General features: G+C 45.9%; 5 protein-coding genes and 1 long non-coding RNA gene across 14 annotated transcripts; 1 reads left to right on the top strand and 5 right to left on the bottom strand.

Moving 5' to 3' along the window:
* The first annotated feature begins 23,209 nt into the window (after positions 1 to 23,209).
* ABCG2 (ATP binding cassette subfamily G member 2 (JR blood group)) lies at positions 23,210 to 46,154 on the top strand. Of its 5 annotated transcripts, none has more exons than XM_075034610.1 (16): positions 23,210 to 23,447; positions 29,281 to 29,493; positions 31,393 to 31,452; positions 31,933 to 32,047; positions 33,191 to 33,343; positions 33,762 to 33,919; positions 34,693 to 34,844; positions 35,310 to 35,414; positions 36,922 to 37,169; positions 39,634 to 39,716; positions 40,847 to 40,936; positions 41,563 to 41,687; positions 42,833 to 42,987; positions 43,871 to 43,960; positions 44,651 to 44,748; positions 45,234 to 46,154. In XM_075034610.1, exons 2-16 carry the CDS (start codon positions 29,288 to 29,290, stop codon positions 45,382 to 45,384), a joined length of 1,989 nt encoding a protein of 662 aa, XP_074890711.1. In that variant the 5' UTR covers positions 23,210 to 23,447; positions 29,281 to 29,287; the 3' UTR covers positions 45,385 to 46,154. The 5 variants fall into 5 exon arrangements, 4 of the variants coding, with proteins under 4 accessions (XP_074890711.1, XP_074890701.1, XP_074890720.1 ...); XM_075034600.1 differs by having other exon boundaries at positions 36,919 to 37,169; XR_012651416.1 differs by lacking the exon at positions 45,234 to 46,154 and having other exon boundaries at positions 36,919 to 37,169; positions 43,319 to 43,960; positions 44,651 to 44,735.
* Positions 46,155 to 47,725: 1,571 nt separating this feature from the next.
* Positions 47,726 to 53,988, bottom strand: LOC142033967 (uncharacterized). The gene is made up of 3 exons (XR_012651418.1): positions 53,071 to 53,988; positions 52,441 to 52,601; positions 47,726 to 50,720 (listed from the first exon to the last, which is right to left on the bottom strand). It is a non-coding gene; the product is annotated as an uncharacterized LOC142033967 (long non-coding RNA).
* Positions 53,989 to 65,233: 11,245 nt separating this feature from the next.
* PKD2 (polycystin 2, transient receptor potential cation channel) lies at positions 65,234 to 95,775 on the bottom strand. 3 transcript variants are annotated; one of them, XM_075034569.1, is made up of 15 exons: positions 95,336 to 95,775; positions 87,589 to 87,702; positions 83,918 to 84,051; positions 83,305 to 83,555; positions 82,342 to 82,566; positions 81,548 to 81,776; positions 78,925 to 79,095; positions 77,583 to 77,764; positions 76,490 to 76,610; positions 73,923 to 74,021; positions 72,793 to 72,914; positions 71,832 to 71,949; positions 71,413 to 71,576; positions 70,454 to 70,601; positions 65,234 to 69,432 (listed from the first exon to the last, which is right to left on the bottom strand). In XM_075034569.1, exons 1-15 carry the CDS (start codon positions 95,745 to 95,747, stop codon positions 69,199 to 69,201), a joined length of 2,724 nt encoding a protein of 907 aa, XP_074890670.1. In that variant the 5' UTR covers positions 95,748 to 95,775; the 3' UTR covers positions 65,234 to 69,198. The 3 variants fall into 3 exon arrangements, with proteins under 3 accessions (XP_074890670.1, XP_074890688.1, XP_074890681.1); XM_075034587.1 differs by lacking the exon at positions 95,336 to 95,775 and adding an exon at positions 95,195 to 95,218 and having other exon boundaries at positions 65,505 to 69,432; XM_075034580.1 differs by lacking the exon at positions 95,336 to 95,775 and adding an exon at positions 94,649 to 94,723 and having other exon boundaries at positions 65,505 to 69,432.
* Positions 95,776 to 96,238: 463 nt separating this feature from the next.
* SPP1 (secreted phosphoprotein 1) lies at positions 96,239 to 100,747 on the bottom strand. Of its 2 annotated transcripts, none has more exons than XM_075023030.1 (7): positions 100,613 to 100,747; positions 99,282 to 99,348; positions 99,127 to 99,177; positions 98,060 to 98,221; positions 97,916 to 97,960; positions 97,437 to 97,688; positions 96,239 to 96,955 (listed from the first exon to the last, which is right to left on the bottom strand). In XM_075023030.1, the coding sequence occupies exons 2-7, from the start codon at positions 99,333 to 99,335 to the stop codon at positions 96,578 to 96,580; spliced, it is 942 nt and encodes a 313-aa protein (XP_074879131.1). In that variant the 5' UTR covers positions 99,336 to 99,348; positions 100,613 to 100,747; the 3' UTR covers positions 96,239 to 96,577. The 2 variants fall into 2 exon arrangements, with proteins under 2 accessions (XP_074879131.1, XP_074879215.1); XM_075023114.1 differs by having other exon boundaries at positions 98,117 to 98,221.
* Positions 100,748 to 126,444: 25,697 nt separating this feature from the next.
* Positions 126,445 to 131,088, bottom strand: MEPE (matrix extracellular phosphoglycoprotein). Its single transcript, XM_075022900.1, has 4 exons — positions 131,029 to 131,088; positions 129,400 to 129,453; positions 128,550 to 128,642; positions 126,445 to 128,439 (listed from the first exon to the last, which is right to left on the bottom strand). Exons 1-4 carry the CDS (start codon positions 131,086 to 131,088, stop codon positions 126,445 to 126,447), a joined length of 2,202 nt encoding a protein of 733 aa, XP_074879001.1.
* Positions 131,089 to 134,096: 3,008 nt separating this feature from the next.
* Positions 134,097 to 139,146, bottom strand: IBSP (integrin binding sialoprotein). Of its 2 annotated transcripts, XM_075022675.1 has the most exons (7): positions 138,978 to 139,146; positions 137,872 to 137,936; positions 137,741 to 137,791; positions 137,541 to 137,612; positions 137,295 to 137,351; positions 135,159 to 135,260; positions 134,097 to 134,845 (listed from the first exon to the last, which is right to left on the bottom strand). In XM_075022675.1, exons 2-7 carry the CDS (start codon positions 137,923 to 137,925, stop codon positions 134,258 to 134,260), a joined length of 924 nt encoding a protein of 307 aa, XP_074878776.1. In that variant the 5' UTR covers positions 137,926 to 137,936; positions 138,978 to 139,146; the 3' UTR covers positions 134,097 to 134,257. The 2 variants fall into 2 exon arrangements, with proteins under 2 accessions (XP_074878776.1, XP_074878865.1); XM_075022764.1 differs by lacking the exon at positions 135,159 to 135,260.
* Between the last annotated feature and the right edge of the window lie 2,322 nt (positions 139,147 to 141,468).

Genomic DNA, 141,468 nt, shown 5'->3' with positions numbered 1-141,468 from the left:
GGAGTGCCAAGACACCTCAGTGCCTCTTCCTCCGTGTCCCCCGGCAGCCGACGTGAGCTGTGCTTCAAAATGCCCTGCAGGCTGGGACCGTGCCAGGGAGCAGTGGTGGGGTTGGTGGGGTTTTGCGAACAGTCACGTCCCAAGCAGAAGAGGCGTGCGTTGAAAGTGGGTAAGGGGAAAGGCCCCTGAAAAGCTGAGGCTGGGTGACCAAGAACGGTAAGGATGCAATTTTCCCCAGTGGAGCGTATCAGCCTGGAGAAGGGGAGGCTCGGGGGGGACCTCATCAATGTGTATCAATACCCAAAGGGAGGGTGCAAAGAGGATGGAGACAGGCTCTTTCCAGTGGTCCCCAGTGCAGGACCAGAGGCAATGGGCACAAACTGAAACACAGGAGGGTCCCCCCGAACATCACAAAACACTCTTTTACTGCGTGGGTGACTGAGCCCTGGCAGAGCTTGCCCGGGGAGGCTGCGGAGCCTCCACCTTTGGAGACACTCAAAAGCCGTCTGGACGTGGTCCTGGGCAACCAGCTCTGGGAGTCCCTGCTTGAGCAGGGGGTTGGACCAGATGACCTCCAGAGGTCCCCTCCGGCCTCAACCATTCTGTGATTCTGTGACTGCAGACATCATCAAATAGCGTTTGTCCTCTCTGCTGCCTACCTTACAAATCTCTAAAGGCACAAATAAGGAGCAGCTTAGGTGCTGTTCAAATCAGCCAACTTTTATTTGGATCCCAGTGAGTTCTGTACGTTTAAAGAAGACTTTCTGAACCATCCTTCAAGCTCTCAGTCTCTTAGACTGTAGATGAGGGGACTGGTTCAGCATGTTGAGACAGTTTAGAAAAAAGAGCGTATTTTGCTCAGGTTTCCTACTCTGATAGCATCTGGCAAGCAATACACCACGTTAAAGTTCCATTGACAGTTGTAACACCAAACAACGATCAGACGAGAGGAGCAGGTGTAAACATCATTTTGCCGAAAGAGCTTTTCAGAGCGGAGGAAAGGATGTGAATTGTAAGATGCCAGAAATTGTAGCAACGTGAAGAGAGCATCTCGTCACATCTGTGGTGAACTCCGCACTGTGGCCAGTGTAGTATCATCGTAGGAATGATTAAAGATTAGCGTGAGATTACAAAAGGATTGGTAAATTTCATTAGTAACGTACCAAGTGAGTTGGGATAGAAACACTCGGTTAGGATACTGAGCTTACATTTTCTTATCCTGCTCCAAGCTCAAAGCAGAAAGTGGTATTCCTACTGTGCTGCAGGGGAGAAGTTTCTGTATTGCTAAAAAGCAAGCATAAGACACCCCTGCCTGGGGATAACATTCCCCACAGACCAAAAGACTCAAATGGTAGAACTTCTGTGCAGCCCCCGCAGAAACGGGCTTCCCGCCATTCTGAAAGCTGGGAGGGAGCGCAGGCCATCAGGCAGGAGGAGTGTCCCAGAAGATGGCCGTGGAGGGTTGCAGGTGGTGGTCAGCCAGCACCAGCGCAATGATGAGGGGTTCTTGGTCACCGTCAAAAAAACCAGAACAAGCTAACACCAGCAAGACAGCAACCTCCATTTCTGCAAGGTTCCCAAATCCTAAAAGGGCCAACTCAGTAGAAGATGCTTCATTTTCTTTTCCCTCTTTTCTGCATGAGCTCTTCCTGCTTGGTAGGAGGAAGAGAAGAGATGAAGCGACAAAAAAATACAACTTGCGTTAAGCTTGAACAAATCTCAGACATCTAACGTAACCTTGCCAAAGGAGAGAGGCAGGGCTCTGGAGAGCACTGAAGGGAATGAAAGGTCCCGGGGGCGTCCACGCTGGGACGTGAGAACATGGGGCTCTGGGCCAGCTGGAGAGCAACAGGGAGATGCCCAGGGAATATGAGGGCAAATGTGGGGCTTGGGGCACCCCAAGAGGACCCGAGTGCCCGGGGTGAGTGGGCCTTGTGCCGCCCACAGGGGACACCCTGCCCCTCCCGGCCTGGGTGGCGGGTCACAGTGGTGCCTTTATGACCTGACCTGTCTCCGTGACACCCTGTGCTGCTGCATACGGTCAACGCAGCCGTGGCCCCCACCCCGCAGTGTCCGGCAGGACGGCGACGGGACAGGGCGAGAGCGTGGAGCTGGCGAGGAGCCCCCGAGCGCAGCCCACGTCTTTCATCGCCACCCCCGCGGTGCCGAGGCATTTTGCCGAAGCTTACCCCTTCCCCATCCCTACCCCTTTCCTCTGTCCCGCAGGATGGCGGAGAGACCCCCCAGCCGCCCCAGGGTGGCCTGGGAGGAGAACGGGTCTTCCCAGGAGAGCAGCTCTCCACCGGAGCCCCACACGGTGTGCGTGCCCAAGCTGCTGCAGACCGGTAAGTGAGGGGCCCTGCTGGGCTGGGCAGGGCTGGGGCCAGCGAACGCACCCCGACGGACGCCAGGGTCCTGTTTCCCCGGCACGTCGGCAGTGGCGGTCCCACGGGCGGGGAGCACGGCACTGCCGGAATGCTGCTTAGGGCTGGGAGACTGCCCCAGCACAGCCTCCCGCAGGGTGGGAGACAGCAGAGGGGACCCGGCTCCTGCTGCGGGCTATGGGCAGCAAGAGGCAGCTGGCCTGGCACTAGGCAGCCGTAGTGGGGGACGGGGACCTTTCCAGCCCATCTGCAAGCGAGTTCCTAAGCTCGGTGCCCTCGTGGCTTTCTGTGCTGTGCCGCGCTCCAGCATCACGGCCCGCCTGCCGGGCATCCTCCAGCCCGGACGCCCGTGGGGAGACCGCGCCGGGGGAGCGGGAACGGGGCTGGACGGAGGGCAGAGCTCCTTCCTCTCCCCGCGTTTGCCTTCGGCCTCTCCCTACAGCCCTCCCTGCTCTCCTCCTTTACTAGGTGCCCGCTCTGCCGCTTCCACCTGGCTGGCTCTGTACAGAAAGGAAAAAAAATCCATGCGGTTCATCCAGGATTTTCTGAAGAGCTCCGAAAAGGTAACCACGGCCATTCCCACGGTAGCTGTGCCTGCGTCTCCCGATGGAGCCACCGGCTCTGCTGCCTGCTGCCAGGGCTGCTGGGCGACCGCTGGCTGGGCAGAGCCGCTCCCGCCGGCTCTCCTGCCCAGCACTGCAGCCCCAGTGCTCCGGTCCTGCTGGCCGCGTGTCTACGTTCTCACGCTCCCCGTTTGTCTCCCTGGCTGCCAGGAGAAGGCCCAGCAGATGCAGTTCCTAGAGACCATCTGCACCCTCTGCAAAGCTGCCAGGCACGAGGGCTTGTCACGGGGCCTGAATGCGTTCTGCCACAAATTTGAGCTGGCAGAGAATATCAAGGTGAGGGGACACCCGGCGGGTCTGGGGAGGGCGGCAAGGTCCCCGGGCACCGGCACAACGTGAGGACAGCGCATGGGCAGGGGAAGGCAGGGACAAGCGTGTGTGGACACCGAGCTGCCCCGAGGGGACTCGGATGCCGCTGAGAAGCCCTGCCAGCAGAGACCCCAGCACCGGGGCGGGAGGCACTCTGGGGGCCGGTGCTGGGGCAGGGGCAGAGGGTCTCCGCCAGCCCTGCCACCTGGTGCTGGGTCTGCTGGCACTGGGTGCTGGCAGCTGCCAGGTCCCATCCCAGATATGCTCTGCAGGTGCTGCTGGAAGAGGAGCCCAGGGACCAGCTGCACACAGCGGTGCGGCAGCAAGCAATGCTTGCCATCGCTGCCTTGAGGTACGTGCCAGGCCCCTGGTTTGGCTGGAACCTTTCCACCACCCGTGGCCCTGGGCCTGGCCGGGGCCACCCCCCACCCAGGCACAGTCCACTGGTGCCATCAGAGGGCCTCTGCTTTGCCCTGCTGGCAGCTTGTTGGGAGGGCGCAGGGGAGGGCAGAGGGATCCTGCAGCTCCCCGCCACGTCTCGGCTCTTCCCCAGAGTGGGAAGCGGGAGGCTTGCCTGCCAGGACTGTCCTTTGGCCCAGGCCATATCGAGGACGGAGGAGGTGCCTCCTGGCAGCACTCCCCACACACCCTCCATCCCTCTTGGGGACGCCCTGCTCCAGAGCTCCGTGTCCACCTGCCCAAGGCATCGAGGCACCGCTCCCAGCACCAGTGTCCAACAGGACCCCCCCCCTCTCTTTTTGCAGCAAAGCGGAGGTGGAGCTAGCGGGCAAAAAGAAGAGCCTCTTAGAAGCCTGCTTCAAGAGTGTCTTCCTGCTTCCTCCAAAAGCAGACATGCAGGGCCTGGACACTACTCTCTACTTCGAGGTAAGTGCTGGCTGAGCTACAGGAGCCCCCAGTCCTCTGGGCTGCTCCCCGGCCACCGCGTGCTGAGAGACAACCGGAGATCCAAGGCAGGGCAGGGTATCGACTTTGCTTTGCCACCCTCATCCCTTTGTCCCCTTCCCGTGGGCCTGGCCACGTCCAGTGCCGCAGGCTGCTCTGCCCACAGCAGCTTGCCTGCTCCGAGGCTTCCCCCGGGCACCGCGAGGCAGCGCAGGCATCCTCTCTTGGTGTGGGGAGTTCAGATCCATCTCCAGGGTTGAGAGGGACTGCAGAAAGACTGCCACAACCCTTTGTCCTCCTTGCAGACCCTGGACGCCATGGACACCATGCTGCGGACGTTGGTGCTCAGCTCTTCTGCCCCTGGCTTCACAGAGCTGCAGACAATCTTACAGGTCTGGTGTTGGCAAAGAGTAGGGTTCGCAGGGGCTGTTCCTCACCCTGCAAGGGAGTGTCCGCTCTTGACTGGACAGTTCCCACCCCAGTGCCATGCACAGAGCACACTGCAGGGAGGGTGCCCAGCTCCCCTGGGGGAGGCAGGGGTGGCCCACCGTGGTCTTCCGGAGCCCAGTGCCCCCTGCCTGCAGTCAATGTGACTTCCCCTCTGCAGCCTCCTCCTGCGTCACGGCAGAGCCTTGCCCGTGGCAAGTCTGGGCCAGCTCTGTCCCCAGAGCTTTCCTTGCACCAAAGCTGTGGGAGGCACTTGACCCCTCTCCTTAGGCACCACAGTGGCGGCAGCTGGTGCTGCTCTTCCCCTGCCTCGCAGTCCCTTGTGCTTTCCTCCCCAGGTCTGACCGGGGCAGAGACCCCCTGGGACCTGCCTGTCCTGCACAGGGAGCCCAGCCCTGAAGCTCTGTACTCCTGCCTTCCCAGGGGGCTGTATCCCCATTCCCACCTTGCAGACCCCCCGGGCAGGCTCCTGCCCAAAAGCCCAGCCTTCGTGGAGAGGGGACACAGGGCTGTGTTCTGGGGGAGGGCACGGAAAGGAGCAGACGCTGCCCTGGGTGTGGTGTCTGCCTACCTGCCTGGCCACAGGGACTGCACGTGTCCAGCCAGGACTCCAGCAGTGCTGCTTCTGCTGCTGCGGGCGCCGGCTCGCAGGCCACATCGGCAGTTTCTCTCCTCCCAGATGCTGCTGACCTTCACCAGCTGCCAGAGTGCAGTTGTGTGCGAGAGGGCCGTGGGGAGGATTGGGAGGCTGAGCGATTTGCTGGCCAGCTGTTCCTCCGTGGAGGTAAGGAGCCAGGCAGCCTCCAGCCAGGCTCTCTCCCCTTCCCTGCACACGGGAGCAGCCTGCAGCTCAGAGATGCCTGCGCGGCAAGCCTGGGCACCGGCTGAGGCGTTCAGCAAGGCTCTGCCCTGGAGCGAGGGTCTTGGTTTCTTTCTTTTTTCTTTTTCCCACGGTCTTCTCTCCCCAGTTCCCTCTCCGCCAGGAGCCGTCTCGGCCCCCAGTCCTGTGCAGGACGGGACTGCCCAAGGGACATGGTGGGAGCCCAGGCCTGGCAGCTCTCCCTGCCCTGCTGCCCAGCTAGCTGCTTTGGGAGGGCCCTCCAAAGCTCCAGCTCACCGGGGATCCTTCCCCTGGGCAGAGTCTGGGGTTCGGGGCTTTGGTCGCAGCTGCTGGACAGCCCTTCTTCCTGTCCTCCCTCCCCCGCCCAGGTCTGGAGCACCTTTGTAGGAGAGGATGCCAGCCCTGCCTGCCACACAGAGATCCATATGCCCATCCTGGGACAGCTGCTGGGGCATCTCATCCTCTGCCGCGCTCGCAAGAGCTGGGAGATCAGCTGGGCTGCTTTGGATGCTCTTCATCACCTCTTCAGATTCATCCTGCAGCAAAAATGTAAGAGAAGCTGTGGTGGACCGCATCCCCCCCCACACATCTCCTCATACGCCTGCTTGTTTCTCTGGCTCTTGCGACAGACCGTTCTTGTGCTTTCTGGAGGCTGTCCATCAAAGTCTGCTTCCCTGACCTCCTTTGCCCCTCACAGCTGCTTCCCGTAGCATCCCAGCTATCGTTTTGCTGCAGAAGCTGAGTGCTCGCCATAACCTCCCTCCTCAGCCATTCCTAGTTCAAAGCTCTTTTCACCATTTGGTAAGCTTGTTGGCAAAGACGCCGTGTCCTACCGACTCTTCTGTGATTCCCTCCTGTTTAGGCACGACACTGCCAGAGGATAATGCAGAGCATCCACAGCGTCAAAGGGAACGGGAAGCTGCCATCACCTCCTGGCTTTCTTTGCCCAGCACCAGCAACATTACAATGGTAATGAGCTCCTCGCTTGCTGCGCCTCTTGTCCGTGGCATCAGCAGGAGGCTCGTGTGAGCAAAGGGATCCGGAATCGGCACGGTTGGCATGGCCTCACTGTCACTGGTGAGAGGGTTGCTGCTGTCGCTGAGCAGGGACTACAAAGGGCTGCACTCCAGTGTCCCAGCAGCAGCTCCAGCCCTCCTGTCCACCAGCAAGCCCTGATTCTCTCTAGGGCCAGCACACTGTGCCCACGACCCCAGCCCTCCTCTCTCACCCTCAGGGCCCTCTCTTCTCATCCTCCACCGCGCAGTGACTGCAGCCCCTGCTTCCAGCTGTCCTGTGGGCACTGCTGTCAGCACGGCCAGGCCATCGCTTGCCAGAGCTGCTCTCGCCGCTCAGCTAAGCAGCACCACCAGGACACTCGGTGTGACGTGTCTTCCCTGCCTTCCTCCCTCCCATAGGCATTTGGAAAATACCTCCAGCCTTCTGAGAGGACAGACATCGTCCTTGTGGCCATCGAGGCCATGAGAGACTCAAGCGTCTATGACAAGGAGGAGGCGAGCAGCATCCTGGATATGGCTGTGAGAGAACCTGCCTGCTGGCTGACGGAGGTAAGCGGCCTGTGGCTGCCCTGCCCTTGAGCCCTTTCAGGCGTTGTTCCTCCTTCCATCCCTCCCTCCCTCCCTCCCTAATGCAGGTGCCTCAGGCACCTTGCAGCCGTTTTAAGCCAGGAGAGTAGGATGGATAGGGCAGCAGTTTCAGAGGCAGCTGAGGAAAGGGCTGCACTCCAGTGGCAGCACCATCCTCACCCGTGTGCCATCCAGGTGCCAAACATCGTGAGGTGCATCTATGAAAACGTGGAGCACATCCACACGGCGTCAGCCCGGCACAGCCTGGACCTCCTTCTCCTGCTGATGACTGAGCAGTGCCCCATGGAAGTGGTCACGAGCCTGTTGAAGCTCTCTCCATCTTGTGATAGGTACTGACCCCAACAGCTCCTCTGGGCTTGTCCATGTGGGGAGAGGGGATTGGAGACTTTCAGGCTGCTAGAGCCACTGAAAACCACAGGACACCCCTGAGGAGAAGGGCCCTCCACCGCACCACGCTCTCCAGCCCTGGTGGATCGGCCAGGCCTGCAGTAGCCAAACCCGGCCAAGCCAGCCCAGAGCCCCGCCACAAGGTTCCTCCCTGCCCCATGGGGAACACTATCTCAGCCCCGTCCTGCTTGCCCAGGCGGGGACCCAGGCACTCAAGCGAGGGCGTTGAGAATGGCCAGGGCTGCAGGACAAGCCTGGGACCTGCCGCGCTGGCCCGGGCACAGTGTGGTGGCCAAGGCAGCCCTGCTGACAGAGTGCTCTGGGCTTGCAGTGCTGCTCTGGCCATGTGGGATGTGATGCTTTCCCAGACCCACACGTTGGAGAAGGTCTTGAGGGAGCTACTCAGCAAGCTCCAGGACCAGCAGCTGCGCAAGGTGTTCGGCTCCAGCACAGAGGACGCCTGCATCCATCACTTGGCTGTGAGTGATCAGACCGGTCCTTGCTCGCCCTCTGGGCTGTGCCTGCCTCTCCAGGAAAACAGGCACGGCCCTCTCCCCTCCCATCTGCCCCGACACGGTCACCTCCTCCAGGACATACGGACACAGCCCCTTAGGGCCAGCAGGGACCTGCCCAGCACCAGGTTCCCCTGCGCCAGCCGTGCAGGGCCACTCCGCGCTGCTTGCATCTCCGGTGCACAAGCACGAAGCCCAGGCAGCCCCTGCCTGCCCGGGCAGCCCTCTGCTTCCTGCCCTGCCCGCATCCATCCCTCTGCGCTGCTCTGCAGGCTGGAAACCTGGGGCAGGGCAAGGGCTCGGTCAGGGGCAGAGACACGGCCTCTGCACAGGCTGAGCGGGCTGCAGGGCTGGGGCCAGGAGACACTCGTCACCACTCGCGTGTCATGCCTCCTTTGTGCCAGCTCTTGCTGCTCCATCGCTCCTCAGAGGCGTGAGAGCAAGCGGCTGCCGACGCTCAGCGGACAGGAGGAGCTGGCACACACAACCCTGTGGTGTGCGGTGGGGTGTAGGGCGCTGGGGTGCCAAGCGGCCGTCCACGGGCAGAGCTGCCCCCAGGACAGGCTGCCTGGCTCTGGTGCCCTGGCCCGGAGCTGCCAGTGGGAACCAGGAGCTGCGCGGTGTTGGGAGCCCCGCAGGCTCTGCCAGGCTCTCACTGCCATCTTTGTTTCAGCTGCTGGCCTCCAGCGACATTAAATCAGAGGAGTTTGCTGGCCTGTACAAAGTCCACAGGTACCTGAGGCGTCCAAGCCTGGCGCTGCTCTCCCTGGCGCTCAGAGGCCTCGTCACGCTGTCGCAAAGACCTCAGACGGTGAGCGGGGCATAGTCAAGCGAAGCCACGTTGGCAGGCTGGGGCTGCGGCAGTGGGTAACGCGGTGCCTTGGCCTGGGCTGGGAGTCAGGAGGTGGGGTGACAGCTCCAAATGCCCTTGCTGTCCCCTTCGCGGGCCCCGGGGTCCCTCAGGCTCAGACCTTGCCCCTGCAGCGCCAGGAGAACAGCTCCCGCACACCCACGTGCAGGAGCTCTCGCTCCTGGCGCATCCCCGTGGTGCTGGGCAGGAGTTTCTGCTCTGCACCGAGGCAGCCGGTGCCAAACTGCCTCAGTCGAGGGATTACCGTCCGCAGAAGAAGCTTCCTGCTGAGAGGGGGAGGATGAGCCAGAGCCTCGGGGACAGCTGATGTTACGGGCTGACTCTGGGGCCTGGGGCAGCGGGTCTCTGTCATGAGGGGTCACAGCCCACTCATTGCCAGCTTAGAGATCTCTGCCCTTCCCCGCGCCCTGCCGTGGGGCCAACAGAGCGCTGCATGGGGGGGCCTGGTGGCTGTCTGGGGAGCTTCCCAGGCCCGGAGGGTTACCAACCCACCTGCCCGTTTGGGCCCGTCGGAAAAGGGGGTGGCTGAGCAGGGGACACGGAGCCTTTGTTCTCCTGCCCTAACTTCCCTATCCCCTGCTGTCCTCACGTCCCCAACGGTGCGCCCATGGCCACCACCTGCCACCACAGGGATTCCTGTGCCACCTGCCAGGAATCTGGACGGGAGGCTGGTGCTTAGTGGGCAGAGCGTTTTTGCCAGGGTGGTCTTTCACCGCCGGACAAAAAGGAAATTCTGTGCTTCATGCAGGCAAGAAAAATGTTGGTGCTGCTGCCAGACATCATGGAGACCCAGCAGAATGCCAGCAGTGACAACAAGATGAAGGCCCTGCTTGTCTTCAGAAATGTGATGGGTCACATGAAGAGGAAGGAGGCCAGCCCCACCGCTCTGCAGCTGGTGGACAAGCTCCCGCCGCTCTTTGATGATGTAAGGCTGCTTGCGGGAGCCTGAGCCCCACTGACGGGCCCTCTGCAAGGACAACTGCCCCTCAGCCCGGCCCTGCGGCAGCACGTGCCCAGGGCTGTTCCCCTCCTCACGCCCCTGGGCTCTCGTGGAGATGGCTTCTGGGCTCTGCAGCCCAGCACGGCTTCTCCCTGACAACCTGATGCCTCCAGGCGACCTAAGCCCCCGGTGCCGAGGCCCAGCCTAGCCCCTGTGCAAAGCACCTGCGAGCCAAGAGCCGCTCTCAGATCTGCGAGGCCTCCCCCGGCTGCACTGCCAGGGAGGAGCAGGCCATCTCCCCAAGTGCCGTGGTGAGGGGCTGAGGCTTAGGTGGCCACGTGTGCCCCGGAGGCGTTGCCGAGGGCCAGCCCGGTCTCCTCCTCAGGCCATCCCTGGGGAGCTCTGCACTGGTGCGGCTGGCGTGGCTGGTGGTGAATGCCGGGGGGCTGGCACAGGCACTGCCCGATGGAAACCTCTTGCATGGCCTCTCGTGGGCCTGGGGCCATTCAGCCACGGCTGCAGATCTGGCCCACAGCTCCAGATCTGGCCCACAGCTCCAGATCTGGCCCACAGCTCCAGATCTGGCCCACAGCTCCTGTGGGCAGAGCCTGGCTCCAAAGCATCTCCGCTCACATCAGCCACGCCAACGCCCTGGCTCAGGGAGCGGCTGTTGCTGAAGTCTTCCTGTCCTCCTCCTCCCTACCAGCAATCCAGCCAGCTGCGAGAGCTCTCCATCTGCCTCTTCAAAGATGTGATGCAGACAGTGGTGGGGAACGACAAGCGGCAGATGAGGAAGAACGTGCGGAGAAGCCTGCTCCCGCTGTTCTTCCACATGAGTGACCAGACCGAGAGCGTGGCCAAGGTACAGGTTTCCAACCTGACCAGTGATGCGGGCAAGGGCGTGCTGACACCACGGGGGTGGCCTGGGCATCAGGGAGGGGCAAGGGCTGCTGGCAGTTGGACGCTTGGAGCCTGTGTCACCTCAGGGTCCAACTGCCTGAGTCACTGAGGGCAGGGCAGAGCTCCCCTCCTTCCCTGCACCCGTCCCACCACTGCCTTCCCGTCCTCCCGCTGTGCCTCCTGCTGCAGAGGGGGACGGGAAGGTGGGGGGCCCCTCCCACCCCTGCTCCCCCCATTCAGGTGGCCTCCAGTGCACCCCAGAGGAAGGGTCCCAGCATACCCAGCGCGAGGAGGGCTGGAGAAGCTGGCACGGACGTTTCCCACCCCTGCCCTATCTGGTCCAGCAGGGCTCAGCAGCAGCCCATGGCCACCAAGGCCTGAACACAAGAGTCCCTAGAAGCTTCCCAGCTGCCCCTGCAAGTGTTGGAGGCCAGGGCTTTGAGCCCCATTCCCTGCCCACAACCCCCCCAATCCCCGTCTTCCTCTGCAGGCCTCTCAGGAAGCCCTCGTCGTCGCTGCAAAGCTGCTCAAGTGGAAACGGCTCAAGCACCTGGCCCAGACACAGCAGACAGGCAGAATCGGGGAGTGCTTGGTGAGGACAACCCCCAAGCCCCAGGGCCTGGGCTGGACAAGGGCTGCCCCCTGTGCAGCTGTGCCTCCCTGCCCTGCTCCAGCCCAGAGCCCGCAGCCTGGAGCTGCATCCTCCTTCCCTGCCCTCAGGCACAGAGCCCCCAGGGGCTCTTCTCCAGGCCCCTCTCCCCTCCCCGCCCCCAGGATGTTGAAGGAGACCCCAGCCCATCTGGGCGCTGGCAGTGGGACGGACAGAGGGGTCTCAGGACCTCCAGACCCCCCCTCTGCCTGCAGCTGACCCCACAGGGCTCCTGGCTGGGAGTTGGGAATGGCCTGAGGTGGAAGGGGGACAGGGGGTGCCGGGAGGAGGGACCGCTTCGGCCCACTGGGGAGGGTCTGTGTCAGCCCCATGCCCTTGTGCTCTCTCCAGCTGGCGCAGGACAGGAGCAGAGTTGAAGAATATCTGAGTCAGAGCCTGCCGTACTTGAAGGATGCTCAGGTCACCTTGCGAGAAGCAGCCCTGGGGTTCATTGGTGAGCCACAGCAGCCCCTGGGGTCCCCATTTTGGCAGCCTGGTCCCAGTCCCAGCCGCTGCACTGGCAGCAAGGGGCAGCCCTGTGGCTGCCAGAGCCCCGGCTGCCCCATGCAGGGCCTGGGCAGCCAGGGTCTCCGCGCGTCCCTCTCCCACCCCTGCCCGTGCAGGTGGGCTTAGCGGCAGCCTTGCTCGGTCCCACCCCCCCCTCGGGTACTGTCCTTCCCTGGGGTCACCCTGCTGAGGGGGAGGAGGGTGTGCAGCCAAACCAGCAGAGCCACGAGCTGCGCTGCTGGGAGCACGCTGGGGAGCAGGAGGTCTGACAGAGCTCTGTGCCTAGGGCTTGCCGCACAGCACCTGGGGGACAAAAGCGAGGAGAAGCTGTCTGAGATCTGCAACGGTGAGCAGGGGCAGTGCTGCGTGCGCCAGGACTGGCGGGGCAGGGGGCAGAGCCTGGGCAGCGTGTTGCTATGCCTTGCCCTGCTCCAGGGAGACGCTGCAAGGGCAGAGGAACGTCTCGCGGGCATTTGGGGCATTGCTGAGCAGCAGCTTCCAGCTGAGGCATTTGTCCCACCTGCTCCATCTGGCCAGGGAAAGGGATGGGTGGGGCTGGCGTGGTCTGGAGGGGGTGCCTGGGTGTCTCTGCAGATAGGTGGGTTTCAGCGCTCTTCTCTTTCCTCCTGCTGCAGCCCTCCAGCTTTTGCAGAAAGATGCCGAACTCTCAGTCTCATCCCTGGCAGCTCAGACCATGCTGACCCTGAGATCTGCGAGGGAGCAGCCAACAGCGGGGTGGACCCTGTGGGCGCTGTGCTGCTGGCCCTGCAAAGCCGGGCAGAAATGAAGCTCTCTTCAAGGAAATGGCTCTTTTTGATTAAAGCTGGAACCACAAGCCCAAGGCCATGGTGTCCTTCGTGCAGGAACCACCCTGAGCATGCCGAGCAGCCGCCGTTATTCGGGCCTCTACCGCCGTGTGCAGGACAGCTCACCCCTCGGCACACCCTGGCCCCGGTGTTGTTTTAGAACGTCCTCCCTCTGTTAGGCTTGCCCCCAAAAGAAGTCGTGCTTGTTCACCTCCTGTGGAAGTCTTTTCTCTGGGGAGGCAGAGGGCAAAAGGGAGAAGGCAGACCCCAAAGGAGCCAGGATTGCCCCGAGAGCTGCCTCAACGCCCAGGCTTTCCAGCAGCCCGTGGCAGCACAGCACACACTGACCCCAGGGTGTCCTTGCAACAGAGGCCCCGCTGCCCTGCTGGACTGCAAAACCTGGAGGTTTCATCCTGGTGTTCAGGCGTGGCCACCTCTGGCACGCTCCGGTCTTGCACATCCTCGCCCGTGAGCCAGGGGAGAAGTTTCCCTGTGGAGCTCCCTCTGGCCTTCTTCCGCCACAGCAGCAGCACCCGTCCCCTGCCCCTGGCACGGCCCTCTCGCCAGTGCAGCAGCATCGGCCAGACCCCAAATCCCGCCGTTATCCCAGCAGCTGTTGCTGTCGCATCCCACCTGCTGCTGCCGCCAGGGCCCTCGGGCCTCCCCATCCGTCCTTGGGGCTCGGGGGAACGGGTGAGAGAATCAGAACGTTAAAGGGAGAAAACTCATGGCTTGAGGGCAAGACAGTTTAATAGGTAAAGCAAAAGCTGTGCGCGCAAGCAAAGCAACATAGGGAATCCGTTCACTATTTCCCATCGGCAGGCTGGTGTTCAGCCATCTCCAGGAAAGCAGGCCTCCATCACACGTAACGGTTACTTGGGAAGACAAGCTCTGTAACTCCAAACTTCCTGCCTTCCTCCCTCAGCTTTTATTGCTGAGCACGACGCCGTGTGGTCTGGAATATCCCTTTGGTCAGTTGGGTCAGCTGTCCCGACTGTGTCCCCTCCCAACTTCTTGGGCACCCACAGCCTCCTCGCTGGCGGGGCGGCGTGAGAAACAGAAAAGGCCTGGACGCTGTGTAAGCACTGCTCGGCGATAACTGGAACATCCCTGTGCTACCCACGCTGTTTTCAGCACAAATCCAAAACACAGCCCCATACCATTTCCTATGAAGAAAACGAACTCTATCCCAGCCAAAACCAGCACGCCCGCCCAGCCGCTGGGATGGGGACTCCGGCTGCCTGCATGCCTTTGGGGGTGAAGGACTACACCCCCCACAGCACGCCCCAGGGGAGGGAGTACAGCTCCCAGCATGCTGGGGAGTACAGTCCCACGAGCTGGAGGGCCACCTGGCCCCGTAGGTGGCCCAGGAGGCTGCAGCCGACGTGAGACATGGGCTGGCCCGACGCCTCCTCGCTCCCCTGCCACCCAGCATGTCTGGGGCAGGAGCGCCCGGGGCCGCGGGGCGAGTTGGTGGCACGCAGCAGCTACAGCTGTGGCAGGGAGAGGAAGAGATGGCAGTTGTGAGCCCCAGGGTGACAGGGACACCCTGGCATCCCATTTGTCCCAGCGGCAGCAGTGTGGCAAACCTCGTCTCGTTGTCCCAAAAGGGTTCTTTTACCCAGTGTGCAGACGGCCAATAACGCACCAAGTCGAGATATGTGGGTTTTATTTCTTTTCTGCGCAGAAGAGTGTGCCAGGCATCTAACACAGCCAGCGCACACTTGAAACACAAGCGGGGTCTTATAACACACGTCAGGATCAAGGAAAAAGTGGTAAAAGAATACATGATTCGTTACAAACAATTTATATATGTGGTGGGTTGACCCTGGCTGGGCGCCAAGTGCCCACCAAAGCTGCTCTATCACTCCCCCTCCTCAGCTGGACAGGGGGGAGAAAATATAACAAAAAGCTTGTAGTTCAAGATATGGAAAGTGAAAGCAAAGGTCATGCATGAAAGCAAAGAAAACCAAATAACATTATTCTCTACTTCCCATCAGCAGGCGGTGTCTAGCCACTTCCTGGGAAGCAGGGGTTCAGTATGTGTAGTGGTTGCTCCAGGAGATGAAAATGCCCCCCTTCCTCCTCCCTTTGCTTAGCTTTTATATCTGAGCTGACGTCATATGGTATGGAATATCTGTTTGGTTAGTTTAGGTCAGCTGTCCTGGTTATGTCCCCTCCCAAGATGTTGCCTAGACTCAGCCTGCCTTTGAGGGGGGGCAAAAATGTCGGAGAGACAGCCTTGATGCTGCGCCAGCACTGCTCAGCAGTAGCCAAAACACTGGTGTGTCATCAACACCTTTCTAGCTACCAATGCAGAGCACAGCACTATGAGGGCTGCTGTGGGGAGAATTAACTCCATCTCACCCAGACCCAATACAATATAACAAAAGTGCTTCTGCACGTGTCTATGTGATTACCTAACTCATTACATTAAGGTGGTCTCTTACAATTACATACTCGTTATGCACAAGTGGGTGTCATTTTTAACATTAAAAGACAAGCTAAGTTATCTAAGAACATGTTTTTCTTGACACTACTCCAAAACTGGGCACCTATGATATTAATCAGCAGTAAGGGAATAGCATTGACAGAACCTCGTTGTTTCACATCCTTGCTTCAATGGATTCAGTGTAGGGACTTTCCATTCCTATTCCTATGGTTTCAATAACTCATTGTTGGAGTCAGCTGTTGTCCTTCCAACATCAGCCTGTGCTGGCGTCCAGCCCCTCCTGTCTCCTGCTCAGAGAGAGAGGTCACTTTGAAGGACAGCAGCACCTTTAACCTGGCAGCTTTTTCTCCAGTGCCAATCCTGAGTTCCCATCGGGCACCCAGAGGCTATCACAGCAGAAGCCCCCGCTGTGTCTCGCAACGGAATATACAGCACCACACTGGTGACTTCAGAAAAATGTGTTCCCACAAGCTGGAAAACCAGGATTCTGAAAACCAGAAGTTTATCAACTTCTATCCTGGTTTTCCAATCGTTTTCTTTGAAAGAGAGGAGCTGGAAGTAACTGGAAGATGTTCCGATGTAGCAATCCATCCAAACTCCCTATCAGATGTGGAGGAAGAGGTTGAGATGGCCAGCGCCCAAGAGAAGAGGCTTCCTTCTGCTGAGGCAGACCAAGAGGCGTAACAACTTCAATCTGTTCTCAGCTGACATCAAGGCTTTTGCCTTGGACCTTGAAACTGAAGACTGAATATCTGTCCCGGTTTTGGCTGGGATAGAGTTAATTTTCTGTCTAGTAGCTGGTATGGTGTTATGTTTTGGGTTCAGTATGAGAAGGATGTTGGTAACACGCTGATGCTTTCAGCTGTTGCTAAGTAGTGTTCATACTAAGTCAAGGATTTTTCAGCTTCTCATGCCCAGCCAGCAAGAAGGCTGGAGGGGCACAACAAGTTGGGAGGGGACACAGCCAGGACACCTGACCCCAACTGGCCAAAGGGGTATTCCATACCATGTCGCATCATGCCTAGTATATAAACTGGGGGGAGTTGGGCTGGGAGGGATCACTGCTCAGGAACTCTCTGGGCGCTGGTCGACGGGTGGTGAGCAATGGCATTGTGCATCACTTGCTTTGCATATTCCAATCCTATTAGCATTATTATTGTAGTTTTATGATTATTTTCACTATTAGATTCTTCCTTTCTGTTCTATTAAAATGTTCATATCTCAACCCATGAATTACACTTTCTTTCCGATTCTCTCCCCCATCCCACTGGCAGGGGGGGAGTGAGTGAGCGGCTGCGTGGTGCTTAGTTGCTGGCTGGGATTAAACCGTGACAGAGAACTAGCTGGACATTTTCAATTTTGGAAACAGGCTGTGCAGAGAATAAGAGTAATGAGATGTTTAGGTGCTGAGGCAAGCGCAGGTCCCCCGTGCTCTTTGGCCCAACAACACCCTGGCTCCCTGTTTGCATCGCACCTAAAAATGTAGTTATTCTCTGTTATTCACTGTAAAGCCTGTTTCCAAATTAAAAAAGGCCAGCTAGTTCTCCCACAAGGAATGTGCCAGGACTGAAAGCTGTTTCTGGAGACAACCCTCCCTTTGCAGCCCATCCACAGTCCCAATAGCACTGGGGATCAGGCCTTTCCTCATCACCTAAACATTTTGTTACTCTCATTCGCTGCACAGCCTATGTTAAAGGATTTTCATTCATGGGTTTCTCTAGGTTTGCTTTATTAACAACTCAGAGTTGGACCACCACCACATTGAATGGCAACCTTCCAAAAATTTACCAATCTTATATACCTTTTTACCACCCATTGTCCTAGTTCAAAGTCTTTGTAATTTTCCAGTCAATCTCGGTTCCCATGTCATTATCATTCATCATCTTATCTCACCAGTTCTCATGTCCTGGTTCTTCTGGAGTTAGTGGTCATAGGCAGAAGGTCTTCGGTCACCACAATCACTTATCTTCTTACACATCAAAGATCACCTTTGAATTTCTGAAAATCACTCAGGCTATTCTATTAATTTATCTTGTTCTAAAGTTAATCACTTACTCCCATGTCTTAGGTCTAAGATCCTTCTTCTGTTGATTCAGCTTGACTGGGTTTCAAGCCAGCCACGGAGGGGGAGACACATAGGCTTAATAAGCAGCTTATGCATATTGTTTTATAAGCACCTGCATTCTATTAATGATATCTAACACAATTTCTAATCGTTAGTTGTATGTCTAATATGAATAGTCTTAGAAACAATAAGGCTTAAGGCCTAGTTCCTTTTACAATTCCCTCCTTTTGTTTTTCATCGCACTCATGCGATCCTATTGATAACTCCACATTTGTCTTTCTATCTTCTGTACTATCCTAGAGCTACAACCTACAAAGCATTGAAACAAAACAATCACACTTACTACTATGATTATAACAACAAGGACTATTACAATTAATTTTTTTACCCAAGTAGTCAAATTTGGAAATCAAGATGTTAACCAAGAGAATGTGTCAGAAAATCCCCAAGATGTGTCATCTCTTTGAATTTGTTGCATTGTGGCACTAACCTCCCAAGTTTTCTGGACATCTGTCATTAATTCTCCCAATCAATCAGTATACATACAGCAACTGGTATTTAGGATGGTACAAACTCCACCTTGTGAAGCCAGAATCATGTCTAAGGCCATTTGGTTTTGAATAGTCATTTCTGAAAGTTCAGTTACCTCTTTCTGGAGAGTGGAAAGTCTGTGAGCAGTTGAATTTGCTAATTTTTTAATTTCTCCAGAGACCTTTAAGACTGCTTTCTCCAAGTCACTTACTCCTAGAGCCAGAATCAACTATCTAACAAATGAATGGAATCCTGTTGGTCTTTCGATCAAGGGATTTAAACTTCTTCAAATTCAGGTTAAAAAGGTTCTATGCCATGTTGCACTTGAGACAGTTTTTGGGTGAGTTTCCAAATCTGTAGACATTACTCCTAGGGTACAACTACCTCCCCAGTCTGGAGGCAAAGCTTTATAAGCTTTGCTCCCACATAACCAAAAAATACCTAAGTCCTCAGGTGCTCGCCAACTTAAATGCAATCCTGAGTTGATAGAAGTCGTGTTTTGGCGCTGAGTCCAATTTCCTACAAATGAATGATTTTTGCATAAATGTTGATTATCAGCACTTGGGGGATAACATCTTTGTACACAGTGGACTTGTGAATAGTCTCCTGAATTTGATAGTCTAATTTTCCAAATTTGTTCTTCATAAGATTCGGAAAAATTAGTATTAAACCAGTAGTTTTTCCAATTTGCACTTTTAGGAATTGGTATTCCTACTAATTGAAATCCTTGATTCACTGTCTTTGGTAGAGCAACACAAATCCAACATTCACTTAGATTTAGATTATCAGTAAAAGATCTCATCAATGACACATGCGTATTGTTGGTCCGGGCATTTTCTACTTGGTGAACATCCCTAGGTTTCCGTACCAATTGTTTTAACACATTCAGAGGTGGGATGTTACGATATGCATGAGGATAATCTGTGTGATGGTGCCAAAAATTCCACTCAAGATTAGGTCCCCATTTAATTATTACAATCCTAAATTTGAAAGTAAAATGATTGATAGATAGAACCTATGACAGCACCAGTCTCCGTTACCATAAATTCCCCACATTTGATGGTCAAAGCACCATGTCCCAATTCCCCATGTTGGTTCTTGAAGGTGAATATGATATACAGGATAAGTTCTTGGAATGCCATATCCCCACCACCGTTTAGAAAAGCTATGACCATCAGAACAAGTATCCCACGAATTGTCAAGTCTACTTCTAACAATAGCACAGAATTCGAGACAATTAAAAAGCGGGTCAATAGGGTCTGTCTGGTCTTCGGATAACTAGCCAAAAAAGTGACCTGTCCAGGCTTTTCCTGTAGGCCTGTAATTTGACCCGAAAGTTGAAAAGAACGATCAGTATATATAATAACAGTTCTATTGGTACAGGCATCTCGATAGCGCAATGCAAATTTTGTCCACAAGGTGTCACTCCATGGTAAAATACAAACAAGTACAAAAAGGAATAATACTTCACAATTGTCCATTATGCTTCAGATTCTTTGCGGGCATGCGAGTGATGGATCCAATTTTCTTTCCCAGATACCTTAATGGCATAAAAAGAAGTTAATAAAACAGTATAAGGTCCTTCCCATTTTGGTTCAAATCTGTTCTTTCTTTTGAAATTCTTTATATAAACTTTGTCCCCTGGCTGTATATTGTGAACTTGGATTTCAGGGCTTATTCCCTGATACCAATAGGCACGGTTACACATTTGGAAAAAAAGAATTTTGCAGATACAAATGGTATTGTGTTACCTGTTCATCTCCAGCCAAGAGGCTAGTCTTTGCTGGCACATACGTACCTGGAGCAGCAAGTATTCTCCCAAAAAGGATCTCAGCCAGAGAAACTCCAATTGGTTGCCTTGGAGTATTCTTAATATCCCACAAAACTAAATTTAAGGCCTCAGGCCATTGCAAACCAGTCTGTTTACAAACTTTTACTAATTTCTCTTTTAATGTCCTATTCATTCATTCTACCTGACCGGATGATTCGGGGTGATGTGGAGTACGAAATTTACTAAAAATCTCCAGAGAATTATAAATCTGAATCAGGATAGCAGCTGTGAAATGAATCCCTCCATCTGAGTCAACTACTTCAGGAACCCCACACCTTGGAATGATAAAGCTTTTACTACTGCCTTAAAATCATTTTTCCTAGTCAGGAAAGCTTCTACCCATCCTGATAGCTGGTCAACAATCACTAACATGTAAGAGTACCCCATTGTTTTTGGCATGTCTGCATAACCAGTTTGGAGTTTTTTGAAAAGGAAAGGTGGCTGGACATCTTTTCCCACTGGGAGGTTTAATTCGTACTGAGGCCTATTGTCTGCAAACCTTACATCCTTCACAAATTCTTTTTGCTGCTGCATAAATTCCCAGGGCTGCCCAGAGTCTCTGGATTCGGAGCACTAGGCTCTCCAGTTCCCCATTCTCTCATGGTGCCACCACGTTATCGGCAATAAATACCTTTTTGGAAGGAGAGGTTTGTTATTCAGAATCCACTGCCCTTTTCACCACTGGGTTCCCAACTGTGAGTCCATTGTTGTTTTTTTTCTTCAGGGAGGTCTTCATACAGCTTATTCACATCTGGGAGCTCCAATGTTATTTCATGTTGTAACAGAGACATAACGGACACGACCTGTCATGCTGCTTCTCTAGTAGTTTGGTTGGCTAGAAAATTTCCCTTTGCAATCATGTCTTGTCTCTGAGTGTGTGCCTGATTACAGATATGCCATCTATGTTACTGAACTTCACTACAGCAGTAGGAACCCTCCAAAGTGTGGAGCAAGCACAGCAAGGACAGGTGATGCAAATGAGCCAAAGGGGCATTCTATACCATATGATGTCATGCCCAGTATATAAACTGGGGGAGCTGGCTGGTGGGCACTGTGCCTCATGAATTGGCCAGGCATCAGTCAGCAGGTGGTGAGCAATTGTACTGTGCATCACTTGTTTGGTATATTCTATTATTATTATTTTCCCTTCCTTTTCTGTCCTATTAAACTGTCTTTATCTCAACCCACAAGTTTTACCCATTGCACTGGGGGGTGGGAGAGTGAGCAAGTGGCTGCATGGTGCTTAATTGCTGGCTATGGTTAAACCGCAACAATCATTTACTAACATTAAGTATTTTTATGATACGGCCACAGGTTTGTCCAGAGATAGATGAGGTAAGCTTTATGAACACTTGTCATGCATTCTTATCTGACAAATAAGGCATGGCCTTGAAAACAGTGAGATAAAAAAAAGAATTTACTAGGGTAGAATTTAGTGAGTTTTGCACTCACTTCTGTGGGTGCAGGTTTCGAGCCCTTCAGCAGTACATGAGCCCTGGGTTCACCTGATCCCCTTGGGAGCCCTGCAGTAACAAAGTTGATGAGATGGCAGAGTCTGCACTGTCTCTCCCTGATGAAATCTGTAGTCTTATCACTGAGGAATCATGTTCCTACACTATCTGTCTTTTATTACTAATTTTAATGTAAATAGCTCTGTACTATCTTTATACAAGACTATCAAGCATCTCAGCAGCTAGCAGAGTTGATAACACAGAGTTGATAACACAGTCCCAGCAGCTTCACTAGTACATGTGGTCTAAGAAAGAAAACTTCACAGTGAAATTAAGTAACTCCCAGCCACCTTCGAAAACTGCAGAAAAACAAGCTGAATACCTTTCACTCAATGCTTTAGACTGTAATGCAAGCATGAGCTGTGTCTTTTCTTTAGATAGTCTACTCCATGTCTGAAGATAGGAACAACTGTGTATTGACCCATTCAGAAATGATCTCAAGGATACCTGTGCCCGCAACTAAAATGAAAAAAATAATCATATTGGGTTTTAACAGTAGTGCAAGTATCTGTGAGAACAAAACAACTATAGGTTTTTGTAGGGTTCGGCGTTCGGAAGATCTCACGATGTCACGGAAAGTTAGAGGGTTAGTCGCAGCCTTGTGATGTACCTGTAATCCCGCCTCCCCTTGTTAGTATAAAAGCAATTAACTGCGCAATAAAAGGCGGAAGTTGGCGCTCACACTGTGTGTGTTATCTGTCTCTTTCCCTGGTCCGGGCCGACCAGTGATCTAAGCGTGGCACCTTGATATGTAGCGAACGCTACAGGTTTTCATCTCCATTTTTTTGTTGTCATTTTATTTTGTTTCAGCATGAGTGCCAGTCATGCTGAGAGCGATAGCTAACCTCTGACTGCATCCTGCACAAATGCTCTGTTTTTTCCTGACTTGCCTGGGAATAGCCCAGATCTGATATGACAAACGGTCTGCTTAAGATTCTGGGCCAGACTGTAAATATGCTCCCTGAATGAGTTAACAGTATTTTTGCATCTATTTGGTCATATGTGCACCTTCTCAAATGCTACTGGGACTAAGCAATTGTCTTCACTAGCTGCTAGGACACTTTTAAGTCTTGTATAAACAAAGAACGGAGTTAATTATGATAAAATTACTGATAAAGGAAAGAAAAAGATCCCAGGAGCGTGATTCCTGAACTATGAGATACCTACGCATCCCTGTTTACAGCCACCTAAAAAAGCTGGCCTTGTGATGTTCTGACCCAGGCAGGTCTTACAGGCAGCCTTGGTATTTAATAATTAGTGATGAGTCTTGCTAGAAAAATGGGAGCATAAAGCTTATGCTTTTAACTGGAAACCATCTGTAACGTGCTCTTCTGCGTCCCTCTGTCAAGGAGAACGATTGCGACCGCATGGGTTCGTGCTCTTGTCAAAGCGCTGGCAGAGCCCTTCCGCAGGATCGTGCCTGGAACGCTGGCCAAGTGCAGGCAGCTCAGCTGAACTGAAGGAGTTCCTTCGGCATCCCCCAGAGACTGGCCAACCTCACCTTCAGGGTTACTGGACTCAGAAGCTACAGTTGTCCTGGCAAGCAAAACCATGTCAGGGAGCAAATGGGAGAAGCGGTGTGCCTGTCATCAGTGCTGCTCCTGGAAAGCTGTGACCTGCGCTGCCCAGCAGGCCCAGTCAGGCAGACAGAATGTGCCAGGGACCAATGCCCCTACCTCATATAACAACAACTGCCTCAGCTTTGGTTCTCTCCATAGCATCAATTACATGCCCACATATTACTGTGTGAAAACCCCACTGTGATGGGTTCAGTACAGCCTTTGCATTATTGCAGGTATTTTGAACTGAAGAAAAACATACCAAGGTAGTCTGCAGGCCACTGGGGAAGAAGACTTCACAACCAGCTGTGCTTCGTTGGACATGCCATGCTGGCATTCATCACGGCCTGCCAGCTCTGCCAGACTTGGCCGTCACTGCGAGCCTCTGGCAGGTGGAGATACTATTCTTCATTCAAATGTCACTGCTACCGATGCGGTTGGTTTGGGGCAGCTCCCGACAAGGTGCTGCGCTGCAGCTCGCTTACAAATTGTTCAGCTAAAAGAAAAAAAGGTCAAGGTTGTGGCTCGTACTGGCCCTGCCCTCCCCACGAAGCCCTCTGGCTTCCCCAGTGCGCAGGGAGAGGGTGGAGACTCCTCGGGGGTGACGGAGCACAGGGAGCCCAGCTCCCAGCTCACGGCCGTTTTGCAGCAGACGTGATGAGACGGGTGGGACAATCCTGCCCTGCAAAGCTGAGCGAGCCGTCGGGGCTGCCTTCCTACACGCCACACTCTTCTCTTCCCTGGCTCCTGCTTCCCTTCCACCGCTTCTGCCACCTCCTCAGCAGCCCTGCAGTGCTGACCCAGACCTGCTGCTGGTAAGTGAGTCGATAGCAGCAATTCAGCCTTTTTACTGAGATAGATTTAATTCGGTGTAGTGGCTTGCTTCTTCCTCCATGAATTGCTTTCTCTGCCATTGCTAAGGAATTAGATTCCTTAGAATCTAATTAGTGGCTGTTTTCCTCCAACAGCCAAGGAAAACACAGCAAAACACTTCCTTACCTTTTCCCAGCTTTTCAAGGGATTTTACTGAGAAATTTGGCAAGAAATTAATGAAAATATGTTTTATAAATGGGGGACGAAATCTTCAAGGCTTAAAGTAAAACCAGTAAAAAGGTGAAAAGTTAGAATATTTTGCAGGAACTACCATACTCGGAGTTTGCCCATGCATGTTAATACACCACAGATAACACACATGCAAATACCTGCACTGCTTACTCGGTCCCCAATTAACACACAGGGCTCTTTTAACAGAAGGTAGGTTACAAATCCCTAGTAAATCGGTTAGCAATTAACTTACAGATTGCCTGAATCGCATTATCCTTATTTACTCAAATGGTTTTAATTTCCTACACGCGAAAGAGGACTATATGGTCCTGGGCTGGCAGTACTAGGCTGTACCGTCCTCTTTGCATGCCCACATCCATTCTCTGGCCAGTCTACATCCCTGTAAATGCATGCGACTAAAGAGGGGAAAAAAAAGGTATACTTACAAATTCTGTGAATTTATATGTATCCAAACTCTAAACCGCACATTTGTAGTACATACTGTACTGTTTCAGCTTGCAGGTTGCAAGACTAAACTTTGTACCATTAAAAATGAGAAAAATAATAGCTCACTTAATTGTGGTTTCTCTGGCAGGTTCAAGTATTCAGAAAAAAGAAAACAGGCTATTTTTTTTAAAGGGTTTGAGACAGTTTCCTTTAGAAAACTGCTAAAAGCTTCTTGGGTCTCTCAAACTCTTCCTCCTTAAGTAATTTCAATGCTTATTCTCTATAGAGATGAAATGCCTTGAATAACTGCCTGGATTTAAAAAAAATCAATTAAAATGCACTTCTGAATTTTCCCATTCAAAATTTTACTACTACTCCTATGGTACTGGTTTTTGTATTTGAACTGCAAATCCCTCTGATACCAAAAGCTTTGCAGGAAGACTGGCAGGAATGAATGCTACTTAGTTTTTTATACAGACAGTGTATCTTAATGCATACAAATAGGTGTACTGAAATTGCTTGAAAGACCCCAGGTATGGTATTGCTGTGGTTCACGTAGGTTTAAGTCAATGGAACTCTGTAGTACCTTTTGTTGGTGGTTTATGTTTTTGTTTAGTGTCCCTGAATATGTAGGGAAAACGAGACTTCGTACTTTATAAATCTCACAAGAATACATAGGAAAGTGACCGTACTGAGTTTTATTTTCCATGTGTTGAAATAGGGGGCAAAGAGATTTCATGATAGTTTTTTAGGAAGCAGTTTCATTTTCCCATTAATAAAAGGTTAAATCTCAAGATCCAGTACTTTGCCTTCTGACAAAATTTTCTGAGACTAAGTATCTCTGAAGAAAACTTTTTTCTATTAGGCTTGAACTGAAATTGATGTTGAAATCAATGGCAATAAAAATATTTTAGAAAGATTCAGGAAAACAAATTAAATTTGTAGAATTCCCAAAGAGTTCATAAATTTTATATTTAGCTGATGCAAAAATAATGTATTATACCTAGAGTTCATATGATGAGGATATGAAACTCTATCATATTAACAAATATTTCTGAATACAGCAGGCAGTACATATTGTCATTGAATCTCCTGCTCATTTCTGATCTAAAGTTGATATTTGTAAGTCATTGGCAATGAATTCTAGGAAACTTCATTTAAAGAATTTTAGTTTGCATAGAAATTGATTTGATTGATTAACATTCATAATCGTTGTTTCTTTGTCCTGCACATGCTCTGACTTAAAACGTTTCATGGCTGTATGTCATAATAAATGCAATAAATAATTTTTTAAACAAGGCCTAAAGTAATATTTTAAAAAATCCATTCCTAAGGAGCAATTGCAACAGCTGACAATTATGTTAGCTGTAACGGAGCATGCCCCTGTATTCCTATGGTGAAGTTTATTGCTAGATCAGAAATGCAAAGGTTGGTTTGTAAAATACCAAACTGTTTATCTCACTGCAAGTACTTACCCCACAGTGAAAAAAGGGTCTCCAAAAAAGAAAAGCAAATCAAAAGCCTAACTCTAGCACACAGGCATTATTTTCACTGTTAGCGCTTCATCTTCTCTCAGCACACTGTTAGCGGAGATCCAAATCGCCATTCTCACAGGTTTACACGAGTCACCGAGGCAAAGACAACAGCTGCCCCGATCTCCTGTTGGCAACAGTCCCACTCAGAGGGAGAAGCTGGGTTATGGGACTTCCCAAGGCCCCTTCCAACCATCATGTCCAGAAGTCTCTCATTTTGTCATTCCAAGGAGCTGTTGTGATGGGAGTCCTTGCAACCATTATGCTCCTTTGAGAAGAGAGAAGGCCAACACAGATTTCATAGAGCAACTGATAAATAACCAAGTTGTAAGCGAATGAGTATTCTGCAATTTCTTTCTGCAATAAAGTCTAGTAGCTCTGAAAGTGTAAAATGCTACTTTCAGTATTAACCTAACATCTGAAATAGAATATTTTTACTTTGGTAAATGGCATATGCTCACAAATACACCTTTACCTGAAGGGGCAGCCATCAGGAGGAACAGCACACAGACAAATCCGTGTCTTCCACCTACAGCATCTCACCCTGTCACTGCAAGTAGCACAAGCACTCGACAGCCATGAAGGGCCATGCCGATTTACACCACAGGTCCAGCTAGACCTGAATCCAGCCTCTACTTATAGTTGCCAGTAACCAATGCCTTCTCAAGGGACAATATCAAAGAACACTATTTTTCTCTGGCAGATTTGGGCAGTCAGTGGGCTCAGACCTTCCTGAACTGGAGGTTTTCCTGCCGACAGCTGTATTAAATAGCCGTTGAGGGACTGTCTGCTATGGATATGTCTAATCCTTCTCGTAGCTGATTAATTTAGCTTCTGCAGTGTTCTTTGCAAAGACGTGTACAATCTAATCATAACTCAATTGGTAAATTAAGTTTAACTTCAATGTACTGTCTGTTCTTAAGAACGACTCTGTGAAAGTAGTGTGATCCTGTATCTATGAAAATAGTTTCTGATCCTGTGCTTATTGTCTGCCAGTCAAGTTCAGTCTGGAAGATTGAATCCATTTCATTCCTAAATGAAAAGTTTGTTTTCTAAAGAGCATTTCTGAAATTTCAGTGCAAGTGCTGAGTTAGGTTTTTATGCTGGTCTTCGGAAAAAAACAACAAACCCAAATGAAACAAAGAAGAATTTAACTATTCTGTTGATAATGCCTGAGGTCAGGCTACACCTCACACTCCCCCATTTGCTCATAACATTACATCAGTAATACTGAAACATTAAGCTGAGAAAAAAATCTGATCAAGTAAAATACTGATCTACATATCTTATAGATGCAGTGATATATCAAGGTATCTTACAGATGCAGTGATATATCAAGGTCAGAGTCACACTGTCATGTGAAGAATTCTGCACTCACATCATGCTGCTGTTTATTAAACAGTTCAAGAAATTTTATAATGTCTGTCTGTGGTGTTTACTCTGCGGTTGAGTGTTTGGTACCTTGCTTGGAATGCTAGCAAACATCTGCTCAGTGTATGGTGAGACTTTAACTGAAAAGTTCCCACTGCTGTTCTGAATGCACATCTCTATTTTACCAAAGCATCCTTTCAAATGGCAATGATTGATGTCCAGCCAGATTAGCCCAGAAACTACTGTATAAATAGCCTTATAAGATTAGCTGCCTTCCTTGGGTAGGTAAGTCTTCTCCAGCACAAGCAGAGAAGAGTGTAGGCAGTTTATCAATAAAAGGCCTCCAGAGTTTTGATGTTCCACATCTAATTGATGTTCAACTTACTCAAAATCCATTTTAGCTTAAATTAAAGCTAGTCCCATTGTAATTATATTTGGAACACAGTTTCTTTTCTTTGTAGGCAAATTGGGCCAAGATTACTCATTACTAAAACATTAAGACCTTACATTTTTGCCAGCACAGAAGACTGCAGTTTTGTCAGAAGAAGCAACCTTGGGCTAGATTTGGGATAGCATCATTGGGAGACAGATGGACCAGCCTCTACATGCAGATAGGCCTGTTGCTGACAGTAGGGCTTCCAGCAGTTTCACTGCACTGATAGCCACAAAGGACAGTTCATCTGTCTGTCAAGCAACCTTAAGAAACCAACAAGATAAGGGCTTCTTTTTTTATGTGACCATATGACTGCATTAGATTAAACGGCTTTTTTTGCAAGGCTCATTTTATTATCTGCTCTCAAATTCATTCAGTATGTCTGAAACGGTCTCATAGTTTGCCTTCTTCCTTGCTGCAAGCAGTATAACTATGCTAAGGTATGGGACTGATAATCCCAGAGTCCCAGAGCTCCTAGCTGCTCATCTCCCCTCTTGGTTCCTATGAACTACTGCATTACTAACATTCCCCCTAGTGACAATTAAAGTAATTAGACTCCGATGAGTCAGCATGATCCTGCCTTCCACCTAAATGACCATGTGCCATTTAGGAAGCACAAAGGGGACAAGGGTCTGCAGGCACAAGGGGCAGCTGGGGATGCCGCGATGGTGCAGGTGGATGGCTCACAGGCAGGAGCACTGCACTGTCACTGGCTGACAAGGAAGGTGAGATAGCTTTAACTATTCTACAACTACTGTCTAGTTTTTACATGGAAAGCAAATCTAAGGAAGAGAATTACTCGGCAGTGGTGTCAGTTTCCAAGTTCCCATACCCTTGGCAAAATTACTTTGATTAAAAAAATAAACCAACAATTTTTAGATTTTGTTACCATTGCGCAGGAGCTAGAGGTAGGAGGAGTATCTTTACTTTCAAATCACCCCTTTAAAAGAGTATCTAATGGGCAAAATAAGCACATTCAAAACTAGAAAGAAGTCTGACGAAGTGGACGGGCAGAAGGCCAGGTCCTTTTGGACCTCAACAGTTTTAAGCCGATCTTTCAGTGAGTCACTTGTTGTACCCATGGTTTCCAACAAGCGTGCAGTCTGTGTACAGACCTCTCTGCCAGGGGCAGCCCTCCAGAAAGAGCATAATGTCATGCTAGTGCCCGCCGTGAGAGGTACCTACTTCCTTGTACCAGGAGAACAGATGCAGTTGGTGCCCGTGGCCAGGTGCTGCCGCAGGGGGGCTCCTGGGGAGGCCTCTGTGAGAAAGGAGCTGGGGTTGCCCCTGCCAGGTGCAGCCGCCTCCCACCAGCCAAAGCCCAGTGTGCCAGCAATGCTGGCAGTGCCTCTCTGAAAACCTATTTAAGAAAGGGTAAAAGATGCTGTGCAGCAGCTGTGAGAAAGGAGTGAGAAAATGTGGGAGGAACAACCCTGCAGACACCAAGTCAGTGAAGAGGGAGGGGGAGGAGGTGCTCCAGGAGCTGGAGCAGAGATTCACCTGAGAGGGCATTTGGGTGGGCATCTGGTGGCCAGCCAAGTTCAACCCACCACAACAGACCGTCAGGGTGGAGGGAGGCTCTTCTATCTCCCTAACACTGCATGTGGTGTGAAACAATATGGCAGACCCAGCTCCGCATCAGCTCCGTGTCATCTCAAGGTCTGAGCCCACAAGACCCAAACGTCTGTCTGAAAGAGAGAGACCTAGATGGACATCTGCAAGGCCCACAGCAGGTCCAGTGCTGAAGACTGGACCCACCAGACACATCTTTCCTCTCCATAGCTAATCAAGTCTTCCTGCTTCCCATTTTTTCATTTATAGAGGAAAAATGGCAGAAGGCCAGCCACACCTAAGTATTCAGATGTCAGACTTGAATACAAATGGCATCCCCAGCAGAACGCAGTGCTCTCCAGACTTAGCCAGCAGGGGAGGAAGCGTACTAACTTTCCACAACATCTGCTACCATGTGAAGATGAAGACTGGGTTCCTGTGTTGTCAAAAAACAGCCAATAAAGAAGTTTTGAGAGATGTCAAGTACGTATTTAAACATCTCTTTAGAGTATGTGTGTGTTTTATTTCTGTCCGGACAGCTGAGTCCACTCATGTCACTGAACCACTAAGCACAATATACAGAATTTGATCAAGATTTAGAAAAATTACATGTGTGTATGGTTGCTTCGTGTTTGCTATCAGCTGTGCTTAAGCTTCCTGCTAGGCCCCACTGGTCTTCAGTCATTAGAGCTGAGCCTGTACACAGAGAGCTCACGCTGCTGGGTGCCATTTCCCCCGGCCCCAGGGAGGGACAGCCTTCCTGGCCGCTATCAGCATGGGTGCACACAAGCCAGCTGTGGTCGTTTTACACTACCTGGCAAGCCTCCTACTGTGCCGTGGTGTTTAACTGAGATACCAACAGCCGGTCCTCAATGCTTGCGTCTCCTTCCCTGAGGTGCCCTTTGGGAAGGTTAATTTGGGGGGTTTTAACTTAAAATGTTTAAGACAGCAATATAAATGAAGGTTAGGTTAACTTTGAAGAGATGTAAAGTTTTCTCTTTTGGGTTTTTTATTTCCGACATTGAGCACTACTGCAGTAAAGGAATCATGTCGTTATGGCCTTTGTTCAATAATCTATGCATCAAGTTTGCCCATTCACAGTTCAGTAGTTAAGCTAAGTGGCAAGTTCTCACACAACATGCCATTCGAAGTCACCCGTGACTTTCAGCTCCCTAACTCCAATTTCTATCATAAATATTCACCCTTTTGTGTGGCTCTGTCTGTCCTGCTCTTTGCCCATGCAACTTCCACACCTCCTAAACATGAGCTCTTAAAATCTTTCCTACTATCCTCAAGAGCTGTATGTTATGGTAACTTAATTGACTGACACTGGTCATTTGCAACAATGTCAGCAGGAGATCCCTCTTGTGGCTTATTGTAAAAGACCAATGTTTAACACACATTAATGCTTTTCCCTTTTAGAAAATGCAACATCTACATTTGTTTTGTTACATATTTTTGTGCATGTTAAAATCACAGCTAACGTAACATAATATATGTATAATATGTATGCTTCTTAATCTGTGGAACCATACGTTTCCACAATAAGAAATTGAAGGAAACAAATATGCATCAGGAAGAGCAAAACCAAGCCTCCTAGGCTGCATGTCCTTAGACCCTAAGAACAGCTGTACTGGGTCAGACCCACAGCCACACTCAGATTGCTGTTACCTGGATTTCTGATAACAACCAGTACCAGACTGTAGTTCAAGATAAACCTGGTATCATAACATACAGACAGGCACTTGTGTGTGCAGCGTGATTCTTGTGTACACCAAAGCTCGTTGAGCACAGATTTTAGGGGCTAGTCAGGAAAAATAGCAGCAACGCTTTCACATGCTTCAGCAAAAAGAAAAAAAAGGCAGCAGTATTTCCATATCCTGTATCATTTCTATAGGGACTTTTCCTCAAATACTTTAAAACCTTTTCTATCTGGCTTTTGAGTTTCATGTGGCTTAAAGTCAGATACAGAGAAACCATCAATGGCAGCTTCTGTAAGTACAAACAAATCCCTAGTATATTCTGTCTACAGGGACCATTATTCTCTCTGCTAAGAGGATAATACCTTTAGAACTGAAGGTGGTTAAAGCGTGTGCTTTACTTCTAGAGATCCAGGAGGGTAAAAGCATGCATAGAGGTTTTGCTACCTTTTGCTCAAGTTTCTGTGTTGTCTTCATTATATGAAGATTAGTTCTTGAATTAGGAATAAAAATTAAGGTGGAGTTTGACTGATCATAAATATTGTTTGCTTCATTAATTCCAAAATTAATGGGATACGGAAGGTAGTTCTACAGATAATTTACACTAGCCTACCAGATGAAACACTAAGAGAGATAAAAACATCCCATCTATTTTGTAAAACCTATCTGTTTTGTCTTACAGTGGCATCATGAGACCAGGACTGAACGCAATTTTGGGACCCACTGGCAGTGGTAAATCTTCGTAAGTGCCCTCTTTGCCCTATACAGAAATTACACAAAGGAGAAAATGAACATGCACATATTTAGCAGTAATGGACAACACATTCAGGGAAAGATTTTGTTTTCATTTAGGTCTGTGCAAATCTCACTGGTTTCTGAGAAATACCTGAATTAAAAAAAGACAATCAGCTTACATGACAAAGATATAATTAAATTTTAGTCCACACTTTCCTGATACATGATCTTTATGTATCATTCTAGATTAAGTTCGTATTATTAAACAAATGGACAGCAATGCACTATGAAATAGCACAGATCTCAGTTCCTTAGGAAACCAGGACAAAAGAAACTCAGCCCTTGAAAACTGCTAGGGGTTTTCTAAATAGCAAATGTTTAATGTGGGATGCTTTTATGTAACTGTTTCTTCCATGAGCTGGGGTTGTGGTTCAGAGAGCTTACCTCCTGCATGCTCATCTGACAAAGTAATCAACTTTTCTCCTAGGCTACTCGACATTTTGGCTGCAAGAAAGGATCCCCATGGGCTTTCCGGTGACATTTTGATCAATGGAGCTCCTCAGCCTGCCAACTTTAAATGTACCTCTGGATACGTAGTACAGGTAAGTAATTTTTATCACTCTATGGATTTTATTGTCCCCTTCTGACTGCAACTGTAAGAAGTTGCTGCAGTGTTGCAAGTACCTTGCCTTGATCCAAGAATCGAGACTGGTGCAGTAGCAACTCTCCACACATCCCCCCTCACTGGGAAAGTGACTCTACTTTGTATTTGAGTCTCTTTCCTTAATGCTCTAGAGTCAACGGAGGCGGATGCTTTGGATCCGTCTTTGTTCTCCATTTGGGGGAATAGCCATAGGCTACCAATATGCATGGAGTATTTTCCAACTGTGATGCTTTCTGGTAATATATAGCTTGTATCTCCGCTTGCCCAGGACAATGTCAATAAGTCCCATTCTAAGAAAACCTTTGTCCTGCGGGGGTGGGCTGGGGAGAAAGACATGTGAAGGACGAAAGAAGGAAAACTGCATCCCTATTTTCATTTCTTTCCACTCCCTACTACCTATGCTCAACAGCATGCTTGCAGTTTATCAAGACCTGAAGAGGTGCATCCATGAAAACTCCTTATAAAAGTACAGTCAGCATGTTACAGAAACACGTAACTCTCGACTTCCTACATCTGACAGATTCCTCTTGCAAAAGACAAGTAGCTAGTATCTAAAAAACCTACCCTCCTTCCTCCTTTGCTGAAACAAGCTCGGAAAACGTTCCCCTTACCCCACATGGACCCAACCTCTCTTCTCCTTCCTTATCCCTGCTCTTACCTGCAGTGGACTGAGGCTACATTTACAAACGTACAGTGATAGCAACCTGAGTTGTAGCGGCTCCTTAGGTCCCTTTAGCCCTTCCGTATCTCACTCAACACCTCCGAAAAATTGAATAAGGTAAGAATACATGAGGGATAGTTTTTAATACGTTGCTATTTATGCATTTTGATATCATGCATGATGGAGGATGTTCCTATATTGCGTTGCTTTATGAATAAAGGCATTTATAATTATGTGCATGGAATCAACTCTCTGCTATAACACAGGCATTGAAGATGCACCTTACTGCATGTTCTGGTGGTTGCTACTGTCCCTCTGCATGCAAGGACAACATAAAACACAGGTAGATGCAGTTGTCAGAGGAAAAAATAGAAATTGCTAAGCGACCACCAAGTATCTACTTTTTTTTTTTTCATGAAGGATGATGTGGTGATGGGAACCCTGACTGTAAGAGAAAATTTGAAGTTCTCAGCAGCACTCCGTTTGCCAAAGTCAGTGAAGGAACAGGAAAAAAATGAACGAGTGAATCAGATCATCAAGGAACTGGGTTTGAGCAAAGTGGCAGATTCCAAGGTAAGGCGTGTAAATATGGTGCTTAAATCATGAACAAGTATTAAGTGATTTATTTAATTAACCAAATGGATTAACATGTCCGATAAAAGAAAAGTATAATTAAACAGACTATTTCAGTAATACAATAATTAATAACATTTATGTACGGCAGTCTGCCTGGACTCTGCAATGATACTGCCATATGCTATTATATTGTGGGGAAGGGGAAAGGTAGTCTGTGGTTGGAGCAAAAGAGAACACCTCAAGTAATACTAACATTAAGAAATGTCCTACATGTGAGGTAACATCTACATCTGTACCTGAGAGTAGGGTCAAAATTTCTTACAGCTCTTCCAAAATGCTGCCACGTCGGTAGGATGCTGTTCACTGAAGTATTTGTTGTCAGGCCAAATGAGACAAGTTTCTTGTTTTGTGGCAGGTTGGCACACAGTTCACTCGCGGGGTGTCTGGAGGAGAGCGGAAAAGGACCAATATTGGGATGGAGCTCATCACGGATCCTGCCATCTTGTTTTTGGATGAGCCAACTACAGGACTCGATGCCAGTACTGCTAACGCTGTCCTACTGCTACTGAAAAGGTGATGGCCTGGGAAACAGCTTCCTGTTTTCACCATTTAACTCTGCTACATTTCAGTTGTATTTGACTTAAATTACAGTTAGAATGAGCAAACAGGGAAATCAGATGTAATTGTTTACCAGCAAGCCAAGGCTGCAAAGAGGATAGGAAAAAGGCTGTATGAACTCTCTCGCTCCAAAGCAGCTGCTCACAGCAGTACACAAAGTGCCTTGCACAAAGCGTGTGCATGCCGGGACTGCAGTTTGTCTGTGATAGCTGTCACAGACAGCTTCATTTATCTTCATGTCTACCTGGGCCAGAAAAGTGATTAAAACCCCTGTGGTACAGTCTGGTAAGGTGATTGATTTCAATATGGATGGTAGTTAGAACACAGCTAGCTGTTTCCCCATCACAAAATATCAGGCCAATCTTTGTGAAAACAAGCACAACACACTCTCTATTTGCAAATTTTACATCATTTTGCATTTACTACAAGCAAAGAGGACTCAAACGCCTCTCTCCAGAGCTTTCTGTCTGCATGAAAATCTTCGCAGAACCTTCCCCTCCAACAACATTCCCAGCAAGAGGGAACTTTCTTTTCTCACACAGACGCTATAAATATGACCTAAATATTTTCTTTTTCTTTTTTTTCTTTTTTCCCTTCCCCCTCCCCTCTCTGGCACACCAAGTTAGTCCAACTTAACCAAGGCTTAACTGAACTTGCGAATTCTCTTATCTAAATGCTGAACCGACTTGCAAAGCTAACATCTCTGTCGTTCTTCACTTCACGTTCAGGATGGCAAAACAAGGAAAAACAATAATCTTCTCCATCCACCAGCCTCGGTACTCTATATTCCGACTGTTTGACAACATGACGCTGCTGGCTGTGGGGAGAGTACTGTACCATGGGCCCACTCAGCACGCCATCGAGTACTTCCAGTCTATCGGTGAGCACATCGCACAGCAGGGCCAACTGCAGCAACATCTTTAGTTTGCACTAACTTGAATAAAATGCCAATGGCGCTTGATCAGAATTGGGCATAGTGTGTAGTAGCAAGCCCAGGATTCTAACAGGCTAAGCATTTCTCTTGGTGTTTCATCTCTTGATGCATATGTAGATTTGGATGATAGGGCTAACCTCTAATCAACTGTTCCTGGGCACATCTTAATTAGACAAAGCACAGGCTAGGGTTGAGAAGGGCACATTGCCAGCTGTCACCTTGCTTTCACAGACAGAGCTGTCCGGCAGTGCCGTTCATCTCTTGGCTAAGCACGGACCTTTTGAAGCCTGTAATGCTTATGGTGCGGGCTGCTCAATGGGCAGACTGGCGTGGCTGTGTTCGTGACAGCTACACACAGTCTTCTGCCAGTCACACAACTGCCGCTTAGGGCTTGTAATGCTGTTGCCACAGGCTACGAGTGTGAGCCATACAACAACCCTGCCGACTTTTTCCTGGACATCATTAACGGAGACTCCACTGCGGTGGCAATGAGCAAGACCGATGAAACTAACACAGGTATGAAAACCAGAGCTGAGTGAAATTATCATAACATGTATTTTGCCAGAAGGTGTCCAGTACAACACAGAAAAATCACTTACAGGTGTCAAACAACCAATAACCATGTTGTACAAGCGTACGGTTATTTGTATGCATGAGAGTATACGTACTGCTGACCTGTGTTGCTTTAAAGGAAAAAAACCAACCCAACACACCGTTCCTAAATAATTTTGTTTATACGTGGAAAATAATTAGCATAACCTGAATAAGTACCAAATTCACATACAGCCCTAGTATATAAAATATTTGTCTATGCAAGAATAGTTTGCCTCTCATAAAAAGGTAATTAGTAATTCATCATTGCTACCCATTTCTTCATAAACTGACCTGTATACTTTTGTGTCACACTCAAATTACAAGATGTTAAATGTGAAAGAATATTTTCCTGTGTTGAAGTTAAAATGTCTGGGAATATAAGAAACTGTTTTGTTACCTCTCAACACAGAGAAAGAGCTGCTGTCATCTTCAAGGCAACCCAACTGAAGTCCTGCAGAAGCAGAGATGATAAACCAGGACAATTGTTCCAGTTAGGGACATAATTTGATGCAGTTATGACTTGTATTTTTTAACCTAATGCAATGGTTTATCTGTTATGAAATTACTGTTTTACTTCCTCTGAGTACGGTGGGAAGAGGGGCCAGAGATAGGGGACCAGTGTTCTCCTAATACTTCCCTGAAGTTGTGGTAAGGCAGAAATTATCCCCAAACTAAGAAATCAAATCTCACCTACGTTCAGTAGCATGCTTTTTCATCCTGTCTGTTGCTACTCATTAATAGCACGCTCTCTTTTCACATGAATGAAAAGGGAAGTGAAATAATGAATATGCTATGTGCCCAAACACACAGTTTCGCTATATCTTTACCAAAGAAGCAACCAGCATTTTACAAAAATGCTGTATTCAGGGTCTGACTAATATTACAGCTAGCAACACACATTGTATTTGTCATTGGAAAAGCACACACTGGACTACAGTTGAGAAAAAAAGGAGCTCCAGCTGAAATTTCTTTATGACTGACTCAAAAGTTTGACTGACATGCAGGATTACCTGGACTTAAAAGTCTAGGAGGTCTAAGATTATCTCATCAGATCTGCAAAGCAGGTCACTTACAGAAAGTGGGGGTGGAGGTGGGGGGATAGGATCACTTTTTGATTAGAAGTCAGATTGAAGTTTGAAACTGGCAGCATTGGCAGACAAGGGTTTACTTAGTCAGTCTACTGTGAAGCTGCTGCCTGTGGGACAGGTTGCACAGCCAAACACAGAAGTTTGGTCTTATTTATACCGACTCTTTTGAATTGCATGCTATGAGACTGAGTGCAATGAATCACTGGAACTAAATGTGCGTATTAATTCTTCTGGTTCATTAGTAACTCTCCCACCCCAACATAACTCTCCTGGCTTAACTCCTAAACAATCTTCCCATCCCTTACAGAAATGGTGATATTTCTTCTTAATCTTTTCAGCAGAGAGCACTGAAGAATGCACTGACTATGATAAAACCTTGGCTGAGAAGTTAGCAGAAAAATACTCCAACTCTGCCTACTACCAAGAAACAAAAGCAGTATTAGAGAATATTTCTTTGGGAAATAAAAAGAAAACAAAAGCAGTTTTCCGACAAATCACGTATGCCAATTCCTTCCTTCATCAGCTGAAATGGGTGTCCAAGCGCACATTTAAAAATCTGGTAGGAAACCCTCAAGCTTCCATAGCTCAGGTAACGCCATTTGTATCTACCCTTTTGTGGTATACATTGAATTTATTCCACTCCTGTATTAGGTAAGTCATCGGGATGGTTTTGCCTCTTGATATTTTGACTCCAGTAAGCATCTGAAAAAAGAGTGTTCAAGGTCTGGAAATCTGATTCACTAGAAGGTGTCCTGAATGCTCCCAAATGAGCAGCATGAGGGACTGTTCAGTAATTAATTTTGGACTACTGAAAGACTTTGGGAGACAGGATCTTTTCCAGCAGGGTATTCTGCTGCTCCCGGCCAGGAGCAGATTATCTCCCAAGTAGATTCACACATTTGCTCAGGAACATTCTTCAGACTTGACTCTAATTGTCCAGGATTGGCACTGTGGGGTTTGGCCTCCAATCTTCTCCCCCACCAGGGAAAGTTAACTTGTACAATTAACTACACTTGCATACTTAATTAAACTTCAGCACACAGTGAAGTGCTGGCAGTTGGCTCAAGTGTAAAAAAATTTTCACAGTCTTATAATGTGTGTGTTGTTTGGGCATTTGACTGTTCGTAATGGCGATGATGTCTTCTGGAGAAGATGTGATGAAGACCACAATAGGGTCTAACACCTGCCATGGAAGATGAGCATGTTCTACATGACTGGCCCTGTTAGTGCTGCTTTTTCAGAAGAATCCACACCAAAAGTGTTGATTTATTCAAAGCTGCACATTGCCTTCAAAAATAAAGAATGCCTGGCTGACCTCCACAAAATGACTAATCCTCAGGAATCCCCTAATTCACGAGCCAAACTCTGCAGTCCCAGCACCAGCAAAACTCCCACTGCAAGTCTCAGCAATTCTAGAGGAACCAATAGAAAAAGTGGTCCTGAGCCAGGGATATAAATTATCTTCATCATATTTTATACAATGAGTGAACAAACAGCCAGTGTGGAGGGGAAATCAGTCCAGAATCCCTGAGGTTAAAAGGCTTTGAGTATGTGTGTGTGCGTCTGTATGTTGATACTATGGAGATCCTTAATAATTGCTTTGTAAAAGCTTGACCTTGTGACAAGAATTAGACTCTCAAGGATCTCGTAATACCCCAAGGTTAATGGTCCTGACTTGTTTCTCACAATCTTTTCTATCTCCCCACCCTCATTAGGGATGGATTTTACAAGCATTCTTTGAGAGGTACACGGCTCATTAAGCCTTTTTTCATTAATCTGCTCCAAACTGGTCTTGATATGATCCCTGCTTTCCACTGCAATTGGCTTAGGAGCTGAATTATCCCTGACATTTGCTCCTTTCGGCAGGATCTTAGTTATAGGGTACCACGGATCAAGGGGTTTATGGTATTATGATTCATGCATTGCTCACGCTTAAAAATGACAGAACCGCCTGATACCATCAGTTTTCCTAAGATTTTTGTCATTTGCATTTAGCACTAAAAAGTGTGATGTACATACTTAAGTCTTTTAAATTATATCCTTGAGGCAGCTGCTATCTTTACTATTTCAATTGTGTTATAGACTGCAAATGTCAGTACACCTATAGCCCATAGTATCTTGCTCTTGTAAAAAACAATCTTGTGAATAAGATGTGTGATAGAGCCCAGCAATTACACACTGTGGAGCATGAAAATGAACTGTCATCTCCAAGCTCAGGAAAGACTGCTTTCGGCTATTGGTTGCTAAACTCAGAGTAACACTGGGATGGCTCCAGAGAAACCCCCACAGCAGCACTGCACTGAAGAGCTGTGGTCAGCCCTAAAGCTGAAGTTACCCTTCTCACTGACAGCAGACGGGAAGTCACTGACTGTCCCAAGGAGGATGAATGGTGGAGAGTAGCAGTAGGGAGAAAGGAGTGATGTTGCAATACATCACCAATTAACTTGATCACGACATCCAAGAATGGCTGAAACAGTGTTGGGGGAAAAGAGCTTGGCTGAGGTACACATGATGCTGGGGTTCCTCTAGAGATAGGTGTTATTTGCTCCTTCTAACCAGCCCCACCAAGCCCCTACTATTGTCCTCCTCCCATTGCTGGTGTTAGCACCCTCCCAGCACTCCCAGAGCAGTTCCCTCAGGTCATAGATCTGGCCTGGGAGGAGGTCAGGGAAAAGCTGGGATACTGTTGCAGGAATGTGCCTCCTGCCAGTGCCACCACAGAAGAGCCAGCTCCTGTACTGTCCCTCCGTTCTAGCCCTCCCAGTGCCTTGCCTGCACGAGGCAGCAGCGGCTGGCTGCCACTGAAGGCAGGTGGCACTGGGAAGCTGTTGTCTCCCAGACACCTCTAGAAGGATACCGTGGCACAAAACTCAAAGTACTGCTGTGCTGCAGGTTGCTAACCGCCCCATCAACTCCCTTCCCAGCGTGGATAGTTTTTCTGCTTTCTGAAACATTTCCTGTCAATCTACACTAACACACTACATATTTCAAGAAAACTACCGAAGCTTTAAAAGCAATGAGAATAATACTTTTCTTTCCTTTTTGATGTTCAGCTGTGTGTTACAGCTTTCCTGGGACTGGTTGTAGGTGCCATTTTCTTTGGACTTAAAGAGGACTCCGCTGGACTACAAAACAGGTTAGTCAGTTTAGGTAATGGATATCCAAAAATTTGATAAAGCTCCCTCATGGCTGCAATAGGATAATGAACAGCTTGGAGGCTGAGAAGGAACCCATAAGCTCTTTGTGAAATATACCTACTTCTTTGAAGCAAATGCTTCCCTTCACATCACTAGGTAAGGCCAAGCCTACATTAGTTACTTCGAAGTCAGAATATTCTTCTGCCTCTAGGAAGGTCCCTGCAGAACTGAGAGGGGGATGCAGTTCTGCCCTCCCATGTTGTAACCTGGACAAGCAGTCCAAATGAAGTGAGTAACGCTGCTTCTGTAGGATGACATTTTTCAGTGTCAGTCAGGTTGCTGAAAACGCTGAACAGCAGACAACATATCAAAAAGGCTTAATTCAGCATGGCAGCATTTTAACTTCTTTTCTGCAAAGATTTCCCCAGGATAAAAAGATTAAAGATTAAAATATACAGACTTGGCTACATAAACCTGGGTAACTAAAGCTTTGATCTTGCAACTGCTTCTATATACACACTTGAGTTTACCAGCAGTAAGTCAGAAGGTGTGTGTAAAGCTAGATTTTAAAATTATTCTAGTCTATGTATAAGTTTGACAGCTGTATGTACATGACCCAACAAATGCATTTGCAACTAAGAAAGCTCTGGGTTCTTAGTCTTGAAACACTTCATAGCATTTACTTAAAAATGGCCCAGTTTTAAACTGAATATGAAAGTGTGAAAGCAAAACCTTAAATTTTAGTGGAAAAGGTGAAAACAACTTCTCGCATTGCTAATTCAGTTCCTCACAGTTTACATCAGGCAAATGCCTCACAGACTGAGAATTTTTAACATGTCTGGAAATTACATTTTAAAAAAATAAGGAAAATAAGTTCATTTTCTATCCTTTGACTGTATCACTGAACATCCTGTCCTTGCACGTGAATAACAAATACTGCCTGTGCCATGTCTACTTCAGGCTTGTTACAGACTCAGACTTGCAGCCAAGCCTCCTCCTGTGGAATTTGGGATGGGAGGTCACATACTGCTGAGCTCCAGGCACTATGGTCAGATTTACATACGCTGTAGTGGAAACACTACATTTACATCACATTTTTAATAACAGTTTGCCGTTTTGCTTTTTGTAGAGTGGGTGCAATGTTCTTTCTGACCACCAACCAGTGTTTCAGCAGCATCTCAGCTATTGAACTCTTCGTTGTGGAAAAAAAGATATTTATGTAAGTAAAACATACAAAAAGGTTATCAGGGACTACTGTTAGAGAGTTTGTTTGCCCTGCTGTAGCTAATTGTCATTTAAATACAACTAGTGCAGAGTTTTCAAATTATTTCACTGTTAGTGCTCATTGCAGAGGTACTCTTTGAGCCTGTCAGTGAGTTGTCTACAAATCCCCCAAACGGTACCTACAATTGCAAATGACTCAGAGTTTAAAATTATTAACATATGTAGGACATCCCCCCCCCCCCCAATACTCAATTTAGGAATTGATTAATAAGTTTGTGACTTGATAGTGAGGACAGTAAATACTATCTAACTGGATTCTTTAAAGCTATGCAGATTACACTGTACAGAAAAGGAAATTATTTAAGCTTTACCCTCTCTCTCTGTTTTGACAACATGACACTTACTAAAAATTATGTGCACAAGTATCCATATTCATTTGCATATGAAAATGCCACCATTACTATAGTATGTGGCTTACTGGACATTTGCATTACAGCCTAACCATGAAAGAACTCTTTTTTTCCAGTTTGAGCTAGAATTCATTTGTCTCCAGGCAAAAATAATCTTACCGGTTTTTAGTGATGAAAATTGTAATATGCTGTATATATCTCTGTGTTCCAGACATGAATATATCAGTGGGTACTACAGAACATCTGCATATTTCATCTCAAAGCTAATGGCTGATTTAATACCCATGAGGACTATACCAAGCATCATCTTCACCTGTATAATTTACTTCATGTTAGGCAAGTATGGTCTCCTACAGTCCTATTACAACCCTCTCAATAAATCAACAAGGCACTCACATTTTATGTATGTGCATGTATATTTATATAGGCTAAAGCACCACATGGGCACAGCAGTGGTTACCATGCTTGCTTTTAGCATACCATGCTGTTTACAGAAAAGACACACTTTCAAAGATTTAAGTATTCATGTCAGAATCTGTGACATGTCTCATCTCCACTGTCCCTGGAAGGAAGTGTGCCATAACCATTTCTACATAGGTTTGATTTGTTCCTTTTCATTTATGGCCATCTTAGCTTCCAGTGACTTTTACAAGATACTTTTTCCATCCTTGCAAGAACAGCTATCAAAGAAAAAGTTTTGTTTTAAGAGCTTAATATTGTGCGAATTAATATCAGCTTGTTCTTTTTGGTGAAATGCCTTCCGGTTAGTGAGCAGACTTTGAAAATTGCTGGAGCCAAGTTTTACAACTCTAGACCGCCTTCAAACATCATCCTCAAAACACGTCCCAAGCAGGCCATTTTCCTAGGATAAGGTTTCAGATCACAACATCCTTTTGGGATGTCCCAAAAGCTGGAAAGTGCAAGCAAAATTTAAAATAATCACAGTTTGCTTTGGTCTGAGTTTTTTCCCCTAAGGAATAGGAAACAAGTCTGCATCAGCAAGAGGCTCTCAGACTGCGAAACTGGAGTGAGATAGACCTTGCTACCAAATCCATAGACGCCCAAAGGCCACTAGGTCTATTAAGAGAGCTCTCTGATGGAAACAAGTGAAATGCTGTACAACTGCTGCTCATGGAAGTGCTCTAGAAATCTGTCCTTCAATAGACAACTTGAAGCCACAGCGAAGCCTTCACCTTGGACTGTGTGGAGTACATTACTGTAACTTCTACCCATTCTGCTATCTCCAGTGTTGCTGCAGTTACAGGCATACTACTTATTCAGCCTGTCCTCTGTTAACAGGGCATACCCATATGGGCTGTCACAAGCCCCACTCCAGTCTTAGGTCTCAGAGACATAGCCTATGCTGTCAGACAAAACGTATTCTGTAGGCAGGATACACTACATAAGTCAGAATAGCATTCAGGTTATGGTAGAGCTTTTGGCAGGATCATACTGAAACTCTTCTTGTTTTGATCTTTAAGGTTTGAAACCAACAGTAGAAGCCTTCTTTACAATGATGTTTACCCTTATGATGGTGTCCTACACAGCCACTTCTATGGCATTAGCCATTGCAGCAGGACAGAGTGTGGTCGCTGTAGCAAACCTGCTCATGACTATCACATTTGTTTTTATGATTGTGAGTAACGTTATTCAGTTTTCTAGACTGAATCGTGAAATCCTAGAAATGCTGAAATCTAGAAATCCTACCAGCACAGAGTTCAGCTGAATTCTGCAAAAAACTGTGGGGTTGAGCATGTCAAATATCCTGGTTTGTCTGATTTGACTATTCTGATACTGTGGGGTCGAATATTCTGATTTGTCCTTTTAACTAACAAGGACCGGGGAGCTGGGTGCGAGGGAGAGGGAGAGTGGTTCCTTGGCCCTCTTCTCTGAGGCTCTGGCAACCAGCATACTGCCTGGAAAGCAGAAAAGTGGCCTAGAGCTACATTTCGTTCCTTTGCCTTTAGCTTTGGCCAAAGACCAATTTGGCTGGCTGAGGACATGACCTGCAGCCTCCTGCTCTCTGAGACCACTACCGTAGTTGCCCTCCTCAGCTGCAGACCCAACCATCAGGCATGTTAGAACTGGACAACACACAAACAGCTGCAGTTCGAAGACAGGCACCATAAACAATAAGGCAGTGCTGAACCAACAGCCCAAAAACACGTTGCCTCAGACTCAGGGAACGCAAGGAAAAACCGAGTGCACACGTCCAGCAGCTCCACACACGCAAGTAACAGCAGATAGTTCATGTGAACCCATGTGGGAGCCACAGACGGGAAGTCAGGCGAAGGACCACATGGGGTTATGGCCCAAAGCTGGGTAACAGAAATGATTCCTTCCCTCTCCTCTGTTGTTCCACTGAAAGAGTTTCTTCTTTTAGAAATGCATTCCTACTTGTTTTTAATCTGAAGAAGCAAAGTCAAGAGCTAGAGAAGAACACATGGTAACAGCATGTAATTTCTAATTCGGTTTTGTTGTTGTTGTTGTTGGGGCTTTTTTGTAATCCTTGCCTCTAGATTTTCTCTGGGTTGCTGGTCAATCTCACAAGCATCATGTCCTGGCTCTCCTGGCTCAAATACTTTAGCATCCCTCGATACGGAATGACAGTAAGTGCTGTATTTTCCTGGGTACAGACTTGGAAAAGCTTTGCTAGAAAGAAATGTCTTTACTCATGATAAAGAAAACTCCAAACTTTATGGGCTAATGAGCAAAAGGTAAGTTAATTAAATACAGCAACCTCAGAACATAGTGCAGTATCTTCAAACAAGAAAGGCTTCTCATCAACCAGCACCCACTGCTGTTTAGAAAAGCTCATTTCTGTAACTTGGAAACACCTCATATGAAAGAGACACTAAACAACTACATCCACTGGAATGCAGTTGGATGAAAATGGTACAGAGTAAAGAACAATGTTATCCCTAAAAAACCTTTCTTCTCTTTTCCATCAATCAAAAACTTGTCAAGTTAAAACTTTTCTCCTAATTTTTGATAATTTTAGCCAGGGTGATGTTTCACAGAGAAATTTGGGCTTTAATATGCCTGTGCAGAAATAGTCTAGCCTGAGGGAGGTGTTAAAGCCTGGTGACACGCATGCATTACAGGATGTGGACTGCATACATTCCTCTCTTAAAAGAAAAAGAATCCTGCTGCTCGGTTAAAAAAATGGGGATTTGACCAGCATAATAAATAGTGATAAGTTTTTAGAATAAATTTGAATTGAATTATATCTCATCTTGTTAATGTATCATTCCTTTACCTACTAATTTCTGTTGTCATTGTTTCTTTTATTTTAAAAGGCTTTACAAATCAATGAATTGACTGATCTGAACTTTTGTAGCAGCAGTAATGACACAAATTTAATCAGCAATGATAACTATCGACAGCTAAGCCGGCCGTAAGTATTTTGGTACATTAAAATGAATCCCACCACTAGTAAGTTAGAAAGTCCTAAAGCATTAGTCTGTTTGTGAGATACTCAATGACGACCAGCAGAATCTGAGACTTTTTATATCGGAAACGAAGTTTTGACTGGGTTTTTGCATTCTGTCTACAGAGAATATTTGGCTTATTGTCATATTTAGTATTTATAACACTATAAATATCTGGCATTATGCTTCTCACTTTTCTTTAAACTGTGTTTACTGAAACCCACACACACGCACTACAATTATACAGCCTCACAAAATCCATTTCAGCTTCCTCCAAGAAACTGATTGTAGCTACAAGAAAAACAAATTTACAAATAGAAAATAAAATAGTAACATATAGCTGGTGTTTGCCTGGCCTATTGTAGACATGAAATCACTCTACAACTTCTAGGCATCTTCCTAGATATTTCAAACTGACTAAGTTTATAAATGTGTGTGTATTTATCCATAGGTGGTGCACAGGAAATGAGTATCTGAAAAATCAAGGCATTGATGTGAGTAGCTGGGGCCTGTGGCAGAACCACCTGGCTCTTGCCTGCATGACAGTAATATTCCTTACCATTGCATACCTGAAACTGCACTTCATGAAGAAGTTCTCTTAAAACCAGAATGAAAAATGCAATTCCCACTGGTCAGTAGTTTGACAAACCGAGTGTGCAACTGACTTGATTTTCTTTGAAGAGACCTTCCTTTGTACTTCTGTTTATGGTTACACAAGTCAGCAATGTGAATGCCATCCCTGTGTATTAAATACTTAGTATTAATGTACTTTGCTGAAATGTCTAGCATGCCTCAGTTCTCTCTGCCATAAAAAGTGTACAACTATTCATTTCTTCAAGAGACTATTCAGTCTTTCTGCATGTTCTAGCTACAAATTTGTTAAATAATGAAACTAATATTTAATGGCTTAACCTGAAAAAAAAAAAAGGTTCCATACTTTAATTAGCACCTATATTCACTGGCAAGTAATTCAGTCCAAAGGGATGCTTATCAGGACACCAGTGCAGTCTCGACTGCTAATGAGGTCACAGTCTACGTGAGACAGCAACAAAAACACCTTCTCCATCCCAGTGCATGTCTCATGCCCTTTGCTATTTGGGAATCGTTACTGCTCTAGAATGTACTTGATTGAGCCCATCAAGTTTTTTCTTACCAAGCTCAAGTGATAGAAACGCTTTTTTAAATAAAGGTGACTGTGTACTTACTTGCTCTGCCAGTTTGCATAATCCTTGTACTGAAATTTGCATTTTCTCTGCATAACTGCAAGTCATCTTCACTGTCCTGCTATTGCTGCTATCGTGAGTTCTTAGTCTTTTTTATGGTGACCAATTTCAACTGTACAGCTAATCAGGATGGAACCACATTTGTAGGAGTCCACAGGTTGCAGTGACCCTTTCCTGGCCGGCCAGCGTTTCTCCTGGCCGGCCGTACGCAGCAATGGTAGCGCAACTCCTTCTGCGTGGTACAGATGCGGCAGCACTTCCAACAAGGATCTCTGCCCTTATCGCTCCCCATTATTATTTCATGCAATAAAGTTTGCTCTATTTTAAAGACCTGTTGCTTACTTTTGGCCACGGCCTATGGACTCCTTACCAGTCATCCCTGCTCTTGAGTTTATTTAGGAGGTGCACATGCAGTACGGTAACATTACGGGGGAACCCTCCCCCAGCTGTACGCCTTCACCGGCATCCCTGCCATCTCCTACCTACCAAAACCCCATGCGCGTGGCTTTTCCTCTCTGCCTTGCAGCTGACCCGGTTTTCTCCTCGTACGCAGCCTCTGCATCGTAGCTGAACTACACCAGCGGCCCTGAGCCGAGGTTCTGCCCTGTGAGACGACAGAGAAGGGGAGAATACCTCGCGTGGCGTGGCGTGGCGTGGCATGGCGTGGCGTCGCGCCACCTCCCCCGCCCACACCTTCCGCCAGCTCTCGGTTACAAGGCGCTGGCCGTAAGTTAGCGCCTGGCCAGTCGTTAACCGTTAGTCGGCAGGCGGGCCTTGGATATCCAAGGATATCCGTTTAAACCATTTGAAAACGGAATGATTGCAAGGCAAAGGATGTTACCTGCAGAGTTACGCGTAAACGCATACAAATGCACAGAAGACAACTTTACAGCTCTTTCTTGGGCTGTTAACCGTTGCTTCTGCAATGTTTGCCCTAGTTTGTATGGGTCGTGCATAGTCGCATTTGGAAATTTCTTAGCGCTGTCTGGCTTTTGTTAGTTTTTATATCAACTGATTTTAACTGGGCCAGCTCTTGTGCTAAGAGAAAGCATAAGGTTAACCATAATACAAATTTCTGTTACACTTTCCTATCTCCAAATTTATTAGCATTAGAGTGTATTAAAATAAGTTAATCCCCAGTGAAGTGCGGTGTCCTGACTTCTGCCAGTTTTCCTGCATGTTTTTTCCCTGTGCAAACATGAGGGAGCTCAGCTTCTGCAGAAGGCAGTAAGCACTGTAGGGACGCTAGGACAAGCTGCTGTCACACACCTAGAGCAGCCGAGTTCCTTCTGCCTTTTTCTCCCTGCACTTCAGTACTTTTAATCTTTTTCCTCAACCAGAGTTTCAAGAAACTTACAAGACCTTATTTTCTCCAAGAGACTTTAAGCCACTCCTTCCAGGATGGTTGTAGTTTTATGTCTGCTTCAAAAATTACTCAAGGCAGAGACACAGAACTGGAGAAGCAGTGTGAGCGCACACTCTCCTTTTCTGTCAGAAACACCTGGTGTGGAAGCAGTATGGTATGCAGACCTGGGGCAATGACAAGAGGCAGAGGAGCCAGGTGAAGCAGAATAGGAAAAAACCTACATGGTTCTCCAGCCTCCCTTTGCAAGCCTTGCTGTGACTACCACGGAACGAGGCTTTCTACAACGGTAACCTGTAGCTGTGCTCTGAAACATTTCACTGTGAGTTTTGAAACAAGTGACACAGGTCCTGTGGAATAACATTTTAATCAAACACTACTATTCACAGTTGAACTGCATGAGAGGAAACAGAACAGCGTCCCAAATAAAACCACAAGCTGAGTTTTATCATCTTGACAAAGATACATCCTTGCAGTGAGGTCCTCGCTCTGAGTGAAGTTGTTAACTCCTTCTCTCACAGGCTTTTGCTGTAGCCAGCAGTGACTGCCCTCAGCTGGGACACAGAAGCAGTTCCACCACAGCGGCCAGTTGTTGGAACCTGGCACCGAGAGCTTTCCCACAAGTCTGTTTTCTGTACTCAGACATGGGGTTTCTGCAGAAGCCACTGTTACTTTCCACAACATCTGCTACAGAATTGTGGAGCGGCATTTGAAGTTGTCAAAAAATAGTTGCTATTTTAATAGATATCAAGTAGGTGTTTTTAAAAACATATACCCTTTTTCATTCAGCTTTGTCACAGCTCTGCATAAGTATCCAGCAAATGAACTGACAAGTAAAAGATGAAATAGTCTAATACAGATAAAATTACAGATTCACAGATGCAATAGCACACACTACATTAAATTTTCAATTTCCAGTTTAGCTAGAAGGGGATCTTGTACAGAAAGGTACATAGACGTGAATTTTAGGGAAAAAAAATGCGTGTGACTTTAAGAACACATGCACAAATAGAATAACACACACAAAAGAGATCCTCAATGTTACAAACAGCCCTGAAAAACTGAGAAAAGTAAAGAACTTGCTCGATCATTAATATTTCTGTATTTAGTTATTTGAATGTACTCAGTTGTCAGAAAACAGGTTATGACCCTGTTAAGTTTTAAAATCTGTCTACCTGACTCTTGCATTATAAAATAGTTTGCTGTTAATTTATACTTTCGTAAAATAACTTAAGTTTCTGAAAATAAAAATTTCTTCTTAGATTATCAAGAAACAGTCACCTTAAAACTGTACTAACAGTTTCTCTACATTTACACTGGTATGGCTGAACTGTAAGTCTGACCTCATGTATTTCTATGCGTGTAACTAACAATTAGAACAAAATATGAATGAAATCACACTTTTGTAGTACTCAGGCCTTCTGTTAGTTCTTGACAGATTTTCATTTTACAATATATCAAAATGGACATTCATTCAAATTAACAAAATGAATACACAAATAGAGTAATTCTAGGTTTGTTCTGCAGTGGGATTATAAGACCCAGCCTTAATGCAATCTTGGGATGCACTGGCGTGGCAAATATTCCTAAGTGTTCAAGCAAAAGATTTGTTCCACATCGGCTGTAGTTACTATCTATGGACAGGTCAGCAAGTACCATATGACTATATGATTTTGCTGTGGGTGTATAGATGTAATAACCCTAAGCATCCTACATTGCTCCTGTTCAAGCCCAGACTCTGGACATGTACATTCCATCTTCATGGCACTTCTTTGCTCAGATTAGGCACTTTGATGTTCAGTGACATGATTTGTAGAGCAGAAATATTATTTGTGGTATAAATATAAGTTCAAGACTTTGGCAAGATAGTACAAAGTTAGAAGAGATTGGCAAAATGAAAACCAGGTATCTCAAAATGGCTGTTCCAGCTGTACTTAGTGACTGAATAAATTTTTCATCTGGAGAGAATTCAGCTTTATACTCAGCACAGAAGCTTGAAGTATCTGTCAGCTAAATAGGCAAGCCAATTTTTACTTTGCTTTTACTTCGTCTCATTTCCTTCTCCAGATACCTTTCAGAATGGTTTTGTTTCTTCTTAGGCTAGTAGATATTTTGGCTGCACAGGAGGATGCACATGGACTCTTCGGAAACATTTTGATAAATATACCTCTGGATATGCAGTAGAGGTAAATAACTGCCTTTGCTGTTTATGTCCCCTAAGCAACATATTCTGCATTAAATGAACTGAGTCATTCCATGCAGACTTGCACTGAGATGTCAGGTACCAAGCTTACTGTGAGAAAACCTCTGTATACTAGTTTTCATATAACAGTATTAATATACAAATATATATTGAATATATTTCCATATATTGATATATGGATAATTTATGTACATGGAATTGTTGTTCTATCTCCCATCCCATAATTCCATGGAAAGGATTTGGTTTAGGCTTGAACAACACATCATTTAGGACAGCCTCATTGGGTTAGATATATCTTGAAGTTGTTGCTTATTTGCTCTTTCTTCAAAGTGTCTTTTCTGTTTGAGATTCGGGAGAATAGTCATAGTATTACCTTGTTCTGTGAGATGTGACCCTACCCAGCTTTCTCTCTGCCTTGTTTTTAGGATTTAGCCAATCTCTATTTTTACCTGCTTCATTTACATCTTTATATTTTGTAAACAATACATATGATCTTTTAATAAAGAGATCATAAATATTTCTGGAAAGGAAAAATACTGGTACTAAGCAGTATTTTCTACAAGTCTTCCTTGGGACAACATTTATAATGTTATTTTAGCAATCAAACAATCAACAGGTTCAAATTTTATTTAGTTACTTGTCAGGAGAAGAATTTATCCTCAAGAAATATCATGTGAGCACTAAATCCTAACCTACTCTTTTGCTCACATTTTACATAAGCATTTAAAGTCAATGGCAATATATTTCATAAAAGCTATTTAAACACAGAAAAGGTTATCAGGATTCATACCGCCATGCTTCATACTGCTCAGATTTGCACATGTCCGTGTTATTAGTTATTCACAGCACAATTTCTCGCAGAAGGGAGGGGGGGAAGGATAAATGCAGAGGCTGAATGCCAATTCTGGTTTTTCTTTTACATTCAGGATGTCAAGGCAAGGGAGAACAATCCTCTTTTCCATTCATCCACTCACTATTCCATATTCAGAGTGTTTCATAGCAGGCCAGATATACCATGGCCCTGCTCCTAATGCTTTACAGTATTTCAGATACATTGGTGGGCTTTCAACAGTTGGGGATTCTGGTCACAGTGACAGGCACTGACTAAAACAGACTTAAGCCTTTCACCTTGCACTATGTTGATTGTGTCTGTAAAGAGAAAAATAATTAAATTTTCATTAGAGCCCGTTTAGTTATACAAGATAAATACTACTTAAGTGAGCCGTAGCTCCCTCTTACGGTAAGGTTTGAGATGTTACACTGCTGTGTAAAATGCCTGTCCCCAAGATGAGAGCTTCCCATACAGGGTATGAGGAGTCACTGGTTTCATTAAAATGCGACAGTACTCTGGATTTAAATGACAACATACTTTTTGTTCATTTAATTCAGATACTCCAGCTCTATTATGAAATGGTTTGCAGGAAGCAATTTACCTAAATATTCAGGTATTTGCTCACTGATTCCTGGGGTAGGAAAGGTCTGGTGAATAGTGCTTTGCAGTTAGAATGGCCTGCCTCCATTCTTCCAAGATTTAGTAGGACCCTAGTCAGAATTAAAGGCCAAAGCATCTAAGTGAGTTGCAGCTATTGGGAACACATATTTACAGGTATGTAATTCATTGTATTGATAGTTCAGTTTCTGAGTCAAGGGCCAAAGTCTTCAGGTCAGGATTGGATCTAAAGTTCATAAATAGTTTCAGCGTGTTAGTTCATTCCATTAGAAAGATGGAAAGTTAGAAAGATGACAGTTCAGTTCAGGCAGTGCCAGGGCTTTTCTGGTTTGCTATCAATAGTACTTGTGTTACTGCTCTTTGAAGACTTTTCATAGCATCAGTCTTCGAGCATTCTGCACCCTTTTCTTAAATCTTCCCTTAGTAATTTTTGATGCCCAGTATTATTTCAGTTTTTTGCAGGTTATGAATGCGAGCCATACAACAAACCTGATTTTTTTTTCTGAGTATTACTACTGAAGACTCAGCTGCTGTGGCATTGAAAAATGCACGTGACAGTCCTTCCAGTATGACAAAATGGTTCCTTTATGACAAAAGAACATTTCACAGCTTGAGGATAAGCAACAATAATATGTTATTTGCAAGATGGTAATCTACTTCCAATAGAATTGTAATAATCAATTTTTTGTTAAAAATTTCTGAAGCTATGTTAGTTTTAATGCAAATTTAGAGGATACTTCTAAAAATCTGTATGAGATTTATATAGACAGCTGTAAACAAACTGTCACAGCAGGCAGGTATCATACATAACGAGATGAGACCTGTTACAGAATTCTTTTTTAAGATCTCTCTTCTCCTTTATGTTTGCAAGTGTTTAAAAGCCTTCCAGCATGTCAGCTTCTGCCATCCTTCTCATGAAAAAAGAAAAAATTTGCATTTGAGATTTGAAATTTTTTTACATTTTGTATTTGTATTCTCTTCAAAACACCAACATTTGTATTAAAAAATTTTAAAAAATCTTCACCTTGCCATTCCCATATTCCACTGAAATACTGCACAATATTTCAATATATTGAAACATGATGACTAATTCAAGAATTGGGTCAGTCATTATTAAAATAATTAAAGTGAAGCAGATATTCAAGCTTATATTTCACAGCTTGCATCCATGAGTACTTGTAGATACAATTAAGGCTTGACTGCTTGGCTCAGAGCTGCAAAGACTGTAACATAATACTGTATTTTAACCTCCTAAAGAACTCAGGGGAACTTCTTCACATCCTGAACATAAGAAGTCCTTCGTCAAATTTTGGAAAGCTGAATCACAGCGTTCATCCTATCAACTATGTCCAACATCATTAGAGATGATACCCAAGAGAAATATGTGCTGTGTTAAATAAAAACCACTTCATTTCTTACCTGTGCATCTTCCTTGATAGTTGCAATAATCACAAAATGCTGAGGCATACAGTGAAGGTAACGTGGCTTTATGAATTTCTTATTCCTGCCTCATTTAAGCCTGTCTCATGGAATTGTCCCAGTATGAATTTCAACTTTGATTCCTTCCTTCGTGCAAAAGGCTACAGAGATGCAAATCGAGAAAGATAACAGAGCGTTCAAGGGTACAATCTTCCATCGTGACTGTTTTGTTGAGAATGAAATTAGTTAGAATTTGTGGTTTGATGCTGAAACACATACCTCTGAGAACGCACCATCATTCTTGGTGGTAAAATTCTGATTGTAAAATATAAATCTGTTCAACTCTTTCAGCTGTGTTTTGTATTTACAGATTCAATTGATATTCAATTTCAATTCAGATTTTATCTTTCCAGAACATTCAGAGCTGGGATGCTACTTATAAGTAAATGAAAGTATCTAAGCTTTTGGACAGCTCACAGGATGTTCTAAACTTAACATTTTGATACATATGAATTCAGGATTCTTGCTGACCTAATCACTAATTATTGTATTTCTTTGATGGTAAGATGCAGTGCTGCTGGGGGAAATTAAAGCTTCAGAGTACAAAAACTGGCAGAAAGCGTTCTTTACCTTTAGTTTACTTGCACATTTCTCCTCTTTAAGAAGGAGGAAACAGTGAGGAGATAACAGTGATGTGGTTGTTGCACAGAAATTGGCAGAAGCGGTACTCCAGGTCCTTGTACTAGGCAGAAATGAAAGTGGAATTAGAGAAGCTGTCTTTGGAGAAAAAAACCACATCAGCCCAGATTTAAAACTGTAGAACACTACAGCCCAGGTAGTTGTAAGCTGGTCCTTAACATTTGAACATTTAAAGAGTTATAAGTGTGATCACACAGACTGTGTTCCAATCTGAAAATAAAATTAATTTCAGTATACAACAGTAGCTTCTGAGAAAGGAAATAATCAAATAAAGTTAAACTACTCACATTTTGAACAGAGTTTGACACAGTATCGCACAGATAGTATTTACCAAGAAACTCCTAAACTTTTCTTGCTTTATACTACTCATTTTAGTAGTTGGCCATCTATAAGAATTTATTTACATGAAACAAATGTTTCTTCCTGCACTGTCCAATACTTAACTCTGTATTTCACTCTGCAGAGAAGTAAACATACTGCCTGTATGACTTCATTTCCATTTAAGTGACCCATGTGACCAGAGCAAATCCCAGAGTTGTTGTCCAGGAAGAATTCCTATTCATCTCAATGAAAAAGACAGACTCTGCTACTCCTAAGTGCATTACTTTTTAGCTTATTTGCTCCCAGTGATTTTAATGAGAATGCCTACACACCAATGAACTGACAGCAGTACAATCTAGTCATCAAACTGTTAGCTGAGCTCCGCAACTCTGTAATGAGATTTATAAAAGTCTGTACCTTAGTTGCACGAGCAGAAACTACAGTAGTAGTCATGTCAGACTTCACTGTCACACTATAGGCTTTTTTTTTTTTTTTTAAGATCTATTTTTCTCTTTTTATCCAGCATTCTACTTTCCATATATATCTGGATCAGAAGAAGATAGGACTAATAAATTGCTTGAAGTTGATCACTCATAGCAGACTATTTTCTTGCACTTTGGAAAAATTCAAATCAGCATGGGCGCTAATGCCAACCTGTCCTCATTCAAGATTAAAGTTAGAACAGCAGGCCCACTAAGGCAGAGATGAGAATTTTCCTTTCTTTCTTCATTCCAATGGAGAGGCACACAAATCAAGCTAAGAGAAAGGCAGAAGTGAAAGAATAAATAAAACCTTGGTTCTCCCCTTTTGTTTGGGCACTAACTAGTACAGTTAGATAGCTTGCACAAGCCAGGAGATACATCATCTGTGTAGATACTGTAACACGTACCTTTATGAACAAGGACAGCAGGAAAAAAAAAAGAAGTGATTAGTAGGTGAAGGGAAATGAGACCAGAATCCCTGAGGTTAAAAGGCTTTGAGTATGTGTGTGTGCGTCTGTATGTTGATACTATGGAGATCCTTAATAATTGCTTTGTAAAAGCTTGACCTTGTGACAAGAATTAGACTCTCAAGGATCTCGTAATACCCCAAGGTTAATGGTCCTGACTTGTTTCTCACAATCTTTTCTATCTCCCCACCCTCATTAGGGATGGATTTTACAAGCATTCTTTGAGAGGTACACGGCTCATTAAGCCTTTTTTCATTAATCTGCTCCAAACTGGTCTTGATGTGATCCCTGCTTTCCACTGCAATTGGCTTAGGAGCTGAATTATCCCTGAAATTTGCTCCTTACAGCAGGATCTTAGCGTTAGGGTACCATGGATCAAGTGGTTTATAGTGTTAAGACTCATGCATTGCTTGGGTTTAAAAGTGACAGAACTGCCCGATACCATTGTTTTCCTAAGATTTTTGTCATTTGAACTTAGTCTTAAACAATTGTGATGTACAGAATTTAATCATTCTGATTATATCACTAACTTGATTGAAAATGTGGGTTTGTGTAGGAAAATTGCTGTTTCAGTTTGCTTACATTTAACAGTAAGTGATTTAATCTGGACTATAGGAAACTTTAAAAGATTTACTTATGTTTAGTTTTTATGTGAAATTATTCAGTCTGGTTGAAGATTTTTCTTTTAAATCCTCTGTCTGAACTACACTAAAATAATTACAAATAAATCACAAGCTGAAGGTTGTTACTTTCTAAAGAAGTACTATAATTAAATTGAATTGATTAGTTTGAAGGAAGCTTTATGATAACATTAATCTTGGAAGCTACTGCTTTTAAATTTATTGCTTTCAATACAGACAGTAAGGGTTATTTACATTTTCAGTGCCAGTAACTGAAAGTAATTCCTTGTTCCTTGTAATGAATGCTCCATTTGCTGTAATTAATAGCATAGTGTTGCTAAGTAGCAGGCATTTTTTGTTTTTACTAACCCTTGTTCCTCCTCAGCAAACCAGGGATCTAGTGGGAAGTGTTTTTCTCCCAAATACATTCACATGTCATGTGAGGTACTCATTTCTGACTTGCTCGGTATGAGCATTCTTTTCATTCATTGCCTAAATTACAACTTTTCCATCTGTTTGATCAGTTGTTACAGTCTCCCAGCCATAAATTCCGTTACTAGCAAGCACCGAATGTTATTGCTACATAACAGGCAAGAATAGATATTAAACTGGCTAGCTGATACAGCTAACACCTCCAAGCATGCTGCCCCAGCGCTGCTTGGGATGCAACTTCCTCCTCTTTGACTTACTTTACAACAAGTAACTGACTGAAGTCCAGTTTTCAAAGTAATAGATAATTATAGAAAAGACATGCAATTCCAGTTAGGACTTTTTTTTCAATTGAAAACTGCACCTTTCAAGTGAATTCGAAGAAGCATTTGACAAATGTATGCATTTCTCAATAAAGATGGGTTTAATATACTAAGTCTAGAATCAGTGTTCTCATTTCTATGGCCTTGTTGCAGTTAAAGAATAGGTGCAATTACATCACCTACTAAATAGATTACAAGTAACAGATTTGATGCACAGTTCTCAACAGAATTATCATTTGATTCCGTCGGGATCTAGTCTTGCCACTCACTCATCAGAAGGTGTAAATGGCCTTCATAATCCTTAAGAACATTTACAGAAGAAATCCCCAAAAATGAAACTGTTAGTCAGTGTTAGCATACATCATCCAATTCAAGTGGATCAAGAATATTTAAAACTTATCCAGGTTCCGAATGCCTTACTTTGGAGAAGCCTGAAAAAGCTGTATGTTTGTTTATTAAGAGGAAAAAAGTAAAAGGTATCCTAAGTGCTGATAGCAGCCTAAGGAGAAAACCTGCATTAATTGAGAGCTTTTAATATGCAGAAGGCCACTGACAAAACTGAAATCATTGGTATCCAATTTGGAAATAAACACAGTTTAAAAAAAAACAACAACAAAAATTAAAACTAACTACAGTAACTATAGAAGTAACTAAAGATCTGGTGGATTTCCCATTGCCCTGAAATTTACACATCAAGTTTGAATATGTTTCTGAAACAACTACATTTTATTTATAACACATTAACAAGCTTTGTTAAGGATTTACCATGCGGTAGCCTGTGGTTAATGCTATGTAGAAGTTCAGACTGAGTTATCACAATTTTAGTTCTTAAAACCTAGGAAATACATGAAACTTCAAAATACTACCAATACAAAAACCAAAGCACCTAACAAGGCTTACTGTGTAGGTTTTTTTGTTTTGTTACAAAGGAAGGAGGCTTATCAATCTGAAAGCACTTTGTCCTAATTACAAATAATGAAATAGAGACAAATAGCCTTCACAGACTATGCAAATCATCTGTGTCTAAGACTCATTGAAGAGTGACTTACCTAAGATTACACTGTTACGCTACTAATTAACCTCCAAGGTTGAAAAAATTTGGAATTTAATAAATCCCTTTTTATTGCTTGCTAGTTTGTCTTTATGTTTTTCTTATATTGTGGTTATTATAGCTTTCAACAAGATATTTGCTTTAACAAAGAACACATTTCTTACTTTTTTAGCTACTTCTCTGTAGCTAAAAAAAATTTAATAATAATATCAATTGTTGGAGCAATTTTGTTGGAATAAAGACTTTTTCCAGTGGAATTTGAAACAGGTTAGTAAGCCTGGTGGTCAAACAATTGAATGGCTTTTGATGAAGTAAGCAGAAGGCTAGACACTATAGAAAGCAAATTTCATTTTCAGAATTGCTGCCTTGTTTTCAAAACTTGTGTTAGCAAGTGAGTTATTTAATTGATTCTGTAAAATATTTACAAGTAGTTGGACAACTACAAGATATACACTATTGACTTTTCAAATGACATATCTAAAAGGCCCATGAGTCACACTGACTCAGGGACTGGGTCTTATCTTTCTTGCTACAGACTTAAGAGTTTTGCTGATGAAGTCACTACTACTGGCTGGCTGCTTTGGGCTGCATAAGAAGTGTCATCTTCTTTCTTGACTTCTGTGCTGGTAGATACAATAAAAACCTTGTAGGCCGTATATTCACTATCTGTGAGGAAAGACACCTGTTTAATTTGGGTTTTCTGAGAGGCATTGAGGGAATCATACTTGTAGAGTAGCATCCTACTGAGGTAGAGAATGACAACCCATTCTGCAAGGAATTTGGACTATGAGGAAGCATGTAAGCCACTGAAGCCAAATCTGAACAAAAGGTACAGAACTAGTTAGCTGGCTCCTGTCTGGTTTCAGCATAGAGACGCATTTTTAGCACAAGACAAAAAGATCTTTCTGTTATTACCAATACAGTTACTTCTTGTATTTTATTCTACTGTAAACATGTCCCACTGCAATATCTTCTGCCTCAGTAACTAAAAAAAAAAAAAAAAAACACCTGCACAACTAAGTTGTGGCTTTTAATTGTTCTTTCTTTAGAATCAGTGCTTATTCTTTCTTACCACCAGTGAGTATATGCTTATCCAAAAAATAAACCAGTAAAGAGATTCACAATTCAGGAGGTTGTTCCAGCACAGAGAATGGATTAAAAAAAAAAAAACCAACATAAAAGCCACAAAGAATTTATGTCAGGTAGACACTTGATGTTGACAGCCAATAAAGATACATCCACTAGAGAATAAAGAAAGAAAAGAATTCATTAAGATAGCAACATCACAAAAAAAAATTAAATAACATATGTCTATCTCTGTTCATCACAGCGACTAAATAGTTACAGATTGAGAGCTCAAAATGACACAGTTTCTTTACATGTGGGAACAGATGGGTAAATTCAAGGGCAGCAAGTAGTCTCCCCTAGATATTGTCAGGCAAGTATTTTGAAGTACAGACTGTAGAGACTACTATCAAAAGCCAGAAGACAAGAGGAAGAGTCAGATAATGGAGATGCATGGATATCTGAACCAGAAGTTACACAGTTTCTGGAAATGATAGAACAGTGAAACTTTTTTTCAACTGAATGAATGTAATATGCTTTAGAGTCTAGAATATTAATAATTCCAAACCACCCTTGTAGAGGAAAAGCATCTCTGTCCAGAAGTTCTTCAGAATTTCTTAATCATGGGTCCCTTCCAACCCAGACTCTTCTGTGATTCTCTGATTCTGTATCAACAAATTCTTGGCTTGAAAATGTAGTTGAAATGACTTATTCTCAAGGCATTCCACAGAAAGTTGCAAGGGAAATTAAAAATAGTAAAAAGGCAATGTAGTGCCTCAACAGATGGCTAAAAGAAGAAAGACTGGAAACAAATACACAGTTTGAAAAGTGCAAGAGCAACGACAATAGAATTTGAGGCATGGAAAGGCTGTGAGATATACTAACAGACTGAACAGACTGGGATGATTTAGTCCCAATGTATTTATTAAGCAGTATTGGCAATATAAATCAATTTTTAAGCTTAGCTGGTAGGATCAGTCTCAGCAGTTCTTTTAACAAGTTTTTAATATAGTTAATGTAATTAAAACAAACAAACAAACAAACAAACAAAGTTTTAGGATTCAGATGATTCTGTTTCTTTGAGAATCACTGTCCTTGTGTATATAGTATACCTACTTTGCTACTGAAATAAGATCCTAAATTGATTGTTTTTATGTTCTAGACATAAGTATATAAGTGGATATTACAGAGTGGCTTCTTATTTCTTCTCTAAAATACTGGCTGATTTAATACCCAGCAGGACTTTGCCAAAGAATCATCTTCACATGGATAAATTATTTCACAACAGACAAGTATTCTGCAAAAGTAAAATGCATCAGTACAATCCTTACCTATCCAGCAGTTTTGTGCAACCACGTGCTATTCTAATTACTGTTCCTTACACAGAAGCAGCCCTCCTCCCATCTTTATCTTCTTTCTCAACAAGCTTCAATTAAAAATAATTTTTTGAGTGTAAACAACAACAAAAACATGCAACACTGCAAGCCAAACCAGAAAGCTCTGGCCTGGTGAAAGACCAACTAATGTTTTTATTTTAAAGGTTTCAAGCCAAAGTTGCAGACTTCTTCACCATGATGATTACTCTCATCCTAGCACCTCTACAGCCAGTTTGATGGCTCTAGCAAAAGCATCTGGACAAAATGTGGTGAGTGTTGCTAATTTCCTGATAAACATTTACTTTGTTTTTATGATTGTGAGTGCTAAAAGATTTTTCAGTTTCTTCCCCTGCATCTTTGATATGACACACAATTAGACTACTTGAAAAAATAATTTCTAACATACACTTTAAAACAACTCAGTGCAACCCCCTGGAAATTTGCAGTATGTTTACAGTATTATTTGGAACAATGTCTGACATCGCTGTCACATTTGCCACACTGCAAATCTGACGCCTGTAATACTTGAAAAAGAGCATGTCAAAAGGGCACAGGTGCCTTGTGCAGAAGAAAACTTATATTTGATGCTCGGGCCTTGTTACTGCTTCTGCAGTCTCTGTTATTTTACACTTAGGCCTTTGATGAAAGCACTTCACAACCATATCACCAAGGCTGTGCAATTTCTGAAGTGCTGCCATACCGTTGAAAACCATCCTTATCCAAAAAGATAAAGACATTGCATGGAATTGAAATAATCACAAAATGAGGATAAAAGAAGTCATCAGACATACTGATTAACCCATACAGCTCACGAACCCAAGATTAGGCAGGTCAAAATGTGTTCATAGACCCAGACACCTTCTATCAGTTCTTGCCCCAGTTTTTGAATGCATTCCTGCTGCAGAAATCCAAACATCACTAGTGCCTAACCTAGCCTGTTAAAATAAATGAGCAAATCGTGCTTCTCCAGTCTTATGTATATCCTTCATACTTTGAGAGAAATAATCTTTGCCTTTTGAGTCATGCTGTCTAAGCAGACCATTTCATTCTCAAGAAAGCTGCCTTGCCAATATTCTAGGCACCCTTCTTCTTCAAAGAATACAACACTGCAATTGTTCCCTCACTCTCCAGTATTATGAAAGAGCCACCTGCCTCCTGTAACGCACTGATTATATTTCCATTGACCTAGTGGGCAGAGAGTCACATGCTTAGGATGCAATACCCTGCTCTGTATGACTGCAGACAGGCACCTCAGGTAATGTGATGAAAATTGTTTCTAGACGCAAACTGGCATCAGTCCAAGGTGAGTCAAACCTCTCCAAACAATCCCTGTTATGGATTTGTAGTTACATATTTTCTGTCTGCAGATTTTCTCTGGGATGCTGATAAATTTTAGAAGCATTCAGATTTTTCTTTCCTGGATGAAAAATTTCAACATTCCTTGCTACAGCCTAGTAGTGCTAGCTTTTCTGCACATTTTATTAAAATAATCTTCCATAAGACACCACCATTTAATTTGGAAAAAAAAGGGCAATGGTTTTCTAATATTAACTGGTAAATGCTATTTTCATGAACATCAACTTGCTGTCTCTTGAACATTCAGTGAAGTGCAATCACTCACTTTGTGTTTAGCTGTGTATTTTTACACAAAAGGTATAGCACAGGATGAGAAAGTACAATCTGATAACTTAAATAGTAGCAATGCCAACAAAGACTTCTGGAGTTGCTCCCCTGTATCTTCCATGTGACACACTTCTATTTTCTAAATAATCCGTGTCTGTGGGATTATGGTTCTTACAGACATGAACAACTTCCTTCAATCTAAGTATTTCCCTCCCTTTTTAAATGAGTTCTCCTTCTGTCAGATAAAGCTTACATTCATCTCACCGCTAGCTATCAAAAAAGAGAAAAGTCTTCTGAACATAACATAAATGGTTTTTCTCTCCCAGTCTGAGTCTCCCTCCTATTGCTTGCTGGGCATGAATTAATAGCCAGTTAGACAGTTAACACCCTTGCCAAACCTGTTTCTTCACTTAATTGTTTTAAACAACTAAACCAGGAAACCCAACTGGCTTTTATTATACAGCTCTAACATCATAAGAACATTGAAAGAAATGGAAATTTCTTACTGGGAGAAATGTGCTACTCGTGCAAGGATTCCTTCCCTGCCTTCTGGGGGTCGCAATGACAAAGCAATCATTTTTCCAAAATGGAACCTGGAAGTTCTTGCAAGGGGACTTGCTACCTGTCTAGAAAAAAGGGGAGAAGTGTCACAGTTTTTAGGCAAATTATCTGTGCTCGTTTCTAAAGCCATGCTTCAGTAAATCCACCTCAGTCCTTGGTAAGCATTACTATGAAGAAATGGATCATATTGGGAAAGGAATTCCTGCTAAAGGAATCTCCTTCTCTTGACATTTACCTGGCTTAGCAGGACTAATGGGCCAAGCACAGCTAGTATCTTAGCAGTAACAGTATTCAAAGCTCAGTAACATATAAGTTTTAAAACCAGAACAGCTGCATGCCTTTTCTATCTGGTAAATGTGAAAACCCACTTCAATCAAGAGCTTTTCAGGTCTGGGGCTGTCTCCTCCTGCGTCAGGAGATGGTTGGGAGGGAGCGAAGAGGCTGAGTGCTGCCAGCTGGGGAAGGAGACCGCCCGGCAAGCCCCAGGGCTGTGTCGCTGGCTGGAGTCCACTCTTCCTCGGGGTCCCCAGCTGTGGCCCCTGGCAGCTCACAGCTAAATGCTGAGCGTTTCCAACACTTGCCAGGTCTGCCTTCCTGGAGCTTAAGGTTTCTCACCACCGCATCTCTCGGCATACAGCTGTCTGTAACTGGGGAGTCGGGGAACTTTCAGCGGCCGCCTCAGCTGCAGGGAAAGCTGACAGCAGTACAAAAGCATGCTAACCTCAGATGTTGGAATGAACCGGTAATTGTAAGTTTAGCCTGAAAGTAGCATTTTTTTGTTTTGAGTGTTTCTTGGAGTTTTCATCATATCGCTCTCCATGTGACAGTGAAAAGCAGCAGCCTGTGCAGGCACACTTGGGCATTTCTGGCAGTCAAGGCACTGTTAAGAGTATTTTGAAAAATACCTTAAATGTGACTTACCTGAAAACAAAGCCCAACTCTTCTCAGTGGAAGGATTTTTTTCAAAAGTAGAAGTTTTAAAATCTGGACAGCAATTAAACAAATTCTAGCTCTATAACAGTTTAATATTGTTGATTTTTTTTTTGCATGAATAGTCTTTCAACGACCACTTAGACCTTGTGAATATCTGCTAATCTTTTTTTACTCATTTCAAGGCTTTGCAAACGAATGAATTTACTAGTCTACACTTTTGTCAAAACATCACCAGCAAAACTGTGGCTGATGCAAATTGTCACCATCAGTCCCTTGGCAATCTAAGTATTGCATTTATTACTAAGAACTTTTTGAGAGCCACACAAACCCAGTACACTCCCTGAGTCTCAAAAAACTTCTTGCTCTCTTCCTAGCATCCCACTGCTGGTAGGCCTGCTCCAAAATACCCGAACACCTGGCTGCAGAAAAGCTACTCTCATGCTAAGCCCAAATTCAGGTCTGTTACAAAAGGTCCAAGTTTTCTGCCTTCAGGCCTGCTCTTTGCTTCCTGGGATGCAGTTTCAGTCTCCCCAAGCATTCCTTGGAGTAGAAGCAAAGCAGAGGAGCTGCCAGAAATCTCCAGTCCAAGCGTTGAAGAATAAGTCAGAGATTTAGAATGGTCTGACTATTTTGTGCAAGGTGTATTTTGTATATATCAAATTAACAAGTAAGGCCGTCATCAGAAAGGCACACCGTTGGCATTGATAGAGTAAGGACACCCCAGAAAAATTAGGCCTTGATGTTTTGAGGATGCTTCGTGTGCATTGCCAACTTGGCAAGAATACTCAAGGTACATCAGAGAGAAAAGAAACGTTAAGGATAATTGGACCTAAGAAACATGTAGGATGTGACTGATAAAAGGAAACATGCTGCCCCAGAAGGCGCCAAAGGCCAGATGATTGCCAAAGAAGCATGAACTGGGGAAAAGGTAAACGTGGTAGGGGGAGAGCACAACCTCCAACTCAATTCCAGGCTGGAAGAACTTGTTCCCCCACAGCTGCAAGGAGCATGTGTGCTAATCTATATAGCAAGTGAGGCTAATTTAAATATAACTGGCCAATAGTAAATGAGATGGTGACTACTAACCCATGAATGTAAATTTAGGTGGGTTTTTAATAATGATGTAACAGAATAAATACATTGTTTTTCTTTGGTATGGGGTGCTAGCTTTGTGGAATTACCACCTAGCACCCATCTTTGCGCAAATATGAAATAAATAATGTCTCTGAGTGTGTGATTATTGGCTCGCTGCACACTAGGTAACGAATCCACTTTTCAGACAACACAAGGAAAACTTCCTTGTGATCCCACTGCTGTTTTAGCGTTACTGACACTTAAGCACCAGCACGTCTGTAACAGTCCTTTTTTGAACCAAGATGGGACCAGTTGAATTTGTGTATTAATGCATCAGGGTGAGGCAACACATATAAAAGAGAAAAAACTCTTTTGAATGTCAGTCTACCACCCAAATCATTAAGCTGTCCCTCTGCCTTTCTGTACCTATTTTGCACGATCAGTGATTAAAACCCAGAAGGACCATTATGGCACAGGAGGTACTCAGACTTACTGTGAAATCAGAATCAGAAATCTTCTAATGCACTCCTACATTCCTGAAAACAAGTCAGAATCCAAGCTGCTACTTTTGTTAAGATTGCACAAAGGGAAAAAAGTTTGACAGCTTTTTTGCATTTCTCCATTGTAGAAGATTGGTTTGTTTTGCAAACTGTTTGTTTTCTTTTGAAATAGAATGTTCTATCTTTTATGGAAGACCCAGAGCACAAACTAAACTCTTACTGAAGGGGTATATAGCAGTGATGCTTTATTCTATCTAGCATGCTTTAGTAAATTATATTTCATTATTTGTTTGCTAGCAATTAAGAACTGATTTTTCTTCCAGCCATCCACAGCATCTTTCAGGTATAAACAGGGCATAATCTGAGTTACTACTAAAAAAATGTGCAGAAGACAACTGCACTTCTGAATTAATTCAGTTTGTGTGCAGAAAGGGAAGAAAGGTTTGCAAGCATCAGAATTTCAGCAATTCAGTTGGGAAAGAGATTGACACAACTCAAGCGTCTCTGAAATGTTATGCTCTGCCTTCCCTCTTGAAAGTGGTGCTGCTTATGTATCTTCCTGCTACCGATTACCTGTGTTTCCTAGGAGGCTTGTTGCTGCCCTGGGGACCCCAGCAGGGCCAGAGATGCTGTATGGGGAGGGGCCAGGGACACAGCATAAACCTTCTCCTGAAGGAGTGCTTGTGAATGGACCCTGGAGAAGGACTCCTCTACCTCCAGTTGCCATCCTCTTTGCTCACACTGCATGTTCTATATAAACGAGGAAGCAAAAAAGCCCCATGGGTGCCTAAATATACAAATAAAAATTACTTGCAAATGTTTTATCATAATGTTAACTTTTTTCCCTTTTTCTCAGGTTTTTTTCCTGTTTAGATTTACTGGAGAAGAGTATTTGAACAGACAAGGCATCCAAATGATGCCCATGGGCTGTGGAAGAATTATGTGGCTCTTATTCCAAACATGCATCTGAAACTGCACTTCCTGAAGAGATTTTCAAAAAGTCAGCAACACTGTAGCACACACACGGTATTAAATAAAAAAAGCTTCCCACTTCCCACACACTGTGACTTTTATAGTGCACTAACTAAAGGCTTAATATAGTTAATAAACTCAGTATGTATGTATTTCACTACTGAGATGGATTTACATTAAGCATTCAATTTTCATTAATACGGTGTAATTTTGACCTGGTGAGACAACTGCCCAGACAGAACGATGGGGCTTATATGTGAGCCTGGGATTTCCAAGGACCATTCAACCCTCCAGATGCTGTAGGATTCCCTGAAACAAAGAGAAAAAATAAAAGGGAATAGAGAAGTTTATTACTTCACAGTTGCTGTGTAAGTTAAGGGACAAAGTTATTAGCAGTCAGAGCTGCTACCTGAAATAGCAGAAAATAGACCTGTGCATTTGCACAAATGCAAATGTGAAATAAGGTGTTAAAAAAAAGTACTGTTTGGTCAATGAAGCAGTAGGATCAGCCCAGTCCTTTCTGTTCATTTACACCCTGTACTCCCTTTTTACATTATTAGGTAATCTGAGAATAAGGTATGGGATAGAAGTAACACACACAAATAAAATGTAGGATTCTTAATGTTTCGTTATAAACAAACCAACTGTATGGCACAATGTTTGCTTTATAGATTATGTAAAATGTTTATTAGGAAGTAAAGTGCTCAGTTTTACAGATCAATACATTCTTGATCATTGTAGAAGACTTGCATAATTAACAGCTTCCTAATAAGACCAAACACTGTAAATTACTATGCAAAAACTTTACCTTTGTAATAAGTGACAAATGATATTATAATCTGAAGTTGAAAAGTGAAATAATAAAATGTTTGTAACATTTGTCAAGTGGCCATGCACTTGCTGCAAGGCCTATTGTCAACACACACGGGTACCCCATGAAAACTTACTGCACTTCAAGATGAAGTTTGTTATTAAGTAACGACACGTTACAGAAATATACCTCAACAAATACAGCTATGAATGCAAACATTTCATAATAAACATATACTACAAATAAAAGATGAACTGCCTGATTGAATTTACATTTTGAAAGATACATTTTTACAGGAAACCTATTTAAAGCCATACTGATTGGTTTAGTTTTGCTTTCTTTCCCCCCAGGAAGGCCCTGCCTCACCAACAGATGACCACTAGATCACTTCTGCACACTCCCCAGTCCCTGCTGCCATAAGCTTCAGTATGCCACAGGCTTTACAGGCCACAGGCACAAGCCATAACACAAGATATTCTTAGTAAGGTTCCAGCTGACGGCTGCAGAACTCAAGTTGGGTCATTTGGCCGAAGTCATTGATTTTAAGTACATGATTATTTAAATACTATCTTAGCATTTAGGTAACCCTTGACCCTAGAAACCCAACATCAGTTACGTTACACACATGTAATTAGCTGGCATGCCTCAAAGTTTAAGCTGTAAATCATGTCACATACCAACACACTACACATTTTGGATATGAATATAAAGACAAGGCTATGTATATTTAAATTGCTTTATATTGTATTTTCTGTTTTCCTTACACACCAGCTAGCCATGTGTACAGCTAGATTTTTTTTTTTTTAATTTGTTTGTTTGTTTGAAGTCAGAAACACCAGTTCAACACAGAAAAGCTTTCCTCAGGAAGGTCTGTAAGGTCCAAAAACTTTCAATCAAGGCAAGACAGAGCTTAGTCTGAGTGTCTCTCGTTTCACACAAATGCCCTAACCATTGAGCTGTGCACCATTTTCAGAAGTTAACAGGGTCTCTTGTGAAAGAGTATGAATTTCTTCCTAGTACAGGACAAAATAACCCACAGAAAGAAAAAATACTTCACAAGAATCACAGCCTGTTTTCGCACTTCATTCTGTTCTCAAGCCAAAGCTACTAAGAAATTCCAATGTCCACTGTCCTGGTTTTGGCTGGGATAGAGTTAATTTTCTTTCTAGTAGCTGGTAAGGTGCTATGTTTTGGGTTCAGTATGAGAAGAATGTTGATAACACACTGATGTTTTCAGTTAGTCTAAACACTACTTAGCAACAAGTCAAGGATTTTTCAGCTTCTGATGCCCAGCCAGCAAGAAGGCTGGAGGGGCACAAGAAGTTGGGAGGGGACACAGCCAGGGCAGCTGACCCAAACTGGCCAAAGGGATATTCCAGACCATGTGATGTCATGCCCAGTATATAAACTGGGGGGACTTGGCCTGGGGGTGCGGATCACTGCTCGGGAACTAACTGGGCATCGGTCAGCAAGTGGTGAGCATTGTGCATCACTTGTTTTGTATATTCCAATCCTTTTATTATTATTATTATTATTTTCATTTTATTATTGTTATTATTATCACTATTTTTTTCTTCCTTTCTGTCCTATTAAACTGTTCTTATTTTAACCCACAAGTTTTACTTTTTTTTTCCTGATTCTCTCCCCCATCCCACTGGGGGGCGGGGGGGGAAGTGAGTGAGCAGCTGCGTGATGCTTAGTTGCTGGCTGGGCTTAAACCATGACATCCACCTTGGACTTCCTCCTGCTCCACCTTACATTAATTAAGTTTCTGGGCATATGGTTTCTTGTAAACTTAAAACAGGAAAGGCATGAAGTCTATTTAGTTTTAGCAAATTCTCCGGTTAGAGGGAAGGCATTCTGGGTCATTGTACATCCAGCCAATGCAGTTGTACGAACATACGCAAGATGTAAGCTTTGCTTAAGCAGTACTACCACAAGAATGAGGTGCTAACCCTGGCAACAACTGCTTTTTGAAACAGAAGGCACCAACATAACATACACAAGCTACTTATACTTTGTTAAATAGGCATTTTTTCCTCTATATACCTTACTAACAGCTAATATGTGTTCGACTATGTAGCTTTCCATTTTCATTTACACCAACTCTGTCTTTAAATACAAGACAACTGCCATCTTCAGGAAAAATGCACAATTGACAACCTCCCTCCTAAATCGGCATTCCACATAGCGAATATTGCTAGGCAAAACTACAAACTCCATGCCTCAATGCTTTCTATAGGAAGCCAATGTAATTTCAGTGTTGCAATTCCTTTCAAAAGCAAAGCTTCTTTGACACGGAAAGCAGAGGAAATGAAATACTAGAAGTCATTGATTATACTACAAATACCTTTCCAAAGGAATCACATGTTGCACCTCAGTAGAAAAGCCTATGTAGAAATATGCCTAGTAATTTTACAAGCAGTTCTGTTAAATGTAAATACAGACTACATAGTCGAGACATGATTAGAACTTCACGAGATTAGATTTTCCCAACTGTCAGCAACTTCTCTGCCCCCTTCCCTGTCACACCCAAGGAAGAGTGTCCTTCAATTTTGCGTGCTTTTAAATAATGTATTTTCTGCAAAGCAACCATATTTACCTAAGAACCTGTGGAATGTTTATCCCAGGAACACCGAGATCATGAAAGCATAGCATTAAAAAATGGGCACTTTGCAACAAAGCTGAAAATGATTACGTTAGTTGGGTGTGAAGAGGCAGTTCTCAAATATTACTTCTGAAATGCTAATGAAATGCAAAAACATGTAATGCATACAGTTTCCATTGCGGAATAACGTGATTTACAGTTGTACAAGCTAAGTGCATTTTCTTCTGTTTAAGAAACATAGTATTTCTCAAAACAGACATTTAAGTTAATCAAAATGTTCGTACACCAAGAATAACTCAAAAAAATAGGTAGAAACTCAAAATTAAAAAAAAAAGTGCTGTTTTATTTCTTTGAAAAGTGTCGGCTGTTATAATGAATGAAACAATAAACTGATGCCATCTCCTTTTAAAAACTGCTTTAAAAAAGCATTTAAAAATCCTGTTTTCTAATAGAAAACAGAAAACACACAGCCTTTCATTTGAGTGTTTTAGCCACAGCGCATCATTTTGTCTGAAGCTTGCTGCCCTCATGAAAGTATTCCCCATAATACATGTATGGAACCAAAATTCTGTCTAGGTGGATTTTGTCATACCTGGTTTCCATTCTGTCTCCTCCATTTTCATTTCCAAGGCTGACAGTCTCACTGTTGGTAACTTGAATATGACACATGGCTTACATAGGTCTGAAAATGCCTTATGAAGACAATATTTACTTTTGCCACCAGTGAAAATTAACCTTAGTGGTTTGATCAGGATGATCACCTCATGCTGGGAAACAGTGAAGGAGCATATTTGCTGGCTTAATACTGACCTGAAACATTTAGAATCACCTACAAAGTTAATCCTACACATGTATGTTATTGCCCCCATTTCCTCCTCCCCCATCTATACCATCTGACTGGGAGGAAGATGGCCGAGAGTTCCTCGAGCGAGGCTGGCCGTTCAGTCCGAGTGGTGTTCCCAAACGATGGCTCATTTGGGATGCCGTATCATCCGATTCCCATCGCTCCAACTCCTCTCGCACAAGTCGCTCCATTTGTTCCCTGTGGATTTCATTGTCACGACCCAGCCTTTCATCCTAAACAGATTAAAAGGCACAAGCTGGAAGCACAGCTTCCAAACTGCAGTCTAAGCAAAACCCTATACAAACATGGGAAATTCTTATACCACTCAAATATTTCCATAGGCTAGTGAAGAAATGCAGCTATTGCAGTAAATTGTTTTCTTTCCAGTGATGTAACAGGTTGTCACCTTCCCGTATGAAAGTGCAAACTGTATTAAAGTTTCTAATATTTAAATCCACTTCCAGAAATGTAAAATATACTGAGGAAAGCACACCCACAAGGATGCTCCATAGCAAGAATCAAGCAGAATTATTGACTGGAACAACAGTAACAGCCAGGAACACCGTTATGTATGACAGGGCAGCTACAAGTCTGACCTACAAAACCCACAAAGACAGGCCATCTCACCCACCTCTTAACAGTCCGGTTCTGGCTGTTCTTGCCCCATCAGGAAGCTGACAGGTTTTTGCATCCACAGAAATAACACGTTTGTCCCACAGGCCACTTCCAAAGGGCCCTCAAGAAAGAGAGGGTGGGAGGGGAGGCAATAGAAGCTAGATATTCCTGGTGACAGAAGTGACCTGCTTCCACCTGCCATACGCAATCCCAGAAGCCACATGGGAGAAGAAGAGCAGGTTGCACAGTCCTGCTGGGCTGGATCCCCCAGACTCTTAACAGACTAGTCCATAAAAAGCTTTGTATTAATCCCAACAGACACCAAGGGATAAACAAGCTGATTCAGCAACTACCGAACACCACTGCTGTTCAGTTCAGGGTTTAAATGGTGCTCTATTGCCTGACTGTGACACAGTCCTGCTATAAGATGGGTTGTTGTATTTGAAACTTGCATCATGTCCCTAACATTTCATCTTTTAAATTTCATGTTTTCCTAACACAAAACTGAAATCACTTGGCCACTGCCAAAGCACCCTCCTTATCTTTACCACCACTCTCTCAACCCTCCCAAGCAAAGAAGCGCTAACAGCAGGCAAGCTATGCAGGTTGTGACCAGACAGGAGAGAGTGGACTTCTTACCTCTGTCACTCCATCTAACAGTCTTCCCAACACATCTCTCCTTTTTAGTTTGGCTCTCTCCATTGCTTCGAGCTTCACAATAACTGCATCAATCTTGGAGACAATACTGCCGATAGAATGCTCCATGCGATCGACCCGCCTCATGAGTCTGAGGGCAACAAGTGTGAGCTTCAGTGACATTTCTGAGTCAGTATCATTCCAGCATGTCAACACACAAGAGCAGATAAGGATGAGACAGCATTTTAATTCAAGCACACGTGACCTTCCACAAATGAGTCCTAATGTCCAGAAAGGGACAAAGTACACAAGGGCAGGAAGGTAACACAGGGTAAAGCAGATGGGGAAAAAAAGTACATATTCCACTCTGTTTTTCCTGCTTTTAGGTCATCCTTAGCAAAATTTGTTGGTTCTAGTCACTCAAATTCTTCATTCAGCTAGTGTTGCTATAATTAATTAATATTGAGATCTATCATTTTAGACAAAATACAAACAAGTAACTTCAACTTATTAAAAACAACAGCTGAAGTTCTCACTGAACCTAAAACCACCTCAAGATTTTACTACTAAAACAAAATCAGAAAAGTCTACTGGCATTATTGTAGCATGGCCGTTTTCTCTGTCTTTTCAATGACCAGGTTTTAAGGATAGGATGGGGTTTGTTGAGGTTTTTTTGTTTGCTTGTTTTGATTTGGTTTTGGTTTTCTAACCGATTCCCATGAGTCTCTCTAAAGTACTTCCAGTTCAGATATTACTTGAAAGCTACTAAAAGGAGTGACTTAAGCACCTTAAAAACATAATATTTAGTTTCATGAATAATTTGATTAATATTCAGGGTTATAGCAGAGACTACTATATAACTGAAAGAAAAAAGCCCACAAGGGAAAAAAAAAAAAAACAAACAACCAAACCCCGAAACAAACCACCATGAAGATTCATCCCCCTCAGAAGGATAAACTTACACTTGGAACTCTTCATAGGAAACCCCACTAGAGCTGCTGCCCCTCCTTCTGGAGCTGTGTCCGCTGTCTTCATCCTCATCCTCCTCAGAGTCGTCCAAGCTCCGGGGGAAGCTGCGGCTACTCAGAGGACGTGGCAGAGAGCTCCTATCCAGGTCCAGATCCTCCTTTGTGAAAACACAAGCCACAGACAGAGAAGATGTACAGACTTTCACATGTACATGGGGGATAGGGGTGTCAAGGTCAAAGACCTACTGCCCTCCACCAGCTGCCCCTTGCTTTTTTTACAGTTCTGCTCAGACAGCCAGGGATGAGAGCAAATGTGAACAGAAACAAGAGGATTCTTCTGAGGCAGCAAACCAGCATGGGGAGAAGACTGGCAGACAGCACTGGTGCAATACCACTTCTAATGCTAGGCTCACCCTCTCTTTCTCCAGGTCATCTCTCATCTGCTGATGTTCATGCTCTGTCAATTCCTGGTCCCCATCCTGGTCATATTTGGTAAATATTGCTTCAATCTCTGCATCTGTGTGCCCCTTCCTGAAAAGGCAGCAAAAGCAGTTCCCTTACTTTCCATTTTTCAGATGCTGAACGAACTTCAAGTATTAGAAAAACACTTCGCTCCAAACAGACTTTCATCCCCAAGCCAAAGACACAACTGATCCCAATGCTGTCTATAAATTCCCAACACTGATAACAAAGAGCTCAGCCCTCAACTTTCATTAGTTAACAGCACAAATCTCTCCTAGACTGTACCCTGCTCCTTCACAGCCATCCCTTTTATACCTCCTTGATTTGTTCCCTTTCCTTGGATTCCTGCCTGTTCACAAACTCCTGCAGTGGCTGATAGAAACATTACCGTTTCCTCAAAGGCCTTAGATCTCTCCTTGCTCAGACCCTTTCTATTCCACAACACAGCAACTCAAGGAGGTTGGGCCCCAGAGTGCCAAATCCTTCCTCCAGTGTGGGATGCCAGCCCTCTGCAGCAACACCAGCCATAGTGCAGACTCCAGGGGCCACAGCGCAGCAGACCTCCCTTAGTTAAGACTTCTCTTCCACCTCAAACTGACCATTCTTTTCCTACTCCTCTCTTCTTCTGCAGTTCCATGCCACAGTTTGAATTTTCCTTTGTACAATGCCTGCAGACCCATATGCAAAGATGGTTTACCTGTACACATCTGTTTACATAAACCTCCCAACAGATACAGGAAAAGCACATGCTTTGTTACCCACCAACCAAAAGAAAAGCACTCTGCTGTGTTGTCTTTATTCACATTAGCTTACTCTTGCCACATCACAGAAGAGAGAGAAACTCACATCAAAGACTTAACATCACATGTCTCTGGGAATACTATTCAAGATAAGAAGTAACAGCTTCCTTACCCTTTTAGATCTTGCCGGAGTTCATCAAAATTTAGTTTTCCTCCACCTTGTCTCAGACTTTCTGAAATGTCATCAACAGTAGTTTTCTTCAGTTTAAGTTTGATCATGGCTTTGTTGTAGCCCTAAAAGAAAAAGTGATATTTCATGTTTTACTTGTCATGAATGTTAACACTTGATTTCTTATAACTTCTCAGATTACAAAAATCATCTAGTAAATACTGTCATTCAGTGTGTTCCAAAAGCCCTGCAAGAATCTGTCTTTTCCTCCAGTTTATCCATCTTTTATTTCAGTGTTTAAATGGGCAACATACAAATACCTTTGCAGTTAGAGGTAAGGCTTTCATCCTTCAATTTGCACTGGAGGTCAGTAGAAATGGAGTATTTTGTCCCAGTAAGACACCTTTAGCAGTTACTGACAGTTAAGTGACAGTTTTAAATAAAGCTGACAAAACAGGTACAACTTTCTGCAGTCATTTTGCTTATGTCTCATTCTTTGCTTTTAGGAATGACTTTTTTTAAAAGTCCTCATCCCAACAAAGTAGCACTTTTCATTTTTCTCTGCTCTGTTTTAATAACCAGTTTCCAGGTTTTACACTCTGAGTTACTGGTCATGCTGAGTATGTGTTTAGACATTTCTGACCATGTTACAGCACTGCATCCATGCCAGAGTGCACACACGTGCACATGTTTTTCCTAAACTGGGATTCAGGCCAAGCTCTTAACTTTGTATTCAACAACCTCAATGGCAGCTGCCCCTGGGAGCTCCCAACCCATTATCCAAGACTTGCCTCATCTTATTGTCTGAAATGAGGTAATGCCAAATTCTGTGACCAAACCAAATAGCAGTTTAGCTTCATCAGTTCAATATTTCTGTACATACCTAGACACACAAATCCTGTGTTGTATTCAGTAGGCTGATAATTCAACACAAAATCTCAGATGACTAAAATACATTGTGATGGAATGTTTTCATTCATTTCATTTACACTCAGCTCAGATTCATTTATTTTAACTAAGAGATGTGTATTTTCATCACCTGCTGCCAGCTTTACTTTGTATGGTCTATACAGTGTTTTATAAAGTAAGTTCAGATGTGAGGAATGAGGTGTCAAACAAAACGTTACTTTTACCTTTCTGATAAGATCAGACAGTTCCATTTCTGCCTTCTGTTGTGCCATATCCGATTTGACTTCGGAGTATGTATCATTGATAATGGCCAAAAACATGTTCTGTTCATGAAAGAAATGAAAAAGCCCACTTAATGTCAACAAGTCTGAGCCCTACCACTCCTATGACCTTCATGTGCAGACCTATACATGAATTTTTTAAAAAGGGCCAGGAGAAAATAGTGGGCTGTTTAAAAAGCACTAACATCAAGAGCTTGAGATATTGAAATATGATGCACTGCAGTATAACAATTTTTAATCAAGACTACTGGTTTTTCATGTAACTGGACAATTACTTTCCAGAGAGGGTTCATGCCTACAGACAGCAGTGGCAATAAAGCATGCCTGTTTAATGTTATACATGTAAGTTTGGCCTTCTACCTGCAAGGCCAAACTTATACAGATAACAACTTATACAGATAACAACTGTGAATTAATCTAGGCAACACAGCTGGTAACAAAAATGTCTGTGGAATCAAGTTAACTATTCATCCCGTAATAACCAGCACAAAACACAAGGTTCTTACCTAGTTACAGCTCTACTTGCATTTCAGACTGAAGATAAAAACAAAAAAAGCTTAAAATCAGACACTTTGGCATGTATGCCACCAACTCCAAAAAGAGTTTGGTCGCTTGTTCAAACAAAAGAGAAAATATTGGTCTCACTAAGCCTGTGCGAAGCATATCATTTACTTGAGCCATGCTGTCATTACTGAAAGGGTCCTGCTGAACTCGGAGTAAACATGACTGAATTGCAAGCTTGACATTCAAGTTCAGAAATAATTACTCAACTTATTGGCACGTTCAATGTCCCACTCTCATGCAGAAAGGCAGTGTTAACCTCTATTTCCTCATGGACTTAAAAAAATGCTTTAGGAGAACAATCTTCCAATGCTGTACCTTCATGCACTCTTGCCCAACACCAGAGAATTAAGAGGTAACTTGACTACTATTTTGCTTTCAGCTGCCCAACATTAAGAGTTGGTGCTTTCTGCCCATCTTCCCTAACTTGGTTTCCAGGTCTCTGACTGGTATCACGGAGCTTATGGGAACATTTCACTCCAGCCAAATGACAGGATGTGCGGGTATTAATAAGCACACAAATAGCGAGTATTTTGGATAACCTGCTGTGCCTTCACACTCCAGTGCTTTTCTGCCACCCCTTAGACAAAAATATTTCTTTCCCTTACTGGACACTAGCCTCTGGATTTTGTGAGGTGCTTCAAAACAAATATGAAACCTGCTTCATGTGCTTCTTCAGCCAGAGTGACCCATATGTTATTTTACAATAGACTACTGCTCCATCTCACTGAACACTGAAGACTCTCCGCTTCCTTACCAGCAAATAGCCAAGTTGAAGTCTTGTCCCGTAAATAATACCTGAATGCCACTTCTCCTCATCTCAAAGAATAATAAAAAGTCTCATTAACTACAAGGGTCATTAAATAACTCTAAAAGTTATGATGATACAGGACTGCTGTACCATTTTAAGCTTAGTAAAATCCTGCTTTAATGCTTGCCACCTTATCAAATCACCAGAAGATACACAGTTTGGGGAATAATCTGAGGATTTCTTGCTTAGATAACAGCTTCCGTTTGGTGATATCATCAGAAACAAAATTACTATATATTAATGTTAGTACCAAACTAACTGAAAACTACATCCAGGTAGAAGATACCAGGGCTCTTCACTTATATCGACATAAAAAATTAATTTACTTGGTTTCCTAGACTTCTAAGAGAGAGGTCTCCTCCCTCCACCTTGTCATATAAATTATTAGTAAGATTGTAATATGGATTCAGTACTAGTATTAACAGAGAGTATACAAAAGATGAGTACTCACTCACAATATACTCACTGTTTGAATTTATTTGTCATAGAATCATGTCTACATACTGCCTCTCAGAGAAGCTGAGCTTCATATAATACTGTTTGTCAAAAAGTGTACAGGCAATCTGCACTGGGAAGGTGAGAAAGACAGGGCCCAACTCTGCCCTGGGGAAGGAAAAGAGGATAGGAAAGAGGCCTTTGCAGGCAAACCTGCATATCTGAAAGCTACTGCACTGCTGAAGAATTAGGCTCTTCTAGCAGACAAGCTGTGTGTCACATGCATGAACTAGGCTGTTGCAAACACAGCCAGCCACGCATTAGAGCTCTTTATAACTAAGAGCCTGCATGGAACATTACAGCTACTTCTTACCAAAAGATACAGGCTTGCTGTGTATGCCAACCAGGCACTATTCAGATTTTAGAAATAAAAAATTCTTTATAATAAAAAGCAAAAGAAAAAAAGGTAAAAAACCCACAACATGGAGCACTATACAGGAATGACAACAAACATACAATGCAAATCTATTTTAAATGAAGAAAAAAATGACAGTGTGTTGTGACCAGCTACATAACAGTCAGGCCCCTAAATGAACTGCACATTCACCATTATCAAAAAAGCCCCAGGTAGCAGTAGGAATCAAAGAACAAGAGATGCAAAAACGGCCACCTACCCACCCCGCATAAAAAAAGGCGTACATACCAAAAGAATGAAGAACATAAAGAACACAAATGTAGTGAAATAAATTGGTCCCAAAATTCGATTAGCTTCTTCAACCTCTGTGAAGTTGAAGTCTCCCAAAATGATGCGGAACTGAGTAAATCTTAAAAAAACAAAACACATCCAGGAGTTGAAAAAAACCCCACTTTTGGAGCTGTGCAAGAATTCTCAAACTATTTTACCCTAACAGTCTGACTATGGCCAGCAGAGAAGTCTGCACTATTGTAATACTTTATCAGGCACTGCAATAGTCAATTCTCCAAGCCCATCTCTAGGCATAACCAAACTTGCAGTCAGACGCCACACACACAGAACAAAACTAGAGTGGTTACTTCTGGCTTTCGATCACAGCTGATCATGGGGGAAACAGGAAGCAGAGCAAACCAATGATTACCACTGTGAAGCTTTAAGACCCACTCTGATCGCTCTCCTACTCCTTCTGCCTCTCACATCCATACAGCCCCAACCCTCTCCCTCTAAAGCTGTCTGTACAGGGCCAAGGCTGGAAGAGGCTTGGCACTGTACAGCACCATCAGCATATTTCAAGTTCCTCCGCTTCCCTACAAGAAACTGTTTGCACCACTGCCCCAGTGTAAGGGGTCGGGGGAAATCGTTAACTGAACAACCTGGTAATTACCTCAGAATCAGGTTATGTTGTACCAAATCAATAAAGGAAAAACTGATTAACAACCCTATATCAAGTCCTATCTCTCTCCTGGATTCCAGCAGATACTTACAAATTTACTAGTTTCTGAGTCAACCAACGACACACACTATCAGGAACATAGGAATGTGACCCACTTATAAAAACGATGTCACTTCCATTAATCAAAAACTGCCATTTTTAGTTCACTGATCTAACTATAGCATATTCTTAATCTCACAGCAGAGACAGTTTTTTGAAGTAAAAACGTTATAAAAAATGCATTTGCTACTGAACTACATCAACAGTGATATGTCTGCAGCTTATCTGTTTAGATGGATGTTGTAGGATTTGTTTGGTCTCCGATGAGGCAACCAAATCCATTTAGCAATGTACTGAGAAATTCTTTGTATTTTTTATTCTTGTACTTACATGCAATCCTGGAAAGTGCTGAAGTCATCGATTTGAGTGCCAAAGACAAGATAGGCCAACTGAGCATACGCTAAGAAAATAATAAAAAACATAATAGCAAAGCCAATGACATCTTTGACGCAGCGAGACATGGTAGTGGATAACTGACTCATTGTTCTGTTGAAGTTAACAAATTTGAAAAGCTGTTAAAAGAAAAACAAACAACAACTGTAAAGACAAGGAAGACAACAATTTCTTAACACAATCACTCTCCAGCCTTTTACACATGAGATCTTACTGAATTTGCCTGGAGACAAAGTCAGTTAATTTACACTTAGAAATACATCACTTACTAAAAACCACTGAGGCTTGAAATGTGAAGAAAATTCTGTGAGAACACCAACTTCTTGTTTGGATGTGGGGTTTTGTTTGTTTGTGTGTTGTTTCACTCCCCTGTTTGGCACCCTGGCTTCAAAGCAGTGTTACCAAAATGCTTCCAAAAGCCTATTTATTTATATTTATCTTCAATGAAGATGTTAGCTATGAAGTAGTAAAATGTGAGAAAAGAAGATCTCTCAGCTGACTTTGCTCTGAGCAAGTGGTTGGAGTAGAGACTTTCCAAGGTCCCCTCCAACATGCATTATTCTGTTACTCTGCGGTTTACCATTATTTCTTACAATGAGCCACTGTATTGCTTAAGCCATGATGCAAAAATTAGATGCAACTTTTGTCTTATAAAACAGTAAGAGATTAGCTCATTTGCTTGATAAACCTAAGTATTACTCTGGAGTAACAGAGTGGAAATTCACTTATTGGTCTTATATTTTCCTGCTAGGCAGTTTATTAACTAAATGTTCCTCTGCAACTGTATACATACAGAGGACAGGAAAATGACTATGGACATGGAAAGAAGTATCACTAGAAAGGCAGTAAAATGGAGAAAATAAGTTTAACTAAAGTAATATATCTAGTTTTCAAATGAATTGGACTAGCTTTACCAACGCTTCTAATGATTCAGAAGTTTTGAATACATAAAATGGGCACAGTTAAACCAGGCTAGGAAAAAGCAGTACCCAGTAAGAATTACTGACTTATCAATTCAGGAACAATAAAAACATTTATTTATGTGTCTGCTGTGACAAAGCACTAGCACTGACTAAATCTTCTAGACTTAAACAAGGACTGTCTAAACCTGTGGCAAATTACAACCTTGCTTTTAAGCTGCCAGAAGTCACCCCCGCGCTCTCTTTCTCGCATGACTGATTTTAGGAGAAATGAGTAAATCTCAAATAATGTATCATGCAAAACTGAGAATACTGCTTGCATTCCAATGTTAGAATAAGGATGTGTGCCTTGGAGTTACCTTAATCCAGACAAAAAACACAGTGACTGCAGCAATGTTGTTGAATTGCATTTGCCAATATGCCAAAGGCTCAAAATTGGGGAACGAGTTCTGATCTTCCAGCAGCTTCTTCAGCAGCATATCAACAGTTGATGTCCTATAGATGCTAATTCCTATAGCTACCACAGAGAGCTGAGTACAAAAGAAATACACAAATTTATGAAAGGTGATTAGAATTTTAAAACAACTTGTTTTAGTCACATACATCAGGTAAAGTTAAGATATGAGGAACTTCATGTTACTTATAGCACTACCATAATATGAGCTTTAAATAAAAGCAAATACACTGTTTTCAAGCTGTCCTGACTACAAAGCTAAAGTTTCAAACAGGAAAGTAACAGCTAGGGATTGCACAGAGCCTAGAAAAAAAGAAATCACTATATACAAGCTTTTCACACTCCTTCAGGGTTAACCCCGCTGGTCACCGATCACATTAGTGCTTAGGGCCAGGCAGTTGTGTGGGCTGGAGGGGGCCAGGTTGCACCACTTTTCACTCAGGAGTTAGTTTAACAGCCCAGTGGCTGCTGTTTGAGATAGGATCCAAACTTGAATTTCTGGACATATCAGGAAATGCATTTCACAACAAAACCACTGTAGTCCTAGACTATATACAAATAGCCTGGGAGTTAAGAAGATTTAGAAATCTTTTCCTTGCCACAGTTGAAGAAAAAGATGATGGTAAAGCCTAGCAGGTTCAGAAAAATGAAGCTGTCACAGAGAAAGAAAAATAAGGAAAGAAAGATGACAACTCAAAAAGACAAAGGTGAAAAGAGTAAAGAGCAGAAAGACAGCAGTAGCCAAAAAGGTACTAGAGTTTCTCTGGAGCACAGACTGACCAGTGTTGCCCAGAACAAGCAACAGAAGAGAAGCTGTAGTTTTACCATACAGGTAAGGTTCTTGCTTTGACGTCTACAGATGTGCTTTTTATTAGTGTAAGTGAACACTTCACCATGTATATGGAGTCATAAAGTACATAAACCTAAATTTAAAAAATGTCCCTCAGACAAGGTATAAACACAGAATTTTGACCCTTGGTGTGAACTGAATTTTACACGCACACTTGAATACACTTCACTGACTGTAACAGCAAAGCATCTTATTCCCCTACACCGTTAAGTATAACAAACGGCACACAGTCCCTGTAAACAACCTCCTAAATGGTCCTTCATTTACAAAGCACTATGATGCAAGTATGATTTCTCTAGATTACTGATACTAACGTGAAGACTTAACCTTTAATTCATCCAAGCCTGAAGATGCAAAATGAGTGTGGGACTGGAACCTTTTCAGCACTGCCAGCTTTGTATACTTTTGGTAAGCACAGCTCGATATAAGTCCAGAGAGAGTTTTATTATGTAGCTTTAAATTCAAAGCTCAGATTTTCTGCTACACCATGATAGTGTCCACTTAACCAAGAAAGCAGCCCTGACAGTTGCTAGCCCTCTACAATTCTGAGACACTTCTTCAAACTTGGTATTAGCTGGTATTTTAATACCACATTAAATCTCTTTGTGGTTCTTTGCAAACATTCAAATCCCAGTCCCATTCCTCCAAATCCAAATCACTACTTTAAAACAGGTGATTTTCTTACTTGAAAGCCGCTGCAATAATCTGTATCAGATATGTAGGAGAGAAACGAGGGTGAGTTTGTTACCTCCCATAATGGCTGTGTCTTTATAGATAAAAACTGCGAAAAAGCATACTGGACAAATACTCTAACTTCTCACCAGGACATTGTGCTGGTTTTGGCTGGGATAGACTTAATCTTCTTCATAGTAGCTAGTATGGGGCTGCATTTTGGATTTGTGGTGAAAACACTGTTGATAATACAAGGTTGCTTTCCTTACTGCTGAGCAGTGCTTACCCAGAGTCAAAGCCTTTTCTGCCTCTCACGCCACCCTACCACCAAGGAGGCTGGGGGTGTGCAAGAAGTTGGTGTCAGCTGTCCCAGCTGTGTCCCCTCCCGACTGACCAAAGGGATACTCCATGCCATATGATGTCATACTCAGCATATAAGGATGGGGGAAGAAGGAAGGGGGGGATGTTTGGAGTTACGGCGTTTGTCTTCCCAAGTCAGGGTTACAGGTGATGGAGCCCTGCTTTCCCGGAGATGGCTGAACACCTGCCTGCTGATAGGAAGTGGGAATTCCTTGTTTTGCTTTACTTGTGTGCATGGCTTTTGTTTTACTTATTAAACTGTCTTTATCTCAACCTGTGAGTCTTCTCACTTTTACTCTTCTGATTCTCTCCTGCATCCCACTGGGGGCATGGCGGGGGGGGGGGGGGGGGGCAGGGGGGGCAATGAGTGGCTGTGGGGGACTTAGCTGCTGACTGGGGTTAAACCATGACAGATGTGAAAGATTTGAAACCACCAAAGACAGAACAATCAACTTTGTAATGTTGGTATGTTTTGCAACACAGACTAAAATTTTCTTATTCAGACTGAATAGCCCAATAGTCTGTAAGTATCCTTCCTAATGATGGCTCTATCCCTTAAAACCACAACAGGAATACTGAGTCACTAACGTCTCCCGCTAAGTGCATTTCAGAAAGCAATTATAGCCTCATTATAAAGATTACTTACCACAATGATAAGGATATCAAGGCAATTCCAGAGACTTCTGAAGTAATGCAATCTATGAATGTGAATTTCTAAGATCTCTTCCACCATATAATAAAGAACAAAAAGACAAAATGCCATTTCACAGGCTGCCAGGAAAAAATCAAATGTGGAGATGTAGTGAATCAGCCTCACTGGCTGAAACTGCCAAGACGTAACAAGGCCTCCAGTTGCTGGAAACTCCACTAACAGCCTGCATTTAAAAAAAGGCAAAGAAAAAAAAATCACTTACACAGTGCTGATGAAAAGCACTACTAAAAGATACACAGTTTTATTTACATAATTATTTAAATAATTAAAACAGGCAAAAGCCCACATATGATTCAGAGAAGACACTACACAGAACAGAAGGTATAAACCTGACTGCACTCAATTTTGCCTAAAACCCAAAGCATTTCAGGAACAGTGAGACAACAGAGGCAGAAAGACCTGTCTTCATCTTGCACCTGTTTCATCAGTCTGAAGACTGATGTTGTATATCCACATATTTACTTCAATAAGCCAACTCGCCAGAAAAGTTGCCTGCTAACTGCACCCAAGCCGTTGCAGCATCAGGAAAGTCAGAACTGCCTCCAGATGGTGAGTGCAGCTGCCATGTTGAGTCCCACTTTGACAGGGAGGCACGTCACTTCAGTTGTCCGTCTCCTTTATACAAAACATACGCTTACCCATGTCCTCAAAACAAAGCAATCAGAAGAAAACCCCAAGTCTACAACCTACAGTGTGCAATGTGAACACTGTCATGGTTCTCTTCATACCTGACAACGCAGAATAGGTTGATATTTGCATTGTATACGGAGAAATCAATGAAAGCTGCTCTGGTCCCTCTGTCCAGCCACAGGTTCTTCTTAAGGCTAGCAATCTGCACAGCTGTCACTTCTCTGGTCCTTGAAAGGTCTTGGTAATAACCAGCCCCACTGTATGTGGCAATCAAGCCCCAATGGCTGCTCCCATTCAAGTCTTTCTCATTGGTGTATGTCCAACTAGTTCAGAAGTAAGTGAAACAGAGCATGTTGGTCTTTCCACTTTCAACTTACAATTAACAAAACAGACTCCAACCAAATCTGACCAAAGAAACATATCAGTAACTTAAAGCTGCTTTCACTTAAGAGGTACTTGTAAAAAGTTTTGATGTACCCTGAAGAAAGAGCTTACAAAGTTCCTTTGACTAACACAACAAAATTAAGATAGGAAGATGGGTCACAAATATATTAATTGTGAAAAGAACACATCAATCCACTCACACAGAGTTTCCATCCTCAAGGAAAGAAAGAAAATTGGCATTTACATAGTTATGTTCCACTTCCAAAACCTTTCACAGTTCAACACGCACATCGTCCCAAGACAGGCAGTGCTGTTCCTATTTTTAGCCAGGGACGACAACTCAGTGAAACCCACTGCAGTAATACAATCTGGAATTACAGAACAGGTGCTCATGAGTTGCAGTGCTGCACTCAGACCACAGCATGTCTCCCATGCATAACAGCTACCAATGGCACAATGACAGCACCTAAACTCAAATGGATCTATAGCACAGTCCTCTCCAAGTTCGGTAAGGTCTCTTCACAAGCAGAACTGGCAGCTGCTCTGGATTTACCTGGCTTTACAGACAGAACATATAGCAAATGCAGAGCTGCTTCTGCCAAGTGACTTATTGTGTAATTCAGCATAACCCAGGTCAGGAGAAAGAAAAAAAAAGTGTCTACAGGAATACTACGTACGCTGTTCCATTTCGAAGTCCAAAAGGAGCAGTATCTTCATTAGCTACAGAATAGACATCATAGCAATCTTTGATTTCATCCTTTAAATCTTCAGGTATCGAGCACGAACCATTTCTCACTTTCAGCTGTCGAATGCGAGGCACCCCTAGGAGCAAGTTCTCATAATAAATGAAGCTTTTGTTTTCTGCCATGGTTTTGTTGTTGTACCACATCTCCCAGTAAAGACCATCCAGCAAAGGGCCTTCTGTGAACTGGGGAAGACGACAGAATTTTAGTTTGCTTGCATGTTGCCAGCACTGTTTTTATAGATCTTCATTCTATGGATGTATTAGAATTGCAGTTGATAATTTTTCTGACATAAGACCTTATTGTTACCTGTCCTCCAAAGACATTCCACAACCTTGCCCTACCTTGCCCCACTAGCATTACCTGCGTTCTAAACTTTCACATATTAAAGGTCTACTTTGTTCCATAGCTTTGACATTGTGCACATAGATCTTCATGCACAACCCCTATTGCACGAGAAAAAAAGATCCTGCAGGTTAAATTTACAAGCCATGACACGACAAGCAAATCACGGCAACAGAGAGATAAAATATTGGTTTTAGATTACCTTCCAGAAGTCATCCATTGTGGACAAAGTTTTGAAATCAGTTTTCTCCATTTTTGATACAGGTGTTTCCAGGAAGAGCTGCGACATAACCCTGGTGTAATAGTACATACTGGAACTCACTGTCCCATAAGTCACTGCAAAAGATTTGGTAAGGAGAGGGGGTGAAGAGCAAGGGCAGTGGGGAAGGGGGGTGGAAAGGGGGATGGAGATAGAAAAATAGAATATAAAAGAAAAGAGGACTTCACTTGTTTTGAATACATCAAGCTGTATTTATATCGATTTTGCACTGAAAAGTTTAAGCTTCAGAACAAAACAAAATGCACACCAAGCAGCATTTGTCTGTGATTAAAATACAAAAAGCAGTGAAGAACAGACTGATCAATCAGTTTAAAATACCCAGTTCTCCCTCCTATACCTCATTCTATTATTACTGCTTCCACAAAAGCTAACTTCAAGAAAAACAAAGGCACAATTCAGCAATCTGAAGAGAGGCAACTAGTGCTTTTTTAGGTGACTTGTGCTATCCAAGGCAACCACACAAGACACGAGAGCTGGCATGGGTGGCACAAGACCTCAGGAGAACTATGCCCTGCTTGAGCAGATAATGACAGTCAAGTGGGATATCGCAGAGCACTGTGAATGACATTAGCCACCTATGGTTGGACAACAAAGCTCCACCCAAGATGTGCAGTGCTTCTGTTGAAGATTAACCTAAAAATGTGAAATTATCTGTTCTTTCTATGCAAGATGTTATTTGTATGTATATTAAGCTGACAGTCTAAAGACACTTCATCCACATCATTTGTAATCAGAAAAGAAAGCAGCTAGCATTCTTTAACCAAGGACATCCTGGAGTAATTGGGCCTTGAAGAACCTCAAAAAAGAATTAAAAGACCGATAAGAAGGAAACATCCCGCCCTAGAAAGCGCCGAAAGTTGAGTGATAGATAATGGGCATGAAGTCAGCGGACATCTGCGGTAACTAGGGGAAAGGTAAAGGTGGCAGGGGGAGATCACGACCACCAACTCAATTCAAGACCAAAAAGACTTACCCCCCCACACACTCCTTGAGCATGCGCTGTAGAATAAAAGAACACTGTACTTTTAATTCAAAGCAGAGAAAACCTTAGCCCAATAGAAATGGTGACAGATTAGTGACTACCAATTATGATTCTGGGGAAGGACTTTGGAAACTAAATGGGTGAATCCAAAACTGTGTAAATTGCTTGTTTGTTTAACTGTCGGGTGTGCTACATTTGTGGAATTACCACCTAGCACCCCTCTTTGCACAAATATGAAATAAATAATTTTTCTTCTGAGTATGTGATTATTGGCTTGCTGCACACTGGGTAATGAATCTGACTTTCAGACAACACTTCTAAGAGAATCTCCCCACAGAAAATAAATGACTGCATGTTTCTTTTCCTCACACGGGGCCGAGCTGAGGACCACACAGCATAAATTATAAAAGGACGTACAAAGCCGAGATGGCTTAAGAGAACAGTCTCTGGCACTGATACTGTTACTGCCTGTAAATACTTAAAACCATTTTATGGCTAAAACTCAGACAAGCCTGAAAGACTGAGTTTACACCAAACAATCTCCATCAGTTTTGACAATTTTATAAAAATATTTTATCACAGGGAAGAGAATGCGTTTTCTTTAGCAACCAGAGAACAAGAACTATTTTTAATAGACTGCTGTGGCACATGGAATGTATCACATGACTGTGCAATACCTGGTTTCTCTCTAAATACGTACTCTTAAAAATACAAGAGTACAAGAAATGCCCATAGCATTTAGCCTGCAGCAGAAAGCTCACTCCTAGGGCATGCCAAACCACAGACCAGTCTGTCCCAGAGTTATTGCTTACATGTAAAATTAGAAAGAATAGTACTTAAAAACACTAATGAGTAAGCAATATCTGTAGGTATTTAACACAGTATACTTCTCCTTTATTCTGTTACCAAAAATCTTTTTCTATAGCAAAACAAATTGTTAACAGCCTGCAGTCAATCTTTTCCCACTAAAACCAATTTCACTTTAATTCAGGTCCCTCACTGCTACACCTCTCCTGGTGGTACAGCATACCAGCCACAAGCAGTCTTACACAACTTTGCTCATAAACCCACACTAAGCATTCTTAAAGGACTTGGGAAGGGAAAACCCATTATATTTAATATATAACCATGCTTGCAGTACACCACCAAAACAGTTGCGTCAACAGTATAAAGTTTGGGGATTTGGGGTTTTTGGTAATCCTACTCCAGACAAGCAAGGCAGACTTGCTCTCAGAACCCGTCTACCAATGTAGTTTTGCATTTTCTTTTCCACTCCAAGATTCTCTTTCACAAAAAAGTAAAACTTCACCTTGTTCTATTGCAACTGATCATAAATGACAATTTAAGCATCACTGACGTTTCAGGCATTTAGAACAGAACTGCCCACACTAAAAATTGGAGACTTGAAACATATCGGCTAACAATGCATACAGATTTTGTTGTTATTCTCTCTAGTTACCAAGTAAAACTTCTATTTCACAACTCCATAGTTAAGTTCTATTTTGCACTATCTTACTAATTTTTATGCAATTATATGAACATGCCTTGTTTTGACTATCAACTTAAAAAACCCTAGAAATCTTGAAATAGAATTGTGTAAGGGCTTCAAATTCCCAAGGCCAGAAAAGAGGACTGGTCTCAGAACTGTTACATTATATCAGCCACAAGTGTTCAGGGTGCTGTGAGTACATCCTGTACTATCTATGCTCCAGTACCACTAAGGTTCCTCACCCTGAGAAAAGACCTGCAAACTCAGTTCAGGCTGTTGGGTCCAGGAATATTGTTGTGCGTGAGGCTGGAGATCTGTCAAGCGCCTCACTTCTGTACTAAGACTGTATTTAGTAGAAGCTACTAATATTGTCTTCAGTGTTGATTCTAGAGCACCTACCTCAAAGTAGTCACCTACTTAAGAGCCAAACAAAATTTAAAAAAAAAAAAAAAAAAAAAAAAGAGTAGGTTGAATGTTAAACTGTTCTGTGTTCTATAGTGTTATGATAATTCATATGATATCACAGACAACAAAACAGATGACACACTTAAATCATGGAAGTCTCCAGCTGTGATCCATATACCCCTGACTATATAAGTCCCAGATGCATTTAAAACATCCAGCATCATGCAAACTCAGATTATCAGATATTTCTAAGTAGTTAGCATTATCTCTGCCTTTCCACCTACTATCAATAACTTCTACTCTTAGAATGATCTGTACATAAGCTTGGTGATAAATTTGGTTTAATTTAATTTTTTGTCCTAGATGACTAACTCTTACTCCTCACATTTAACAGTTCTGTTCAGTTATTTCAAAATGTATAGCAGAAGCATTACACTGCAATGTCGTGCTACATTAAAAAAATGCTCCCTAAAAACAAAGAGTAAGTATAGCCTGCTTAAATGTTCAAAGCTTGTTAAGGCACAGAAAGTTGCAGTATTTTCAACCTCAAGCAACAATGCACGCACAGAAACAAGAGAAACATTTAATTCCAAATATTTGCCTACACACCTGCCCATTAATTCTTCTCCCATGTCACTGAAACAACCTTCATTCTGGAATCACAGAGAGCAAGCAGATAGTACAGAACAGGATGCATTAGTGCTGAATGGTACTTACGGACACACAAGACCACAAGGAAAATCATGTATGTAACCAACTCCCGCAAAACACTTTTTAGATATCGTTCTCTGCTGGTGTTGCTTTCTTCCATGAGTCTTGTCCCCCACAGACCTTGAAAGGAAATCAGATATAATGATGTACACAGATGTCTGATACTAGACACAGAAGTGACATAAGTTAAGTGGTTTTGAAAGCTTAACCTATGTCATGTCTGCTGCAGGTTCTTCTGTGGATTTTAAACTGATCTAAGTTCAAGCAAGAACAACTTCTTCTGTAGGCTGAAAGGGGCCCAAGGCAGTTATTTGCTATTCATGAGATACCACAATAATTTAGTAACAGCTCAGCAGAACTCTAACAGAATCTGCTGAATATTTGCCAGAAATGGTGTCACTTAAAGCCATATGGTATGAAAACAGATGCAAGTATACAAAGACATGCACAGCCAGCCATCCTTCAAAAAATGAAGTGCAGTGTTTTGATTTTTTTTAAATATGAAAAGCATTGTTAGATGAATGAAAATCCACGTTCAGTATCTAACCTTTAATAGCAGTCTTAACTAACTTTCTACCTGGAAGGAGGACGCATCAGTCAAACGTATTTTTAAAGAAAACAAATCACAACCCTCCTCTCCCAAACAGGCAAGGCATATCCAACAGACACACAGCAGGGATCTTGGTGAGTATTTCTACATGATTTCTTTCCCTGCGCGACAGTTATCATTGAAACATCAGCAGCGTCCTAAATGAGCAACCGCCATCTAGGTGTCAAAGTGGGTAACTGCATTAGCTGAACTATTCCTGCCTCTTACTAGCTTCCTATTTGTACTGGGTTTGTGTGCCAAGGTTTTGGTAGTGGGGGGGCTACAGGGGTGACTTCTGTGAGAAGCTGCGAGAAGCTTCCCCTATGTCCCATGAAGCCAATGCCAGCCGGCTCCAAGACAGACCCACCGCTGGCCAAGGCTGAGCCCATCAGCAACAGCGGTAGTGCCTCTGGGATAACATATTCAAGAAGGGGAAAAAAGTTGCTGGGACACAGAAACTGCAGCCAGAGAGAGGAGTGAGAACATGTGAGAGAAACAACCCTGCAGACACCAAGGTCAGGGAAGAAGGAGGGGGAGGAGGTGCTCCAGGCACTGGAGCAGAGATTCCCCTGCAGCCCGTGGTGAAGACCATGGTGAGGCAGGCTGTCCTCCTGCAGTCCGTGGAGGTCCACAGTGGAGCAGACAGCCACCTGCAGCCCAGGGAGGACCCCACACCAGAGCAGGTGGATGGCAGGAGGAGGCTGTGACCCCGTGGAAAACCCACGCTGGAGCAAGCTCCTGGCAGGACCTGAAGATCTGTGGAAAGAGGAGCCCATGCTGGAGCAGGTTTTCTGGCAGGACCTGTGACCATGTGGGGGAACCCACACTGGAGCAGTCTGTTCCTGAAGAACTGCAGCCCATGGGAAGGGCCCACATTGGAGAAGTTTGTGGAGGACTGCCTCCCATGGGAAGGACCCCACGCTGGAGCAGGGGAGGAGTGAGGAGTCCTCCCCCTGAGGAAGAAGGAGCGGCAGAGACAAGGTGTGGGGAGCTGACCCCAACCCCCATCCCCTGTTCCCCTGCGCCGCCGGGGGAAGGAGGTGGAGAGAACCGGGAGTGGAGTTGAGTCGCGAAGGAGGGAGGGGTGGGGGGAAGGTGGTTTAAGATTTGGTATTACTTCTGGTAATACCAAACCCTACTCTGGTTTGGTTGGCAATAAATTAAGTTAATTTTCCCCAAGTCAAGTCCGTTTTGCCTGTGATGGTAATTAGTTGAGGGATCTCTCCCTGTCCTTACTTGACCTACGAACCTTTTGTTGTACTTCTCTCTCCTGTCCAGCTGAGGAGAGGGAGTGACAGAGCAGCTTTGGTGGGTACCTGGCACCTAGCCAGGGCCAACCCACCACACTATTATACCTGACATTCTCAAGAAGACAGTGTAAGAGAAGTTACTGAAGTTTGGTGATCCCTTCCAAAAAGGTAACAGAAAAGCAAAAGGATCTTTTAAATGGAGTCTCTAAAAGAAACAATCATCTGAGAAGAGAAAGCAGTTAGTAACCACCATACTTATTTCCTATGCCTAACACAGAACAGAAAAAAAAGCTGAGAACAGCTGCTGATGCTCAGACCAGAACTGCTACCTTCAAGGTACTTCTCTTCATTTAAGCCTAAATAAAGCAAGGCAATTTGAACTTAGTTTATGGTGGGAAAGAAAGCATATGAAAATAAAAACTCACTCATACAGAAGTGCAAACTTCCACCCTTTTCAGGTATTTTAAATAGCCAGCCTTTTAAAGCATCCTTTATGTTCTCCGTAGATGGAAATGGAATAACCTCAAACTCCCTAGGAAAAAATCTTGGATCCATCAAACATACCACAGTAATTTTAAGTCAAATGGAACAGCAACAAGGGACAGCCAAAACATGTTATAAATCTGACAATGAAGCAAGAGTTCAGCTGCTTTGCAACCACTGCTGTAAGACTAAAACAGACAAAGGGCTAATCTGCCTGCTGCAGAACTTCATTTGCTAACAAAGAGATGGGAATAAGGAAGCTCTTCCCTCTACCTGCAAATACAAGGTGTATTCAGAAAAAAAAAAAAGTGTGTCAGATGTTTTTAGAAGCCTTTCAGCTACCACATTTTTAAGTTGTGACCTAACGACAAAGTCAACCAGGAAACTTCTCTTGCATAAGCACAGCAAGCACTAATAGTCTTAGCATTAATCTCTGTTCACACTCCTTAATTAGTAACTTATAACTTTTACAGGTGTCAGCCCCCAAAACAAGAAAGCTTTTTCAAAGCTGTTCTTTAAGGCTAAGTCTGAAAATTTACAGATAAAGACTGCAACTTCACTACACAGAATGCCAAATCCTCACCATTAGGTCATTCTTGAAGACAGAAACACAAAACCAAAAACATTTACAGAGTCACTAATGATAAAGAACTCAACAAATTCAGCCTCTAACACTGCACTACGTTGCACTAGCAACCCTCATAATAAAGGGAGGAAAACATTGTGGAAGAGAGGAAGAAAAGGCTGGAACAGCCAGTGAGCTAAGCTGGCAAGAGAGCCGAGTCCCAGCTGTCAGCACATTACTCACCAATAAGAAATGTGGTGAGCAGAAAGCTTGCAAGCTCAAATTCTGTCATATTAGAATATTGTTAGGAGTCAGTCAGCAAAAAACCAAAAGAGCACCAGAGATCATACAATGATCTTTGTGTTAAAGAAATCTGGATTTGCCCATCAGCTAGATTGAAGCTTTCATTAGTTGCCACATTTTTAGAAGACATGTACACTACTCCCCTTTTTGCAATATTAGAATATTGGTTTAGATGCATCAAGAATAGTGGCGGTAAGCAGTGCTGGATTTAAGCTGACATCTACTGCAAGCACCAAAACCATTTCGTTTCTAGCCTCAATTGATCGTTTTCAGTTAATTCCTTATATAAATTTGCTATTCATCAACTTTTTGACAGAATCTACGTACTCTTTCATTCAAAGAAATCTGCAACTAACAATTCTCTCATACTCATTCTGTAGCCCAAACGGCTTAGCCAAAGAGTACATGAACTCAGAATAGTTGTCAAAAAATAATGATCAAGTGCAAATAAAACTACAGATGAAATTTCATCTTACAATAAAAAGTCTGGCTTGTTAGGTAACACAGGAAATTAAAATCTTTGTTTACACATATATAAAGTGTTAGATACATACATGTAATATACATAATGTATATGTACTTACATATACATATATACCTACATAATCATAAAGCCAAGTTTATAAGGTATAGAATGCCTATTAAGTAATTCAGATAAATGTAAAAGTCTTAAATTCTGAAAATGCTCAGCCAAGATAAGTATCACTAACTAATCTGCCTAAACAGAAATTCAGATGCTGGGGAAAGAATGCAGCAGGGGGAAGGAGAGGAAAGTGACCCTCAGGCAAAGATGCTTTGTCCCAAAACAACAACAAAACACAGGCTCACAATCCTTAGTTCACATTCCTTTGTGACGTACAATCAGAGCCTGCACTAGTTCAACTCAGTAAAAATGTCATGATGCATTCTTCATGAAAGTAACAATTAATGAGTGACTGGAAATTACATTTGATACATCCATTTAACAATGGCTAAGAAAACCTTTCAAGAAATGCCCCACATACACTCCTTAGTATTGACACACATGAGGACACAGTAGCACTGGGTCACCAAAGTACAGCTCTGAGGGGCAGATTACCTTTCCAGCCTGGTTCTGGAAATGGACTTTGCTCTTATTCATCAAAACTTTTGATTACTCTCTCCTTAACGGAGTTGAATAGTCATTCCCTCCTCTCCCCTCAGCATCTGGGATATTTGCTGAAGAGATCTGCAAAACTAGAGGGACTAAAGCTACTTAAACAGAGACTCTTGTTAAAATCTGAAAAGAATCCACAAAGAGAAGAAGCTAAAATACAGATAGTCTGAAGTAGTTGACTTTCTATTCACTTAGTAACTCCTGTTACAGTCACTCCAATAGTTGCAATTACCAAAATTCCATTACCTTAAATCCTCTCTGCATTTTTATTTCACAGCTGACAGTAAGAAAAGTGTTAAGCAGTCATTCAATATCCTTCAGCTGATGAAAGGCAACTTGTTTAGCCATGGTAACACTTTTGATATCCAAAGGATTAATCCCTCTTATTGAATTGTTTAGTGAAATGGAATTTCATTAAACAAATCTATGCTAACTTTCCTCTAGTTATCTTGAAATAAAACCGAGTACTGAGGATTTCATTTTCCAGTCTTGAAAGATCCTCACAGTTATCCATGAAATGTCAAAAGAACTACTGAGTGCTCTTTCCAGTATTAAAACCTCACTTATCCTTCAAGTGCCCTATATTAATATCAGGCTTGAAATCAGCCCTTTTGCTGTGTAGCCTGCAGCAACCACATTCTTCAGGGAAGGTTAGTTACTTAGGCAGCAGGCAAGTACAGCACCCTGCAGTACCTCCACAGCATGAAAGTCACACCTACCCATTTACGGTGTCTATGAATTAATGGCAATACTCTCATGAAAGAGCCAGAAAAGGATTTTTCTACTACAGCAACTTTAGCTACACTTGCCTATAAACACAAAATGTATGCAGGTCAGAAATCAACAGAAACTGTGGATAGTAACCACAGGGATAAATCCACTCCAAACATGCCTAAAACATGAAACCAAGCCTTTTCATTTTACAGCTAAAAATAGAATACTACCAGCGTACACTGTCTCGAACAGCAACAGGCAGCTTTGTCCACAGCCATTATTGAAAATATTTTTTTTTGTTTTCTTGCACTGCAAAAACGTGTAACTTTGCACCATTCTCCACACAGCACACACTTGATTAATAATAGGCTTACACACACCCAGTAGTGTAAGGAGAACCACACCAGTTGAAAGGATACATAACGTTACCATGTCAAAGGTGGTCCTCCCGGTGCAGTCTGAGAACAGAAATTAAAAGTTCACGCTACGGATGTGCATCAGCTCCCAAAGTGGTCATTCTAGCCCAAGATAGATTGCTTCTAGGCAGCAAGACAGGCAAGGGATCCATCTATCAGAGCAGGGCCAGAGTATCTTCTCTGGCAACATCAGCCTGATACTGATGCCACTAAAGGCCCAGCTGCATTTATTCTGCCCAGCACAGAATGCAGCTTCACCAAAAGCCAATTCCTCTTGGTTCTGCTGCTTGCTCAGAACAAGGTTAAAATACATATATAGGCTTAAAAACAAAAAAACTGCTAGGAAAAAAAGCATACTAAAAATAAGCAACCTTCCTCCACCTAAAACCAACCCGCAGCTGTAGATCCAGATAAACTATAGATGATTCAACAAAGCATTTTACTAAGCCTTTGTTAGAACAGTATCTCGGGGTGTGTGGGGAAGTCTGTCTGATGGCCTTTCTTTCTATCTGCGAATACTCTGACCTCACAAAAACCACTTGTTATTAAGGTCTGCCTTCACACTCAAAATGGCTCAGAAACCAGCACCAAAATCAGTCCTAGCGTAGATAATCCATTTTTGAGTATTATGGCAGAAACCACGATGGAGAAGAAACAGTAGCAATTTATGCCAGGTCATCACCAAGTCACTCTCACACTCACCTCATGTTAAAACACCACAATTTTTCACCACAGTTAAAAGCATATACAGGAGCTTCCTTCTCAGCAACAGCTAGTACGAAGGGAGCATCTGAACAGTCTACTTAGATAAGCACTTTTGTAAAAGGACTTTACTTTCTCCACATGAAGCAGCTCCTTTCCTAGGCATTTATGTATCTCAGTGACTGACTAAACTAAACACACCATTGAAGTCTCCAAACAGAGCAGTGCCAGTTCATGCACAACATAATTATCATTTATATTTTTTTCCTGGCCATTCTGGTCTTGTTATGAAGTGACTTAGTTCACTGAACACTCTCCCAATAAAATCTGTTGAAAACATGCTCTATTCCATAATCTCTATGAGTCTGACCTGTATCCAAGTAAAACACTGCAATGATCAAGAGGGATTTATTTTGGTGCAAGACAGCTGAAGTCACAGAAATCATTACAGCAAACAATTTTTGAATGCACATGAAAATCAAAGTGACAGTATACAGGACATACAATAGCCTAATGTGCAAGTCCCTGCTTAAAATCAAGTTTGTTTTGACACCTCTGCTGATGCTGTGCCAGCCAGTAGCAGTACTATCTATCACTTCAGAAAATCCACGTTTTTAGAAGAAGAAACCTTACTTTCTAAATACGGTTTACTTTTCCTGCAACTTTATAAAGATTTTGTCTGACATTTAAACAAATCCTCATGATTTGATGCTGACATTTTAAACTTCTCTGAAAAGGAAGGGGGGGGTTTCTCACATGTGCTCCCACAACCTTGAATCCAAAGAACTCCCCATCCACCATTTTCTCTACTGTGTCAAACCAACCCCGTACAGGGCCAGCTCAGCACAGAGTTAACGCAGTAAGCTTAGAATGAGACTCCAAACGCTCATACGATATGCTCCCACTTACGCTTCAAACTACATCTCTGGTCACCAGCTGCATGTCAACAGGCAGCTCTCAACAACCGAGGGCAGCTCCAAGGCACTGCGCAATATTGGAGAAAAGCAAAAGTGAATAAAACACTCTCCCAACAACCCCACTCTAAGCACAAATGCCATCCTAACCACCTCTTTTATAGGACAGAGGATGCTGAAAAGACAAGTATTCTGCTCCAACTCTCCAAAGACCTGGTGTTGGGTCAGAAAAGCCACCCGTATCTAAAAACCACTGACGAGAGCCTCTTACACTGAAAGCAGCCAGGATTAATACCCGAGGGGCAGAAAGCTCTGTGATCCAGAGGAAAAGGAGAGAGGTGTGCGTGCGTTTGTGCGTGCTGGGTGGCATAACCAGGACAGAGATCAGAATACGGATGTGCCTGAAGAAGTGGCGACACAAACAGGGGCAAAGCACGCACGGACAGACGGGAGATGGGAAAGGAACACGGGCAGAGGAAAAAGAGGACGGAGAGCAAAGGGGTGGGTGGGTGGGTGGAAGAAAAGGCAGAGGGACTACAACCTCCTCATACACGCTCCTCTTGGCGACAGTCTGCAGGAAAAGGCAGCGAGCCGCGGAGGCCGAGAAAGACTCGGAGCCTCGCACCGGCCGGAGGGGCCCGGGCAGGGGGTGGCGGGGAGGGGGGCAGAGGCCGGCTCTCACCTCGCAGCCGCCGCGCCAGGCGCTTGGCCCAGGCCGCTCGGTGGGGCGCGGCGCCGTCGGGCGGCACCTGGTGGCGGCCCAGCGCCTCCGCCCCGCCGCGCCCCGCGGGGAGCCGCCGCTGCCGCCGCCCGCCGTCGCTCTGACCCGCCGCGCCGCTGCCCAACGACGACGAAGCGCCGGCCGCAGGGCTGCCCCACTCCACGTCCATCTCCAGCACCGGCCCTGCCGCCGCCGCCTCCTCCTCCTCCTCCTCCTCCTCGGGCTCGAAACCCGGGTTGTCCCGGCTCCAGGCCTGCCGCGAGCAGGCGGAGAGCGGCGGCGACGGCGGGCAAGAGCCGGCCCGCGCCGCCTCACCCAGCCGCTCCAGCTCCAGCTGCTCCCGACCGCGCCGGCAGCCCCCACGGCCCGCCATCAGCACGCCAACGCCGCCTCCGCCCCTTCCCCGCCCTCCGGCGCCGGCCCGGAAAGCCCGGGGTACGGAGGGAGATGTAGTTGCCCTGCCTCCCAGCGGGAGCGGCGGACGGCGCTTCCTTCCCTCCCTCCGCCGTGCCCTGAGAGAGCGGTGCGGCCCTGAGAGAGCGGTGCGGCCCTGAGGGCCGCGCTCCCGCCGAGTGCCTTCCCCCCCCGCGAGGCCTGAAGCCCCGAGCCGAGCCGTGAGGCGGGAAGCCCGGCGGCGCCTCTGTGATAGCGGTGGCCGGGCATTTCAGGCCAGCTCGCCGCTCTCCCTCGGTACAGGTGGAAGGAGGCCCCCGCGGAGGGGTTTTACCCCCTTAATAAGTTGCGGGGGGAACAGCTATTTCACACAATTTTAAGAAAGAGAGACGTTAAAGCAGCCAGAAAGCTCCCCCCCCCCCCAAACCCCACCCCAAAGCGGCAAACAGTAATGGAGCCCACAGGTACAGGGTCTTGTGGTTTTTATTTAAATCTGGTTACAGCAAAATACAGGCTGGCAGTAGAGAGAGCAGCATGCCAGGGAGGTAACGCTCGCTCTGCGTGTCCGACAGTGTCCGTCTCGCTTCCCCGCACCTCTGCCAACGGCATCCCCTGAGGCCGGTGCGACGTGCGGTGTGGAGGGCTGGCACTGCTGGCAGCCAAGGGGAGGCCACGGGGTAAAGAAGCTGCCCCAAACCCCAAAAGTCACCACGCGCTCTACACTTACAAACAGTTACCCGAAATGAAGCTACTCCCCCCTCCCCTTAGGTAGGAATTGAAAAAGAAGGGAAACGTTACATTTGTCTCCCTTTAAAGGGTGACTTCGTTATTTTCAATGCTGTGATGATCTCGAGCATCCTCAGCGCTCTCCAACGTTTGATTGCTGTTATCGTCAGGGGTCTCAGCTGAAACGCGGACCTGGCTCTCCCTGCTTTCCATGGTCTGGTAGCTATCCCCTCTGACACCAGCCTTGCTATCATCTCCTGCCTCATGGCTATCGAATTTCTGCCGGCTGTCGTTTTCCATGCTCCGGTCATGCTGCTTGCTGTCCACCTCGCTGCTGTCCTGCCCGTGGCTCTTGTCAGCCCATTCCCTGCTGATGGCGTGCTTCTCCCGGGAGAGCCCCGTTTGCTGGCTGTGTGCATCCAGGGCACTCTCATCCTCCTCACTGGCATCATACACAATGAGCTGTGTTAGAAAGCAAAATAAGAAAGAGCCACTGTCACTCCTGAGAAACTGATCTTGCAACGGGTGTTGCCGGACTGCACCAAAGCAAGCTGCATAGGCTGCGGGGACACTCAAAGCCTGCATGATACATCTCTGCCTGGAGACACGGTGGTCTTTTATGGAGTTACGTGAACATTGCACATTACGAGAAACTGAAGTTTGATCCTGGCCTCGCATTTCATGTGTGCAAGTATATCATGATAGCGCAAATTGCAGTGTTGCACAGCTAGCAGCAGCAGGCAACACTCCTCCCTCGGCACATCGACAGCCATCAATAACCCCTAGTTTGGGGTATCCAGAGAAAGGAAATGCATTCCTTCACTTACACCTACTTTCCCCTTACCAATCCTTTTCAAAACTGACTCCCATAAAATAACGTGTCCATTTTCAAGTTCCCTACCCTTTTCCAAAAACCTCAGTACCATTGCTCAGAGCTATTTACCTTTTTTGCAGCTTTGTGGAGTTTGCCAGACTCCACCACTGTGGCTTTTGCCCTCACCCTGTAGGCCACGCTGTCGCCTCTGCCACTGTTGTCTCCTCGGGTGAAAGGGAAAGGAGGGAAGGGTACAGTTACTGGAATGTCTGTGGGAAAAGTCGTGACAACCTCATCAGATTCATCCGTGTCATTGGAATCATTATCATCGTTGTCATCATCCACATCTTCATGGCTCTTGCTTGACACATCAGGAAAGTGCTGAAAAACATTTATTATGCATCAGGCAAGTGAACATATATATGAGATGTGCAGACTGGTATCTGCCCTGCTCACCCAGGGCTTATGCACTGTTGAGGAGCGATGTGCACTAATTGCTCTGAACTCGCCTCACCCTGCCTGAAGCTTTTGATTGAGGAAAATAAGTGCTGCTACACACTGGCTGCCCCGCAGCACTCAGCTGACATTTTGCTGTTCAAAACACTTACCGGTTGTACTGGGACATCCACGCTTTCTTCTGAAGAGTAAAGAGTCTGAAAACAACATAGAATAAAACTCACTATTAGCACACTAAAGCATATACAGCAGAGCTGATCAGCTTGTTAACTGTTCTTTAAGCACTTAATCCTAACTTGCAAATCTTGCCATTGAAAGGTGCTCTGCTTTCTCTTCCCATTAGTTGCCCATACCTGCTGAGGTGACATCAGGTCATTCTGTGTGTGCTGCAGACTCTCCAAAGACTGAGAATTCATGTGGTGGCGGTGGTATCTGTGTGAGTGATGGCCCCTGGGATCCTTCAAGAGAAAAAAAAGGGGGGGGGGGGTTTAATCCACAAAGGTGCATAAAGGAGTACGCAAAGCTGCCTGCATCACAACCTTTGTTTGCACGCAGATGTGGCATCTGCAATACATACTCCCTTTGTACAGCATGTGTCCTCAGCAATTCATTGCAGTAGGAAGAGGACTCAGAACAAGCCATGATCACAGATGAACATTATACCCAAACAATGTAATACAGAAGATGTGCCTCTCCCACTGGCAGAGCCTGGGGAATTTCAGATCAATTTCTCCAGCTGGTTTTTATTGAGTGAAATTTGGAGTTATATCTAACAACCATCATTCTGCTAATTCTCAGGTCCTTTTCCCAAGAGTGATTTATCTCCCACATCATGAAGACTCTAAACTAAATGCAGTAGCTGATTCTCAGAGCAAAGAATTTATTTTACATGGGTGGTAGCTGGCGATAGAGTATAAATCAAATAGCTATACACGAGACTAACACAGTTCACTTGCACCACTCAAAAAAATCATGGGAATTGAAGTGCTCTTTCAGCACCAAATATTGTCATCTGATCCACACTAATGAAATGTAGATTATAGTAGTTGTGCCATGCTACAGTCCTTTTCTCTTTTTAACTGGCAGCTTACACATTTTTCATTTAGAAAAGAAGTTTACGGTGCTAGTCTGGAGATACAACTAATGGAAGTCCACAACCAGGATGCCTAACATGGCAAAAGTCTACTGACATCCGTGGCACTCTGCTTTGGCTGCCTAAGAAACTTGCTCATAACAGCCAGGTGAGGACACATTCTGCAAGCAGCTACAATCATAAAACAAGTATGAGACAATGTGTATTAGAGAAAAAAAAATCAAAAAGCATTTATTAAAGAAAATTAATAGAAAGACAAAAGGAGCTTACATGTTTTTCTTCAGAGCTGGCAGAAATGGCATGCTGCTTGTATTTACTCACCTTGAAGGGAGAAAAGAGAAAAAGCATTTGTCAGTATTAATTTCTTGCTAATATGCAAAGAAAATATGCAAGTGATTACTGATACACATTTGTGATTTACTCACTGGCCATGCAGCGGTGATGCTGATAAGGCATAAACACAGAACTGTCGCCTTCATTGTGATTTTTTACCTAGAAAATATTTTGGAACAGTGAGTCAACAAGGTAAAATACCACAAAAATGCAATAGACTTTTTCTTTCTCCTGGTGTCCTTCACTGTGCCAAGACCAGCTCTCTGCTAAGGATTCATTCTGCCCACGCCAATCTTTTTCTTCTGTCCTCCACCACCACCCCACACCCATCTTTTTTGTAACTCAAAAGCTACAAGAATTTTAAAGCCAGGTACGAGAAGTGCTGAGCAGTGGTGAGAGTAGCCACACTGAGGAGAGCAGACTCCTTCTGTCATCTACTGACTTGCAGTGGCAAAGGAAAAGCTTTGTGAAAAACAAAGTGCTATAAAGATTAGCTTTGGTTTATCTTCCTTCATTTAACATTTTGTCAGAAGAGACAGGACAAGACAAACTCAGCTTGGATTATCTTTTCAGTTATTTTAAAACTAGTTTTCAGGGTTATTAACTGAAGTCGCTGTGAGTAAACTCAGTTTATATGAATATAAACTGCTCTTATTGATAGACCTTTATTTCCCCCTCAGGAAGTTTGAACAGAATAACCCGTGTTTCCAAGCGAGAGGTGAAGTAAAATATCTGCCCACATTGCCATTTTAGAACTTTAATAAATGAGTGATTCCTGCTGAATTAGGAGAGTGCTGAGCTACAGTAAATTTTGGTGCTGACAGACCAATTCCCAGGATAAGGAACATTCCTGAGAAATTAAACCGATTTACTGATGAACAAGAGGCATTTAAAACTTTAGTAAATCATAGCAGAAAAGAAAGGCTAGTAAGGGCACATTTAAAATACATTAATAAGGCTGGCCCTGAGGCAGGACACTCTATTAGAGGTATTGCAATTTCAAGAGTTACAGAGAATGTAACTCTCTGTACAGTGTTACAGTGTGTGTCCCATCCAGTCAGTAGTGTGCAGCACAAACTGCAAGCCTGCCAGGAAAAACAGGGACACTGCCAGGCAGTGGTTACACGACAGAGGAAGCTTTCTGTGTTCAAGTACCAGCTTTGAGTTTCCAGCACTTGATTCAGTGGCAGGGTTTTCAGTAACCTCCTCCTGACATCTATCAGCACACAGTTTTAAATTGTGACTATGTATAATACCTTGCATCACTAGAGCAATGTTGCTCCTATAAAAGCACACCTTCTTCCACAGAGAAACATCAAATGTCCCTGTCCAGTGAAGGAGTTTTCAAAGATCTCCTGCCCAACACTTCCTTGACTAAAGCTGCAGACAAAATGGCACGCCAGGTAAAAAAGCAAAATATTACCTTCTCTGGTGCTGGAGGAGTCAGCTGCGACAAGAGCGCTCTTAGTGATCCCAGCAGCAGCTCCAGCCGGTTGGCTACCAGCAGATCTGGCTTTCTCTCCTTATCCCCTGACTGCCCGACATCTCCGACCTCGGGGAATTTAAACCCTGTCCCAGGCACAGCCACCAATCCCCATGTGGCGGAAAAAGATGAAGTCATGAGGCTCCTGGCCACCGTCCTGCCCACGTTCTCCTACACTTCCTCTTTGGCTTTGTGGCTTTTGAAGCAAACAAAAGCTACTCTATGGTTAAAACATTACTTATGGGCAAGATCATTAACCAGCAGGTTTGTTGAATGCACAGCATTTGGTATCATGTAGGAGGACTTCAGGGCATGTCTGTCCTCCTTTTGTGGAAAGGCAGTGCCCAGTTTCCCAGAAACCTTTCATGCCCTGTTGCATAGGGGGTAGGAGTATGTAATGTGTGCAGAAAGAAAGAGATGTGAACATAAAACTCCCCCAAAAAGTCTTAATGCTTCCACAAAGTTATAGATTTGCTCTCCAATGTACATATATTGTAACGGGAATTGCAAAGACAGGGTGCAGAATATGGCCTTTTGCCTTCTTGGTCTGACCTAGGTAAAAAAAATAAATAAAAAAAAAAAAATTAGCGTGTCTCAATAGGCATTCTGCATCCAGAAACTTGTTTGTAAAGGTATACAAGAACCACTGATAGTTTAGTTTTAAAGGGTTTGTGCACCATTATTAGAAATTCTCACTCCTTTTCTATTCTTTTGTATCCTTTCTGGGTCCTTTCTGGTTTCATTCACTCTCTTAGGTGGTTCGGTTGACTTACCTGCTACAGCTGTCTGCTGCACCAAACCTGCTACAGAACCCTTATCAGGGAGCAGATGCTAGAAATTTTTCAAGCTAAAAAGAAGAAATAGGAAAAAAATATAGCAGCTATAGCTCCACTATGAGGAGTGCCATGACTAGCATTGGGAAGCAAGGGACACCATGGGATGAAATTCCATGTCTGCTACAGAGCAGTGCATCAGCCCTGATGATGGGCAACAGATCTATTCTGGCAGTGCCTCGTTTGGACAGCCACAGCTTTGGATAGATGCTGCGCCATCTGTGATGTGCTGTAAGACTCTCAGACCCTCTTCCATTCAGTGTTTCTTTAAAATGACAATGAGGTGTCATTCAAAAACAGGAAAACATTCCAAACGGCCCTTTTAGAAGGCAGAATATTTATAACTGTTTCAAAGTGGTTATCTTTGTCCTAATTTCTGATACCCAGCTATTGTTTGATGTGTCCTTAGTCAAGCAGCAATGAAATACAGACCCTGTTGTCCCAGCCCATGTTACCAATTATCCTGTGCTTACTAACAGTTCTGTGGCATGTTTAGAAACACCATGAGAAATATACCCAAGTTAGCTTGGCAACTGCCCATCACATCATCACACAGACCTATCATCTAATTATATTTTTGAGCTGAGATCAGCAACAGTGAGAAGTTTAACTCAGTGTGCTTAATAGAGTATTCTAATATCCTAGGAGAAGAATTGGATAAAAAGATAGTATATCATTAATAGTTCTGCATGTCCATAAACCCATGTGTGCATCCACCTGAATGAGGACTATCCTAGCTTTTCTTTTTGGAGCTATGTGACCATTATTATTTACTAACTCAGGAAAGACTTTTCAAGCAAAAAAGCCTTCAGTAACTAGGATTTCAGCAGTATGATCTTCTGCAGGTTTAGATAGCTTATATCACCTCCCATCATATTTGCAGCTCAGTGCTTCTGCAAACCAGACAGTTTATTGAAGCCCTTGAATGCAGATGCAGGACTCAAGCTGTGAGTGGGTGCTATTTAGAAGTTTCAGCTTGAGCATTATGTAGTAGCTGATATACCCAGATTATAATACATCACTATTACGTAGTAACTAGGACTGCTTCAAAAGGCCGCTGTTGTTGACTTCAGGGAACCCCAAACCAGGTGCTTAGGTAGCCGAGTACCTTTGATCCCAAACACCAATACAAATGAGCAGTGTGACTTGCAACTCCCCTGACTGGTAAGAAAAACCTACTTCCATCTGACAGAGCGAGAAACTGAGGCAGAGAGAAGCTCAGTGGCTCGTACTGCTGAATGTGGGACTGGGTATGCTGGGTCCTGCTCTCCTATCCACACATTGGATCAAATTTTAAGTCTGCAAAAACCTACTTTCTCTACCAACCATTCATCAAGAAACAGAACTGAAAAACAACATTATACTGAAAGATACCCTAGAGCTGTTGTCTGGCCAAAACAAGAACCTTCCAGCACCCACAATCTGCATAATCGCATATTACTGTCTATCAGACTTTCAGGAAAATACATATTATGTCGGGATTTGTAAACAACCTTTTTCACCAAGTTCAGCAGCAGTTATCAGTCATGCTGATGGAGCAGCCCAGAGCCTTTAGAAACACAGTCTTCCTGCAGTTTGTTAAAGACCTTCCTGTACAGGTCAGTTATCACTGTGGCTTCTCAAAGCAAATGTTTTGCAAGTACCTGGAACACTTGTCTCCCAGCAGAGACAGTATGTGACCCCCCCAGGGAGTTGTTTCTGGCAAACAGCATGCAGCATTTCTGAGTACCATTGCCAAAGCTATATGGTTGATTTTGTAAGAACTAAGGAAAAACAGTGATGTTTTGCAGGACGTGAAGTGACTGTTATTACTAAATGGCTTCATTTTATGCAAGATCAGCCCGTACAGAGCTGTAGCAAATATAGCATTTGTCTCATGCCTGTCATTATGTGGTTATTCATCCTGTAAATCATTTTGTCTAGCTGAGAAATCCTTTGCCTTGGTAGGAGGTAGTGCTTCTCGTCCTCTCAGAGATAAGGAACAAGCAGGGCAGAAAGGGGGGAACTTTCACCATTTTCACTTCCCACATTAAAATGCTTAATTCTGGAGAGAGCACTTGGCTGGTGGTGGCAGAACAGAACCAATTTGCTTGAATTTGTACAAGTGGGAGGGTACATGATTTCAGCTTTCAAGAGCTGTCAGGGTCTGTGAAGAGCATGACAGTGACAGGCTGTAATTTTTTGCACTTCAATGACATTTTGTACATGGCTATCCTGTCAAACAAAGCTTTTGACCACAATATCTTCCATCTTGGGCTGCGTTAGAAACATGTGGTTAGGCTGCCGTTTCGTGTCATCGAGAAGTGCTATCAGTGCCTCCCCGTGCAACCTCCAACACATACCTAAGATCCTGAGCTGAGACATCAGCTCGATGCCCAGTGATACCTCTGGCCAGTGTGGGAAATCCCAGCCTGCCTGCAGTGATCTGTAATGCCCAGTCCTTCAGGGAAGCTGGCTTTTGTTTAGATTTGTTAAGTCTTGGGGAGACCAGAGCAGCATCTTCTAGGTGGCAAAGACTAAGACTGGGAGAGAAAGATTAATTTCTTCAGCAGCATTAAGAGTACTATCAAGTAAAAGCCCCAAGAAATCCAGCTTGGCAGTATTATTAGAAGCAACTGCTTTACAACTAGAATGTCCCAAAGAAAAGCAGACTTAGTAAACAGTGGTTTCTGTGAAAAACAGATGAAAACCAAAACTTTCTTGCATTGCTACCATAAAATACTCCTGAAAAGTACCTTGGAAACTCATCATGTCAGCCAATATAATATATCCCCCAAAGCCCTTAAATTTTCCCAATTATAGCTTCAAAAGTGGGGAAAAGCTTACATTCAGCAGCTGGTAGGCTTCAAAACACCTTCTGCCTCTTAAATAGACTACACAGACCACCACAGCATTTGTGTCCAGGCTTAGGAGAGTACTTGGTACGCAGAAGGGATATGGGTATCAGATCCATTCAGTAAAGAAATTTGAACAGAGATTTGCTTCTTACATGTAAGCAGGGCACCCCAATAACACATGCTGTGTGCAGCACAACTGTGTATCTTTTGCTTTGAACCACTTAGAGCATTTCCAAAACAGAGCAGCAATCAAACAAGCAGCAGCAAGTTTCTCCCAAGCAAAACTTCTTGTGGGGTGACAGGGCAGTTCAGAACAACGTAGGGTCCATGACCTTCCAGCCTCCCTGCCACTTCTGATCTGCAATGCAGCTCAGATGACTAGTTGGCGAGGTGAGCTCTATTTAACCCTCATTCAGGCAATGAAGGGGGTTATGGTATCTTACTTTCCCAGAATGAGTCTTAGTCGCTCCTGGGGGGGGGTTGCAGAACTAGGCACAACGCCAACCTAGAGTTGCAGTAGGTGATTAATGGGGACAGAACAGAGACTTTCTGGGAAACAACCCCACCGTAAGCAGTCAGCATATTAGAAAGTGCCAGTGTTTGACAGATAGCACGGTCTTTTGGTCTGTCCTTATCTCCTTCTGCATAAAAAGAGCCCATTCACTTGTCACTGACTTCTGAGACTAGTTGCTACCTGTTCACATCTTCAAATGCCTTTTTAGGAACAGCTTTGGAAACTGAAGAAAAAAAATGAATATTTGAGAAACTGCCATACAGCTGTGGCCCACAAATCCTGGAAGCTGAACAGTCTCAGTCAGATCTCAGCTTTCACAGAGCTGAGTGGCTGCTCCTACTACAGCATAAATACAGTCCAGCTTCCTAAAATGGAGCCCTACTGGCGTTTCCTCCCTTGACTTTTACAATCAGCTAGAAAAAACAAATTTTCCGGATCTTTTTTTCCAGTTGAAATTAATGTATTTTAATACTGAAGTCCATGGAGCAGCAGCAGGAATTAAACCAGCACAGAAACATTGCTCTTTTCAGGTCATGGTAGTTACCAGTGTGAAGAGTAAAACACCAGATATTCCAGTGCTGGTTTTGTGGCTGCGTTTCAGCTCTGAATTGACAGAAAAAGAATTAAATTTGTTTCAATTGGAAAAATTAATAAACACAATACTAGTCTGAAACTATTAGAAACAAAATCAAGCAGTGAAAGTATATATGGTGTACATCATGTTTTCATGACTGTGCCATTTTATGATGTATGTAACCCTCAAAAAGCAATTGTTTTGAGAACAGGAGGATGAGACTTTCAGCATCTTAATGGGAGCTGAGCTCAGTCTGCTTTCTTAAGATGCTGGTTCTGAAGCCTGAACACCACTGCAGAGATAACACTCCTGGATGGAGGAAAGCACACAAGGTGTGTGTCCTTAAATCCTCTATATGCTCATAAGAAAATAACTATCAGTTTGCCAGCTCAGGGCTAACAGTCTGAGTACTGAGGGGAATTTGATGGTAGGAAATAGCTTCACAGAAGATTGCTTTTAGGACAAACATTGCAAAAACTTTGTGACAAGTTATTTCCCTCTCTCCCCCCTGCTATCTAAGTTCCCTGTTTCCTATCCTACTGCAAAATTTTCTCCTCCCAATGAGAAAGGACACTAATGGAAACATCTGAATATGCAGAATGAGTATGGAAAGAACAGCATCTTCTTGCTCTGCATTGTGAAACTGTTGGAAAGTCACAAGATGCCTGTTCCACCTAGTGCAGGGACTTTTGGCAGATACTGCACACCCAGCACCCCTCCGCTCACATCTTCACTAGGGTCTGCTGGCAAAGCACAAAGAGCTGCCTCCTCACTGCAAGAAACAGAACAGATTACAGCACAGCACGACAGAGAAGAGGTAGACAGGGAAGATGATGGGCCAACTCCTCCTCCGCAGTCACCCGTGCACTGCTTCTGTGCATAACTGAGATGAGCACTGCAACCCTATACTACACAACAGAGAGAGAGTCCTAACTGTGCCCTGGTAATCCTTATCACACAGCAGCCTTGATTTTGCATTCCACATATACCATGTTGAGCTCATGTCACGTTTCCACACACAACCACACAAGGGTCACAGCATGAGGAGCAGAGAGTCCAAAACCGATTTCTATCAATCGCAGAGACGAGCCTTTTACAAGGCATACTTTCTGACCACCTCCTGGAAGGGGCCAGTACAAAACAAATAATTTGGAGAGGTGCCAGGCATTACACAATGCAAGATTGCAGCCTGCATATCTGTGGTTATCTGTACACAAGGCATCTGCAGCCTGCCCTGACTTTTCTATCTCTAGAAGGTCTGGGGAAGGTGAAGGATGTGCTGTACAAGCAGTGCAGGACTGCTAGGACAGGTTGTGACCCTGTCAGTAAACCTGACCTCAGACCCAGGCTGGGCTACGCACCAGAAACCCTTCCGACTTCACGTGGCTTCAAGTTTTGTTGTGAGCAGTTTTCTTAACTCAGTCTAGGGCTGCTGTGGTCTGAGGTGGGATGGATGCAGAACTTGAGTCAGTGTGAAAGCAAACATCTCCCAGGCACTGAGTGCCAGGGTGTGGAGCCCCTGCCAGTGGAGTGGGAGGAAAAACCCATCTGTGGGCCTGATGAAGGGAAATGAAATAGTTGAGGACTGGATTTGGGGAGGAAGTTGTTTGGCCGAGAAGCTGATTTGATTTTGTGGGGGAACCAAAAACCAGCGGGCAGGGTCAAGGCCTCTGCCGTCTCGACTGAGTCATGGAGAGATTCCCTACAGCTTGCTCAGGCTTGGAGGTGATGAGGCTGTTTTCCCTCGAAGCCCATCCAGGCAGGAGCTCTGCAGGAACCAGGCTTCACTGCAGCAATGGATCATTTTGGTTCTGGCTTGGAAAGGCCAGACATCTGCATGTCAGGATACTTCATCTTAATTGGTATTGGGGTTGCCACCTCTTGTTCAACAAGCAATCAACATGCCAATGGAGAACATCACTCAGACCCAGCAATTTCTCCTTGTTTTGTGTATTAAAATTGTATTAATCCTTCCAATTTTTAAAAATGGGCAGGGGGGTTGATGGAATGGGAAGTAGTAACTCACACCTGAGAGGTATTACCACCAGAAAGTCAAAAGAGATGTTAATTTTCTTAATTGTAGTTTTTCAAGTAAATAGGATGAATTGATACCATCAGATGATGGATAATACAAGTGTCTGGAAAAATGTAAAAAGGTTTCTTTTCATTAGAAAGGTACCTCTCCCCCCCTTCCCCCCAGCTCCTCTCTTGTTCAGTCAGTTTTCTTTTTCCTTCCTGGCTTCCCTTTTGGCAGGACTGGAATGCAAAAATATTGTGTTTTGTAGAGTACCTGTGTACTATCTGCTGAACTGGCAGCTCATATACATGGGGCAGGTGCCCTTACTGCCCAGATTTGTCACCTCCTTGGACCAGCCAGTCCCCGACCCTGTCCAGCACCAAGGACCAGGAGCCCAGCAGTCTGCGATACAAGGGAACTGCCCAGAGGCACACTGAGCTTGGCTAGCCAGGAGGACAGACAGCCTGCTAGGTATGGGAACACAGCAGCACAAACACTTTTGGTAAGCCCCTGCTCTCCTTCATTGCTTACCAGCTCTCTTTGGAAGGGAGATGCTTTTTTTGGAAATACACAGTTGAGAGATAATCACATCCAGATTTAGGAAATAACATTTTGCACGTAATTCATACTGGCTACCTAGACAGATTATTGGTTGAGCATGTAGCTATAAATTTGGCAGAATAAATGGCAAACTGTGGTTGACATATGGATGCAAAGCAGGAAACAAACCACAGCTATACACTAACTAGAAGAAAGGAAAGCCTAAGAAACTGGGTTAATCAGCAGGCTCTGAAGCAAACAGTAAGAAGGGGCAGCTGATGGGGCAACTAACTCTTGAGGAACATATGCAGCATCAGGGCTTTTTGCATAAGGAAGAATATTACCAGTCAATAAATAACAAGCCAGAACTGCTGTTTTGCTCACTGAGTCTTGTTTATCACAAAGAAGTCAAATGACTTCTCCTCACCCATGGAAAATGTGAACACAGAGGATGACAAGTAATTTTGGGAAGCAACATCCGTTCTGTATGGAGAAACTTGATCTACTATACCCAAAATAACTGATGTTGAAACACAGACTAAATCTCATCTAAGCAATTGATTAGACAAAATGAGGAAGCACAACTGCTTATTGGAGCTGTGTTGGTCTCACCTCAGGCAGCAGGGCAGTAACAGGGCAGAGGCAGATGGGCTAAGCCAGACTGGAAATCACAGATCTAAGGAGGCAGGTTGTCAACAGATAACTCTTTGCCCTCAGCAGGCTGCTGAAAAGCATTTATTATGGCACCCGATCCCTGAAGGAAGCACTACAGAAACTCTGGCACTTGTACCTTCATTGGCACTAATGCAGTCGCAGCCCACAGGAATCTGTTTGAGCCCTGCAGGACCACACCACTGCCTGCATCCCTGACACATCCTACTCCTGGGCTACCCCAATAGTGCAGTCAACTACGTATTCACTCAGCTATGCTACCTGGCTCCTTGGGTGTGCTAAACAGACAAAAAGAAATAATGTGGTGGCTACAACAAAAAACAGAGCTGGCTGCAGGTCAGCATTCAGCTAGCAAAGCTGCTTAGATAAATGACTTCTGCAGAATGTGTTCTTCTGTATTGACCTTTTGCAAAAAGAAGCTAACTTCCCCCGGGACAGGCTTTGGTATGGGGATACACCCCAGTGTTTGCTTCCATGCACAAGGTGGCTAGAATTTTACTGATTAAAAATTGGAGGCATAATTACATCCCAGGCTGAAAGTCTGATCAGAGCAGGCTTTCTGCAGCACTGCTTTGCTTTGGCTCAGCCACAGCAATACATGCACAGAGATGCACATATATACTAACAGACATACGCACATACAGTTAACATTTTAAATTCCACTTTCTGGACCAAATGAAGTTCTGGAGTTCTGAGTCACATGGACATAACACAAAACCCCCAAAATCAACAGCAAAAGAGAGCACTGGACCACAGCAAGTCCCAGTGAGACTAGTCCAAGCCCCTCGTTTCAGACTTGAGTAAAGATGGAAAGAGGAGGGCTTAATTTCGACAAATACTCACTGCCATGGATGACTCATTTGCCTCTGCCCCAGGCAAAGAAGCCAGGCTCACGCACTGGGCATTTTTAGGTATACCTTCCAATCTTTTAGATCAGTTGATTCATTCATCCTACCTCTTTGCTAGGTGGCTGCTATCATGAGAGGGAGCAGCGTAACACAGTGGCAGTCACATTGACGTGGATTCCTACAAGAGGAAACGCAGGACTGTGTGTCAGAGCAAGGGCGACAGGAGGTGGGCTGTCCAGGGAACACTCACCTTGGCTTTTTTTGGCCAGTGCCGTGAGTGGCATTGCTGAGATATAACACTGCTGCTTTTACAGGCAAGTTACAAGGCTGGCTTATCTGGGGGTCTTAAGATGATAGGAATAATGTAGATTTTCCAATGATAACTAAAGAAACAGTAGCATCAAAATAATACGAAATGCAAACTACCATGACAAGATTATTTTTAAATAGCCTTTCATTTAACTTCAAGCCTACCATACCTGCCCTTCCCATGTTGATGTTATAGCATGTAACTTAAATCATTTTCAGCAAAAATAATATTCATTATGGCTCTGATCTTGCAAAGCTACTGTATGGGCACAAGCTTTCTCTATTGATCATACAGTTATCGGGTTCAGTTATTGGGTAAAGACTATGAAATATATTTTTTAAAAAAGGAGGCAACTGTAAGACTTGGTGCAATAATAATTAGCCCATTTTGTTTATCAGCTCCTGGCTCGATACTGCCCACACATCAGACAAGGCATAGATGCCTGAGAGATACTAAAAATTTCACTCTGAACTCACAATTATGCTAGCATTTCTCCTAACACATTGATTTCCCATCATTATTGTCATGGAAAGCAAGGAACAATACAGAAGAAAATAATAATCAATTAACCTGGCCAAGTAATTGCATTCTCTGGGTGTAGGTTTTAATAGCTTTCTTAACAGGAAGTCTTCCCCATAGACTTCAGTGGAAAACAGCTATGTTCTCACATACAGAGCTTGTGCATTGGAGGCAGGGAAAGAGAACAGCTTTTTTTATTACGTGGGCTACCCAGACACTGCAAATTGAAGCTTAAGACCGCATGGCTGTTCCTGTTTCACCACGGTATGGCCTGCCGACAATTATCCCATCTGCTTGGGCTGCTCTTCTTCCCTACCCCATCCCTGCACAGCAATTAACAGGAGCGAAAGCAAGCCTGTGCGCTCCCTTGTTACATGTTGGAACAGCTGCTTGGGCTATCCAGGGGGTCCAGGTCAATACCCAGGTGATCTTTCCTGGAAAGCCAACAACTCCACCAGGCCTGAATTTGTAAGTGAACAGACTAAAACAGTCAGTTACCACAGTGTACAGATGATACATACCAGAGGGTGAGGATTTGTGGATTTTTAAAGCTAAAACAGACCATTGTCTACTTTAACCCTCTGCACAAATCAGACTGAAGGACCAACTCCAGATACTACTGAGCTTAACAGTTTGCATTTGGCCAAAGGCAGTTATTCCTCCTGAATTGGGGTTATTCTCTGTTTGTTAAAGCCATTTACATAAAGTCACATTGATGAGCACTAACTACACCCCCCATCCGTAACTCTAAGAATTAAATTATGCATAGGCTTTCCCATTGTTTTTTGTGGGTGAGGGATTATTCGTGCCATTTACACAATCCAGCCTTGTATAAACACAGCAGCCTGGCTCACAATTATCATTTGTATTTCAGCCCCTCCAGCACTGGTATTAACAAGTCATATTCTGGTTTTAACAGAGATAACCCTGATGGCAATGCTGGTGAGGTTTTCCCAGCACCCTTCTGCTCACAGCTGAGAAAGCCTCCCCAGAGCATTGGCTTCTCACTCCGCTCCAGTTTCAGACTTTGGTGCCCAAGAAGTCTTTGCTTTGTTGTACGGCAAACAGGTCTGTGCCCTCTAAGGAAACAGGAGCTCCCCCAACCCCATTAGGCTGCATGCACATTTCCTGGCTTTCTGGAAATAAGATTTCTCCTCCCAGTGGTCAACTCTGAAAGAGAGCAAGATGGTCAAAGTACCTGAGCCACTGATGGAAAAGGGATTAGGAACACACAGATATTAAAAAAACCTAGAAATTAGTTCTGGAAGTGACCAGTGATGGTATCTCTCCATTCCTCTCTCAATGCAATACAAACTCCCTGTTGTCCACTGTGTTTTTATCCCACTCCACTGTCATAGAAATCCAGAGGAATAACTTTTCTGGATTCGATGGAATTAAAGCAGAAGTGTGGGGGAAATCCCCAAGTGGAGGATCCTTCCTGCCTGACACCTGTTCATTATCTCTGTACATAGGAAGCAACACCACAGCTTTTCAGGTTACTCAGCATGGTGTAACCCAACCGCTGTGTGCAAGGTGCCCACCTCAGTGGGGTCTCACCCATGTATAAGCTCCTTCTTGGTGAGAACCTGGTAGGGTCAGCATCTGTCATGGTGGGGCTACCAACACTTCTGTATGTTGTCATCATGCAGGGCCTGTGCCCAGCAGGAGCAATTCTTTGTACAGGTTATTCAGCTATTACTCTCCAGGAAATCTCTTCATCGGCGTAAGCCCTACTCTAATGAGCAGCAAGGTGGAAATTAGGCTCTCCAATGAAAACAGCTATTGGTTTATTTGTTTGGTTTTTTATTTCAACAGAGTCATCTCCTTACAGAACGTTCTAGGAAAGCACAAGAGAAACGTTTCTTCTGTGAAATGTAATTAACATAGTTTTCTTCCCGTTGCAGAGTATAATTGCAAATATAAACCAAAGCACAAGAATGGGGTTATTTTGAGCAATGGTTTGTGCATCAAAATACTGTGACGGTTTGGTTTGTCAAACTGAAGACAGGGCAGATGTCTCTCTCCCTTCCTGTTTAAGCCAGTGGTCTGGGAAGGGCTGCCATAACCTATAATGATGGTTAGCTCACTGAAAGCAACTTGTTTCCCCCAATCTATAAATGCAGTTTTCCAAAGACTGAACATATGCTACAACATGCACATGCTTTGTGATCCTGTTTGACATGGCAAACCCTGTTCTGATCTCAAGTAATATTAAAACTTACATAGAAATACTCAGTTCTGACAAACCTGATACATATACTTTCTCATACACAGCTCACACAAAGATGTGGAATATTCCTTCAAAGTCAAAGAAATGAGTCAAACTTTCCTCTGCAAAAGCATTTCCTAAGTGTGGAAGGGCTTGACCAAACATAAGACCATTTTCATGTTTCACTGTGTATTTGCAATTGCTCTTGAGGTGGCAAAGCATTTAAACACTTAGCTGAGCCCCAGGAGCTGTTGAAAGAAACTGAGTGAAGCATGATGTGGCTGCATGGTCACAGCCTAGGAAAGCAGTGGTAAGACACCTCCTGGCCGGAGGTCATTTTACCCAAATGGGTAATTCCCTGCAACGTGTCCCCACATGCAAAACGTATAATCCAAGACGGAAATAGAGGACTGAAATAACAAATGGTTTACTTCCCCCTGCTCTCCAAACCAGGTCAATCATTAAACAAAAATAAAAAATTACGTTCTGTCAGTGGAAAGCCCCACTAGTATAAGTAGGTACAACATACTTACTGAACTTGTTTGGATCTGGGCTCAACAGTCATTACTATAAATCTTTCTGAGCCAATGTACCTTAAAAAAATATCAGCTCCTTCCTATCTTGTTTTCCTAAGTCACTGGAGGAATTTACAAGTAAATACTCTGGCCTCCATCCAAAAGCAAAGACCCTGCAGCACGATTGGCATGGCTGAGTAAACCACTGGGCAAAAGCAGGCAACAACGTCGCACAAGCAAACTCCTCACATTGTATGTGGCTCAGGTGAAGTGAAACAAGGCTGGTCTGGCAGGGACCACAGGGAAGCCATATCCATTTGCCTGAGAGCTGCTCTCCCCTGACACTTGAACATAGGATTGCACTGCTGTGGCCCTCTCCTCTCCCTGCAGAGCTGTCTGGCCATCCCTCTGTGCTATCAGGGCCCGGGGGCTCTGGGCAGACTTGCACATCTTGGCGAGAAACGTGCTGAGCCTTCAGCAGCAACATCACCACCACTGCCCAGGGAGGGGGCAAAGCAACCTAGGGACATCGAGGGGTGCTTCTCCCAGCAGTCAAGGCATGTGTTAGAAGGCTGTAGAAGTGCACATGACTAAGCAGAAGTAGTATATGCACATAGCATATGTTTTTTAAAATTAATTTTCTAGATATCAGAAGATATCTAGGTATCTATCAGAAGGTATCTCCATCCTTCCTTGAAGGTGTTTGTTAAGATCTAAACCACATTTTCAAAGACAAAAGGAGCAACACAGGAGAAAGAAGGGAAGGTGGAAAGAAGACTAAGTATTTTTATTTCCAGGTAATTGCACAAAGGCCACTGGACAAAACCTGAAGAGCTTCTTGAATCAAATTCCTGATGAAAGCCAGGAACCTGAAAAGTGTGTTTTACAATGTTTTGGCCCATTCAGTCTGGTGACTTACTCTATCACAACACAACTTTGATAGCTATGGCCCAGCAAGGGTTTTCCCAGAGACCTGACACTTCCAGTGAGCATTTAGTACTGGATTACTCTTCTAGCTCTGTTTGTGGAGCCTGTGACAGGTCTAGCCTTGCATCAGGAGCAGATGTCAAGGATGGAGATGTTGAGACTCTCTCACCGCAGCCAATGTACAGCCCTACCCTCCGAAAACACCATCAGGGTGCTGCTATGAGCAGCTGCCCTCCTGCCCACCCCAATTCTGGCCACCTATGGCTGGGCAAGTGCCAGCAAGCTGCATGCAGCCTGAGGCATCAGATGCATTTCACTCTTGCCTGCCAGCATAAACCTGCGAGGAAAATCCAGTCACAAGCACGTAGAGTCACTTCCTTCCTTAGCCACACACACGAGGCACCAAATCCTAAACCAGCCCCATTACTCGGTAAGGCTTTGAGGTCCTGCTGTGTTTTGCACTCACTCAAGCAGGGTGCTGACAGCAGAGCATGCATCCGTAACACCCAGGGCCGTGGTGGCCTGGGTCGTTCTTGCCTGCCCAAAATGGGATAACACAGGCAAGCAGGTCGAGGAGGCTGGGAGTGCTGAGCACAGCATGGATTTAGTATTCATCTGACACTGACCATGATCACTGGGATTGCTGCAGGGTTGCAATCACAAGCACATCTCCCCGTGGCCTGTCAGGGTATACAAAAAGGCTTGGAGGTTTCTTAAGGAAAAACAACCAGGGAAAGGCACAGAGAAATTGTCAGGCAAATCATGGAGCCAGCCAACTCATGGAGAGATGGTTTAAGCCAACCATTCCATGCATTTGCCAGTGTAAGGGTTCTGCCTCATGCACAGCACACAAGGAGCTCTGCTTGCTCATGACCCCATCCGCAGGCTCTGTTTGCTTGAAGCCTATTGCAGGTACACATCTCTCAGACCAAATACCTGGCACACCTGCAGGATTTGGAGAAACAACCTGACCATCAGGAGGAGCTGAGGTTCAAATTGCCCCTTTGTGTATCAAACACAAAGAAATACAAATTAATTCTGAGCAGCTCCAGAGGTGTGACAGACTGCTTTGCTTCAGGAACACGTAAAACTTTTAAACTGGGATTTTCCAGCAGCTTTCCAGTGCCAGACTGGTGGCTTGTGAATCATGTTTTGTCTGTCACATCAGCAAGGTGTGTCAATTCCTGCAGCAAGGGGGATTAAAGCTCTCTCTTGCTCACCCTAATGAGAGCAGGCTCCAGGCTGAGCAGTGCTTTACTTTCTTTAAAGAAAGAGGAAGATGTTCACACCAGCCACAGAACATCTCTCCAGTACAAGCTTTGCCTTCCTGGGGGTCTTTAATGACAGCACACCATTACAAGACAACAACAACCCCAAGTAAAAGTCTCTCTCAAGCACACAAATACTGAATATCCAGCAGTGTTAGGAAAACACAAGTAGCTATTAGTAGGTATTTGTATATGAACTGAGTTGAATTGCACCAGCACTTTGCTACCTACACTGCAAACTAATTCCTTTATGGTTTATGCAAGAAGGGGAGGTAAAAAGAGCATGCCATGCCACATACCTTGAGCAAAACCTTCCCCTTGTGCCTGGCATGCTGACTGGTCACCAGCCCTTGCTAAGGGTCAGAGCCTGTGGCAGGCGCTGGAAATACAGATCCTACGTGCAAAAAGGGTAAGAAACATCCTACATCACCATTCCCCTTCTGATACAACTCACACCAAGCGATTGGTTAGCAACAGTGGAGGATCAGACAGAAAGAAAAGAAGTAAAATACTTTTTTTCCACCTGTTTCTCATCTCCTGGAAAAGCATATCACAGTAGCTGCTCTAGGTACTTGGGTTGTCACCTGCACGCAGACCCACACTGAGCCATTTACAGCCTCAGGGCTTTATCTCCCCTTAGAGAGGTTAGCTTTTGACCTGCACCCTTGCACCTCCTATGTCTCTGAGCACTTAAAAACCTTTTCCATGGTCCTCATGGCTATTGGAAATCTTCTGCCAACTCTGAGAAGCAGAATAGCAGTTTTGAAAGCAGCCTGACAGAGCAAGTCCATGCCAGAACCCTGCACAGCCCTGCCTCCTGAGCCCAGCATCCCTGGGAAGGGGGCCCCTTGCTTTCCCCTTTACAGTGCCCTGGATAAGGCCCTGACATGAAGTGGTGTACTAGTCACTTTGTCCCTGACAGTGTGCTCTTTGAACGGGAGAGAAACCAAGGCTAACATCAGCTACTGGCGAGGCTTTTGTACCATGGGGCAGAAGTATTCAATTGTTGTCATTAAAAATTCAGAGATTTAATCTCACTGGTGTCCTAATGCATACTTTGTTAATTTAATCTCATTTTCTAGTTAGTCATGAAGTCTCAGGCTGCATTCATGCTTTTAAATGAACAGGACTTTCCGGGATGAAGTGTGATGCATACCTTGTTGCTGCCAAACCCAGCTAGTACCTTTCCATCTCTGTAAGTATGCCAGAGCAGACTGCCCAGACAGCACAACCCAGGACAGTGCCCGGCCACAGAGCTCAGTCCCTGGGGCATCAGTATCTCAGTTTCCCCACCCGAGAAGTGGGTGCAGTGGCCATGGGTTGTGGCAGAGAGGATGAAATCTTCTCCCTTGCCACAAAATTCTGCCAGATGACATGGATGCGCCCCAGTTCCCCTCCACATCCCCAAGTGGAGAAACACAAGCTCCCACCCCAACAAACGCCTCCACCTACCAACTCGGGGGATGTTTCTCTAGCTCTGAAACCCCGGGCCTGGGCAGTGTTTGAGCCACATGGAGAAAGGGCCTGGTTTTGTTTTTCCAGTGACCGTAGCGATGCTCTGCTCTTTTCTGGGGTCTGGCCTTTTGTTTTAAGTGGCCTAGAGCCCAGCAGCACTAGTTAAACAATAGCAAAACTGCTCTGGTCTAACACAGTCCCTGTTAAAATCTTATGCCTGGCTCAGCAAACGGGAAGCTAAAAATTAACTACCTCCCTTGAGCTCACCTCCACAAAAGCGTGTTTTGTAGTGCACACCGGTAAGGGCAGGCAGGACAACATGGGGACAGGGGGTGAAGCATCCAGGGCTTACAGAGAAGGGCTGTGCAGAGTGGCAATAGGGAGCAGAAACATCCTCCTGAGCAGGGACCTGGAAGAGGGCGAGAACATGTTAGACTTTGTGTATGGCAGCATCTTACCTTACACACATTTGGTACCCACCACAGCCATGGCTGGTGACAAGGGAGAGGGCACCCAGGGGGGAAAGAGGTCACTTTTTCCCCAGAAGAAAGGCAGAGTTTCCTGCCACGTGTTTCCAGGATGACTTACTCATTGCTGGGAAGTGCTGAGAGCAGCAGCTGTTCCCCAGTTCTTGCAAACCTATCTTGGCCCCAGGCGTGTGTCAGAGCTGGTTTCCAGTGACCAGAGGAAGCCCACGCAAGCTGGGAGGCAGCAGGGCAGTCACTGGATCCAAACGAGGTGATGAAATCATCAGCTGCTTGTGACCCACCTCAAGCAACTTTGCTTCGGGCAATTAGCTTGGTGACCAACATACCTGCCTGTTAGTGATTTACATTCATAATACCTTGACTTCTGTGCATGAGAGCTGTCTGTGAAACCCAGGGAGCCCACCCAGGGAAACCTAACCTGAGAGGTCCGTCGTTATCTGTAGCACAAGCCTCCCCCTCCTAAGCGGAGACAAGACCTGTGCAAACTAACCTACAGCTCTTCAACCTCCGACTTCTCTCATCACCAGTGTAACAGTTATTTACTTTTTTACAGGTGACAATTTCACAGCAAGAACCATTCCTTTGCACTAGTGATCTTGATTCAGACACATTAATAATAAACAGGAATAAAGGCAAAGATTTTCCAGGCAGCAAATGAGACTCTGAGGAGGTCTGCCAGGCCACAGCGGTGCTAGGACTCTTGAGTGTCCCCCACAGCGTTGTCCTTTCACTCCTGTTTTGGCTCATTTCAAAAAGCAGAAAATGAAGCTTGGAAGCATAGAAGAACCAGATACACTGAATAAACAGGAGACTATTCCACAAAACTGATATCTAAGGAATTTCATTAAGGAATCCCTTGACCTTGGTTTGGCTGGGGATTTTGGACAGTTGGAGCAAGAAGCCAGCATGAGTTTACTCAGGATGGAGCAGAGGTGAGCATTGGCAGAGGGCAGAGCAGGGAGAAATGAAACACCAGGGTGGAAATGCATAGCGGAAAAGGCAAGGCTGGAGAAACAAGAGTGGAAAAAAGGCCTAAAGGGAAAAATGCAAATAGAGGAGAAAAGTCAGAAGGCTGACAGGGAAGAAGGCTTGAAGCACAGGTAGCTGAGGAAACTGAGCTGGAAAGGGGGAGGGAAAGCAAAATAAGAAAGAGGAATCCATGGCCAAAGGCAGAGCTGCTTAGTCAGAGGCAGAGCTGAAGCAGAGGGGAAAAGCACGGCCCCGAGCCACCCTGTCCCTAACAGCACTACACAGCCTTCTGCCCAAGTCTGTGGCAATGGTCCCTGCTGGGGCATGTCTGCCAGTGTCTATTCTCCTGCATCAGCTCTGCTTTCATGAGCTTGATCACTTAATTATATGTTATCCTCAGGGAATCAACTTGCAAGCTCTGCCTCAGAGCTTGGTGTGATGTGCATAAAAAAATTTAGAGTGTAAACTGCTATTTGTGGCACAAATCTTGGTGCTCACACAGCGCTCTGAATTTCTATAGCTTACCTAAAGGCGTCCCCGATATTGCTGGCACGTACAGTGTACACTGTAGGCAGGACTTCACTCAAATACGCTGCCAACAGCAACTATATTATCCAATTTCTCCCAAGGCATTTTCCACACATACCAGCATCCCCCATCCTGCTCCTCTGCCATACGCCAGCAAACCCTGTGCTGGAGCATCACCTCATTTCTGCACAGGCTCTTGGGGATGTGCCACCTCCTGCCAGCCCTGCTGGGTGCCTCCAGCTGCCCTCACCTGCCTGGAGGGAGGCAGCTCAGCCCCGCTTTGTTCAGGATACAGCAGTGATCAGCACTTTGCTGCCATTAATGTATGCATTCAGTTGCTCTAATAGAAAATAAACAGGAAAGAGTCAAAAGCTGGTGTGTTCCTCAGCTACATGATGGATCTTGCCCAAGCATAAGCATGCCCTTTCCAGCCCTACAGATTCAACCCCCTCTTTACTTTCAGTTGAGAAAGATGCTTTTCACAGTGTTGCTTTGCACTGCTAAATCTTTGGCCTTCAAGAGTTAACACTCAACTAAAGCCCATACATATATTTAATATATATTCCCAAAGCATGCTCTACAGCTCAGATAGAAGTCAGGTGTTCAATGCAGGAATTAGTGGCTGCGGACCTGTCAATGCAGTATGTTGCAGCAAGCAACACTAACTCCTTTGTCCATAACTTTTGGCTACAGGTGGGGTAAGGCAGATGACAGAAGTATCATAGAATACCAGGTTGGAAGGGACGTCAAGGATCATCTGGTCCAACCTTTCTTGGCAAAAGCATGGTCTAGACAAGATGGCCCACCACCCTGTCCAGTCAAATCGTAAAAGTGTCCAATGTTGAGGAATCCACCACTTCCCTGGGGAGGTTATTCCAATGGTTGATTGTTCTCATTGTGAAAAATTTCCTTCTTGTGTCCAGTTGGAATCTCCCCAGGAGTAACTTGTACCCATTACCCCTCATGTTTTCCACGTAACTCCTTGTAAAAAGGGAGTCTCCATCTTCTTTGTAGCTACCCTTTAAATACTGGAACATGGTGATAAGGTCTCCCCTAAGCCTTCTTTTCTCAAGGCTGAACAAACCCCGTTCTCTCAGCCTTTCTTCATATGGCAGGCTTCCCAGTCCTTTGGTCATCTTTGTGGCCCTTCTCTGGACCCTCTCCAGCCTGTCCACATCTTTTTTGTACAGCAGGGACCAAAACTGAACACAGTATTCCAGGTGTGGCCCAACAAGTGCTGAGCAGAGTGGGATGACGACTTCTTTATCTCTGCTGGCGATGCCCTTGTTGATGCAGCCCAGCATCCTGCTGGCTTTCTTTGCCGCAGCAGCAGCACACTGTTCACTCATATTGAGCTTGTTGGACCTGGGGGTTCTGCTGGACCTTTCCACTGAGCTGCTCCCCAGCCAGGTAGATCCCAGCCTGTGCTGCGCTCTTGGATTATGTTTTCTCAGGTGCAAGACCTTACATTTGTCTTGGTTGAACTTCATAAGGTTCTTGTTAGCCCACTCTTCCAGCCTATCCAGGTCTTCCTGCAGGGTGGCTCTCCCTTCCGAAGCATCCACTTCCCCACTCAGTTTGGTATCATCGGCAAACTTCATCAGGGTACACTTGACCCCATCATCCAGATCACTTATGAAGATATTAAACAGCGTTGGGCCCAGTATCGATCCCTGGGGGACCCCACTCGTGACAGGTTGCCGGTTTGAAAAGGAGCTATTTACCACCACCCTCTGGGTGCAGTCTGTCAGCCAGTTTCCCACCCACCGCACAGACCACTTGTCTAGACCGTAACGCATCCATTTCTCTAGGAGGAGGCTGTGGGAAACTGCACTGAAAGCCTTGGAGAAATCCAGGTAGACCATGTCCACCACTCACCCCACATCAACCGAGCAGGTTACTTTGTCGTAGAAGGCGACCAGGTTTGTCAAGCACCATTTGCCCTTGGTGAATCTGTGCTGGCTTTTCCCAATCACGTGCTTCATCTGACTGGTGGTAGCCCCCAGGAGGATTCATTCCATAACTTTCCCAGGGACTGAAGAAAGACTGATGGGCCTGTAACTCCCTGGATCCTCCTTTAAGCCCTTCTTGTAGGTGGGGGTGACATTAGCCTCCTTCCAGTCCTCTGGGATGTGCCCCAATCTCCACGACTTCTCAAAGATTATGGAGAGCAGCCTCACAAGGACGTCCGCCAGCTCTCTTAACACTCTTGGGTGGATATTGTCAGGGCCCATTGATGTGTAGGGGTCAAGCTCCTGTAATAGTTCACATACCAACTCTTCCTTCACTGACGATGGGTCTGTGTTTGCATCACCCTGGACTGTTGTTCCCAAGGCCTGGGGCCCAACAGTGCTGGTAAAGACAGAGGTGAAGAAAGTATTGAGAACCTCTGCCTTTTCAGTGTTGTTGGTGACTAATTCACATCTCCTGTTTAACAGTGGGCCAATATTTTCCCTGTTTCTGCTTGTTGTTTACACACCTGAAGAACCCTTTCTTGTAGTTTTTGACATCTCTGGCCAATTTCAATTCAAGCTGAGCTTTTGCTTTTCTAACTGCATCTCTACAGTTTTAGTAGTAGGAAGAGATGCTCCTCAGCAAGGATGTGGGATCATGACCTGACCAAAACCAACTGTGTTTAACATGCGATGGCTGATCCACATCACTGCTTCCCGCAGCAGCATCCCCTCGTCCCTGCCAGACAACCATTACATGCTTTTGTTAAATTTCTATATATGCTCTTTTCTGTAAATTTAAAGAGGACCTTCCCTTCCGGTAAATTACAGCTTTCTTTTGGCTTTCAGGCCAGTCTGCAGCTCATGTTTTCATACAGTCTGAGTTGCTCGTGTTTGGCTTTTCTGAGGCACTGACTGCGGAGAAGGTTAAGCGGTTTAGTGGTTGAATCGCTGGTACAAAAACAAACCTAGAGATTTCTGATCCAGAACACACACCAAAACAACATGCTATAGAGAAACAGCCCAGCTGGAGCCAAGTATACATGCTATCGCATTACACCCCGCCAATGTTTATTTACAAAGCAAGCCAAGTAGGACTGCCATCCCTCCTGGTTTCCTTAAACGTGTACTTTTTGTGCCCAGAAATTGTCCTTGGATCAGGATTTTGGTGGGAGGGGGCTGTAAAGCAGCCATGCGTCCAGGACCTGTGGACAGCAGGCTTCTCCAGCACATCTACCAAGAGCTGAAACGCAGGTGTGCATGGGAGGGCTTGTCCACAGCTGCTGTGGGCTCTGAGATACCTGAGACAACAGTGGATTTTCTGCACCTGCGCTGTGGCTTTCATCCCAGAGAGCACACCCATCATCCCACCCAGGGGACTTCGATTGTCACCACAGAAGAAAACGTATTTCCAGGGACTCTGCAGCTTCACACAGCCACTATACACACCACAGTCCACAAGACATAGCACTGCACTGATCTGGATCAGCAGCCCCCGAAATCTATGGAAGCATTTCCAAATTTTGAAGTGGACTGGTCCAAGGATTGTGAACACTAGCAAGGGGAGGAAAGTGGTGGCAGAAATGCCCCAAAAAGGGGAATTTCCCCTAAAGGCTGGGGAACTTGATATCAGTACCTGGAGCTGCATACCAAAGCCTCTGCTAGCTTTTTACAGTTTCACAAAAGCCTGAATTTTTCTGCCCTCCACACCCACCTTATTAGGAAAAAAGCACATTCCCTCCCCTCTCAAGAGAAGAGATGGTTTAATTCTCACTTCAGCAGGGCTATACAAGCCACAACGCAAAGCAGGTGAAAGCCCTTCACTTTATAAAAATGCCTCTGTATCCCCTAAGACCTGAAACAGGCTGTATGCTAATAACAGTTTTCCGAAACTCCACTGACATTCATTTGCACTATTTGTCCAAGAGCTCAAAGTCCTCTGCTTCCAGGGCAACAGGTTCCTAATTACCTATGTTACAGCATCATCACTGACAGATTAACAAAACATTAGGAGGTGACTGAGGCCATGTTACAGACCGAGAGGTGACAATTCACCGAGTGTGGCCAGGGAGCTAAGGATGTCTGCGAGGTTCCCTGCAAGCTCACAGCCACACAAGGTCCAGCTGCAGCATACTAAAGCACAGCAGCTCACTTCATATAAGCCCTGATGCAGCCCCAAGGCATAAAGCCACAAAGAGTAATTACCAAGGGAACTATTTTTAAGACATGTAGCAAAGGTTTAGCTTTTTTTTTTTTGTTATCCCCCCCCTCCCCTTTTTACAGCAAAGGCACTGGGGAGTCAGCCAGGTTCCCAGTCCCCGGACCTGTCCAAGTAAAAGCCTGTCCTAGGCAGGAGGGCTCAGGAAAGGCAGGGCAGGGCAGGCTAGCCCTTGCTTCCTCTCTTGCCAGCAAACCCAGGGAGACACAGCCTTGCTGACATCCCACTGCTGGTGTTGGTACCTGCAGTGGTGCCAGCCCCACAGCCGGGAGCACAAGATGCTGCTTCCATCCTGCTCCAGTGGCCTTGGCAACCACAGCTCCCTGGGCAGGGCTGTGAGGGGTTGTAAACAGGCTGGTACCAGCGCCTAGGACAAGGAAGAGTCCTTCTCTTCTCTCCTGGAAGAGATAAGGAGGCTTCCTTAAGGGGCTGAATGCCTTAAGGCTAGGTTCAGCAGCTTTTCTTAATGAGAATGCTGCTTCAGGATACATCACTGGAAGACCTTTGCAGCTGTGTGTGCTTTGGGGAAAGGACCTGACGTGACCCTTGCCCAGCTGGCCTGCTGTGGCAATCCCCAATTAGGTGTCATGGCTCATCCTCCACTCATCTGGCTCACTTGACTCATGAGAGAGCTGACCCCCTCTTCACCCAGCGCTTGCTTTTTCCAGTACTGGTGTACATGCTGGCCCATGTATAAAAGCAACGTTAACAGAAATCCACTTTTGCAAAATCTGAGGGGTTTCCACTGCTACAGCTGCTGCAGAAAAGCCTCTGCACCTCACGTGCAAGAGCTTTTAGACTCTAGAAATCAGTGATAGCCCACAATAGTATATGTTTTTCCTCTAAGCATGACATTTACCTGAATAAACAACCACCCATACCCACCTGGCCACATCCCCACAACTAGTATTTGTAAGGGAAGCGGGGATTTTTAGGGACAATTTCTTTCTGCTTCTGTACCCCCAGAAGGTACTCTAGTGTACATATCACTCTTCACTTGTGTTCACTCACTTACGGAGGGATGAGACACCCTAAGGAACTTCAGCAACAGCCTCTGCTATTCCTACATGAAGAAACGCCTGATGATAAATCACTGCTGCCTTTCAGTAAAAAAACCATAACAACACAGAGGAACAGGAAGTAAATGCATATATATTAAAGGTCTAAATTAAAGTTTTCCCTGAAAATACACAGCTCAGCAGAGCCAAAGACCAAAGAGCCACAGAAGAACACCTCCCAGGCCTGGTGGCCACCTCTAGCCCAGCTGTAAGCTTGCTGTGGGTGTTGCCATGCGAGGGGTGGCAGTGAGCCACCCTGCCAGCGCTCATCAGCCCAGCCTTCACTGCAAGGAAATACCAGCTCCCCACTTTGCTCCAATACTTCAGGAAAATCCTTTCCATGGGAGACTTGGAGTTTGTCTGTTCAGTGGCCACTTGTGCTATTTGGCAAGGGAGTTTTGGAAGAGCAGAGCCAGGCGCCTTGGTGGTGGTGAGGAGGGGGCTTGGGGTGAGCATCCCAAAATGCCACATGCCTCAGGATGTAGAGCCAGGGTCACCGCACAAAAATTCCAGGTGCTTTAACAGCAGCTGTGCAAGGAGGTAGTGCTGTTTTATAAATGTATGCCATTTATACCTGAACTAGCCAGTTTTATACCTGACCTTGCCATTCAGGCAGGGTTCCGTGGGAGCTCCGGAAAGCAGAGGGTCAAGATGGCAGCAGTGCCCATCCTGACACCAAGCAGAGCTGGGCGTCATTCAACAGGCACAAAACGTTCCCAGCAAAAGACTTTTTATTCCACTAGATGGTGCCAAGGACTTGCTTATGGATGTTGCTCAATGACGTGGACAAGGATGTGGTCAGGACCGGGTATGGAGGTGGCTTGGCACCATGCTGGGGTCCCCATGAGGCTGCAAACCTACCAGTCCCAGCCCTGCCAGCGGCGAGACCCCAGAAGCACCCCCTTCGTTTGCCAGGCAACAGCATATGCCGAGCCCGAGCACCCTGGAGCATCACCATGGTCCGTCAGACTTGGGGTGGGATGTGACGTGGCAATTCCTGGGGCAAGTCACCCAGCCCAGGCTGCCAGCAGCCTTGCAGCCCCTTCTGCTCTGAGCCGGGTGGGCCAGCACAGGAGGTCCCTGAGCCTTTGAAGGTCTTGTGCATGCTGCCCCACACCTGGGAAGCTGCAGTCTGCTTAAACCTCCATGTCCCCGTGGCACTGGCACCAGGCTGCCTGGTGCGGCTCCCCTGGGGGCACCGGGGCCTCATGCCCTGGGGTGGGGCATAGTGGCCACATGCAATTTTTGATCCTTCCCGCTGGAGAGCATGAGCTCTAGCAAGGCACAGCCCCGACTGTCGGTGCTACTGACAGCACCAGTGCGATACACAGTGTTATCCTTGTACTGGTGCTCCCAGCATCAATCACCCATGCAGCGATCCACAGGAACCAAGCGGCCCGAAACAAGACCTGCCCCTTCCCTGTGTGTGGCCACACAGAGGGCAGGGGAGCAGGCGCTCTGCGGGTACGCTGCTGTCATCGTAGCTGCTCCCACCCCTTCTCCCCTCATGGGCACAGCGCCGGCAGGGAGTCCCTTCCCGAGCGTGGCACCTCTCCCTGCGAGGCACGATGCCGCTCCCACTGTGCCGTTTGATCTGGCATGCTGCTGAGCCGGCCTGTTTTAGCAGCTTCTCGGACAGAAAAGGCAACCTGCAATTGCATAAACAGTGATTAACTTTGGGCACCACCGGCGGCACGGCTCCAGCGTGTCAAAGCCCGGGCTGGCTTGCGTGCAGGGGACAGTGGTGGGAATGGCGGCGGCACAGCCAGGGTGTTGTGGTGCTGCTGGGAGGGCGGTGGGACCGGCAAGCGTGCTGGCAGTGTGCCGGAGGGCGTGATGGGGATTTCTCACTGCAGGAGATGGATGAGCCAAAGTGGGTGATGTTCTGTGGGGCTCCCCAGCAACAACAAACTGCTCAGGGAGGCGGGTAGCCCTGGGCAGGAGCCAGTGGGGTTTGGTACCCCAAGGGAGGGATGTGCAGGACCAGTTGCCCAAATTGCAGCCCCAGAGGTGATGCTTGGGCCAGGGATGTGCTGGGGGACCAGCCACCCCGCAGCACACTGCTTGTGGCAAAGCAGCTGCCTGAAGTCCTGCGGCAAACAACAAAGTCAGCAGAGCCTTAGGTACAGAAATGCTTTTATTTCTCCATTAGGCTGGAAGTGAAACTGTGATGACAGAGGCTTTTTCCCACCGTTTATTTACTCGCTTCGCATCAGTGCACGAACAATGCTACCCTATGCCGTGTAGCACGATTGCCGTTACATGGCTGTCTAGCACAGCAAACCCATGTATCGCTGTAACAGCGCTGGATGCAGCCCCCTCAAATTAACAGCAGGATTGCATGAGCCAGTGATTTTTGGCTCCTGGGCTGCGAAGCACCATGCAACCCCCAGCAATGTGCAGGGTGCCTCTCACCCAGGCAAGAGCAGCGCCCGCAGCAGGGATGCTGGGGGGGACACAACGTGTGGGACCCCCCCCAACTCCACTGCTGGAGCCCACCGTGGTGGATACCGGCAATCCCTCAGAGACCCCCCTGGCTCCAGTGGCCATGGGGGTGCCCTGGGGCTCCCCACCCCGAGGGCCGCAGCCCCGTCTGTCGGCTGTCGCTCTGGCTGCCCTGCTCCCCCTCGGAGGACTGGCTGCTGTCGGCACTCCCGAGGCTGGTGTAGGAGCCACGGGGGCCGCCCCCCGCCCCACCAAGGGCATAAAAGGCCCGCTCGCGGACGTGGAGCTCGTCGGCACGCTTCACCTGGTCCACCTGCCTGCTGTGGCCCAGCGCCGCAAATGCCCTCGGTGCCCCGGACCCCGGTCTCCTGCCACGGTGCCTGGGCAGGTGGCCCCTCCGGGCCCCCGACACCGCCGCCTCATCACCTCGCCCTCGCTCCTGGCCTTTGACCGCTGCCGTGCTGCCCCTGGCTTGCCCTGCCGGCGGAGGGGGACTGCCCCCTGCTTCAGTGGTGCGCGGCCTGCCCCCGGCATCACCGCCACGGCCGTCAGCCCTTATCTGGGCTCCGCTTGACGCCCGGCTGACGGCTTTTGTGCGTGGGGACAGCGCTTTGTCCATCCTGGGTGTCTTGTCCAGCCCTGCTCCCCCAGGCCGGACCCTCACCCCCACCCTGGGCCATCCCTCCCCACGGGGCTGGGGGGTGGCTGGCCCCACTTCCCCGCTGCCCCCTCTCCCTGCTACGGTGCTCTCACCCGCCGTGCGGCCACCGGCCATCTCCACGGCAGTGGTGCAGTCCCCCTCGCTCACCCCAGGGGAGGCCACGGTGGTGCCCAGGCGGATGCTGGCCCCCTCGGCCGGGACAGCGGCAGTGGCCTCCTTGTCACCCACCTGGCGGGGGGTGGTGACAGCCAGGTGGCCCGGCCTCCTGTCGAACCTCTGCCCCTCACCTTTTGCCTCGTCATCACCGTTCCCATGGATGCCAGCCTCCTCGGGGATGGTAGTGACACCATCAGCGACCCTCCAGGGGCTGGGGGCCCCTTGTCCTTCTTCATCACCAACGGCGGCGGCAGCTTCCTCGTCATCTCCTGTGGGATGGCCATCCCCAGGGCTGCTGGTGACGCTGTCCGCATGGCTCAGCGCGGCTGTGGTAGTCAATTCTTCAGGCTGCCTGCGAGCAGGGGTGCCATCATCATCATCGCTGTCGCGTGCAGCAGTGACACCCAGCCTGGGCAGGGGGCTGCTGGTTCCCACAGCGTGCATGCCATCATCCTTGCTTCCTACAGTGGCACCAGCCTGGGTGGCTTCTTGCTCCCCTACATGGATGTTGGCCCTCCCAATGAAGATGTTGACGTTGTCATCCTTGTCTGGAGAGATTTGGGTGAATCTGGTGGCCCTCACTGTGCTGCCCACCTTCCCGTGGGTGACGGTGACGCTGCCCGAGTCTGGGATGTAAGCGTATTCATCCACACCTTCAGCATCAACTTGAACATCCTCCATCTTCTCAGTTACAGAGGCGAGAGTGGCGCCTCCTGTCCCTGTGCCCCGCACGATCCCCTCCTGCCCTTGGCCAGGGATGGTGGCCTCACCACTGCCCTCATCATCCCCAGCCCCTCCGGTGGCAGGGGCCCTCTCCCTCCCAGCTGTCATGGCCCCCTCCACTGGAACCCCACTGGGGGCACCATCATCCCTGTCCTCACTCCTGACAGTGGAGATGTTCCCTGCCACGGCCTCTCCAGGGCGTCCACCCTGGGGGAGAATGGAAACACCACCATCAACTTCAACCACCAAATCCAGGTCGCCACTGCCCTCTGAGCTGGCCGAGGTGGGACCCACGACACCGACACCACCACGCGCTCGCGTGCCGGTGCCTGGGCGAGGACTGTGAGCATCCCTGCCAGTGCCTGGGGCACTGCGGTTTTCGGGCTTGAGGCCAGTCCCGTTCTCCATTGTATCAGTGCTGCTGTTGTCACCTTGCTCCGGGGCCACCCGGTCCTCCGTTGGCCCCTGCCTGGCTTTGTCGTCACCCAGCTGGCGGCCGGGGGCAGCAGTCTGGCTGTCGGCCTCTTCCTTCTGTGCAGTACACACAAGGGAGAGGTCGGGCACAGCCCCAGCACCTCCTGGCTGCGTGGGGTGCCGCAGCCAAGCCAGGGTCCTGCTGTGCTACCTGGCCGCCTCCTCACCTTTATCTGTGTCTGGTTCCTCCGCGTCGAAAATGAGTAGACATATTTGAAAACGTAGAAGCCGTGCTTGGCATTGCAGCCTTTCAGCAGTATCTGGGGGGGAAGAAAATACCCAAACCCTACAATTTTCTTATTAAATGTGACAGTAGGAGCTTCCCTTGCTGTGCCTGGCACTGCAGCAGGGTCCCACAAGCACCCGCTGGGGCCCCAGGGTGGGCGGTAGCTCCCACCACCTTGTGGCCGACAGCATAGGCAGCAACCTGGGCAGGATGCGTGTGCTCGTCTCCTGGGCTCCAGGGTTTGGTTTTTCCTTGGGGTCGTTTTCTGCCTTTGCTTGCTTACAGGAGCTGTAGGGGGTTTTTTTGCAAGGTAGCTTATGACTTGAATAAACAATCTGGTTGATGGTCCCATCAGACATGAGTGATGGGACTGAAGGTGACCTAAGCACTGGAAGGACAGCAGCTGGCTTCCAATAGGCAAAACCAGGCATTTTCTTCCACATTACTCATCTGAATTTTGCTATTGATGTATTTTACACTGGTACACCTTGAAAAAAACCCGTAGCAGCTGGGCCTGGGACTTTTACAACCTTACCTGTGGATATACCAAGCATTTGTGTTCTGGGGCTGGACAGGGGCAGAGGAGCAGCTGGTGGGGGGAAGCCTTTCCCTTCCCTGAGCACATCACACCTTTGCTCTCCCCTGCTCTTTGTAAGGGCTGCTTAGGTGCGAGGGGACCACTGGTCTTTTTCTGCAGCTCACTGGGCCTTCCCTCCAGAAGCGGCTTTTTCTCCCTGCGCCCCCAGTGCAGGGCACCCCACGGGGTCTGGATGGGGCAGGGGGGGACATACCCGGTGCTGTCCCACACAGTTCCCGGCAGCTCTCCCAGGCAGCGGCGGTGGCACCTGCGGGCAGCAAAACACAACCGAGAGACGAGGTGTCAAATGCTGCTCCAGCATCCAGGCACCTGCCAATGCCCCCTGCCAGCCACCCAGCCTGCCCAGTGTGATGGGCACGCCATGATGTCCAGGGAACGGTGGGAAAACTGTGTTGATAAGCCAATAAATTTCCAGGTACTACCTCGGGTGCTGGCTTAAAGCCAGCAATAGTAGGAAAGGTCAAAACCCCATTTCCAGGGTCTGAAAAGTATTACTTGCATTGCATGCTACTTTTGATAGGATATTGTTTGTTTGCAAATACCCTTTTACTGGATTCTGCTGCAGAGTATTTTCATTGCAGAGCAGTTTTAATACATGGCACCACTGCTCACACCACAGTGCTCCAGCTTACGGTTGGGATCTGACTGTGACGGGAGCCAGGACCTGGTTAACTTGTGGTGATTCCCAGTGTTTACTGGGCAAGTGAGCAGCAACACCTGTCCCCTCACAGCCAGGTTTTTGTACATGCTTGCAAGCTTTCAGCTTCCCCCAGTTATCCTGTCATCTTTTGGGATGTATTGGCCAGTGCATCCATCAGGGATGGGGGACCTGGAGGTGGGAGCATCCTGTGAGACCCACCAAACCATTTCAGGGCATTCCTTACGTGCCAGAGGGGCAGAGAGCTCCATGGAGGGGAGGCCCCTCAAGTCTCAGCAAAATCAGTCACTGAAGCACCTCAAGCCCAGCTGAAAGGGGCAGAAACATGCCCCAGAGTATTAAATATTCCTGGGCTGTTCCATTGTTTGTGAACAATGTCAAAGGCTGGATTACTGCCCTGGTTATGCAGCAGAGTATTAACCCACTCTCTTCTGTGCCTCTATCTGAAAAGCAAATCTGGGCTGATTTATTGCCTTTCCCTGTGCTGCCCTGTGACAGATCTGGTTGTGCAAGCTTGTCGTGGGGGCTAAAGGACACACGGCTGGGGTCCAGCCCTCAGGGAAGACGTAGTTTGCCTCCTCTTTACCCTGCTGGAAAAGCAAGACTTTGCTAGGAGCAGATTTTCACTCTAGCTGTATATTTAGTATGTTGGGCAGGAGTTATGCAGGACAAAAATTGCTGCTATTATATTTATCTTAGTTTGCCCTTTGTTTCACTTATATCTGTTCAAATTTCATATTAGGAGAGCTGGAATATAATTGCAGACACCCCTCTGACCCCTGTTACCCACGTGGGTAAGGCAAGCATCCTCCCTACGCCTCCCTTCTTGTGGCTCTGCTCAGGCTGTTCCCAGGCCAAAAGCTCTGGGCAGATTCCAAATCTGCAGAAATCAAGGGGAACAGTTACAGTGGCCCAGACCAGCCCTTGCACAATGCCCTAACTGCTAAATTAAAGCGACATGATCAGGCACCTCAGTGCTAATCTATATTTTTCCTGCTGGGTTCACCTCTGTGCCAGCACCTCAAAACCTCCACTAAGCCCCAGAGGTGCTACACGCAAGTACAACTCATGTTTTCCTGCTGCTGAAAGCATGCCGGGGCACGCTGTGTGGTATACCCCACACTTTCGGTGGCACGCTGGGAAGCCGGAGAGAGCCATACTCACGGGTGTTGAGAGGGCCGTGCTGAGCAGGCACAGGCACAGGCACACAAGGGCTGTTTGCATCTTGGGCAGCTCCTGGGGGCGCAAAGCGAAGTGTCACTGGAGTTTGTCTTCCCAGGACTTGCAGTCCCCAACAGTCCCAGTCAGCAGCAACCCAAAAACTCCTGCTGTCCCAAAGCCCCCATGGCAGCGGGGTTATCCAGCGACCCCATCTTTCCCCAGCCTCTGAGGTGGCCCTCGGCATCGCTCTGCCTCTCTGCACTCTTCACAGCAAAGGCGATGCTCTCGTCATGTGCATGCAGTGGTGAGGCAAGGACACAGGCACAGCCAACAGCACCGAGTGAGTGCTCCGGCACCGGGTGTTAAAGCTTCTTAACTCATACCATCAAAGCAGCTTAGGTGGATATTTGCAATAAATGACCACCAAAACCACTGCAGGCTTAGCCATACATTCGTAAGTCTGAGTTAAGAAACTTGCGTGCTGCTTTCAGTAGCACTGATAAATGGCAGGAGACAGTAGTTCTTTTGGCTACTAATTCTCACATCACCCATCCACCCTGGCTTGGGCTCACAGGTCTGTCGGGAGACTATTTTTAGCCATGCAAGTGTTGCTCCAGAAAACATCGGGAGGAAATTCATGCACAAGGATCAGCAATACAAAGCAAGGTAGGCTCGAGAGTGCAATGCAGAGATGCACACAGCCGAGGCTCGGGCTGTCTCCCCGTGCCCACCGCGGCTTGCCTGGAGTGAAAGCAGGAGATGCCTTGCTCAGGGAGGGCAGAGCCAAAGGGCTGGGGAGAGATAGGGCAGGCAAACTAGGTAAGAAGATTACCTTTCGCTGTCGGAGACAGGTCCCAGCAGCAGACCGTGGAGGCTGTGCCCACTTTGCTGAAATTTAAAGTTGGCCCCAGGCACGCAGAGCCAATCAGCTCCTGCCCAGGGACATTTGTCAGGGCTGGCAGTGCCCGCAGATAACCAGGGGGAGTAATTTCCAGCTAAAAATGTGTTTGTGGTGGAAGACAGCTATCAAATGTTCCACCTGGTTGGATAAACAGAAAGCACAGTTTATAAATATCTGTTCTGAAGGCGAAATTGCTCGATGATTAACACAGATCTTAGCATGGAACACATCCAGCCTGGTTATTGATAAGAGGGGATGCAGTGGGTCGTAGCATGCTCACCGTGACTGATATGGGAAAGCTGGCAGGGCTGCAGAAAGGGAAGGCTGATACACTGACCCCAGCCCAGTTGCAGCCATGACTGCTCCACAGGGCAGTGATGGCCAAGTTGAGAGCCACCACCACGCCATAGCCTCCGACACTTGCTTTTTGGGTTTCAACCTCAACCCCCCTGAGGTAAGACCAGTGAAAGTCCAAAATAGAAGAGTAGTAAAAAAGGAAAAAAAAAAGCTTTCTTTCCTGCACTGCTTGCACGGGTCCCTTTGAGCCCACCTTTGCTGTGGGAAGGTGCTACGAGGATGTGCACAACATAGGTGCGTACTCTCCTCCTGACCCCTCTAGCTTTGGTGGTATTGCTGGTCGCCTACGTGAATGCCGAGGGGGGTTCCCCCTGCTGTGGCCAGCCTGGCTCAGCTGCTCGCTGTGGTGGTGGTGACAAGACCTCCCATCCCACCTGCCACCCTGCCCCGACCCAAACCCTGGGAGCAAGCATGACCTCTGCATTAACGCCAGAAATGCTTAAACCATCAGCATCCAGCCTCAGGCAGCAGCAAATCTCAGAGCCAGGAGGAAACTTGACCTCTCCCACCAGCCGGGGAGCCATGGTTGGATGCTGCCCCACAGGTACTGGAGCAGCCAGCCGGTGCCTCTTGGCTCAGGGAGGCAGAGTTTTGGCCGGATGCCTGGGGGGGCTGACGCACATGGGACCGGGCTGGGTGCCCCGTGGGAGTGGGACCCAGCCCCTGGCAGCACCAGGGCCCTTTGTCCATGCTGCTTCCCTGACGTCTTTGGGCACCCCCTGGGGATGTGGACGATGAGGCTCTCGTGTGTCCCCCACCAGCTGCGAGCATGTGCGGGGCACCCCGGTGCCACTGGAGGGATTTGGCCCCACGGGTGCCCACCCTGCAGGCAGCACCCCCTGCCACCCCAGCAGCCGCAGCCCAGCTTTGGCACACAGAGGCGGTTTTGTACAGTGGCCAGCAGCTTGCTGCTGCAAGAATAGAAACTTGTTTCGCAGTTGGACCTATACTGGGTTTACCCAGTATGGTAACTTGTTTACCAGTTGGACCTATACACAGGTTTCCTTTCCAGCAGTGCAAGGGCAGTGCGGTACCTGCCGTAAGCCATGCATGAGGGCCATTGCTTTTCCTAAATGGCAGCAACTGCCTGGAACCCAACGGGATTTTGTCCTTCCCGGTCCGTGGTGCTGATCCCCAGTTGGCCAGGGCCACAGTCATATGGGAAGGTGATTCTGGGCAGGGATCCTGGGGACCACAAGCCAGGCATCCCCATCCCTCACGCAGGAGGTGAGTGGATGCACTGCTGTCACTGTGACAGCCCTACCTTACCCTGGGGATGAGGCTGTGTGGCAGGGAGAGTTGTGGACCATTTTGGGCTGCAGCACCAGTGTCTGAAACACATCCAAGGTGCCCAGCCTCGGTGGGACCCACATGCCTGGTGCAGGGATGCAGAAGAAAAGCTGCCATGACAGCAGTGTGCATCTACAGCTAGTGATGCACAGAAAGAGAAATTAATGTCTTTATTAATATTGCCTGGTGTGTGGTCAGGCCATGGGAGACATGCTACTGAGGAGTGGAAGACATGGTAAAGTTATCGTCACCCACATATTGCAAATTCACGTCAACTCTACAGCAGTAACCCCACAGCAGTGACCCTAAAAATGCCCTTCCATTTTTCAGACAGGACTCTACAGAGGCTTTCCTAGTTAGCCTTTCTGTTCTTCCCCCCTTTTATGTGCATCTGAGCCAGAACAAAGAGATTTTACCCTGAGCAGCATGAGCACCCGTAGCCCCTCAGCCCACCAATTGCCATGCCACCCCGCTGACCCCAGCAAATTTGGCAGCAAACCCTTCGTCACCAATGAGCTCAGTTCAGTTGCTTTATTTCATTTCGCTTTGTGAGATACAAAAAAAAAGCCTGGGACAGAGCCGGTGCACACCGCAAGCCTCCTGGTGTCCCCTCTGGCATGCAGCAGCTGCAGTGAGCCTTCGGATATATGTTCCTGAGTGGGATGGGGCAGTGATGATGCCCACTCACTGGCTGTAGTAATAATCCTGGCCGTACACGTCATAGCCGTGCCCCTTGTAGTAGCCATATTCATCCTCGTAGGCCCGGTAGCTGTCCCCACGGGTGTACTCATCCTGATCCCTGTAGCTGCCATCGGTGGTGCCCTCCTCCCCCCGCCTGTGGTCCGCAGCCGTCACCTCATACTCCCACTGCTCCCCAACTGTGGTGGCATCTGTGGGTCCCCCATCTCCCATGGTTGTTGCCTGGGACAGCCCGTCTTCACCGGTGGTGCTGGTGATGGTGGTCGCTTCGGTTTCCTCCTCCTCCTCCTCTTCCTCTTCTTCTTCTTCTTCTTCTTCTTCCTCCTCCTCTTCCTCCTCCTCCTCAGCTGTGCCAGTGCTCTCCTCAGCCACCGCGGTGCCATTGCCGTGAGGTCCATCTGCCTTCTCAGTGGTGTTGGTGCTTGTGCCATTGATGCCATTCTCATTCTCGGCCACCTCTTCCTCCTCCTCCTCCTCCTCCTCATTCTCATCGCTGTCTTCATTTTCAGAGTCACCCCCCTTGCCGGCAGTGCTGCTCCTGCCCCCCTTCAGGGGTCCTTGGCAGCTCTTGCCCTGGCGGGGGGAAAATAACACGGCATTAGTTGGGTGTCAGGAGGTTGTAGCTTTTCAGTGCCACGTGGCGTGGGGCAGGCATGGGCACAGCTGAGCATCCCCTCCATGCCTTGCATGGCAAGGCTGCCTTTTTGGGGTGCCCCTTCTGACCCTCCTGCCTGGTTAATGCCCAGAGCTTGGCCCAGCTGTGGGCATATTGCGCAGCAGACCCCCCCATGCAGAAACAGGGTACAGGGCATCCCATGGGTGCAAGTGGGCATGCAGTGAACATACCCTCCCCCCGGGTGCTCCCCTCCAGCTCCCCAAACCACACCTGCTGGGGAGAAATGCTGTCTCCTCCCAGCCTGCCCTGGCTGTCCCCAGGGGCTGCTCCGGCGGGGTGGCCAGCTGCCTCCGTGCCAGCATGGGATGGCTCCTGCTGGGACAGGGAGAGGACGGGGCAGGTGGTCAGCGGCAGGAGTGGACCGCAGCCCTCCCAGCAGTGAGGGGGGCACACAGCATCCCCACGTGGTGTTTGGGTGCTGCTCTGAGTTTCCTGCTTTCCCACGGGTCTCGCCCCAGGCTGAATTTGAGAAGATGCAGCAGGGCAGCCCAAGCCTTGCAATTAAGTTGTGGTGGCTGGAGTCGGGTGTTCCCATTCTGGCTACACATTTTGCTTTACAAAGCACCTAAAGGTTTGCTTTTGAAGTTACCTCTCCCAGTTTCCAATAAACAAAGCAAGCCACGGGCACACTACATGCAGACACGCTACACACCAGGTGTAGATAGCTGGCAAGAGCGTGACAGCTCAAAGCCAGGCATGAGCCCAAACCCTACCAGCAATAAGCCATCAGCACCACTCAGCCCCAGAGACCACGCAGCACAGTGGGTCTCTTAGCAGGGTGCAGAGCAGTCCCTGCCGCTAAAAACAAAGCAATGAATAACCCAAATGCAATCAGAGCCTGGAGCAACCACTGAGGAACTGGTGGGGCAGCTCACCCTGTCCCCAGCCTGGGAGGACGAGCACCTTGCCACTGGCAAAGGAACCCAGCCGTGGCAGAGAGACACGGGGTCACTGCCATCCCTGCCCTGGGCAATCCCCGCTGCTTGTGCGCCAAGACCAAGGATGCTCACCCTGGCGTTTTGGGCCAGCTCGGACACTTAAAATATGGGTGCATATGATGCCAGAGAAAACCCAGGCTGTTTTCGTCTCCACTGGAGGAGCTACCAAATTGCACGGTGTAGCCGGCTGTGCCAATGGGAGCGATGCCCCCCCCATCTAGCAGCCGCTATACTAGTGCTCTTTACATACCTATAACTGACCTTGGGGCCTTTCATCACGATTTATCTTGCTGACCACCCCCTGCCAGTGAAGGCATGCAGCATCCCTGCCCAGGAATGGCCACTGCTCTGGTGCTCTTGAAGCAAAAGGGGCAGCCCCAAACAGCAGCTGCATTCCTGCATGTCACTTAATTTCTTCCTTGGGAATGAAATTCCTCTTTTGGCTGTCTCATCCCACTACTCAAAGTTATCCCTAGTGTTTGCAGTGGTAGGGGAGAACAACAGGCAGAAAGCGGCAAATTGCAGGGAAGTGCCAGGGCTGGCAGAGGCACCTGGGGGACAAGGCCACCTTGTGCTGCATCCCAACCCCAGGCAGGCCTCCAAAGAGGGTTTTAGGACCAGATGCCCAGGCTTACACTCCTGTTAAAAAGACCCCTGAAATTAGCATTTGAATCATTAAAAAAAAAAAATAAAAATAAAAAGATGTGATCAGAGCTGACACACAGGTTTCCAAGCATGCCAGATCCCTGTCTCAAAGCACCTGTGTGCCTGAGACCACTGGATTATTTTTGAGCATTTGCAGCCCGGTGAGGCACAAGAGATCTTCGTAATCCCTGGCATTTAATTTTGGACCTGGATGACTCTCGCAAAATGCAGCAGTGCCTGAGCTCCTGTTGACCCAGCAGACAGGAGCAGCATTACTGGCTGGCCTGGTACAAACATGCAATTCCCAGTATAGTGTCAGTTTGTGTCCCTCCGCATGCACGCGTGCAGAGCATAACCGTATTTGCCATAGCAATTTTATCAGCACTCTGGAGGGAACGCACCCTGAAAGGAGGAGGTAAGAGGAGTCCCTAACAGTGCCTTTTGCCTTGCAGGTGAGCACCCCTGCTTCTGCCCTTTGAACTGTCCTGCTCCTTTCTGAGCCATCTGAAAATGGAAACCCAGAAAGTTTGTCTCAGGGTTGTTTAGTGCATTCCCTGCCCATCCTCTTTAAAAAAAGAAGAAAAAGGAAAAAATATACAAAAAATAATAAAATAAAGCCCAGAGTAGAAAATCCAGTCACATCCAGAGTGCAAGGCTGTGGGCGGTCAGCGGCCACAAATGCTGATGAGCAGACACTACAAACCCAAAGAAAGTTCCCAAATTCCCATATTTGTTTTGCAGGCTGCTGGTTTGCCATACTCACCCCCCCTTCCTCCTCCTCATCCGAGCCGTCCCCCTCTTCTTCTGATGAGTCAGTGCCCTAAGGAGAGGGAAAACCAAGCTGTAGTAGGGCTGGTGGGTCTCCGTCGGTGTCATGAGCACAACGGTCTTAGCCCAGCCCTACAGGCCAGTGTCAGAGGGGGCACAGAACATGTCTCTGTCTCATTTGGGCTGATATCTCTGCATTTGGTGGGCAGTGAAGCGTCAGCAACCCTTCTGAAGCACCCACCTGGTACCGTTGCTGCAGGGGATGCACGTAGACATATCTGTACAGGTAATACCGGTGCCTGTTCTTGAACACCTACCAGGAGAAGAAGGGGGTAAATCCCACCAGCCCGTGGGCTTGGGTACAGGAGTGACTGAAACATCCTCGTCCTCAAGGCCAGCACTGGGTGGGGCTGGGCACGCAGGGTGGGGGGGAGACCCTACCGCGTTTTCGTCCGAGTCATCCGACTTGGCTCGCCACAGCCAGTTCTTGACCTGGGGGAAAGGCTGAGTTGGCACGCGCCCCACACCAGCCCCAGCGAGGCTGGGGGGTCCCCCCACTGCCCGGAACTCACCGAGAAGGCACACGCCATACCCACCAGGCAGGCAAAGACCAGGGCAGTCCTCATGGCTGCTTTCTCTAGGAACAGTGAAACACAGTGAGGCCTTGCTTTTCTGCTAGAAAGCACCGTCACTTCCCTGAATCTTACAGGTGTTTGTGTCCACCTGGGTGAGCGGGGAGAAGAAAGGCTGACCTCCAGCCTCCTCTCAGTGGGGTCACCCAACCCCTCTGGAGACCCAAGTCCTTCTGCCTCAATTTCCATGACTACATTTTGGGTTTGCAAGAAGCCACAAAATACCAGAAGAGCAAGTTTCACCCATTAGTGGACACGTTGCTTTCCCTGAGCAGGACTACTTGCCCCTACTTCCCCATCACCTGCAAGCGAGTGGGGACACCTCCCGTTGGAGACGCAACAGTGGCCACCCTCCCAGAGCCCTGCAACCTGCTCTGGCTCTGCCCAGGGAGCAACACCCCTGGGAATTACACCATGGAGAGTTTAACCTCATTGAGGAAAAACAAATAAGCAAACAAATAAATGAATATAACCAGCTTCTACAGTCTGCCATTGACAAAAATAGCAGCAAGTAATGCAAGGAGACCCCCGTAGGCATATCCAGGGGGGAGGCTTGGCTCTGGACGTGTCCAAGATGCACCCCCTAAGCACCAAAACTTGGCTTGCCCTCCTCCATCCCAGTCCCAGCAAGTAGCATGCCTGACCCTCCCTGCAGCGTCCCAGCTTCCCCCCAGGGAGGGATGCTCCTGGCATGCCCCCAGGCTCAGTCAAGCCTACTAATCTTCCTTCTTCCTACCCTTGTTCCAGCTAAACCCACCATCAGCTGTGCTGAGGTTTGGGGGGAGTTATTATATTTATTTGCACTTGAAGTTTCTCCATCTTTGTTTAACTCAGGCTAGAAAACAACTGGCTACAAGCTAGCTTCCCTGGCCATGCAGCAAAGCTCTGGATGCTCATCCCCTCCATCTGAATGCTTCATGAAGCCACAGACGCAGGAAAGGGCTAAAAGCAGCATCCAGCCCTGCCAGCAAGCTGAGCCCCCCATTCCCCTGCAAAAAGCAGATGGCAATGCACAACCTGGCTGGGAAAAGCAGCAGCAAGCTTACCCTGCCACAGCACCGATGGCTACCCGTGGAGTCAGCCGGCACAGATTTCCTCCTGCCGCTGCCCTGCTGGGATATAAGGTCTATTTTTGCCCCCTCCCAAGCCAGTCACCGCCCTGCCCAGAGTGACGCCAGCCCGGCAGCGTGTGCCAGAAAACCCCCAAACTTCAACGCCGGCAGATTTGGTGCACAAACATAGCACCCCGCGCCGCTGCCAAACCCGGGGAGGTTTGCACCACGCCACTTAATTGAGGGTCTGGCCTTAGAGAAACGGCCAGGAGGCCAGAGGGTATAATAACACTCTGGGTTTAAATTAAAATAAATATTGGGAAATCTGTTCTCGGGGGGTGTCTACCTCCCTTTTGGGGAAATTCTGTCACTGTTTTTTCAAGAAGACAAAAAAGACCAACCTCAAAGGCCCAGCTCCACAGTCACTTGGGCATAGCCATTAGACAAAAAAAGGCTAAATCCAAACAAATCCCTCTACAGGCTGCCTGCAGAGGTGAAACGGGCCTTGGGAAGGGCAGGGAAAGAAAAGGGGACTCGGATACAGGTGTCACCAATCCTCCTTTGAAAGCCATTTCTGCCACAGCAATGCTACAAAATGCACGTCTGCTTTGTTTCTTGTGCCCCCTGAACCACACAGACCCACAAAGGGGCCGGGGCGGCCCCTCACTCTCCAAAATCAGCTATTGCCCAGCTGAAATCTGGCAGCTCTGTACACAACCCCAGCAAAGCAGAATAATTGCCTGGGGCAAAAAAAGGCAAAAAACCCACCCTCGTCATCATCCAAAGCTCAGCAGGGACCTTGGTGGCAGGATACAGCCAGTGGTCGGAGCCCACCCCTCTTGTCCTGCACCTGGCAGCAGGGGATGGGGGCACACGGGTGCTGCAGCTGCCCCCCTACATGCGCCTCTGCAGGGACATCCTTTCTCCTTTCCCTATATTTATCATTTCCCACTGGGATTTCAGCTGCCCAGCTCCTCAGTGCACCTCTGCTCCCTCTTTCCCAGATTTTTCTTACACTCCTCAGCAAAGGCCCCTTGCCACTCCTGCACGTGCCTGGGCTGCAGCAGCTCAGGGGACCGATTCTTCGCCGAATGAAGCTTTAGTTTGCACAGGGGCGAGGAGAATTGCAAATCCCACCCGATGCAATCAGCTCTACAATCCTCAAAGAGGGAACAGCAGGGCTGGAAAATGCCTGCCTTCAAGCAGGTTGATGATACACAGGTTAGCCAGTGATAAAACTATGGTTATTTAGGGCAGAAAAATCCGCTTTGCAGTGAAAGACCTAAACGTTCATGTTTCTGCTCAAAACTGGGGGCTGCGCTTGTCGAAAGCCTCACCCACATCCAGGGGAGCCCAGTTTGAGCCTGAATTTGATTGGGAAGCAAAGGATTTCCAGTTAACCAAATTCCCAGGTTAGGACCAGAAAGACAAAGCTGGTTTTTGTTGTAGTTATTTCGTCTTCTTGCTCATTCACCACATCAACAGGTACTTGGTGGGGAGTTGCTAACTGCTGATGAAACGCCACGCACATTGCATGCTTTTGGGGAGGGAGAGGTCCCTTGCAGCCCCCCAGGGGTCCAGCAGCCTTGGCAGCAATCTGGGCCGCGTCCCCGCCATGCAAACCCTGGGGCTGCACTGCGCAGCTGTGCCTGCCCCATGGGCTTCAAAGCCCGTTGTGTCACTGTGAGGAACCATAATTACAAGGGAGGCCTGGAGCTGGCCGTGGCTTTCAGCTGGCGCCCCAGGCCAGGAAAACCCACACACAAAAAAAAAAAAAGAGAAAAGAAAAAAAAAAAAAAGAGAAAAGAAAAAAAAAAAAGAGAAAAGAAAAAAAGAGAAAAGAAAAAAAAAAAGAGAAAAGAAAGAAAAAAAAAAAAAAAAGCCATGCAGTTTTCCGATGCCAACACAGCAGCCTCCGGTAAAGAGAGACACCAGCATCGTGAGGGACCCGGCATCCCCCCAGCTCCGTGGGGCTGGGGTGGCTGGAGGTGCTGCCCTGCTGGGGGGTGATACAGGGGGCACAGGACAGAGACAGCCCTGCTTCCCACTGCCCCACACCATCACGGGCTGCCCTGCACAGGAGAGCAGGGAGCATGTGCCTAGCTTTGAGCTTAAATTTCATCAGGGCTGAGGAACAGAGGGTGCTGGTGGGAGGCAATTTTTAATGTAATTAAAGGGCTGCTGCTCCAGGCTGCTTAAAAAAAGAAAACTGACTATAAAAACGCATATTTCACCCAAGATCCCTAAAAAGCACCAGGATAATTAACATGTGCCGAAGTGACTCGCGCAGCCGGCACCTATGTTTAGCTCCTGGGCCTGAGACCGGGTGCTGCCTGGGCAGGCCACCAGCAGCAGCAACCTCCCACCACCATGCAGGGACACCAGCAGGGAAGTCGGCCAAACGCATCCAAAACGTTTTCATTTAAAAAAAAAAAATAAAAAAATTTAAAAGCATCACATCTCAGGGTTGGAGCATTGAGCTCTC

The sequence above is a fragment of the Buteo buteo genome, chromosome 1 (genome assembly GCF_964188355.1).
Source record: "Buteo buteo chromosome 1, bButBut1.hap1.1, whole genome shotgun sequence".
In the NCBI taxonomy this organism is placed as follows: domain Eukaryota; kingdom Metazoa; phylum Chordata; class Aves; order Accipitriformes; family Accipitridae; genus Buteo; species Buteo buteo.
This window is presented reverse-complemented; position numbering and strand designations above follow the sequence as displayed.

What these genes read in the sequence shown, in the direction of transcription:
- ABCG2 (XM_075034600.1), top strand. Translation starts at nt 29,288, where the DNA reads ATGGCAGAAGGCCAGCCACACCTAAGTATTCAGATGTCAGACTTGAAT. An exon ending in GTGGAAAAAAAGATATTTAT is followed by an intron (nt 40,937 to 41,562) that starts GTAAGTAAAACA and finishes TCTGTGTTCCAG; the next exon opens with ACATGAATATATCAGTGGGT. An exon ending in TATCGACAGCTAAGCCGGCC is followed by an intron (nt 44,749 to 45,233) that starts GTAAGTATTTTG and finishes ATTTATCCATAG; the next exon opens with GTGGTGCACAGGAAATGAGT.
- PKD2 (XM_075034569.1), bottom strand. Translation starts at nt 95,747, where the DNA reads ATGGCGGGCCGTGGGGGCTGCCGGCGCGGTCGGGAGCAGCTGGAGCTG. An exon ending in GGACTTCGAAATGGAACAGC is followed by an intron (nt 82,567 to 83,304) that starts GTACGTAGTATT and finishes CTTCTGAACTAG; the next exon opens with TTGGACATACACCAATGAGA. An exon ending in AACCTATTCTGCGTTGTCAG is followed by an intron (nt 81,777 to 82,341) that starts GTATGAAGAGAA and finishes TTTTAAATGCAG; the next exon opens with GCTGTTAGTGGAGTTTCCAG.
- SPP1 (XM_075023030.1), bottom strand. Translation starts at nt 99,335, where the DNA reads ATGAAGGCGACAGTTCTGTGTTTATGCCTTATCAGCATCACCGCTGCA. An exon ending in CCAGCTCTGAAGAAAAACAT is followed by an intron (nt 98,222 to 99,126) that starts GTAAGCTCCTTT and finishes TTTCTCTTGAAG; the next exon opens with GATCCCAGGGGCCATCACTC. An exon ending in TGGATGTCCCAGTACAACCG is followed by an intron (nt 97,689 to 97,915) that starts GTAAGTGTTTTG and finishes AATGTTTTTCAG; the next exon opens with CACTTTCCTGATGTGTCAAG.
- MEPE (XM_075022900.1), bottom strand. Translation starts at nt 131,088, where the DNA reads ATGCAAACAGCCCTTGTGTGCCTGTGCCTGTGCCTGCTCAGCACGGCC. An exon ending in GCACGGCCCTCTCAACACCC is followed by an intron (nt 129,454 to 131,028) that starts GTGAGTATGGCT and finishes TGCTGCCCGCAG; the next exon opens with GTGCCACCGCCGCTGCCTGG. An exon ending in GGAACCAGACACAGATAAAG is followed by an intron (nt 128,440 to 128,549) that starts GTGAGGAGGCGG and finishes TGTACTGCACAG; the next exon opens with AAGGAAGAGGCCGACAGCCA.
- IBSP (XM_075022675.1), bottom strand. Translation starts at nt 137,925, where the DNA reads ATGAGGACTGCCCTGGTCTTTGCCTGCCTGGTGGGTATGGCGTGTGCC. An exon ending in GTATGGCGTGTGCCTTCTCG is followed by an intron (nt 137,792 to 137,871) that starts GTGAGTTCCGGG and finishes CCTTTCCCCCAG; the next exon opens with GTCAAGAACTGGCTGTGGCG. An exon ending in CCCTGCAGCAACGGTACCAG is followed by an intron (nt 137,352 to 137,540) that starts GTGGGTGCTTCA and finishes CCCTCTCCTTAG; the next exon opens with GGCACTGACTCATCAGAAGA.